The 115,220-nt window shown below is 40.1% G+C and overlaps 4 protein-coding genes across 9 annotated transcripts; 2 read left to right on the top strand and 2 right to left on the bottom strand.

Moving 5' to 3' along the window:
• The first annotated feature begins 977 nt into the window (after positions 1-977).
• Positions 978-25,181, top strand: mipepa (mitochondrial intermediate peptidase a). The gene is made up of 19 exons (XM_008425267.3): positions 978-1,617; positions 1,752-1,925; positions 3,027-3,115; positions 3,204-3,290; positions 3,377-3,440; positions 3,524-3,706; positions 5,258-5,414; positions 5,535-5,583; positions 6,051-6,111; positions 6,256-6,308; positions 8,237-8,390; positions 8,522-8,599; positions 9,099-9,306; positions 9,922-10,031; positions 10,116-10,190; positions 10,867-10,983; positions 15,276-15,397; positions 16,462-16,535; positions 24,908-25,181. The coding sequence occupies exons 1-19, from the start codon at positions 1,471-1,473 to the stop codon at positions 25,006-25,008; spliced, it is 2,103 nt and encodes a 700-aa protein (XP_008423489.1). The 5' UTR covers positions 978-1,470; the 3' UTR covers positions 25,009-25,181.
• A 1,569-nt stretch (positions 25,182-26,750) lies between these two features.
• Positions 26,751-49,231, bottom strand: LOC103474716 (tumor necrosis factor receptor superfamily member 19-like). 2 transcript variants are annotated; one of them, XM_081614195.1, is made up of 10 exons: positions 49,069-49,230; positions 47,749-47,839; positions 46,688-46,801; positions 40,157-40,335; positions 39,975-40,060; positions 32,497-32,661; positions 30,422-30,550; positions 30,135-30,237; positions 28,835-29,106; positions 26,751-27,417 (listed from the first exon to the last, which is right to left on the bottom strand). In XM_081614195.1, exons 2-10 carry the CDS (start codon positions 47,812-47,814, stop codon positions 27,413-27,415), a joined length of 1,119 nt encoding a protein of 372 aa, XP_081470321.1. In that variant the 5' UTR covers positions 47,815-47,839; positions 49,069-49,230; the 3' UTR covers positions 26,751-27,412. The 2 variants fall into 2 exon arrangements, with proteins under 2 accessions (XP_081470321.1, XP_008424093.3); XM_008425871.3 differs by lacking the exon at positions 47,749-47,839 and having other exon boundaries at positions 49,069-49,231.
• A 2,692-nt stretch (positions 49,232-51,923) lies between these two features.
• Positions 51,924-77,477, top strand: sacs (sacsin molecular chaperone). 3 transcript variants are annotated; one of them, XM_081614190.1, is made up of 12 exons: positions 51,924-52,115; positions 54,265-54,338; positions 54,553-54,661; positions 55,880-56,030; positions 57,912-58,002; positions 58,070-58,155; positions 59,199-59,310; positions 59,493-59,639; positions 59,912-61,397; positions 62,994-63,085; positions 64,146-64,172; positions 64,641-77,477. In XM_081614190.1, exons 3-12 carry the CDS (start codon positions 54,639-54,641, stop codon positions 76,190-76,192), a joined length of 13,767 nt encoding a protein of 4,588 aa, XP_081470316.1. In that variant the 5' UTR covers positions 51,924-52,115; positions 54,265-54,338; positions 54,553-54,638; the 3' UTR covers positions 76,193-77,477. The 3 variants fall into 3 exon arrangements, with proteins under 3 accessions (XP_081470316.1, XP_008424126.2, XP_081470317.1); XM_081614191.1 differs by lacking the exon at positions 51,924-52,115 and adding an exon at positions 52,158-52,312; XM_008425904.3 differs by lacking the exon at positions 64,146-64,172.
• A 2,015-nt stretch (positions 77,478-79,492) lies between these two features.
• On the bottom strand, positions 79,493-100,340 carry sgcg (sarcoglycan, gamma). 3 transcript variants are annotated; one of them, XM_081614197.1, is made up of 10 exons: positions 100,115-100,340; positions 98,668-98,827; positions 93,838-94,032; positions 93,299-93,403; positions 85,069-85,156; positions 84,157-84,276; positions 82,508-82,580; positions 82,200-82,323; positions 82,022-82,145; positions 79,493-80,998 (listed from the first exon to the last, which is right to left on the bottom strand). In XM_081614197.1, exons 3-10 carry the CDS (start codon positions 94,030-94,032, stop codon positions 80,913-80,915), a joined length of 915 nt encoding a protein of 304 aa, XP_081470323.1. In that variant the 5' UTR covers positions 98,668-98,827; positions 100,115-100,340; the 3' UTR covers positions 79,493-80,912. The 3 variants fall into 3 exon arrangements, with proteins under 3 accessions (XP_081470323.1, XP_081470322.1, XP_008424127.1); XM_081614196.1 differs by lacking the exon at positions 98,668-98,827 and having other exon boundaries at positions 100,115-100,338; XM_008425905.3 differs by lacking the exons at positions 82,022-82,145; positions 98,668-98,827 and having other exon boundaries at positions 100,115-100,331.
• Positions 100,341-115,220: the final 14,880 nt, after the last annotated feature.

The raw sequence follows: 115,220 nt of genomic DNA on the forward strand, positions 1-115,220 counted from the left end.
AGCAAATATCACAAATTTTACCATATAGTTGATTTAGATGTCAAGAAATATTTCCTGAAATCATTTAAACGCTGTTGTCTCACTAATTAAACATGCATTCAGCTGCCAACAATTAATCTTTTCTGTCGTAGTTTAATTTATGCTGAGAGATTTGTAAGACTAAAAAAATCAAAGTTATGATTTGCTGCAGAGCATGACTACATTTAAATAATGAAGAAATTATTGAAATGTGAATTAAAATGTTAAGACCTATTATTGGGTGATGTAGTTTTAGTAGTTCTTTGCCAGTTATACAAATGCAATTTTTTTGTATAACTTGCTGTAAAAATCCAAAGATGGTAGGATTAAATTCTTTGAAGTTTAGCATTTATTTATTGGCAAGAATTAAAAACGTTCTCTGTACGGTCAAAATAGACACAAAATTTTGATTATGCACAGTGCCTACCAAAAGTATTAATACCCCATGATCATTATTTCTAAAGACAGTTTGTTGCAAATCCACAAAAGTGGTGTGGAAATAATTTGTTTACATTTTATTTTAGATTTACAATACGAAGAAGTGTATAATTGAAGAAAATAAGTTTTTTTTCACTAATCTGAAAAGTGACGTGTGCATATGAATGTATTCATGTGATGGCTCTAAATAAAATCCATAGAAATAATTGTCTTTAGATGTCACCATAATAGAAATGAAAGTCAGCATGCCATTTATAATAAAAGTATAATGTAAATCCTATTGAGAATCTATGGAAAGACAAATATATTTTCAAGAATATTGCGTTGAATAATTTTGTAAGAACTATGAAATACAAGTAATATTAGATGGTTTTAAAGTAATATTCACATAAAATTACTATTAAAATGCGCAGGGGTTTGTGGGTTTAACATGACAAAATGTGACAATATTGAAGAGGTGTGAACGTTTAAGTGATACAATTTTATTTTATTGCCTGCTTTTAACAGGAAGAACTCACGTGACGACAGATTTTGATGGGTATTCGCACTTTCGACGCACTGCATTTGTGCAAACACCAGTTCCTGTAAGATATATTCACGCAGAATATGTTACATTAAAAATGTCTCCAATAAATAACGAGACATAGTCAGACCCGTTTACTTTATCCTTAAAGGACTTTTTTTTTTTTTTTTACGAAAGGGCGAGATGGTACAAAAGTTTGGATTCGCATTGAGTAGGCAATGAGCTAACATGCTATCGGCTTTTATGCTAGTTGCACAGGTCCTCTTTTATTCTATTAGAGATAAATATCATTCGTTTCCCACCAGGAGTAAAGGTTTCTAATGAATTCGGGATATTCAAGACACGCATTTTACTTTTGGACTTGCCAGACAGACTAACGTAAAGGCAAAAGTTTAGCATGTCCTCTGTCACTTTCTATCAGTATCAACAGTTAACCCTGCGGTAGAGCTTTCTGCTGTTCAGGACACGAGTTACAGCAGATTTAGTTCACAATGTCTGCTTCACAACGGCTGCTTCACCTGGTGAAGTATAGGAGTCTGTGGACCCATGTACGGAGAAAAGTCACCACATGGTCTCCTGTTGGAGCTGCATTCAATGCCAAACCTTTCAGGAGGCTGGACATGGTTGAGAAAAACGTGGTTTGTACATTTTTCACATTCTCACCTGCTGTATGTACTAATGTGACAGTTTTGTGCAGGGATCAACAAAAGCTGCAGTTTTTTGGTAATCATAATGACATATTTCCAGTCATTTTATGTGTTTGTGTGACCAGGGTTTGTTTGGAGTCCCAGAACTCAGCTGTCCTGAAGGCTTCCAGGCAGCCACACAGACAGCCCTGAAAAACACTGAGCTCCTGCTGCACAGAGCCTGCTCCTGCTCTCCAGGTGTGGAGACAGTGGAGTGTTTTGACCAACTGTCAGACGGGTTGTGCAAAGTGGCTGATCTGGTGAGTTTATCCCCCTTAAATGTGGTCAGATATTTATATGCAATAAGCATTAAGGTTTACTTTGATTTAGAGGAGAAGAAGAAACCTTTCAGTTAAGTGTTGTATCCAAGTGGGCAGGAGTATTCAGGGCTACGCCATAATGGGATATCTGTAGGACTTAAAGGATGAAGCACCTTTATATCCACCAGTAGGCATGGGCTGGGACACGATTCTTAATAAGGATGACTAAAACAAAAAGTGTTCATGTTAAAAACAGATACAATGCTGCATTGAGCAGTGGTGGGGCTGCTGGTTCTATATAAGTTACTGCTGCCCCTCTGGTCACCTCTAGGTGATGTCACTATTTTTACAGTATCATTACCTTTAGTAAGCATGCAGTATTTTCAGTTTATCACAGTATTTACACCAAAAGTTAGGACATAATGTGTTTCTTGTTTTAAGGATTGAATTCTTCTGTATAGGTTGTTTGTTTAAAAAAAAAAAAGAAATCCTTGAGATAAACTACCATGCTAGTAATAAAAGCTACTAGCTCTTTATTACTTACATTGCTTTTCTGTTTTATTAGAACAGAAAAGCAAAATGATTTTTGCTGCTTCTAATTGGTTGTTTACAAATGTTATCTAAAACATTATTTGTTGTAATTTAAATGTCATGAAATGAAATTAATTAATCTTTTTCAAGTCCAGCATTACTCAAGCCTGTGTTTCTAAATGAACTTAAGGTCCATGAACCCAAGGTGAGCTGTTTGGAGAGATTTAAAATATAATGTGCTTAATTAATAGTTAAATATAGGGACCAATGGTAGCCACTGTAAAGCAAGCCAGCGCTTTTACCAACACGCAAAAGTTCAGGGTATTTTAGCAGTACTATTTTAAACAATTCGAAGCTCTAAAACCAAAGATTACTAATTTAGTCGGTGGCTAATCTCAGAGTAAGCCAATAAAATGATAGTTTCTTGTCTTTATTTTTGTTCCCTATTGTTGTTGTTTTTGTATTTTAAATCATCTTGTTTGCTTCTACGCTTGCAAATGAGGAAATTGTCAATTCTGGAACCTAAAAATAAATGCTCAGTTCTAGTTTCATTGTCTAATTTATTTGCAGGCAGACTTTATAAAAGTGGCCCATCCAGACCCAGCGTACCGTGAAGCTGCAGAGAAGACCTGCATAGACATTGGCACAGTCGTGGAGAAGTAAGACGCATGGGTCTTTACAAAGTTACACAAAAGCTGGCAAATTGTGAAATATTCATGCATGCATGTCTATGAATTTATGTTGCAGGCTGAACACTAATGTTGAGTTATGCAAGGGCCTGAAGAATTTACTGGACAACGCAAAAGTTGTGGCAGAGCTGGACCCTGACACAAAGTACATTTATTAGGAATCTATTTTGTTTTTGACTTTGCTGTAAGTGACCTGGTCAAGATTTACATATTAAATTTTTTTATTCTTAGGCGAGTGGCAGAGTTATTCATGTTTGATTTTGAAATCAGTGGAATTCATCTGGATGACAAACTGGTGAGTTTTTAGTTTATATACTTCTCCTGACGGATTAATTCTGTTTCAGATGTCTCCACTTATCCCTCCTGTCCTTCCTGCAGAGGAAAGAGGCTGTCGCTCTTCACGTTAAGCTCCTGGATCTAAGCAATGAGTTTCTGATTGGCTCTCATGTGCCCAATAGAATTGCAAAGTCTGCGATTCCCAAACATCTGCAGGTCCACTTTGCAAGTGATGGAAGTTTCATTCAAATTGGAGGACTTCATGCAGATTCCCCTGATGACTTGGTATGTTTATAGTCTGAAGCACTAATATACTTCCCTCGTTGTTCAACAGGTGGCGCCATTGCCACAGTTTAAACCAGTGTTTCTCAACCCTGGTCCTCACCGACCCCACTGCCCTGCATGTTTTAGGTATTTCCCTTCTGCCACACACCTGAATTGTATCTCTGCGTGATTAACAGGCTTCTGCAGTACTTGATGGTCATGCAATCATTTGAATCAGCTGTTCTGGAACAGAGGCCAATCTAAAACATGCAGAGCAGGGGGGCAGTGAGGACCAGGGCTGAGAAACACTGGTTTAAACCATAGTTGGGCTCAATTCATGTAAAGTTTCTGATCTCAGTAGTTCTTTCTGTCTTATACATGGTTGATTTTTAAAAAAAGTGAATTATTATATTTTGTTGTATTAGGAATTGCTTTGGCTTTATAGTTTTTCTAAGTGATACAACTTTAGTCCTTGCTCATAGAGGCATATCTTTAAAAACTAAAGTATTTTTATCACACATTTCAGAAAGTTAAATTCATTTATCAATAACATTCATCACATAGAATGAAATACTTCCACTTTTTATTTATTGTAATTATGATGATTACTGCTGACAGATAACATAAACCCAGAATTCAGTCACTCAGAAATGTAGAATATTGTGAAAGGGTTGCACATTTGAAACTCGTGATGTCACACCCTAGTCAGCTAATTAACTCAAAACACCTGCAAAGGTTTCCTGAGCCTCTAAATCAGGGGTCACCAACTCCAGTCCTCGAGGGCTACCATCCTGCAACTTTTAGATGTGTCTCTGCTCAAACACACCTGGATCAAATAAACTACTTACTTCCAGCCTATTGCAGAGAGGAATGAATGCTGGTGAGGAAATTCAGACATTTTGGAGCAGAGATGAATCTAAAAGTTGCAGGATGGTAGCCCTTAAGGACTGGAGTTGGTGACCCCTGCTCTAAAAAGTCTCTCATTCGGCTACACAATCTTGTCAGATGTCCAGAAGATATTCGACAACACCCTGCCAACTGCTAAATAAGCTGGTTATTTACACCGTGCTGTATCCAAGTATATTCATAGAAGGTTGAGTGGAAGGAAAAAGTGCGACAGAAAAAATTGCAACAGCGATAACCACAGCTGTGATCAGATTGTTACACAAAATCCATTCAGGCTGAGGCTGAAGTCAGAACATCAACATGCAACATGCAAAGACAAATCCTAGACATGGGCTACAAGCATCTCATTAGTCATGTAAAGACACTCCTGAAGCAGAGACAATGTCACAATCATCTCACTTGGACTAAGTAGAAGAAAAACTATACTGTGGTCCAAAGCCATGTCCATGTTGTTACTGTTCAGCAAAATGGCCTGAAGAGAAGCGCCAGACTGCACGATGCAGATGTGTTATGAATCTATATGTTACGAGTTCCACTTTCTGAAATGAGTGGCAAAAAATATTGGAGTTTTTCACCATATTCAGTTTTTTTAGACGTTTCCACATATAAAGGTTTTTAAAAAAATGTCTAGCCATAACATTGATTGTGTGTATGTCCACTATCTAGCTACGAGAAATTGCATACAGGATCTACCTCTATCCCAATGCTGACCTTATGGAGTGTCTGGAGGAGCTGCTGAAGTGCAGGTACAAACTGGCCAAACTGGTTGGCTATGACTCCTATGGACATAGAGCACTAAAAGGAACCATGGCCAAAAATCCAGGTAACTCGGTGAAAAACCTGGTTAAAAAAACTTTAGTTTGCTAAAAAATATTTTAGTTTGTTGGAGCACCAGCGATGCCTATAGGAAATGTTTAAACTTTACCCTTCTCACCTTCTGTAGAAACAGTGATGAGTTTTCTCCAGTTGTTAACAGACAAGCTGTCACAGAGGTATGACCTTTTTTTTTGTGTGATTTTTTTTTTCTTTTTTTTTTACTACTTTTGTCTTTAAATAATCTATATCTGCCTTGATAAGCTACAATAACTGTGGGCTTTATTTAAAACCATTTATGCATTGAAAATGCAGTCAAATAGATGTTATTTTCCTCAAAAGCCTCTGGCCTTCTGCGTTCCTTATTTTATGCAATTGTATTCTGCATGCAGAGAGAATTACTCAAACAGTCCAAAAAGAAAAGCACGTCAGGTGGACCAGAGTGCTCTAAATTACCCACAGGAATTATTGTGAGCTTGTTAGCCTGGCAGCCTGTCCAGGGTGTTCCCCTGCCTTCAGCCAAATGCATGCTGTGATAGGCTCTGCCCCCCATTGACCCTGTGCTGAAAGAGGTGCGTACAGCCAGGAATTAACGCCTGCAGACAGTTAGCTCATAACTTGTTACTTTTATCTTTTTATCTCCCAGAACAGCAAAAGATTTTCAGATGATGAGAGACATGAAGAAGAAGCTCAACCCTCGTAATGCTGTGGGTGTTTTTTGTTTTGTTTTGTTTTTTTTCCATTACAAGCAAGACTATGTTCCTTTACTATACGGTGCTACCCTGATACTTTAAATATTGAACATTAGTTCAAGCTTCAGTAACAATCTGTAACCTCTTGTTTTCCCACAGGAGCTAATGCCCTGGGATCATCCATTCCTCAGTGGTGTCCTGCGTGCTGAAAGGTGGAAACCTTAACTTGTTTTCCAGTTCATTGTCATTTGATAAAAATCAGGTTAAGCCGTCTTTATGTGATGAGCTTTGACGGTCATATTTCCATTCTCTCAGTTTGTGGAACCAAACTGTGCCTCAGGTGTCACTTGCTACAAAGGATGATATGGGAGAAGCATGGGAGCTGCTTCAGTGGTGTCCCCATCTCCTGCTTGAGAAAGCTTTAAAAAAATCTCTATTTTATCTTTAATATAATGTTTTCCTCTCTCATAATACCAACATGGCTTTATGTAGACTTCCCACAACTAAATATGTGTAGAAAACATTAAAATAAATTAACATTTTATTGCAGTAGCATTATCTCACACTGGGAAAAGTCAAACATACTCAACACTTTATTTGAGTATGTTTATTTCGTCAAAGGGTGGTATTTATGTAAACTTTTACATTTTTATATTATGTTGTAATGTTTTCTTTCATCAAAAACATATCTAGAATGTTGCTTTGATTCATTCCTATATGTTTGAGAAATCCTTTAGTCTCACATGGCAGCAATTCAGGTGTGCCTAAACGCTTGCTCTCACAAAGTGCTGCCTCTTTCCACGCAGTTCCTCCTTGGAGCTGTAGCCTCCAGCCAGTCTGCAGCGGGTTTGTTAAGTCCGCAGCAGCAGCTTTTATATCTGTCTCCTCTGGCAGGCCACCAATTGGACGTCTCTGCTGTCTTCTGGAAGCCAATCAGGGACGGGCCCCTGCACACTCATGTTTGCATAATTAAGTTTACAACGCCAATCGTAACACTTATTACACAAACTTCTTTTCAGTTCAACTCTCTTAGAGCAGTTCTAAACGGCATAATGAGAGCATTGTTGTGATTACGCCTTGAAAGTGGACCGTCGGAAAGAGGAAGATATTTTTCAAGAGATAAAGGCTAAATTTTAAAGCGTCAAATCACAAAGCTAGATTTCTATTAAGCAATGTTTAATATATACAGCATTTTTATAACTTGAAAGTAGCATAGTAACCTGAATGTGCCTGGAAAATACATGATACTGCCCCTTTAAGAAAAAAAATTGTTTGAGTAAAATTACTGGTATTGCAATTATAGGCAGACCAAACTATTCTTTTCATATATATTACACTGAAGCATTGTTGTAATTTATTCTTCACTTTATTAATTAAAGTGTTGAAAATTTTCTCATTTGTCATTTTTGATTTCCTGTTGCCCTAAATCAAGGCTTTTCAATTCCAGTCCACAAGAGCTGTTATTCCTATACTTTTAGATGCATGTCTTCTCCAACGCACATGAATTTAGGCCCATATCTTCTATAGAACTTGCCATTCAAGTAAGTCAGATGTCCTGATTTTCAACACTGTGAGAAAATATTTCTTTAAACTTGGCCACACCTACAATCTGAGGAAAATTTAATACAAGAACTGGAACTGTGGAAAACCAAGCTGGCAAGGACCCAGATGTATGTTGTCACTATGCACAGTATGGATGAGGGTGAAGAAGTGCATTAAATGTGTGTGAATATCAGAGCTGATGCTTGAATTTCGTCTGTTTTTAATCACTAATGACTCATGGATTAAATTTTGGAGGTAAATGACCATTTGAGTTCAGTGACGTGTATCACAAGGCCTGCACATCTTTTAACTTTGCTCCATGTTATTTAGGGTTCAGATGTGGAGAATTAAATTTTTAATCAATGAATTAAGTTCTATTTTTTTTATTGATCTGACAGTTCCTCAAAATAATATGAGGAACTAGATTTGTTTTTATTACTTGGAAAGAAATGTAGAAAAATAAATGCGGCCAAAGGTCAGATCTTAATCCTGAATGTTACTTAATGGCAAAATATCACAGAATCTGTCTTCCATTTGGTTGAAAATAAATTTTTTTCCCTCTTTTTTAATAATTGAATTTTCCTTTTGCTCTTTCCAGATACAACATTGAACCGAGCCTCTACAGTCCCTACTTGTCTCTTGGTGCTTGTATGGAGGGTTTGAACAACCTTTTTTCCCAGCTGTATGGTGTCTCCCTCATGTCTGAACATCCCGGTGCTGGAGAAGTGTGGAGCGAGGACGTCCGCAAACTGGTGATGGAAATCTTCTGTGCAAAACCTCATTGGTTCTTTTTAAATCACACCTTTTCTCTGGAAGTCTGTTTTTTTTTTTACATACAGCTTGTGCTCTGATTATGATGAGGTTTACATGTGTGTGTCACTAGGCTGTGGTGCATGAAACTGAAGGCTTGCTGGGATATATCTACTGCGACTTTTTCCACCGACGAGATAAACCTCATCAGGTAAGTAAACAACAAAGTTCACATCAGGTCTAAATTAGATCTTAATGGGTTGCACCAAAAGGCACAGATCACAATTTGTAGCCAGCCACCAGTCGTTCAGTTTTTTTGTGAAGCTTTGTCAGAGATGATTTAAATTTTTCTTTAAAATTTCTAATATATTATTTAACAGCATTTAAAGGGGCAGTGTTATTTATTGTACAGGCACATAGCGCCATTTTATAGCAGAATATGGTAATTATAGTAGTTATAGATTGGCTGTTTATGTCAAACATGACTTGTGTTTGATATATAATTGATAAATGATATTTCAGTCTCCATTTTGAAGCTGCTGCCTCAGCTGTAAATCGGAGATTATTTTTCTTTAATTCAAAACATAAAGGGGTTTCATATTTGAGTGAGTAATTATTCAAATGATGTGTTTCACTTGAGTTACTGAAATTAATGAACTGTTCAATAATATTCTAATTCACTGGATGCAACGTTATTCTTGTCCATGCAGGACTGTCACTTCACCATCCGCGGCGGACGCTGGTGCCAGGAAACGGATCGGTACCAGCTGCCGGTCGTCGTGCTGATGCTGAGCCTCCCTCACCCCACCAAGAGCGTCCCCACGCTGCTCACCCCGGGCATGATGGAGAACCTGTTCCATGAGATGGGCCACGCCATGCACTCCATGCTTGGACGGACTCGTTACCAACACGTGACAGGTGCAGCGAGGACAGACGCACACCCCCTCTGAGCAGATCACAAATTGTAACCATGCAAAGCTCGAAGGGCTTGTTTGAATTAAAGTCTACTTTGGAAAGTGAGACAGGAGTTAGTGAAGTAATAACAGTCCAACAGCACAGAAGGTGTTTTCTGGTTGACATTTTATGAGCTTTATGAGCTCTCAGTCCGTAAATGATGACTGTGTGTAGTTCCAAATGTCACAATCTAGAATTACGTTGTTTGACACAGACCTGGAGGGTTTTTGTTTCATTGCAGTGAATTTGAAATGGAAAGTGAATACGATCAAGCGTAAGCCTTCCGGCAGGGTTTACACGACGCCCGACACCATTTGCAGTGTCAGATGACTCTTAAAAATGCCAAGTAATTTAAGAGATCATTAGCCATGTGACAATATTGACTAAACTTGTAGTTGCTACTTTAGTGGCTGTCTTGCTTAAATGTGTTCAAACATGTTTCTAAAATCTAAGGTGTTCATAAAATCGGCCTAATTTGTAACTTAATCCTAACCTCCAATGTTCCTCTCCTTCTTTTTACACTTTTCACCTTTACTCATGAGAAGTCAAAGTTCATAAGTTTTCATGTTGCTCTTCAAGGAACCAGGTGTGCGACTGATTTTGCCGAAGTCCCCTCCATCCTCATGGAGTATTTTGCCACAGACTATCGAGTCATCAGTCAGTTTGCCCGTCATTTTGAAACAGGGCAGGTATGACTGACACCGCAGAATGAAGAGAGTAGTGTTTTAAAAGACAAACTTGCTGACAGGTTTACTCTGCCTGTGTTTCATCAGCCTCTGCCTGAGAACATGGTGGCTCGCCTGTGTGAGTCCAAGAAGGTGTGCGGAGCGGCAGACACCCAGCTGCAGGTAAAATCCCCAACCTCTGGAAATCTAACTGGAGTTTTAAATTCAACACTTTGCAAGTTGTTACGAGGTTTGATCACAAGAGTTTGAATGCAGTTTTTTGTGTGACTATTACAACATTTCCATTAAACTAATAGTGAATTCAATTATGTTATTTAAGTAGGTGTGTCCCTTTTCAGATGTTATGATCCCGGATAATAATAACCTTTATTTAACCAGACAAAAACCTTCGGATTTGGCTTGCGGGCCTTGAGTTTAACATATGATTCAAAAGATGCTTCCATTAGTTAAGATTATATCCGGATGTTGCTGGACTGCACCGTAGCGGGCCAAACCCTTTATTTTTAGCATCTGTTATGAAATTAGCAGGAGAGTAAATAGGATTTTCATTATGATTTATTGAAAACTAAAATCTGATTTTATGATTCTTGAGATAGTTTGTCAAAAAATGCTGCAAATATGAACGTAAAAAAAAAAACAACAGGCAGCTCTGGTGGTAATTTACATTCCTGTGTGTGGGAGAGCCCTGAGCTTTCTAAGGTAAGGGTGCAGCTTTTATCATTTTGACTTTTTGTTTTTGAAACCACAGTTAAGCTTGTCCTTGAGTTATTATAAAGTTCCCTTTTCCTGTGTTTAACTTCTCATTCTGTTGTTGAGTTTTCTCTTTTTTTGTTGTCAGGTTTTCTATGCAGCCTTGGACCAGATCTACCATGGCAAACCACAGAACCGCTCCACAACAGAAATCCTCAAGGAGATGCAAGAGAAGTTTTATGGGTTGACTTACACACCCAACACGGTACATCCCAATCATCTTGAGCATTTTTTTTCACCTGTTGATTAACTTGCACTCTCTACATCAACATTAATGTCTTTAAAAACACGATCATTTATTTGACTGGAATCCCAAAGCCTTTTCCTTCTCTACTTTTTGCTTAATTTTATGTATAACCCCCTCAGTTATAGGATTAAAGCCTCGTTTAAAGCTCTCCTGAAATAACAGAGCACACTCAGTCCTTCTATGAGCTCTCCTATGGGAAATATTTGAAACTTTTCCTCCCAGCCCTTTAATGAAAAATAGAGCCAAGTTTCCCCCACTTCTCCAGCTGTGGGTGAAAGGATGGGGCCAAGAGGCAAAATGGAATAAAATGAAAGTCATATTTCAGCTCGCAATGGTCTTCACACAGAATTCCCTTGGAGCTATAATTATGTGGGGTGCCATCAGGAATAGAGATTGCAGAAAAGCTGAATATTGCCTCATAATGTCAGCGTCCAGGCTTGCGGTTCTCTTCACAGCACTCCTGCTTGTTTGTCTCTCCGTAAATCTTACGGTAGTTTTTGGACTGCTGAGTGCTCTTTAGCTTTCCAAACCATAATGAGACACTTCGTGCAGAGCTTGATCTTGAGACATGTTGTGGGATATATTCCTCAGTTTAAGAGAAAGTGGACTTATTTAAACTCTCCAATGATTGCTCTCAATCATTGGAGAGTTTGTTGTTGTTTTTTTTTGTTAAACTATCTCTGCTCCTTTTTGATCTAACCGTTAAGCTAGCTTTGACACGTGTCATTAATACTGCACAGTTCTTGGTTCCTGTTGTGTACTAAGAGAGAGGATCAGCTGCGGGTAACACAGACCACATGCTCCAATTTTAAGATCAAGATGTTTGAGGGGAACCAACAAGCAGAAAGTGAGACATTTGTTTGGTTCTTTGTGTGTTTTCTCCTCTTTTCAACAATGATCCAATCTTTTTAAGCATTAATTACACAACAGCTCATGTCTTGCACGTTCTCTTTGTAGAATTATGCAGTTGTGGTGGAGCGCGATGAAGAAAGCACAATTTGAGCGTGGAAGGAGCGTAACGTGTCTTTTATCTCCCGTATAAGAATGAAAAGCCTGCAGTTACTTTGTGTCTTTTGAAAGGATCAGACGGATATTGTGCTGACGCGTCACCCACATGCGATCTCTTAGAAATGTTGATGTTAATCATCCGATTTGAGGCAAAGGGATTAAAAACAAAAGAGAAGTTTAGGAGTCTAAAAATCATTTGCACGGATAGTGTGATGGGTTCTTAAAGGATCTTCAAAAATAATAAATTGCTCTTCAGTGACTGCTTTTTTCTGACTCAGATATGTTGCAAACAATTGCAAGGAAAAGTTGGTTATACTCTTTGTAAACACTGAAGTAAGTAGAGTAGTTTCTTTTTTTAATGAATGATTATTTCACATCTAGTTGTGATACAAACCCAAATTTCTATGTTGTTTATTGGAACTTTATTTGGGAGGCCAGCCCAATGTAGAGTGTGATTGTAAAGAAAAATGATGCACTGTTTACATTTTTATTTTCAATATAAAACTCCGATAAGCGTGGCATGTAATTCTCTTAAGTCTTCTTTACTCCAATACATCTCCATAAAAATAGAGTACTAACACTGAACATGAGCCTGGACGACTTTATGAAACGTAGTGGCAGCAGCATCATGCTTCCAGCAGGACAATGGCCCCAACATGAAGCCACAGCTGCAATTGAATGGTTTATATGAAATCATATTCATGTATTGACATGGTTCAATAAGTTTTTCCCACTTCACTATCAGTCGCTCTTGTTTTTTTTTCTGTGATGCAAAATACATGCCAGTTCGTTCCCAGAACTCCACAAAATGTTCAGGGGATTTGAATAATTCGCAAACTACTGTGCATTTTCCATTTTATCCGAATTAGACGTCAAACAGCTTCAACAGGCCTCCTAATCTCTGTGATCCAAGCTGCTGTATATCTGTTTTACACAGCAAACTTTTCCTCGCTACAAAGTTATGTGAGCCGTGACTCCTCTCAAGAGTGCATTTTCCTCTATTAAAGTCCCCTCAGCCCAGAAGAGTCATGTCAGCGTGACACTTTAGAGCCTGAGTACTTTTCCCACTGCTGCATCGCTCAGGGAAGATGAAGCTTCAAAGCTGTTTGACCACAGTTGGAGAGGATCAGCCAACACTTGGGTTTAAACTCTCAAACAGCTGCTTTTTAGCTGCAGACGTTTTATTGACGTATTCACAGATATGGCAAGTGCTGCAATATGTTAAAATTGCTTATTGCTGTTTTAGAAAATGGGAATTACTCACAAATAAATTATGTTTTACAAAGTAGCAACAGTTAGTCCTGCTGCAGCTGCTAAAATAGCAATATAGTATATTAATTATTACAGCTAAAATGTTGTCTGAAACCTTTATGTTATTACTTTCATAAATAAACTTCAGCAACTATACCAATATAAAAACCCATTAAACTTTGTGATTGTAACGTCAATGTCAATTGAAAACGGTGTCACTTTAATAAGATTGATGTATGGCGATCCAGGTTTTTCACATCTGGAAAATTGTCAGTCAAGTTGTCTTTCTACTTGTGCAGCATTCATTTAGTTAGTTTTGAAACACTAAACCATGTAGACCATAATACCACTACCTGGCCGAGACCTGACGGAAGCATTAAAAATGTTGCGATCAATGCCATTGTCATTGTTCCAATTTGTTTTTTATTGGATCGTCCATTTTGGCTCAAAACTTCTCAATTGGTGCCTCCAAGATTTTTTTTATTTCTGGATTTTATTATGCAGAAATGCATTCATTACATTAATTGGGGATTTCTGAGAAGACCACTAATCCCATTCAATATGTCTGTCTACTGCAACCAAATAATTTTTCTTCGCTTTGTTTCAAAGACTCCAAGATTAGATAACAAAACAGCCACTGTTTGTATTCCTCGAATCATTGAAATTACTGAACAAGCTAACAAAACGCCACTTCAATCAATTAAATCAGAAAACAATAGTATTTCTTTGTCATCTTTGTTATGTTTTCTATGCTCTCATTTTGAATCCCGTGCTTAGCTGGGCAAACACTCCTGCAATAATGGAAGAATATCAATTCTAGAGAAAGATCAACTTTTATTGCAAAAGTGTGCAGTCTGATATCATTGTTAACTGTAGCAGTAAACTTGTCTTGCTGAATCTTTGAATGTTTGCCAGCTGAATTCCCCGGAGTGATCAGTGCATAGATCATAAAAAAAACCTCTCCTTTATAGATATGGTGAAGGGCCCCTTCAGGCATCCACCGGGGAAACAAGAAAGGAGGGTAACTGGGCTTCCTGGCATTTAGGAATTTCCCTGTTTGTCCTTTTAATAGAAGGACCTTGTACGCTGCAATTAATTTTTTTTGTCTACCTTCCTTCTTATTATATGAATAACTCAAGTGGACTGGCTTTTAATTTTCTTGTAGCATTTCATAGTTTACATGGATCAACACAAACCTGCCTTACTCTAATAGTCTATTCTCTTGTTTTCTCACTTTGAAGGGATACTTAAAGAAATGTATCATGTCATATTTATACTTCAGGGAAACAAGTAATGTGCTACAAAATAAAAACACTAACAAACTTAACAAATACTACAATGTATCTTAAAAAAAAAAACTTTGCTTGGGGTATCAACAGGTGTTGCACCAGCAGAGACTTTTGAGCAGAAAAAAATAATTTTTGACTAAATTTACTGCTGCAATTTACTGCTGCTGCAATAAAACATTGATTTGTTTAATCATTTTTACATATTTGCATATACCACTTACTTTTTTAAAAAACGTATTTAAATTTGAGGATAATATAGTTGAATATTGCATTAAAAATAGAGGCTGCCAGCAGTTATGAGTCAGGCGCTGACTGAAATCTTTTCACACACAAATGTTCTCTGCCTTACGGGCATGGTGTGTGGTACGTTTATTGTTCTTAACAAGCTCACATTTATCATCTCCACCTGTAGGATTAAATCTCCCAGAGGGGAATTAGGATTTTTCTTATATGGTTCTTCTTGTTTCTCATCTATGTAATTCAATTTATTGTGTTAAAACTATATGAATATTGTGATTAAAAGAAATAACATAAATGAACTGTTCACGTTTGCTTTATCTTTGTTTTCCGGTGAGATCAACTATTGTTGTGAATGTGAACACACTAATGCTAATGCACCTATTTGTACTTGAGTTTATATTTCCTGAAAAACCCATCTTAACAGAAGTGATTTGCAGTTTTACCCTGGCTGCTCTGTTTTAGGCGTGGCAGCTGAGATTCAGCCACCTGATTGGCTACGGGGCCAAGTACTACTCTTACCTCATGTCGCGGGCCGTGGCCTCCATGGTGTGGAAGCAGTGCTTCGTTCAGGATCCATTAAACAGGTGAGCTTAACGCTTCATGATTGTCATTCAGGTTGAAGACCCTAAAAACTGAGGATCAAAATCACTTTGTTGGTTTGTTGGTTTGTATATTTTTTCAAGGAATTAGGGGCAACTGGAAGAAATGTAAAATTAGATGTATCCTACTGGGAGGGGACTGTATCACCTATTTATAAGTAGTTAGCAATGCTATATGAGCTTTTAAGACCCTTTTCATTAATTGATGCAGAATCAACATTTGACAAGAAACTAGTCACCTTTAATGGTTCAGTTACTCTTTAACTAATGAACCATAGATATTTAGTATTACTTTGTAAAGTTTTATAGGTTAATAATACAAGAATTATTTGTAAGAAGAGTCGTATCAGAAAGTATGCTCAGAACTCTCTCTTTGTTGGTGTTGTCTGGTGTTGGAAAGAGTAGGAGGTTCTTAAAGAGACAGAGGCCCAATTTCAAAGCGTCAAAATGCAAAGTCAAATTTCATTTAAATCATATTTGATAAATGCAGAATTTTATAACAAATGCAGGTGACATAGTTACTTGATTGTGCTATGAATTGGCACCATATGCTGGGAAAATGAATAATACCCTCCGTTAAACTTCTTGCTTTTTAGAAAGTGAAATGATGGACGTAGACATGGTGTTGAGCTGTTGGATGTCTGAAGTCCTGAGACTGATTCAGCCTGACAGGCTGCCTCCTCTGGAAACTGTTTGAGTCTGAACCTGATGCTAAATGTGACATACAAAACATGAAACTGGAACCAGCAAGTGTCTGCTGTGATTCACAAATCCACACCTGAATCTACACCACATCCTGTAACAACACAAAGAGACAAAGCTGGACAAAGCAGAGCTTTATTTGAAATTCGGAGGCTCTGGTGCCTGCTTCCAGGCGTTTTTCTCTACCTTTTCTTTTTAAGTTAGTTTTCGTTTCACTTACTGTGACAGCCCTGGTAAAGTAGTAGGACTTTAGCTTTGGGCATCCTACGGTTCTGACATAGCAGGATAATGGCATGTCTAATCATTTCTCCTCCTTGTCTTCCTCTGTCCCTCTGTGTCTTTGTCAGGGACATGGGTGAACGTTACCGACGGGAGATGCTGGCTCATGGAGGAGCTAAAGAGCCAATGTTGATGGTGGAAGGCAAGTTCAAGTTTTTTTCACAGAAATCCTGTAGGAGTGAGTTTCTTTTTAATACTAGAAATGTTCAAATCACAATAAACATGCAGAGAAGGGATTCCACTGGAAATGATCTTATCAGAAATTAATTTCCTCATTGTATTAGCTTCTTGTGAGTATAATAAGGTATGTCTAATTGCATCACCAGTATGCCGGCAATTAGTTTTAGCTGTCTGGACAAACTAATCATGAAGCTCTTTGGGTTTCTTGCTTTGTTTTGTCTCATTTTAAGCAGAAAGATGTCCTTGAAAGCACAGACTCGGCTCATCCAGCTGCTGCGGTTTAACAGTCTCTTCCTCTGTGGCATATATTTAAACATTAAACACACCTTCTGGTTCTTATCTGTGTTTACAAGAGCTTTGTTGTCCCAGAGACAAAGCCAGCACTCCTCTGTGATATTGAATTTAGAGCCTGCTTTGTCTGCCTTCCAGCCGCCTGCATTTGTCCACAGACCAAAGCAGAAAGGGAAGGCGAGGCGGAAACTGCTGATTATAAGTTTTAGTGTCTGTGTCCTCAGCGCTGCTGACTTTGCAAAGCTGGAAATCTGGTAAATGAACCGAATACATGACTTCTTCAGATAAGCTGGAGCATGTGACCAAGATGCTGCATAGCATTCTTTAAAAACGCATGTTTTTGGATGAGGGAACCGAGATTCAAACATATTATTCAGTAAAGGAGTGTCTTACATTAGTACTACCACAGTAAAAGATTATGAAGCACTTAACTGTGCATCCCAGTAAGGGAAAATCCAGATTTCATTTTTATTTTTAGCTTAAAATTCATGATTTTGGTTTTGTTCTTGTCTTAGAAAGTGTAAATCATTAATAGCTTTCTCTGGAGTTCTTTTATAACATTCAAAAGCTGGAAATGTCCAGTTTTCTATTTGTTTTTAAGACTAGCCCATGCATAAAAGAGGGATGTTGAAGGCAGTTCAAAGTGCTTCACACAATAAAACCACAATACACTAATTATGCAAAAAGCAACACTTGTTACATATTCTCAAAAAACTATAATCAAAATCATCAAGAATAATCATCGTAAAATATATTAATCAATGTTACATTAGCTTTTGATCAAATGCCCCTCTAAACAGGTGGGTTTTAGCTTTTATTTAAAGGAAGTTAGTATTTTGGCTGTTTTGTAGTTTTCTGGAGGTTTGTTGGACGTTGTTGAGCTGACGGTAGCGCTCTGTCTGCTCCTCTGCTGCAGGAGCCACATTTGGGGGAAGCACTGACCAAACCAGACCTAAAGATGGATCTGAGTGTAGGCTGCTTGTTGCCGAGTTTCCACAGAGCAGCTAAGAATAGAAATTTAAGTTTGGCCATTGCAGTAATCCTGTTAACGGGGAGTTTGTTAATCTCCCAAATAATGACACTGAATAAAAGTACAATACAAATGATCTGCGGTCTCCAGCCCTGTGGTCGCCTCTTTCTAGTCCCCAAAATCTCAGCCACCAAATAATTAGACCCTTCTTATTTCAACCAATGAACTGTTCTTGAACTCACATTTATTTTTATTGGTTTCTTCTGAAGTGAGAGCTGCTACTCACTGTGTGCAACATGGGTAAAACCCATTTTGAATCTTCTTGCAGGTTTTCCTTTCTTAAATCATCGTTGTCAAGAATGACCTTAAAAACGTCTGCAGTGTAAATAATTATTCTATGGTAAAAACATAACATTTTTTAGCAACAGACTCTAAAAGATATTAAAGAACATTAGATTTGCTAGATGATGAATCCAGATTCACATGTTTTATGTCCCTCAAACCAAAAAGTCATCAAATTATTCTATTATTCCCGTCTGGAGAAATTATTAAACTAAAGAAAGACTTTCCTGCATTTCTCATCCCACCATCGCACTATTTTCACTATTGGATTGATCGATTTAACATCATCATGAAAGCAGTTATATAAAACCATATTAGTGAATTCATTTCAATTTTTATGGCTCACAGGGTTTTACACAGTCTGGAAAGGTTTACGACTGAATCTTAAGTGTTCTCTAGATCCGAACAGGTATTTAAAAGACGACAAACTATAGTAAAACATGTAGATCTTCACACTTTATTCCTTAACTCATTCTCTAATACACTTAAAGTACAGTGGAAACATTGCTGAGGAATGAAAAAAAGTTTTTTGTTATGACTTGTTACTTTTTTAGCAGCAGTAGGGTTAGAAAAGAGAGAGACTGTAACTAATATACATAATCCTTCCAATGTAGTACATAAAGGTGACGTTTCCTAGTCTTCATCAGTGAGGTGATAGAAATAGGAACCGTAGCAGACGTAGCAGCGGGACCCAAAGGCCAGTGTTTATCTGGACGCCTCCCTGGGCCAGAACTGGCCGTTTCCCAGGGAGAAAAGTTCTGAATAGAAACCCATTTATTAAATCCGCAGCAGAGGCTTCAGGACAGGGCGAGTTGGAGGGGAAGAAAAGAAAAAGGGAAGGAGGGGGTGAAAGGTGATCGACTAACTGAACTGAACACTGGAAATGTATCAGGCTCGGTGGCCGAGTCCCAGGACTTTGTTGGTCTTTGTATGTTTTATTTTTTTGTTCGCTGCACACTATTTCAGATTCCACTTTGGATATTACATTGTTTTTAAGAAATCACGGATTCTGCTTTTAACAGATGACAGTCAGTCTGAATGAGCAAAGACGTTTCTTCCGCTGTGAACATCTTGTTTAGGAAGCAGCTTACGAGGAAACTTTGACTTTCACTGAGCACAACAGGAACAGCTAGTTTAGCACTGCAGTCATTTTATGAAGCAGTTGTTCTCAAAAAGCTTTCAGACTCCAACACAGCAAGTAGCACTTTGATTGCTTATTGTGCCAAAATGGCAGCACAGGTGAAGCAGGTACAGTAAGTACATTTCAATTTCAACGTCTCAAATCAATTTTTCTGAACTGCTGATGGTTTCTCCTTTAAGATTGTTGACTGGATGCAAAACTTTAATAACCTTCAACCTTTTTATCACTTTCTGCTTGTGTCATAGTTCTCCATCATGCTAGAAAATATAGATCTAAACACTTCCTAGATTATTTTTTTGATGGATACGTGACTCTGTTTTTCTAGAGGAGATTTTGGACTAATTTCGCTTTTAGAAGTCAACTCCACACCTGGATTGTGTCAGGATGCTCATCTTTCCCTCAATTTGCATAGATGCACTCACACCCACATGTGCTGGGTAAGCTCTGCACTGGCGGCAACAATTAAACATTTATACCAGCGGCTTTCTTGCAAATGACACCATGTGGGGAGGACTGCACACTCTTCTTAGGAGGTAGCTATTGTAACACACAATCATTTCAAGCACATCTGCTCCTGTTTTTATAGCAATTAGTCTTGTAATTAGAGCAATTATAGCTGAGCTATTTAACGGCTTCACTCGAGCTGAAGATCTGGCTAGATTAAAATGAAGTTGGCACAATGCTTTGAGCCAGTCAATACACATTTCCCTCTGCCAAAGTGTTTTGTCATGAATACAAAGTTTGCTTTTCTGAATTCAAATGGCTTATCTTCACTAACAGTGAGCTTTTTGTATTTTGAGAAAGGGCATGTCCGAAACAAAGAGCTTCACTGCACAGTGTTTGTCATCACCCTTGTCTTGCTTGTTTTCTGGACCCGTCTAAAGTGAGTGTTTGGAGGAAACACTTCCTGAACTTCAAAGCTGTAATTACAGAGTCAGTGGGCCTCTGATTTGCCTCCGGGCCTGACGGAGGTAACTGCTTTTCGCACCTTGACATGTTTTCGACTGGCTGTAGCTGCAGCAGCCACTGAAGCAGCCAGCGATGTGTTTTGAAGTGTGGGATCATATAATCCTGTCAGATCTTAGCAACCTAGAATATGTGGATAATACAATTACAGGGAAGATGACACCACAGAGGACTTTAGGCGATGTACCGAGTTACTGCTTGCTGTCGGTTTATTCACGTGTTAAAGCAGAAATGTAACATTATGACTGCTCCAAGTTGTGGGTGTAAGTGGCCTGCTAAAGAAACCAGTAAATCACGAAAAGCCGAGCCTTTGCAGCTCAGATGAATTAGTTTGACATTTAATTTTATCTATAAACTTATAAATGCTTTTTTTTTTTTCTTCTTCTCAGAAATTTAGCTTAAGGCTATTATACAACAACCAAGTTTGTTTGTTCTGCTTGTTTTAAACTGGAAAACTGTATTTTTATCTTTTTAAAGAATGTAGATCATAAAACACCTACTATCTTTTTCCATTATGGTGTAACATTTTCTAGGCGTAACTGAGAGGTTTGATGAGTTTAACCAGCAGTAGCTGCCAGCGGAACAGCAATTTTGAAGCATTTCTACAGAGTTTTTGTCCCCAGAGCTTCGATTACTGAGACTTGGAGCTGCTAGAGGCTACAGAGTCCTTCATTTTCCAGATAGCCATCATCCCACCACCCTGTTTGTAAATAAACATGCTTTTGGATTGTAGAGTAAGTTTAAGCAGAGCGTAGCTTTGAGGGCTACATTTGGACATGGTTGTACTTTTGTTTGGTGGTCATATGAAAAGACACTGTTAAATATTTTTGGCTTTCCATGCTGTCTTACTTCAGTTTTTAATATTCTAAATAGAGCAGTGCTTCTCAAACTTTTCATAGTGAATTTTCCCTCCATAAATACCAAGGTTACTGCCATCTTAGCAGATATTTATAATTTCTCCAAAGCTAACGGAAAGATTAGATAGGAACTGGTCTGGAAGCTCAGCACAGAGCAGCAGGAAAACACAGACATGTTGGCTCTACATTTGACTACCATCCCAGCTATTCTCCATAGACTCCACATACCCACATACCAGTGTAGGTACTTGATTTTCCATTTTTCTGCAATAAAAAAATAAAAATTCACACACAGGAAAATATATTTGTAGTTAAATGCAGAGGGAGTCAGGAATTTGAATGTCCTCACATCAGATTTTACACTTCATGCAGGAAAAGGGGCTATTATTGCTGTTCTCACTCAAAGGGCTTTTAAAAGCACTCTGAAGAAAAGAACTCCAGCGGCCGTTTCTCCTCACGTGTCCTTTAACACCTGCTGTTTTACCCAGCCTCCGTCGGCCAAGTTGGCGTACGACGCTGGCCCTCAGATGACTGTAACGGGTAGAAGCCCCTTCATCAATGGCTGCGTCAGAGCCATTATGAATGGAAATGGAAACTCTTAAATACGAGATGACTCACATGGCAGAGCCTCCGTCCTGAAGCTTTCACAACAATGGACACAAAGCACAGATTATGTTTAGTTTGGCTCTGGTTTTTTCTCAGTGCCTGGCCAAGAGTTAGTATAAACCTCTGCCAACTGAAACACTATCAAGCATGCTAAAAGACTGGGAGAGTATCTGGGCTTCAGCTGCTGGGGGGGAAGCAGAGCCGGCTGCATGGATGACCGACTGTGTGAATGTGCAGATTTCATCTGTTCTTCAGGTGTTGGAGCCAAAATAGACAAAAAGAAATTACTCAGTAATGTTTTCTGTTTAATTTGGAAGTCGATCTGAAACTATTTGGATTATCTTGTAATCAAAAAGGTCGCAACTGATCATAAAGAGTGAGATTGGTTGTTTCAGATGTGGAAACAATACTTTGCCTGCAGTAATAATTCAGTAAAGTAAGTATTCACATCCTTTGACATTTTGTCACAGAGTTGGCACAAATACCAGTGTATTTTACTGAGATTTTATGTGGTACACTAAGGGCTAACCAGATTCCCCAGAGCATGATGGTGCCACCACTGTGTTTTATCGGTGAATTGGTCATTTTAGGGCGGTTTCCAGAGCTACTTTATGACCACAAAGTGCATCGTTGACCTGGAAGTTGAATTGTGGTCTCATTGAAATATCTGCTGTATTTATACAGAGAAAGTGTTACACCCTGCTGAACTTTAAATACTAATTAGGTTATTCTGAAATGCTACTGGTCAAACTGGACTTAATTTGTGGTATCAGAGTAAAGGTGGCTGGACGCAGACTTTTTACATTGTTTTTTATTTTAGCGATGTTTGAAAACTGTGTGACCTTTTTAATCTTACTTTTTGTTGCATTTGCGTCACATTAAATACTAAAAAACTCATTAGTATTTAACATATGACATGGTTGACCAAAACATACATAGCATATGTATTGCATTTTTCCCCTTTAGTTTAACAAGACAGATCACCCTTTTATACACAGCAGAGTATTATTGTAAATTAGATTAAGATGCTTCTATTGCATTCGATTATTCAAGTATTCACACAGTAGAAACATCTGTTTAATTTTAAAACAAATACGGCTCTTTAATAATCACGGGCTAATCAGGGACAAACTATTCACCCAAAAAGAAATGACGCCCAGTTCTTAATTTAGTAGCAACAAAGAACGCATGGATAGGTCTGTCATCTAGGAGTCAAATACATTTTTAAATAATAAACTTAACTCGCAATGATCCCACCTAAAAGCAAACCATGTGCATTGCACAGAGGAAAAGAAAATGAACAATATGCTGTAGTTTTGATTTGAGGCTTACAGGCTAAAGGTTTCACCTCAGAAAAAAATGGCGGATTAACAGAAATATGTAAAACAGCCAGACATTTAATACGCAAAGTGGAGCTCAAAGGACAGCAAGTCGCCCAATTTCTTTGACACGAAGATGGAAAATGACTTTTCAATCACACTTTAAATTGTTCAGTTTGACCTCTGTGCTTTTCAAATGTTGGTCATCTTTTTAACCGGACGCTGACTCTTAAAGCTCCTCCTAAGTTTTATCCATCTGAGTCGAGCTGCAGGCCGTAAATAGGTTACAAGTATTTAAAGCATCTTATTTCCCCCCCAACTGTTGGACTTTATGTGTAACTTTAGTCTTTAAACTATCCAGTTGTTCTCAACACTCGGGTCTCCAGTTTAAAGCGGTCATAAACTCGTTGTCCTCAGCCGTGGTCACAGCTGTGATTTAGGGTTATCACTGCTGGGTGGATATCACCGCTTTCATGTGGCTGTCTCGTTCCCAGGCATCCAGGAACCCTGCGGTCGCTCTGTGTTATAGACCCCTGCACCGCTGGTATCATCTTGTAGCCAGGGGGCAGGGTGTGACGGGTGGGTAAGAGGAGAGGATAATCCCCCATCCCTTCCTCCCAATGTTCTCATGCAAGATGAGTAGTTTGTACCTGCTGTCTCCGTTTCAAGGTGGCAGCAGCAGCATAAACTCCCCACTGTGAGTGTGTGTGTGCGCGCGCGCGTGTGTGTGTGTGTGTGTGCGTGCGTGTGTTGGTGCGTCTGTGTTTTCAGTTCATTTCCAGTCATGCGTGTCCGGGCAGATATGCTGGTGTGTTAGTATATGTGTGTGCGCTCAGTGGAGGTGACCCATGCAGGAAAGAGGAGGGGGGGTGTTATTTACATTGGCAGCTGCACAAGGGGAAATGAACTGACTTCAAAGCAAGTGTGCAGCTGAATTGTAAAGCGAGCGAGTGAGTCCTCCACGCATGAGCTGGCAGACGGCCTCTGAAATCACACAGACGTTCTTAGAGCTCGCTCTCGCCTGCGCACTTATATATACTCCACCGCATTTGTTATACAGAGGAGTCGGAGGGAAGAAAAGTTCCTCTATCATTGTGGAAGTAACAGTCAATTAATTGTTTTTGTGGGGGGTTTTTAACAGGTGAAAATTTGAAAAGTGTGGTGGAGACTTCAGGGTTTCCCCCCAGAAAACCTGCTAAGCCCAGTGCAGCCGGCTGCCATGTTGTTGAGTTAAAAAAATGTTTACAATTGACAGGAAATTTGAAAATATCACTTGATAGTTATGAGTTATTGGAAGACTGGAAGATTAGTACCTAAAAACCAACTTTAAAGTCTTAAAAAAAAGGCAATAAAAACTAAAATAAAAAAACAATGCTAAGCCTGGTGAGGGCACAAGTAAAGCCTGGTGGTCCGCCGGGCTTATAATACACTTTGGGAAACCCTAAGACTTGTTTTCAAACCATAAATACCCCTAAATAAAATCCAGTGCAACCAATTCATAAAAAGGTTCAGTTTGAAGCCAAGAAGGAAACACAACAAACATGTAGGGTAGAGTGGTACAGACATAATCAATACACACAGGGGTGTGCTATTTATGAATTGGGTGATTTCTGAAAGCAATCGATCATGTTGGATTTTATTTAGGATTATCATAACAACGGGGGTGAACACTGCTTTAAATACATTGTTTATTATATGATGAAATGTCTGAAATTATTTTTGCTAGACTGTCTTAAGATTTTTATGTGGAAATGAAAATGTGGCACTGGCTCAAACCAGAGCCTTACCAAAGCTTCGGCTCACTGACCTAAAAACCGTTGTTGTGTTTTCTGTGTGAGACAGGCATGCTGCAGAGACGGCCCACTATGGAGGACTTTGTGGACGCGCTTGTGTCTGAGCTCAACCCGAACTTTGAGACCTTCCTCATGGACTCTGAAAGCTGATGGACACACACATCCAGCTGACAGACATGGTTCCGGGCCACATCTTCACTTTATCTGTAAATTCACTGTCGACACGTTTTCTATAGTAACGCATGGAGTCATATTGACTCATTTAATGTACCTGTTGACGTAACTTAATTTGAATTAAAGAGTTTTGAGAACTTTTAAGACAAGCGGTCACATTGTTTCTTTTCAGTGAGTTTGACCTGAAAGTCAAAAAGTTCTGGGTTTCTGAATACTTTTGTCTTTTCTCTTTGTTTCTATTCTCAGTAATTCAACTTTACAGCCACAGCCTCGTCAAATAGCGGCGCTCTGCTCACAGGATAGCCGCACATTGTTTTTTCCTGCTTAAATCAGCATGAGGAAGAATACTTAATCCACTCTTCCTGTCATGTGCTCATTGTTTAGGCTTTGAATTAATGCCGCTCCATCTGTTTTGTCTGTCAGGAGGTTCGGGGGGCGGAGAGACGAGCAGAGCGCAGAGCTTTGGCTCACGGGTTAGTCTAATAGGAACCACATAACTGGAAACATTTGAGACGTGCCCAATCACATGAACAGCTGCCTCAGTAGGGCATAATTGGTCATTCTACAAAGTAAGTTTAATTTATTTCACATTTAAAGACGAGGAGCGCAGACTGTAAAATAAAGGCTTTAGTGACTTTGACTCAATGTGTGGGTTGCGTCCGTCTCAGACAGGAATCACACTAAGCTGCAGCTGCTCCTTTTAACATTGTCTCTGCTTGCCTGCCTCACACCTGAGCCTGAGGAGAAGCTCCACATGGCTTCAGAAGATGTGAGCACACCATCAGAGAGAGTGAGCGAGCTGGGTGGCTCCCCCACACAGGGAACACTGTTTGACACTCAGGAAACAATAATATGTTTAAATCCAAGCGCGTAGCAGCAGAAAGCTGAATTCGCGCTGAAATTGAGTGGTTCCAGCTGTGCTTCTGCACAGTATTTGTGGACTTTAAATGATTTATTTGAACCAGTATTTGTTCTGTAAAGGGTGAGTTGGTTAATCAGATTGTTGTTCATTAACGTCTGAATAATTGACATTGACTTTATGTCTATACTTTCTCAACAGGGTTGGCACCAGGGCCAGTTAAGGGAGATCCTGGCTACAAAACGCACAAGCTTCTGTTTCTTTGAACACTGCAAAAGCACAAAATATGACGCTATTTTTTTCTGGTTTCTAGTGCAAATATAAGGAAAAACTAACTTAAAAAGTCCATTTCCAGCTAGATAGTTTCATTTAAGTCAATAATTTCTAAATGTTGATTAAAAAGTACTAGTTATAACATGGGAAAGAGGTCTTGTTATAAGTGAAGCAATCTCCGAGAGGAACTTGTGCTTTTTAAAATCTAAGTAGATAAAGGAATTGTCTACTTAAACACAAGCTCCTATATCTTACAGAAAAGTTACTCGTTAGTTTTTCTTTATTTGAAGTGTATTAAGATGTTTGCACAAGTAGTAGACCAAAAATAGTTGGTATGATTTTGTACTTTTGCTGTGAAGTTGTTCGTATAATACTGCCACCCAAAAAAGGAACAGTTCAAATGAATCATTCAGATTGATGAGTGTATTTATTTCTACCCGATTGTAAATTCATGTTACTCGTGGGATTTTTTAGATACCAACAAATGGGTATCACCTTCAGCAGGGAGATGAGGTCAAAGGTGAAGTTGCACTTAGTAATTTCACAGGTAAGTATTCCACTTCTTCAATGAAACCATGAAATGTCATTTTGTTTCAGAGGTTTATTTACAACGCTACGTGGACATGAAGCTTCACAACCAACAACGCTAGAACAGAGCTGAGAAAGGCAAGCATGCAGTCAAGTCTACAGTCCGTAACAAAAATATTGACCTATTAAGTATTTTACAGTATCTACAGGGCGTTTATCACTTAGACATTCCTCGTCCCAACCTGCTCCGTACGATCAAGATTGTCTTCGATGTGCAACTTTTTCACCTTTGAGACATTTCGTCAAACTTTTACACAAAAGCTTCATAACACCTGCTTCTAGACGAGCGGTACAAGTTTAGATTCTCCTACATGTGACGATGCGAGACATTCTCAGGATTCACTTTGCTTCACTGGTAAAAGTCACAACGTTTCAACTTCATATGATCGAACCCAGTGGGCCATCGAGTTCACATTCTCGGTGTGTTTTAGTGTGTTCATCCATCTGCGGCAGCGCTCCTGTGGGGGGTTTTTGTTTGGACCATCTGACGGAGGGCTCTGAGGCTCACCGACGAGGCATTTCGAGGAGACGGCACGGCCGCGGTTGTGTCTGTGTTGCTGTGCTTCTGTGCGCGTGGGGAGACTAGGTAATAATCCGAGACTGAATCTGGCCGTGGCTGTTGTTGAGTCCAGGCGGGGGTTCAAGCCAGAGACGTCCACGTCACCCTGGGCAGAGAGCAGGAAGAGGAGAGCGCACACACAGCGATTAGTAACGTATCTGTCCTGAGACGGCAGCGGGCCGACTTAAAGCTGGATCCTGTTGACTACATCAAAGGGCTGGAGTTGTCTCCAGTTTCTTTTACTGCATGCTCACCATGGACACACATACACACACACACACTAAGCGCTACATAACAGTTTATAAAAAGGCTGGGCTGAGACACACGTGTCCACATGATGTATGAGGAATTAATGTATTTATTCTCTCCAGTTTGTGTGCTTTCTGAACCTGAGTGGACCTTAGGATGATGGTGATTCATTATTACATTATAATAATAATGTAATAATTATTAATGCATTTAATAAAATAATTATTAAATGCTCCCTATAGTTAAAGATACAAAAAAATAAAAATCCTTAGGACTAATTCATTCTTTATCCAGTTCTTATTTGAAGTTTAATAATTTAGTGGGGAAAACTCCCTTCATTGAGAAATAATAGTTTTTATCTGATTACCTGCTCCACAATTAGTAACATCTATAGAAAAATCCTCCAACTACTTTAAGTTTTGAAGTCCAATTCATTCAGTTTAATATAGCAGCAATTCACAACATGTCGTCTCGAGGCACTTTCTAAAAAAAATTGTTTAAATTTAATCATGTATCCATTCCAACTGAATTCAAACAGTGTGCTAAACTCAATTTATTATTCAAGTTAATTTTAAAAATGTTCTATATAAGGAAACCCAGCATATTGCATCGAGGCGTTGAGTTGCAGCATTTATTCCTCCTGAATGAGCAAGTAGCAATAGCAGGCGACTGCCTCTAAATGTGAGGTTCAGAAGCTTTAAATTTGTCATCAATGGTTTCTTGGTTCCCCGGAATATTAATATACACAGATCTGTTTTTTTATAGCAATTCTTGAAAATGGGACTCGCACAAGAACGTGTTGTTCCAGTTCAGGCAGACGTGTAAAGTTCAAATAATAAAGCTATTGACCTAAACTTGTTCACATCGACAATTACAGCAGTTATAAAAAAAAAAATGTTTCAAATAACAATAACCCACGTTTATTATATCACAACTCCTGTTAACGTCTGTATATCCTACATGGCACAGCGTCAGACCTGAAAAACTTCTTTTCCCACCTTTGTATTGTACATTTAGCACTAATCTCAGAACATTCTTTATGACTTTTTATAAAAAGTTTAAATGTTTTAGTTTGGATGTTGAGTGGGTCATGGCACACACACAGGTAGGAGGATGGTATTTTTTTCTTATATTAAGTAAAGCCTTTAAGCCAAAGGTAGGAGTAAATATTAATTTATTTATACACAACCACATCATAACACCCCTAGCCCCCCCCTAAAAAAATACAATTTATTTTAAAAGTGACATAAATCCAGAGAAACATGGCCGCTCACCTTCCTGCGTTTGCCCTTGCTGTTTAGGAAGAAGTGCATCAGCCACAGTGTCACTGCAGTTCTCTCTCCTCCTTTCACATGAATACTCCCTCAATCCTTCCCCTTCCTCTCCTCGCTCCTCGCTTCCTCCCGCTGGGTCGACTCCACAGAGCGGAAGCTCCAAGTATTCAGGAGACTCGACGCTTCCTGTCATTTCGTCCGCTCCCACACACTCGGGCTCTGTGTGGCCTTCCAGCCACATTGGAGTATCTTCTTCATGTAGGTGCCTATTTCTGTGGAAAGAAAAAACGCAACCGTGTATGTAACAACCTGAACACATCCTGGTGGAGACACCCATTTGATTTTTCCTGTTGGCGGAGCTTCAAACAGACGAACCTCTTAATTCGCCTACAGCAGCTTGATAATAAAGGCAGTAAGATGAAAAGTGGAGTGTTCAGTGTTAAGCTGGTTGATGTTCTACCTGCAGGTCTTAACAAAAGCCGAGCTTACAGGGGACGACCATGAAGAGACTTATGCAAATTTGAATCAATGGATTCTAATCCGACGTTTTATCTACAGTGATAATATTAGCGTTACATTAAGCAATCAGCTGGTGACTGGTTTTAACCAGTTTTCAGTTTGACTTGTCCTGATCCTTAACTGGCAATTCAAAAATCCAATCTTATTCTGGTTAGCACAAAAAACAAAAAAAATAAATAAATCTTGAAGCTACTCAAATGATAATTACATTTTCCACAATAAAATATTTGTTGCATTTCAAACAGACTGAACATTTTCAAGCAAAGCTGGCATTATTTACGGCTAGTGATTTTAACCATTGTAATCGCTGATATAGGATGTTAAACAGCTTAAAATGCCAGTTTAGGCTTCATAAAGCTGGAGATGAGAAATTAGCCAAGAAACTCTGATTAGTGAATCTCTAGCGAATGTACAAATCCCCTTTTATTCAACGATTATTTGCATAGAGCCTTCAAAATACTCGTTTAATGTTTAGCTGGATTTACCAAGTGAAGTGGCAAATATTTGTTTGTTTATTAAAACCATTTTACATTCTGCAGGTAACCTTCTCCATTGTAGATCACCTCTACATTTATTATTAGGCTAATTGTAACCTCTTTGGCACATTTTTTCCCCTCCAACAACAGGATATCACGAGTGTTTATTATCTCCACTATCATACACCTGTTGGTAAGCTATTCACAGAAAAATGATTTCTATTGCAGCTAAATTTGATAATTCAGTCACAATGTATATAGATTAACACTCTACAAGATTGTACTTGAGCACGAATGTTACTTACTCATCACTGAGGCTCATCTGTGACTGGAAAGGACTGACATCCTGGCTGCAGCCCAAACTGCAACTGTCATCATAGCACAGAGAGGGGTTCAGGTGTACTGGACCTACACAGCACACACACACACACACACACACACACACACACACACACACACACACACACACACAATATATAAATTTCAAGACAGTCATCTGTACCGTTCATCTTTTGGTGACTTGCTCACCAACAAAGTTAACAAAACAATCACTGGATTTTTTACAGACTTCATCAACTGAACCTAAACGCACCACAGCGGTGTCCGGAGTCCAGGTGACACTGGCAGCAGGTTCTGTGGGGGAAGTCGTGGAGCCAGCGGGCGTCCAGACAGGAGAGCTCCGCCCCGCTGTAGGGACAGTCCTGAGACCTCAAAGAGGAAGCTGAAAGAAAAGAACAGCAACAACACGTTGATCTTCCATGACGCAAGAAACGAGCTGCAGACCTCTCAAATTGTTCAACGAAAAACCCATATTTACAAATGGACTTTAGGTATAAAAAATACAACTAACTAATCTGTAAGACCTCAATAAATATGAATTTATTGCCTAATCAATTTGTTCCAGCCTCTAAATCTGTAATCATTCTCTCCACAGGACAAAGTTGTAGCATAATCAGGTATAACTGACAAGCCTAACCAGCATCACGTTAATGAGGTTCATAATAACTCCTTAGTATAATTTGAAAGTACAACAGTTTGCATGTTGTGCCAGCTCTGGTGAAGGGCGTTGTGCATATTTTAATGGAGGGAAATCACCGACAAAATACTTAACTGAAGCAATCTTTTTGCAAGGAGTTAAAAAAAAAAAAGTGCCTTGATACCTTCTGCTACAACTCTTTGTTCCCGACATGCTCAAAGGGGACACATGATGTCATTAATTTGTCGCCCGGGGATATTTCACAGGCTTAATCACTTCTAGCCTCACGAATGCAGCTTATTAAACAAGTTCCCACAAATATGCAGCGTCGTTTAATAAAGCTTAGTTCAGCACCCGGTTTGGGACGTTAACAAAGGAGAAATGAAGTCAAGTTCAGACAGCAGTGAAGCCTCATTTCAAGGCCTTAGCAGCTCTTTTTTTTCAAACACATTAATCTGCCAACTTAATATCTCTGAAGTCAGGATAATAATTTAAAGGCAGGCTTTAGAATGCACATGGGCTTTTTTTTTAAAACATCTTCATAAAATTATCTTGCACTGAAATGTCACTGTTGTAACAGACCCACAAAAATTTCACAGAATATTCAAAAGTGATTCAAGATCGTTTTTTTAGAGGCATGAAATCATGAAAACTCCATGAAAAAGTGAGATTTAGGACCTTGTACAAACTCAGCTGGGTCATTATCAAAATAAATATCTCTACAACTTTGTTGAAAAAAATACTATCGTGCACCCTGGAACACAGTTTAAGAAACGTTTTTACTCACATAAACACACACAATGCCCCACCTCAGTGTTCTTTTAAACAAAAAACGCAAAAGGAGCAGCGCAAAGCTAAAACCGGTGTCAGTTAATCGGATTGCTTCAAACAAAACAAACACAACTTCCTACTAGGAATTAAGGAAAGCGCCTGAAGGTTAATTTGTGTTGATAGATATATAGGTTGAACTACTTTAAATCGTGTATTAGAATATAAAGTTAATAAAAATACATGACTAAGTCAATTGGGAATCATGTCAATCTCAGTTTCCCCATGTGGATACAGAGATTTCCCCAAACCCTCTTTCTTCAGAAGTTTGATAATCATTTTTAGTGACATTAAACTGAGCTTTTGTGTGGATTAAAGGACAAAATGCATAAAATGTGTTTGCTTTCTCTGCTATATATGGAGCATCACAAGTCTCAGTTTTATGTTCAAATCCTTTTGAAGTTTTAATTATTGATAATAACCTTCAGAAACTTAAAGATGACCTCCACAATCACACAGTGATAAACTCAAACTACACATCTTGATGATGTACTTGTATATTTTAACAAGAACCAAACAACATCGTTAAAATTTCTCTTTCCGTCTTGCAGAGACCTTAAGACTTGCTTTTATTGCTTGTGGATTAAATCCCTCTGCTTCTACAAAATTAGGTTGCACAAATGACGAAAAGGATCTAAAAAAAAAAAAAAAAAAAAAAAAAAAAAAAAAAACTCCAATTCTGGAATCTCTTGTGTTGTCGTCCTGCACATTTTAGTAGAAGATTACGTCTGGCGCATCTTTACCAGCCATTCAGTTTATCAAAGCCACACTCATAAAGAAGGGGATTAATAAGAAAACATCTAAAATGTTCCTTCGAGAAATAAAGAAAATGCAGCACACAGCACGAGGGCATCCTGACTGACCGCTGGGCTTCTTCTCCAGCAGCTGCCTCTTGCAGTAGATGACGCACAGAACCAGCAGCGCCAGCAGGACCGTCGCCAGAGCGCTGCAGATGACCGCGGCCAGCGCCACGTCACGAGGACTCGTCACCACGGAGGGCAGAGGCACCAGGTTCACACGCCCACTACCTGCGGAGGAGACCACACAGGGAAATGAGAGCAGAGGAATAACATAACACGCTGCTTTACTTAAAGTGGAAGAAACGTCCTGGACAAACACGGCAGACGGCCATAATAATGCGAGCCTCCCCAGGCGATGTGGAAGCGGGAGAGTAATTGTCTCTTTGTTCTTTGGGTCAGCTGCCTTTTTGCTAAAGCCTAATGAAACGAGCAGAGGAGTTCAAAGACAAAACGCCTGTGGTGGATTCCCTCTTTAACTGCCTCTGTCTTGTTCTGAGCAGAGGATGATTTACACACATTGGTCTCCACCTACCACCCCTCTCGCACTTCGACAGGCACACAAGCTAGGACAGCTTAAAAAAAAAAAAAAAAAAAACCTCAAGTTTCTCTATGTATGGGATGAAATTAGAAAACACAGTCTATCTAAGCGTCTGCGTCGTGCCGGTTTCATAATGAGGCTCCATTACGTCTCTCATCCCACCTGAGGGGAGAAACAATGTCTGCATTGGCTCCAGCCATCGGGACCCTTGACACACAGTCATTTAAAGCCTTGAAGAATGCAGCTCATTTTACGTGTTCGCACAGCTACGGAGCGTCGGGGCTTAATGCGGCTTAAGGCTAAACATCACAACAGAAAAACGTGAAGCGGTTTAAAAAAAAAAAAAAAAAAAAAATGGCTTCTGCTATACGTGTAATCATCCTTTAATCAAATGAAATTCTCCACGCGGTTGAAGCGGGCGACTCGTTTGTGGATTTTTCTAAATGTTTTCAGAGACTGTTAGTTTAAACAAAGATCACAGAGCGCCACACATCACGAGAACTTATTCAGAGTCAGGTTTCACCATTAATTCTTTTTTCATTTTTTTTTCGGTTTTTACATGAAAGTGCAGAGATTTAAGCAAACGCAAAATAAAGGCAGAGAGCAAAGAATCACCAAAACACTCTGCAGCTGTGTTTTGAAGAATCAGGTGATAATTATCGGTGGGAGGATCATTACGTGCAACTCTTTTCACGTTTCAGACAATTATATTATCTGTAGTGAAAGGAAAAGTTGAGTTTATCAACCTGTGCTGTGTGTCGTGTTTGCTTTTTTAGTTCTGACAAAGAAATGTGTCAGTTTCTTTGTAGAAACTGACACATTTTGTGTAGAAGAGGAAAGTTAAGGATGGGGAGATTTGCATGGCATGATATGGTTTAATTAAACTAAACCATTACCCATGGATAGTAATATTTACCACATAGTGTCACAATAAAACTTTCTTTCCTTGTCATCAACCATTATTAGAGAAAGCCTGAAGGCTAACGCCAACACAGAGAAAATTCGAAGCCTTTCAGTCTCGCTGGCACACCCTTCACATATCAGTTTATAACTATTCCAAATTTGCGCATAATTTCAAAGCCCTTCCACTCTGATTGTTGTTTTCAAAGAAAGACAGTAGCAGCCTAAACTCTCAAGGCCATGTACAAATAGCTCCACACAATTAACTCTGACCTGCTGGAGAAATCACACACACACACACACACCCACACACACACACACACACACATACACACACACACCCCCCCACACACACACACACACACACACACACACAGTCTCCCCCGGTCTGTGTGCGTATGACATTTAGGGCGTGGGTTAATACAGAGCAAACAGCGACAGGGAGCGTACAGTGACGTGAAGCAGATCGAGCGGTTACCAATGAGAATGGCAGCAGCCAGAATGAGTGAGCTCTTGTTTGAGGAGATCTTTCTTCTAGTCAGCTCCGCTATTTGTTTTTCAGTATATTAATCATAAAGGCGACCGGTATCAGCCTTTTCACGTTCAAGAGCTCTTTGTTTTGCAGTGTAAACATTGCTTTAGCGCTGGCCAGCTTTTTTGTTTTTTCTTTTTTCCTCCTCTTTTAGACAGATATGGGATAAGGGTATTTTAACATTCCTTCAGATGGGGAAATATGATGAAACACCAAAAGCAGCGTTTCAAATCTCCCGAGAAGGGATCGCACAGGACCGGTTGGATATAAACAAGAGAACGTACACGATGTCGGATTTATGGAACATTCCAGAGGCATCGTGGCACAACTTGAGCCATGCTGGTTTATATAAGTTCCTGTTTATACAGGCATGTTTGTATTGAAAGGCTTTAGCTGCAGTGAAGCTGATAACTCCTTGTTTGCTCTCAAACCTCCTGGTCAAACTGAAGAATACAAAATAAACTACTGAGGCAACATTCAATCACAGTAAACCAGCTCAAAAATTCCTTTAGCCTAAAGTATTAAAATCTGGAATCTAAACCGGCATCCTAAAGCTGAGTGTTGTTTCCAACTGTGTTAGTGTTTGGTTTTTTATAGACTCTCAACCAGCCCAGGGTGTCTGTGTGGTGTCTGACCATGGTGTTTAAACTTGGGTCTTCATTGTGAAGGTCAGATCCAGCTCATCCGAGGTGAGCATCAACACAAAGGCGGCCTGTTATCGGAGCGCCGGCAGCTGCAGCGCACACAGATAAACACTGCTCCATTGAACAGACCTCACCTGCTGATATTATCTCCACACAAACCAGACCAATAAACCGCAGCCTTTCACAGACGCACTCATTTTGTGGAATGGCACTTATAGTCCAAATAAAAGCAGCACGTCTTTGCACCTTAAAGGACTCTTTGACTTACGTCTGTATGAATGCGTCTGAGGTTTTTCTTTAATGGGGCCGTAGCGATGTTTACCCTGATCGCTGAATAGGAGAGAGGAATGCATTTTATCTGGTGCAGACATGAGTTGTCATTTACACATAAACGTTAGAGATGTTTGATTCTTGTCTTTCAGCGCAGTGAAGAAAATGTAATTTACTAAATTTGACATGGCGTGTTAAGCAACATCTGGAATCACAGCTTTAAAATAACAACAACAACTCAGTCAGACAGTGTGTTTTAAAGGAGTAACGCAGCAGGGCCCCTCTCCCACCTGTTGCTGAGCCCTGCTGTCAGGTTGGCTGACACAAAACTAATAAACTTTTCCCTGTTAGACAGGATGAGATTCTCAGTGTCATAATCTTGTGTACAAATACAATAAAAATGTTTGGTGTGATATTTGTTTCTTTAAAAGAACAGAAGCAATTAGTCATACTGCTGCTAAAATAATCCAACATGAAGGTTAATAAAGGTATGATAATGTTATGCTTATCAGTTCTTGTAGTTATTTTCATTTTGGAACAAAAATGTAACCAAAAAAATAGGATAAATATGTTTAAGTAAAGCATGTAGATAACAGCTGGTTAGTGTTTCAGAGGGTCTCCTCGGCTATAGCATCCTTATTAAATTATATTGTGCTGTATGTTTGAACTGCTTTGGTACAAAATGAATTTCCCCTATCGGGAGAAATAAGGAACTACACTGGATTATAACACGGTTACTGTATGAAGAGCTGAATGGTTAAAAGTTATTTAGTATTTGTTTAGTCTTTATTTTAAATTAAGTCTATGCATCAAAATAACAACAAAAAACTATACAGTGCTTATCATTTTAACCAATATATCATGTTAATAAAACCAAAACATCCTGAAACTGTAGCATTTTTAAAGATTATTACATTGTAAACAATTTTTTCTAACTAATTTTAATTTTTTATTTTCATTTGCCTCTTATGCCCCACCTCCCTACATGAGACCAAATATAATTTATAGCCACAAACAGTACGACAAGAATGCCTGACCCTGTTCATGAGTGAACTTAAGTTTGATAACTAAACTGTGTTGCATCTTAAACTTTATGTCACCGTTTTCCGTTGACCTTCAGGCTTTGTGGATTATTTGATTGTCGTAATTAAGGCTTTAATTTACCCATGAATGCATTTCCTGTATTGACTTGATCTGGTGACATAACAATTGACGGCAACAGAAGCACTTCCTCTTCAGCTGAGATTGAACTTTTTTGCCTCCGTGTCAGAGCCGACTCGATTTGTGTGCATGTAACGACCTCTTCTCTGGCAACACCAAGCATGATTATTGCTGTAAGGTGCCGCTTTGACAGTTCGCATATGGCTTGAGTAAGACAGGAGGCAGGACAAAGTGTTCTGCGATCAGCAGCTATCATGATCCCACACGTCTGCATCGGAGTTGCTTCGATGAGTGTGAGTTTAAATACTGGAACTGCTGCTTTAAGCTGCTGGTAGGCTGGAGGCTTTCCTTCTTTCTTTTTTTTTTTTTCTGGGAACTAGATTCATAAAATTAAATACTGGAGGATTTTTAACAAGTGTTTTAACTACATTTTGGGACCTAATGATATCTGAGAAGTCCAATTTTAATATGTGGACTATATTTGTAGGCAGGGTCTTGAAATGTCTGAAAAAGCATTAAAATAGTTTCCGGGTCTGAATATCTTCAGGAAAAATTTGCAATTTAAATAGTATTCATTTCCAGACTTTCTTTCTTATTTAATAATGTAGAATAAACAAGTACATCTATAGACACATTGTTTTTTCTTTTGTTTAGAGTGAAATTTATTTACCACATCGCAACTTAAATTTTTAAATGTATCAGAAGTTCCAAGCTGTGTTTTACAGAATCTGTATATTTCATAAGATGATTCAGTCCAAATTGGAAAATTTTAAACAGAATTGATCTGCATTAGTCCAGGAGGCTACAAAGTACAAATACTTTGAAAAAACAAACAAACTCTTTTACTCTTCCTAAACTAAGCTCTTATGAAAAGTGTTTAACAAAGGTGGATCAGGTCTGACCTGCCACTTTCAATTTTTATATTTTAAAGACATAAGAAGCTAAATGTACAGCTGATTCCCTGATAGAGTTGGTGGTTTTGAATCCAAAAGAAACTAAATGAATTACTGTATCATACCTCCATGACTCTCATATTCATCAAAATCAAGAACACGCTGTTAGCTGATGTGTTTATAGCCTGGAAATGGAGGGAAATCTTAGTTTTGGTAACAAACTACAGCCAGTCAAGGTAGAACCGGTTGATTCCTGTCTCTGTCTGAATAATTGGTGCAAATGTCAAAAAGTAATCTATATGAGTAAATATTGGTTGAAATGTTCATAACTGTATTAGAAAACTTGCAAAAAAAAAAAAAAAGTGAAAGTGTTGATGAGTAGGAATGTTTGAATGTGTAGCATTCAAGATGTATATCATAAAAGGCCAAATGAAGAGTTTATCTAATGGGGAACAAAAAGTAGACTTCCACAAGTCGTCTGATTAACTGGCAGTTTTACTTGAAAAACAAACAAGCAATTTATCTCATTCTAAGGAATGAAGATTCAGATAAGGTCAAACCTTTTTCAACAGATTTTTCAGCCTTTTGCTTAAAGGTTGCATTAATTATGCCTAATGGATGGATTTTATCACTTTCGTCTGTGAATAAACTGAAAACCATTTAAAATTCCTGACCGGCTGATTTATGAAGCCCATTGTAATAAAGTCTGTACAGGAAGAAGCTACCAGAGAACGCGTACAGGTTCAGCTCCACCGGGACGGTGAACTATTTCAGCAGATGAAACGCATTACAGAGGATGAAGAAATCCATAAAACACAACCTCATTTTAACTCTAAAAAGCCACTGGGGGAAGAGAGAGAAAGAAGGAAGGAGGGGGGGGGGAGATTTACAGTCCACCCCAAACTACTACTGCTTCCCCTTGCACAGCTGCACCGCTGCCCCGGGCCAGGGTGGCCTATTAGAATGATCTGCCCTTTAAGTTTTCACCATCCTCCTCGAGATAACAGCCGTGGATGGGGGTGAGGGGCGGCTGGGAGGAGGGGGGCGTGGCAAGACTTTCAAACGTTTGGAAATACTCCACCAAGAGTCCCTGTAGGAGCGAACCACCGGCTATGTTCCCACACACAATGGCCATTTTGTTTCACAGGCCTCCTCCAGTATCAAAACGGGAAGCGGCACAGATGGACAAATGAGCAGACAGAGGGAGGCCTGTTGTCTCAAGGTCAGCGTACACATCCAGGTTTTCTTTTTTTTCTTACCCACATCAATAAAGAGGCGAGATTAAAGGACAACACCAAGAGCAGCCGGTCCAATGACGCCTCCATTCTGCTGTGCAAAGACTGCAAATGTTGTTTAGGTGATAGTTCCCCTCTTCCAACACTTAAATAGTCAGTAAAAGCTCCCTGCAGGAAGTCACACTCAATTACCAAAGGTAAGAAGTTCATTTGCTTGTTGGTTTCATTTGCAATCTTGAAATCATACGATTGCTCTTGGCCAGGAGGAAGGAGTTAATAGGATGTACATCCTAATGGAATATGAGCTGTGTATTGTAACACATTCCCAGCATCTTTTGTTTAAAGCAGCAAACTCTGAATTGTTGCAATTGGTGTTGAATCAAACAAACATGCAGCATTTTTCCTCAACTGTGCCTTGAAAAGGATATTCACATTAAACCTTTGGACTGTTTAGTGATATTACAACCAAAAAGCATACCAACAAATTGTAGTGCATAGTTGTATGCATTTGCACCTTTCACTAGCAGTGTCTCCAAGCTTCTAAGGTTTGCACATAGCATGTGCAACACGTTTCTATCATTTTCTCCCTGAAATGTCTCCTGTGGTCCTAAATTTTCATGATGCTGTTCAAACTGAAATGTAATTACTTGTGTTCTTTATTTACTGCCTATGTCATTTCCAAAGGTGGTTGGTTGGATTGTATTTGGTGGTATCAGATAATGTGGGGTAAAAAAAAATGCACACTTTTCAGATTGTTATTTGCAAAAACCATTTGCCCCTTTCCTTCCACTGCGTGTTACTTTGAAGTTTGTGGCTCTAAAGTTAGAGAAAGTTTAAGGGAAGTGAATACTTTAGCAAAATGTTCTGATCAGGGAAGTTTTCTCTTTTAGCCCAAACTGAGCACTGAAAATGAGTGGCATGTTCTACAATCCAATATAATCCCCTGCTGGCAAATTTTAGGTAGTCATTGCAGGATCCATTTCAGCTCTTCAACTTCCCAGTTTTGAAATCCCAGCATTTATTTATCTTCGTAACATAGCTGGCTGCCTCGGTTCGACTTAGTGAGTCAAACACAGTTCGCTCCACCCTCAGAAAGTTGTGGTTCTGGTTACTCTTGAGGACTTTGTGCTGGCATGTCGGGTGTGTGTCTGTGTGTTGGCTTTGTTGTGGCACTGGGTTTTTGGTTCCACTCGCATTTGGCAAGAAGTTCAAATGATTGTGTGTTTGTGATGGTGGTGTTTGCCTTCTGACTTTTGTATCTCTGTTGTTTCATGTTCGAACATCTCCTGCTGCGGATTGGGGAGTCTGTTTTCTGGGAGCATTTCAGGCCAACCGTTAGGAGCGGTCAAATGATTCAAAAGTGCTTACAATTGGGCTCATATGGAGGCGGAGGGTCCCCACAAGGTATGCACTCCATGTCCTGGAATCCACTTAATTTTGTTTTCCTATAAAATCTGTGGCAGACACAAGGTTACATGTTTAGTAAATAAAACAGACATTTATTTTCTACTATAAAATTAGACAGATTGGTGTTTTGAGTGCTCGCTCACCCCGGTAGACAGTCGCCACACACGGCGTTGCTGGTGGTGGAGCAGTTGCCCTTCTGGAAGCGGTTGATGAGGCCACAGTCCAGACAGGGTTTGCACTTCTGCAGGCTCCGGTCCTCTTTGAAGCGGCTGCTCCGACAAGGCACGCACCGGGCATCCTCTCCATAACCAAAGCCACATTCCTGGGGGGATTAAAAGAGAAAAATACACTGAGTAAGAAGCGGTGGGGTTGTGCGGGGGAGTTGGTTGATTTGGGCTGATGTGCAGATGGTGAAAGGGGGAGTTTGAATGTGAACTGCTGGGGGTCTTGAAATTAAAGAATGATCTTAGCCCGCTGGGTTAGAGGGTAACAATGGCCTGCCTCTTTTGAGAGTCCATCTAACACAGCCAATAATCTCCCTGACTCTCGGTATGAATGAGTCGCCTTCCGCTGCAAGACCCAGAGGGGCCGTGCATTTGAATAATAAAGCAGTTGGGGGACACCCACTGTTGTATTATCGCAGGTTTATTGCTGTGTTTTTTAAACTACTCCCACTCCGAGCTGACTCAGTGAGGGCCCCGTTGATTGAGAGGCTGGCTAGCAAAGGAAACGCTTCAGGAAGAGCGCAGGGATTATAAAGAAGTAGATGGAGGGAAAAGCATATGAATACTTGTTTTGTGCTCCACCATTAAAGGTGCGTTTATAAAGGCCAGCTTCTCTTGCACGTGTGAACAATCTAATGCGAAACACTCCTCTGCATTGGTTTGTTTCAGCAAACATTTCATGCACCCTACTGCCTAGTGTACTTGTCATTTCAGTCTCATTCGAGTAAAGCTTCACAGTAAAGTCCTACAGCTTGAACTGTAGTCTGAAATATCCTAATGCCTTCTTAATAAAAGTGGTTTAAGGTCATGGTTATGTCTTTATTTTAAGTAATGGGAGCGTGATCTGCTTAATAATTTGGAAAAACAAACCATTAATATGATTAGCAAAATGCAAAACATTTTATGCCATGAAGTTTAGACAGTGACTCTGTTTAGAAAAGTACAATGAACCATCGTAGACTTAGTCACCTCATCCTCCAAAAAGTCTTATGTGGATACTTTAATGGACAAGAACTTACGAGAAATAGGTTTGGTTAATCAGAATTTTTAATGTGTTTTTGTTTGTCAGTCTTTGGCCTTCATGTTGCAAGTCACTCAATTTTATAAAGTTTATTGCGGCCGATTCCTTCCTGAGCTTTTATTGTGGTGTGACACATCAACATCTTCACTGGCACATATTTAGCCCCCCTTTAAAAACGTCCACATCCCCCTTTGCCCCAAACCTGAATCCTGAAGAAACCCTCTATGTTGTGAGCTAAAAACAAAAGTGGGTAATAATACCCAAGAGTCTAGAGAGATTATGCCAAAACAAAAGAGCAAAGATTTTGTGGTATAGATTTACCAGGGTCTCACTTTCTCAGACCTATATAGATAAAATTACAACCTGGCCACTGTGTATCTCTTTTCCCAGATATCCATATCTCTGAAGCTCCTGTTGAAAGCCTGGTGACCTTGACAACAGCTAGACATTTGGATGACAGCTGATATTACTGTACACTGCACAGAATGAAAATACCCTGCAGAAATGACATCATGCATTGTCCATTCATTATTGGCTCTGTGGCAGCTGAACTCCTGTGATCCAGGATCCCCACATTGCTGTCCAGATCCTGGAGGACAGGCATATATCATTAAAGTGAAGGTCAACTTCAAAAAAGAACTTCTCTCCTCGCCCGTGTCCCGTTTCACTGGCCTGGCATGCACTCCGGCTGGAATGTGGGCAGAAAACTTTGATACGGGGGGGGGGGGGGTTGGGTTTAGGGGAAATAAAAATGGAGGTCGGAGGCAAAAATGTGATCTTGCTCGGGCACAGAGAGGGAGGATTAGAAAGACGGCCCTTCCAGCCAAACACATGTGAGCCTGACATTGAAACCTTGAGCCGTGCTTGGCCAGGTGGCCCAGATTGGATCGGCCTATTGCAGCTGTTCCTCTGCGCTCTCCATAAAAGGCCGTACAATGCAGCAGGGCAGAGGAGGGCACCGAGGAAAGAAAAGAGGGATGGCTTATGCAGTAGGGAAAAAGACAAATGAATAAGACCCATCGTTGCATGTCATAATCTTTGGTTTTGTCAAGACAGTTGATTGAAAATGGACTTGCAGAGGAGCGATTGCGGGATAGGGCCTGGTGACCTATTTCCACATGAAGGAATGGGGCCTCAGGATGATTCAATCCAACCAGGCCCAGCATTGGCACAAGTACTGTTCATGGGGCACCACATGTCAGGATGGGCCGGTGCTGCGTGGACACAAGCAGGTCAGAGCACCGAAACAAAGAGGAATAAAGCCAAGTCCTGCTCCTTATGTACAGACCGCATAGGTTACTGAGGAGCAATGTCATCTTTCTTTTATAACAGGAAACAAGACACAACAGAGCTGACACAGGCACAGGAGAGGCTCACAATTTGTTTACTTCGGTAAAAACAGTTTCCTTATATCAATCTATTTTCATAGAGTGGAAAAATATGTAATGACTTCTGTTTTTGTTTTTAGACCATAATTTGCGTAAAAAGTGTAACTTCTCCTGTTTTTAGCCTTTGTTTAACATAACCTATAAAGCTAGACTATATTAGTTAGTCAGGCTATCTGCTCAGGTGGCTAGTCTGCAGCTTGTTGCTTTACAGACATGCTGCTCATAGGATGCCAGCTATAGTTTTAAACATTACCTTAATAAAAATTATGACTTTATGCTTCTTTTGGCTGGAAATGAATCAGAACTCTTAAATTCGTCTCTCTGGAGCTGTAAAGCGTAGGTGTCATTTTTCAGCCAGCTGACTGGTAGTGTGTGGCCAAAGGAGAGGTAGGGACAACATCACATTACTCAATGCTCTAAAAACCCTGAAACTGTAACTTCATGAAACCTTGGTGTGTCTTGATAGCAGTTACCGACCCATGAAAATATCAGATTGAAAGTCAGCACAACAAATACTAACAAGTACAGTTATATGTAAACATAAAATGTAAAAAGAATCTATAACTGTGGCAAACGTCAGCTACTTTAAGCAGCTTGAATTTCCAAAATGTTATCAGACTCACAGCTTATCAAAGGTTTGGAGGTAGAATGGTGAACCTTCATGGTCTCTGTCCCGTATCAGAAGGTGTAGATGGCGTCAGCATAAACAAAACAGCAGCATAACAGCTTGAAGGTCCTAAACTACAGTATTTTGAGAAAGTAACTCTGTTTTGGCCAAATCATCAGCTGAACCAGATAGGAGAGGACATATTTTCTGGCGAGTAAAGGCCAAAATTCAAAAAACAAAGAAACATGCCACATTGAGTTTGTTAACTGCAATAGTCTCTTTAACCCTCGTGCGTACGAAAACTGAGGCAAATGTTGAGGACTATGGCAAATGATACAAGTTTTAAATGTGTGGGGTCGGTTGGACCCCATTTCTACATACAAGGGTTAAAGTACGCAATCTGAAAAAAAAATGGCACTTTAAAAGAAATCTACAGACAACGTATCAAATTATGCATCCACCACTTCTACACACACAGATAGAAACTACTTAGAAATGACTTTACATGCCCTCAAAAACCATGAAAACTAAATAAAATAAGCAGATGCTCGACATCACGTTCCCCTGCATGTCCTATCTCCTGATCTTGTTTGGCTGAGACTGCCAAGCATAACAGCCGTGTGGAGGGGAGAGAGGGGCCGAGCTGGCTGGGTCCTGATGCGTGTTCAGACGCACAGATATTTCTGTGATTAAGAGGGAATCACGGTAGGAGAGGGGAGGGGGGGCGGCCGGTCATATGATCCTGTGATGAAACAAGTCTGAAAACACTGCCAAGTCCGTTGGAGCAAAGTTCTGTTTAGCTCATAACACAATGAAACCTGTTTTGTTTAGAAAGACTCTGAAAACTTCTTCAGATGTAAAAATTCTGCACCAAATGGACAACTTTTCTGCTGCTTGACAAAAATGAATATTTGCAGAGGCTTTTCAGCCAGCAGCACTCAGCGGTTCTTTGTCTTGGGATTGCTGTTGTAGGAAAAATTACCATCTTTCTATGCTACATATTGATGTCACATCAAAAACACACATTCCTGACATTTCTTTGTTGTTTTTTTTTGCCACTGGCATTTTTTCTAGAATGCACTGGAAGGCCAGAAAGCCTTTCTTCTACCAAAACCGACAGAGTAACAGGCTCTGAATGAAAGCTGGAATGAAATATGTGTCAGGGAGAGAAAGAGTAAGTAGTCATAATGGACTATGTGTGGGTGGCTCCTCGAGCAACAGTTAGCGCGGCGGTGCTAATTGATGTTTGTCAGAGCAGCTTCCAGAGGCAAACGTCCAGAGCAAACTGGGCCACATTCCTCTGAAATCTCTATAGCAGCTGCACAGAGGGACTCCAGAAGTCCGCTTCCTTCCCCACCGGGTCAAACCCCCATCGCTTTTAGGGCTACTCAGATCTCCGATCACAAGCTTTTCTAATGCTGGGAGTCTTTCCCCCGGTCCCAGGCTCTGGTCTTCTCTTTGAGCCAGCATCCCGCCTGCCTTCAGAGAAAGAGTGAAGCAGCCAATTATTAACCAGGACCCCAGGGTGGCGGGCAGCACTCACGCCTGCTGAGCAGGCAGAGAAACTGGAGGATCACTGAAGCATGTTACTGAGCACACAGTGCATGTTTGTGTGCTCGCAGATTAAAGGCGACAGGGCTGAAATGTGTTCAACAGATGTAAAGCTGAGGGTAGAGAGTGTTTTCATCTTTCATTTTCCTGCTGCTAATGTATTTTTGTCAGAAACATCTGCCTAGTATCCAACCATACACCAAGGCTGCAGATCATAAAGTGATACAAAGTTCTGATGCCCATTTTATCTCTGTGTGTTTGAGTTCATTTTAGAGTCCAATTAATTACCTGCAGTAGCGCATTGATGCTGGTATCAGAAACAACTTCTTTAGAATATCACAACAAGAGAAGGTCCTCAGCTAAGGTTTGGAAATATATTTTGCTAAAAAGTCTATTTCATCTTTATATATATATATATATATATATATATATATATATATATATATATATTTGGCACTAGTCAAAAGTGACTTGCACTATTTGCTTCATTACTATTCCCATAATTCAATCCATTTCATCTGAATTTTATGACACAAATAGCTTCTAAATGTAACGTGGAAGGAGAGTTTTTTTTTCCTTTTCTTTTTTGAAAATTTTACAACTAAAATCTGAAAAGTGTGTAGTGCATTTTTTGCAGTCCCTCAGAGTACAACGATCTTTCACTGGAATTATAGCTGTGAGTTTTTTGGAGCATGTCTCACCAGCTTTGAACATCTAGAAACTAAATAATCTATCAATATTTATTTTCGAAGCAGATCTCTGTCAGACTGCATAGAGAGTGTCTGTGAACTTGAACGTTCCAGTTTTGTCAAATCGGATGCTTGTTTCTGGTTGCTTTCCTGCATAAAGGTAAACCTCAGTCTCAAATCTTTTACAGACTGCTAGGTTTTCTTCCACTGCTTCTGTATTCAATTTTATCAACATTTCTGACCAGAGTCTTAAACTCTGCTGAAGAAAAGCATCCCCATAGCATGATTCTGCCACCACCAAGTTTCAAGATGGGCCTATAATAACTGTCATAAGACAATTGCCCAGATTAAATTACACACAGGTAGGTTCTATTTCCAAACAAATTGCCTTCAGAAATCAGATGAACTTGATTTTGTAAGGGGTATCAAAGTAAAGGGGGCATTATGCAGCAGAATGCCATACTTGTCAGGTATTTGTTTAATGAAAATTAAAAGCAGGGTCTCTTTTCTACCATTTACTAATTGTGCACTATATTTTGTCGGTCTAACCCATAAGATTCATTGCCACCTGTGGATATAATGTGACAAAAACGTTTGAGGGGTATCTAGATTATTCTATGTCCTGTTTATTTGGCTTCCCATCACTGCCTCCACTTGCCGGGGTGGATAGGTGCTTTAATCGGCGCTGCTAGAGAGGAAAAGGGCTTTTTGCTCACCAGCCCTAACTGACACTACAGAGGCCTGTTTGTACAAAGCTCACAGAAAGCTGCGGCTCAGGGGGTGGAAAAGACTCTGTTCCCTGTTGAGAGAGCTGCAAGCTTAGGCATGGCTTGCCTCAGAGGGTGAAGACAATGAGTTGGACCGGGCGCGATGGGGAAAGACAATGGAAGCCATTCAGCTGGAGGAGGTCAAAAGCATGGGTGTGACTGATTAAAGAAGGGCCGTCGTTGTTGGACAGAAGTTAATAACGGTTTGGCTGCTCTCTGGATGAAAGGGAGGAAGCAATAAATAAAGCTGCTAGTTTTTTCCCCCCCAACATGTGACGTGAAACACTTTTCTCAAAGTCCTTGTGATCGATTCCAAAGACATATCTTGCATTTGGACACAGAGCGCTGGATAAATCTGTCTAACAGAAGAGACGATTAAAAGGAAAAAAAAAAAGAAAAACGTATTTCAAAACAGTTGTGCTCCAACCTTAGAAAGCTCCTGTCCTGCATCGCACTGTTTGCAGGGTTTGCATTTCCCGAAGCGGTCCTTGTACTCCTGCTCTCTGCACTCTCTGCTCCCCTCCATGGCTCCCACGCCGATCTGAAGGGAAACAGACATTTGGTGAAAGTTAAAGATTCCTGCTTTTCATCACCACTTCTGTCCGTGGCAGATAAAGACAACCCCTTCCACAGCAGCGCATCGCTTTGTGTCATGATACTTTAAGAGGGTCTAAGTCATTGCTGTGGACTCCTTTTGATAGTAACGTCTGGAACAGATGGGATGTGAACAGATCAAACCTTAATGAGTCCTGTGGGAAACTTTGTAGCTGGCAACAATACAGAGATCACAGAAAAACAGAGAGTCTGGGCGGCAGATATAATCATAAAAGCTCAGTGGATAGGGAAAATATGACAGCATGCGCTCAGATGGGAACTCTCAGTCTCCTTTTCAACACTGCAAGACACACAGTCAGCAAATGCAGTTTATAAAAGCTAACATGTTTTAAAAAGTCTTGCACGTTGGTTTCTGTCAGAAGTGTTTGCAATGACATGTCTGAGAGGGTTTTAATCACAGTTATGTGTTGCCCCTCACCACCTGTTGCTGCGGCTACCTGGACGAAGGATAATTCCCTTTTTTCCTCATTGACAAGAAAAACAGTTTTTAGAGATGTTTCCGTGAATTAAAAACATCAGTCATGCCACAGAAGCTAAAGGAGTGGCACCCGAAAACCTGCCGCCCACCACAACCCTCCCACAAATGTTTCTGTGCACTGGTCAGCTGGCTGAAAGGAGGCTACTACACTTTTCCCTCAAAGTAAGACTAATTCTGATGGTGGAAAACTAACAGAGCGGCTCCCATCGCTCCAACAGCTACCCGAGAAAATAGCCAAACTAATTCATTTTTGTCAAGATCGATGTCTAATAAACAAAATACCCATACATACAGTAAGTTACAGATAATACAACAGTGATAATCCATGTATACTTTAAATAATGATAATAACAATACAATTAATCACAAATGTATACAAGTAAACGCGTTCCTACCAAAGCTGAGAAGACGATATGTGCAGCTAGCAGGAGCGACAAGCTGTGTGGAAGCCTCCAAAACATCTTGACGGCCACCTACTGCTTTGAGCTGAAAGCAAGGACACACCAGTCAAATCTTTATATTCTCCTGTTAAGAAGCAAAGGCATATTTGTTTGGGACAATATTTTGAGATCAACAAATAACGACTAATATGACAACTGAAATACTGATACGGTATTTCCCCACTACTTTAAAGTTAAAGTGAAATACCACTGTGAGTCCGGGTAGTTCTAAAGTAACTGTGTAGAGTTTGGTGATCAAAAACAAATATGTAATACAGAGTAAGTTGTTGATTTCTTTGAAAGCACACACACACACACACACACACACACACACACACACACACACACACACACACACACACACACACACACGCACACACACACACACGCACACACACACACACACAAAGATCTGATTTAAATTTAAGCATGTGCAGAGAGCATGAACATGACTGGAATCTGGAGGTAAGAACGCTTTCCAAAAAGAAACCCTGAAATAAAATGTAACATTTATTAAAGTCACATTTCAGAGTGGTATATCTTAAAGGAACACATTTTAAACAACACTGGCAGAATCTGTTTATCCTACTTAAACTATCACTTAATAATAAAATAAGAGTAGTTTTCTAAATTATGATGCCTTCTTATTTAGATTTTTCACACTCTGCATAGTGGTGAGGTCACATATTTAAACCAAAAAAAAAAAAAAAACTCAGCAATTTAGGCAAAATTAGTATAAAACTCTTGGTATTGGTGAAACATTTTTAGACAAACTGATGGAAGTTGTTTGCCAGGACTTGAGTACAAATAAAACAAAAAGAGCGGGTCAGGAGGATTTGTTAATTTTCAATGAAGGACATAAAAACAATAAATCCCTTAAGTTCAAGTCACTGGGAAGAAAACTGTCATATTATGGGTTTGTTCCTCACATTACAGGTTCAATAGTTTGGTAGAACCAGAAGCACAATCAATGTACATGTAAAGCCACCCCTTCTTTTTATTTAGTTCAAATATCTTATTTGAACTAAATAAACTATAATTCACATCTCACCCTGCTTGTTGCTAAATGCAACCAATCCAAAATTAATCAACAATTCCTAAATAGCAGCTCAAAAATGTAGCCACCAAGAAAACAAACAAGAAGACTGAATTCAGCGTGATAAACAGTGCAGGTTTGTTATGGTGACTTTTACTGTGATCTGCTAAAATCCAACTCTGTTTCCCGTCAGTGAACGACGCATGAATGTCCCAAGCTGAACTCAGCGCGTTTCTTACCTGATCAAAAGAAGAGCAGGCTGTTGGTTAAAGATCCCAAAAAAGTGGACAGCAGACCGGCGAAAGGCGTGTTTCCCGCACCGGTCCGCTCACCATGTCAGCGCCGCAGCTCCTGCACCGCACCGCACCGCACAGCTCTGCGCAGCTCAAGCTCAGATCAAAGGCGGGGAGAAGGGGCAGGCTTTATGGATCTGATCTGAAATCAGCCAGCCTACATCAAAGACACGCTTTCACACACAGAGAGAGAGAGAGAGAGAGAGAGAGAGAGAGAGAGAGAGAGAGAGAGAGAGATGCGCGCGCACACACACATGCACGCACGCACGCATACTGATCATTGAATATGTGTATTCAATGATCAGAGTCTTCAGCCCGGTGGTTCCTGTATCAGATCGATGACAGCAAATATTCAATTTAATAAATGTTGAGACATTGTGTAACCCACAATTTGTGTCGCTTTTCTCCAGGGGCGTCCCTAGACACAAAGACAGTCTGGAGCACATGTTCGGAAAATAAATACAATTTTAATATTTCTGGATTTTAATTTTTTTTTTGCAATAATATGAAGGATATGCAAATAATGAAAATAAAAATAAGAATAAAAATCTTTCACTTAATAGACCCCGATTGAAAGTTTATATGATTTACCTTGTATTGGTCCCTTTAACGTCACTGGCAGCTCATCACTTATTTATTTTTATTTTTTTGCTAAATCAAATCCAGTCAATTAAAACTTTGAAAGAGTCCAGACCTCTATCAAGCATTCTTTTCTGAGGATCCAGACCGTCTGTATGAAGCAAAGTGTAGAACAAGGCGCTGGTTTTTACCAGCCTTCTGACTGTGGCTTGGATTCAGCAAAACCCCATAATTTACCTTGTCTTAATTAGAGCTTGAATACTGCTTATTATTAGCATTTGCAATTCATTAGATATAATTCTGATATCTTTTGCCTGTTTCATAAAGTTTGGTTGCCGTCACACACATATCCTTTGATAGCTAATTCTTTTGCTTTTTCCATGGCTCTGAATCCACCAACACCCATGTAAGGATAAAACATGCAAGTCTGTCAGGAGTCCAAATAACACTTGCTTCTATGGTATGCAGAAAACCACCAATGAATGCATAACACGCCAAGCTTTAAAGCAGATGGGTCAAAACGGCAGAAGACAACGCTGCTGTCAGCTAAGAACAGGAAAGCAAGGTTACAGTTCACACAGATTCACCACGATTGGACAATAACAGATTAAAAAACAATATTGCCTGGTTGGATAAATCTTGATTTCAGCTGCAACATTTAAGTTCAGAATTTGGCATAAAGAAAAAAAGGGCATAAATCTGTCAAACCTAAATTGCACAAATCAGTGTGGTGTTATTGTTGGGATGGTGTTGGGGACATTTTTGCATATTTTGGCACCCATTGGACTCCAGCTGAGCATAATTTCAGACCCACAGTCTTCATAACTCTGACCACCATCCTTTAATAACCACAGTGTACCCATATTCTGTTGCAATGCTTCCACCAGGATAATGCACCATGTCACATCTCAAATCATCGAGCTCAACACTGGTTTCCTGAACATGACCATGAGTTCAACTGCACTTCACTGGACACCACAGACACCATGTCTCAATCTACTTGAACTCCTTTGGGATAACGTGGAGCAGGAGATTCATATCATGGATCTCAGGAGCATTTTCCCAACAGCTTGTTAAATCAATAAAAATTAAAGCAATTCCCAAGGCATAAAAGGGTCCAAACCAGAACTACGGTGTGTCACCTAACAAAGTGTTTGATTAGTGTATTGTTTAGCACTGATTGTTTTTAAGCCATTTTAAAGTATTCTCTGATTCTCTACCAAAGTCCAACAGTCCTTATTACTCTAAAGGTTCCCTGATATGAGAGTTTATTTATGGCTTCAGTGACACAAGAGCAGCCACTAATATCCAAACAGCATAGCAATAAAAAAAAACAAGAAAAAAAATGCAAAAGCTTAAACTCACTTCCAGGCAAAAACTTGTGCATACATGCGCGTGCATGCCCCTATGTATGTGTGAGTGTCAACCAAGGCAAAGACACAAAGGACAAAAGTTCAGCCCTGCAGTAAAGTGGCCAATTATACAGTACAAGTCTGGGCATGTCATGGAATACAACAATCCCGGGAAATCAGAGCATACTCACATGTAAATCTGCTTCAAAATCATAAGATGGTACATTTTATTTATTTTATGTGAAATACAGGTTGTTATGACTATAATTTGTTTCTGTCTTAAAGTTTTGTGTGAATTGTACACCATGAGTTAATGATTTAATTGAATTGAATCATTAATTCACTTACAAGTGATCACATAAAACAATTCCATTGTGTAGTTTATAAAGAACAATAATATTTTGTTCAATTTTTGTACTGAATATATTCGTGTGTTGGGGTTAAAGTTGTAGAGTGGTGTTTGATGCAGTGACATGAGCCATCTAGTGTTGATAGAGGAGAACTACAATCAAACATTTTCGACGTGAGTCAGAAGGTAACAGCTTTCCTTTTGTCGCCATCTACCTGTGTTGACGTGTAAAAGCAGCCAGGTACCACAGTTTTCTTTCAATATGTTCATATCATCGCAATAAATAAGTTATTTGTATTTTTTTTTTTATTGAATGTCCTGTAAAAAGCAGACTGCTAAAATGTTAATAGGTAATGATAAATAACAAATAAATACAATAAATACAACTAGCTAATGGCACATTGTGTTTCACCAAATTTCAATATTTGTCTTTAATCTTTTCAAGTAGCATTAATCAGCCATGAGCTGGCGTGGCGTGCCCCACCGGAGCTTGAAGCTGTCTCTTTAAGGGACCTGTGAGATAAAAACCTGCACTGTGAAACGATCGAGTCCACGACTCTTGGACATTACACTTTAAACCAGGTTCTCCGCCAGTTTCAGGTCAGACATCGAGCACTTGCTGCGGTCATCAGCAGGAACTCGTGACCTCTTCCGTGGCGCAGGAAGCAGGACAGAGATGCGGTGCTGATGCTGATGCTGCTGCCTTCCTAGCTGTGAGTATTCATCTCTCTTTCCAATGCGGCACCGAGATCAGCTGGGAGGTTAGGACACCAGACGATGACTTAGCTCTGGATATTGTCAGATCAAACGGCAACGCACAGATGTACGATCAATAATTAATGGGAAATACGTCTGAGTATTGGGGAGGGTCCTCCAGAAAATACCCTGGAGACTGAAATCGTGCACTCTGGTAAGTTTGGCGTAGGTTATTTTACTACATCCCATTTCCACCGCAGCGTTTTGAAAAGCATAGCTCATACAGTTGACTAGGTGTCTTCTGGACTTGATATCATTGTGAACCGACTGGCGTTTAAATTATCCTTGCCTTTCACGTGATGATGTCACTTTTCTACTGCAGATCTCATGATTTGATCAATTTTATCTCTGCTGTGTGTTCATCGTTCGTAATAACAAAAAACATCTATATGCGCTGTCAGTCTGTATCAATAACATGTCACCGATGGACCAAGCTACAGAACATATGTGGATTTTGTGTTTATGTGACGCACAGTTTAGGCAATAATAAAAAGAAAAATGGACTCAATTCGTATTTTAAAAGTGCGTAAGGAGGACAGGCACACCTTTCACTCACTGGGTCTTAGCTACAAAGTTGGTGTGCGCATCTTTTTGACTGCAGTGCTCTATAGCGACTGAACCCTGTTTATTGCCTACAACTCCCAGCATGCAGCAACCTGAGAAACTCCGGCTACTGCATGCGATGTCCAGCATTACTTTGCATAAATAAGAAACATTCTGATTTAAAAAGTACAGAATTTAGTAAAAGGGGGAAAAATCTTTTGAAAAGCTTAAGATGTTTAAAATAGAACAATTTTAGATTAGTTCCCTAATAGTTTCCCTATATCATAATCTACATCTGATATGACTGCAGCTTCCACAACAGGCAAAAATTTGGGTATGAAATGATTGACAAAGCAACAATAGCATATATTGGTATTCAAATTACAGATTACTAGGGAGGGGATCAGATCCTCATTCTGATATTAGCTTTCCTGACTTTTAAATCTTTACATTAACATTTTTACTTAGTTCACATATCTGTATTATCTGTAGATTAAGTTGGCGTTTATTACTTTGTCGATCCTCTGTTTTTGATTTTTAGCAGTTATGCCTACAAACCATTGTATATTCTGTCTGTGTTTGCATTTAAAACAAGCCTACCTCTGTTTGACTATCCTCTGAGCTGTGAAATGAGCGAGCTGACGTTACATCTCAGCTTGGCAGAGTGTCACTGAGTGTTTATGCTCTGTCCAGGATCTGCGACAGAGAAATTAGCTCTGGCTATTGTCAGAAACTCCTCACATTTGCTTCTGCTAATGTTATTAAAAATTAGGAAGTCCATGAACCATTTCAATTGCTGCCAGAAGGACATAACAGAAAAGAGCAGAACCATACCACACAGCTTTCTGCAGCACAAACTGTTAGGACACCTTACTTTTATTTTATATCTGTTTTGTGTTTTTATCTATTTGTTAATTACACAAACTGTTCCAAATCCAAGAAAACGCAGTCTTGTTTTATTGTTCCATATGTAAAACTAAATGACAACAGGTTTGAATTTCCATGCATCCATATATATTCTCTACAGCATTTAGATTTTTAGTTGGCAGATGGAAGAACAAAAACCCATAATAAAATTTAAAAAAAACTTGGAGCTCTCAAATCTTCATTGATTTCCCCAAAACATTTATTTTTGCAACTTTAAGCCACAAATTATCTTCATTGTTACTATGTTTAAGGTGAAACTGGGACTGAGAAGAATGGGTTAGTATTAAAATAATAATAATAATAATCCGATGTTGCCATTATCCAAGTATTTAAAAGAATAGGAAAATAAATGTTCATCATTAAACGTAAGTTATGTCGCAAGTAACTAGACAATACAGAAGAAGCCCAGAGAAATGAATCAAACTCAAGTTTAGCGGTAACATGGTAATGAACTCGGGAGGATTAAAGACGATGCGGAAGTGACCGGGGGGTGAATCCTCTTGCTTCATCTCCGGTGTTTCTGCTCTCAGCCGCGCTGTGTAATTCATTATTATTAGAACATGGCCTTTGAAGGAGTTACGGTGTTACAGAAGGGGAATTAACTATGCCGCCTGCTATTGTTGTTATTGTTTCTAGGAAGTCGTGGTGCTTTCAGATGTGTAAGCAGTTCGGGAGAAGAACCGCAAACGGCGCTCACAGGACAGAAACAAGTGAGTGGGGTTTGTTGGGATAAAGAGGGGCTAAACACAGCACCGGCATTATACCGCTGATAAACAACTCCATGTCTCCGACTGTTAAATGCTTTACAAGTGTTCTTTTAATTAACTAAACATCTCCGAAGAAAGCTGTCATGTGTGTTTTGTGGCGTTGTTTTGAATGGAGAGCGTTGTTGCCGTAAATAACGGTTTTCTCGCCTCACCGCAGCCGTTTTCCCGGTGCTGTATCCCTGCGCCCGGCGGAGAAGATAGTCCAATGAAAGTGTCTGAGCTGGGACATAAAACAGCAGCGACATGGCAAACTGTCCAGACCCGTGGTGAGTTCAAGAAAGAAAAATTCCTGCCATTATGAAGCACACTGCATGCAGTGGATGCTCTGAACATGACCAGCAGATTGACGGCGTGTCATTATTTGTTATATATATCTTTTTGGGGGGGGATTTTAAATTGTACCTGTGTGGTTTTATTTCCCTGCACTCTACGCATATGTGTAGAGGATTTAATAGCCCAGGAGGATGAGAACCGTCCTCTGCTGAAGCAGCTGCCACACCCACTCTCCTCCAGTGAATGCACCACTGTGCACTTGACTGCATAGGTCCTGTAGCCTGCTGCTGGACAAGCAAAAATATTTACTTTCATTGCTATTGGAAACTTCGGGTTTGTCTTATATAAATGAAACACCCATCCTTGTGTAATACAACAATCATTGCATGTGTGAAATGTTCTTCTGCAGCACAATGGATTATCATTAACAAAAAAAGTGGAAAAATAAATCATAGGTACAGTGTGTGCAGAAACAACTTTCTTACAGTGCCTTGTATTCCCATCCACTCCTTGAACTTTTTCACATTTTGTTAGGTTACATCCACAAAAGTTAATGTTATTTTCATTATTTTGTTATAGACCAGCTGAAAGTATTGCAGAATTACTCAGAAGGACTATGATGCTTTCCAAGCCCTTTTATTATGGAGCCTCTAAAGAAAAATCACAGCTATGTCTTAAAAATGTTTTACACTTATTTTTAACAAAGAGTCTGTGAACAGTTTGCAGTCGTGCAATTGACTTCATTCGATTTTTATCTGAAGTCTCTGGGAGGGGGGGGGAAGTATGCTGAAAATAAAGGCATGCACAGTTCATATTTTTATTTGTAAGAATAAAAATATGAAAGCTACATGTTTAATTTTAGTTTATGGTTATGCACTATTTTGTATTGGATCCTTTGCTCCCAATCACAATGTAGAGTGACAAAAGTGAATTCTTTTGTCCTGTGCACCATATATAAACACTAGAAGTGCCAGTAACAGATGGGTGCCATGCTCATGTTTCTTCCAACCTTTTAGGTTTAATCAATATTGATTGTAACTAAGACTCACATCCTCCCCTGGGCGGGATCACATCAGGCAACACATTTTGCCCTGTTTTTGACATCCAATTCATCGTCTACTTTGTGGGCAGCATTCAAGTCAAAATTGGTTCAGATAAGTCAAACCCTGTTAGTAACGTCAGGGGCTTTTATCTGTGTTTGTTGTTTCCAGGGTGCCACGGGTGACAGTTAGTCATGAGTGCATTGGCCCGAGGTCCTACCAGCTGTCCCCCTTCACATCCGTCCAAGATGTCAAAGAGTTGCTGTACGAGGAAACGAACCTGCCGGTCAAAGAGCAGCGTCTGCTTCACAATGGGAGGATAGTGAGTGAATTCGTTTCTGCTTGGGTTGCATTATTATAAAAAAGACTGTTGCAACATTCAGGACACAGAGCTTTCATTTTAACAGTCCTTTTATAAATATTAGTTTGTTGTCCAGTAATCCCACATATTCTCAAAGATGGATCATTAAATCATTAGACATGTGTTTTGTTTTCATGAACCTTTGCTGTAGCTGCAGCACAGAGATGCTCTGACATTTGCATACACTGCAAACAGCTGCATTGTTAGAAGTGTCTTCTTGAAATTTCCCCCACAGTATGATTTGTTGTTTCCACTTTTCACTAATTGAGTTCTCTTAGTGTTATTGACCTTATCTCTGACCTGAAAATGGCAAAGGTCACCATGGATCTTTATCTACTGATCGATTGCCAGCTATTGACTGATACATTTGCTGAATTTGGAGAATGAGGAGCAAAAATGTATAAGCTGCACACCCATTAAATTTATCGAGCTGATCGAAAGCACCAGGTGCATGGGAATTGATGTTTTACAGCGTCCGTTCTTCCCTCCAACTTAGCAAGTAAAAAGAAAAGCTTCAAACCCCACCTACCAGCTACAACCAGACTTTATTTTATGTATTATTTCTTACCAAAATTAGGAATGCTTTCATGGTAAGCATTCTTTATAAGGACATAAGAATGTTGTGCCAACTAAATATAGGTGTATAATTTATGTTGTTTTGCTGATTCTGCTAATGTTATTAAAAAATTGGGAAGTCTAATGGAGAAGATATGCCTGAAGCTCTACTTAAGCGAAGAGGAATTTTCTACTTAGAAGAAACTAAAAGGAGGCATTATTCTTCCCATCTGCCCCTCTGTGGATGCTTTCAAATTATATAAAACAGTCTTTTTTTTTTTTTTAATTTTTTACCAGCTACATTTTCAAAAGAACTAAGTTACAGACATGTAAATACTTAGGGGGAATGCAAAAGCATTTATGGAATTTTTTTTTTTTTGCAATTTGTCACTTCACAACCACATGTTTCACATTAAATCCAGATGAAATACATTGAAGTTTGTTGTCGCAATGTGACAAAATGTAGAAATATTTAAGGGCCATAAAGAAATCTTCATCCAAGGCAAGAATCTATTGTTAATATCAGTAAATCACAATTTTTCATTATATTTGCAAGGACCATCTGCTTACAGTTATTTGATAGTTTTTCATTTAATTGCTTCTTTACTAATTTTAAACTAGGTGGGCATTGCTGAGATGAAAACAACTTCTTCAAACATTGTAGCTATTTGCCTATGCTTACTATAGCCATTATGCATCAGCCCTTAAACAACACATTTGTTGATAGCACTTTACTTGGGACCTGTGCTAAATATCTGTCTTTGTCCTGAATTATGCAGTAATTATTGTTGCATGCAGACACCATGACAAGGTTGCTGGTGGAGGATTCTTTTGTGTGCAGCTGGATTTGCCTTACAGCACATTATAGCTAAAGAGTGCTGAGTGCAGCGACTAACAGTGTCACCTTGAACAGTCACGCTCAGCTGCAGCATCGGGCCCTCATACTGACTTTCTGCCATGCTGCTGCATTGATTCTGAAAGACGCATTGGGAAAAGATTATTAATCACCCAGTTTGCAGTCATCACTGGGAGTGGTTCATGTGTAACTGTGGCATGGTATCTCTTTGTCAAAGTATTAATCAGCCTTACTTCTTGTACTGTCTGTACTCATTCGTTCGTTGCATTTAAATATATGGGTTCGTTCTAAATGTATTATTGTTACATTAAGTTGCTATTGTTTTTCACAATATATTTTAGACGTTACATCTGTCTACAGACTCCAAAATTCTCTTCCAACATTATTGTTGAATTAGTTTTGTAAATTAAAGTTTTTTTTGTCTTTTATAGCTCAATGATAGAGTGCAAATTGGCAGCTTGGTCCCTGCAGGAAGCCCAGAAGTGTCTATAACCCTGGAGGGACGGGGCCTTAGAGGAGGAGGTAAAGTTTAACTATTTTTATCTCTACCATTACTTTTGTGCAGCCCATACAGTATGGTCTGTTACAGGGAGATTTGGCCAAACTACACCTCCACTGGTGGAGTTTTTGAAGGACATTCTCAGAAGATACCCTGAAGGGGGGCAGATTCTGAAGGTGAGTGGAGTTTATTTCTTAAACTCTTTGTGTTACTTTTGAATATTTATAGCAACTTTTACACTTGTTGACATTCCCGGAAAAAACTGTGCAAATAGGCCTAAATAAACACATGTTTATTGCAGTAGCATAATCTCAGACTAAAGGGCTCAACTTCTAATTTGAAACCATGTTCAGTGGGGATACAAGATCCTGCATTAAGAAAATAAAAACCTACATCCTGTTAATATCACTTTTGTGTAGCCTCTTTTTGCCAAGAGGACTCAGATTCCTCCTATATCCGGTTGAAGCATTCAGAGAGAGGGATCTCTGACCATTCCTCTTTGCACAATTGATCCCTATTATCAAATGTCCTGGGTTCTCTCTCACTTTCTCTTCTTTTCAGCTCCCCTGCGTTTTCTATCAGATTTAGGTTTGATATGGGCTTGGAAGGTTGATATTGCATGTACTTGACATTAGTTTGTGGGTTTGGCCTTATTTTGGATTACTATGATGTTGAAGGACTAAATTATATCACATTTTTTATTTTAAATAGGGTCATAGCATCATATACCAAAGGGCATGAGGTGTTTTACATATGCATTGTTTATTTCACACCAGATCCATTCAGAGTGTTTCTTTAATCATGAGTCATGAGTGACTTGTTATGTAGTTATATCTTAGTCTTTCAGCTAATGGTTGTTATGGGTCTACTGGCTGTTAATTACAGGCATAATAATGATGGGTTAACTTTCACTCAAAGTCTCCCGTAAAAATAGGTGTGTTACTTTCAAGGAATTTATAACGAGAAAAACAGTCAATCTTGAGGAAAAAGAAAGAACTGTTCTTGTTTGGGTTTAATTTTCTCCTTTGAGCTTTATTGTGAAATATAGTAACATTACCAAATATTAAGGCTTGATGTCCTAAATGGAGTCATCCACTCTAATTATTTATTTATTTTTAACTGCAAAGCTTTTTGCTTAAAAGCAGGGCTAAAAAAGCTCATTTCTCTCTAATGTTCCTTTGTTCGATATTTCTCACTGCTTCTCTGCTTCATCTTGAAGGAGCTGATTCAAAATGCAGAGGACGCTGGAGCCACCGAAGTGAAGTTCTTATACGATGAGACAGAGTACGGCGTGGAGTCACTGTGGTCACCTGACATGGCTGAGCATCAAGGTTAGCAGTTACCGGTGAAGTGAACTTGGCAGCAGAACCGTATTGTTTTTGCAGCTAAACCACTACTGATGAAGTGAATCCTGTTCTTACTTTTAAAATGATGCACTGCAATCTTTCATGCAAAAATGTATTTATTCACCAGTTTCTAGATCTCCTGAGTTTATCTATGCTGTAACCTGCAGGGACAGCGCTGTACGTCTACAATGATGCTGTGTTCACTGTCGAGGACTGGAATGGGATTCAGGAGATTGCAAGAAGCAGAAAGAGAGATGACCCACTGAAAGTTGGACGATTTGGAATCGGCTTCAATTCTGTGTATCATATTACAGGTGAGAGTTTGCTGGAAAATTAAGGAATATAACTTATATTTCCAAATGTTTGCTACTTTGTATAGCCAAAATTTGTTTAGAATAAAATAGAAATCTCCACAGTTTTCTTGGGTGAATTAATATATTATACTCTATTTCCTTATAGCAGTGGTCCCCAAACTTTTTCTCCTTCTTGCATATTTTTATTGTGTCAAAGTTTAAAATCTCATTGATAAAGTCACATATATGTACTTTCCATTTTTTTATGTTTGTTGTTTATTCTTATGTTCCAGATGTTCCCAGTATCTTCAGTGGGGACCAGATTGCCATGCTGGATCCCCATCAGACCCTTTTCGGCGTGCACGAGTCTGGGCAGTGTTGGAATCTGAAGACGGACATTAAGGAGATCACAGAGCTTGGTGATCAGTTTGCACCTTACACTCAGATATTTGGGATTTCGGAGAATACCATCCGGGATGGCAGCTTTCCAGGAACTCTGTTCCGCTTCCCACTTCGTGTGAAACCTTCCCAGCTCAGTGGGAATATTTACAACAAAGAAAAGGTGTTGGAGCTGTTTGAGTCTTTCAAAGCTGATGCAGACACAGTTCTCCTCTTCTTGAAGAGTGTCCAGAAGATCTCACTGCATGTCCGAGAGTGTGACGGTACAGAACGAGTGTTGTTTGAGGTCAGAGCAACAGAGAATCCTGATGATAAACTAGAAAGGCCAAATGCACTGAAGACACTGTGTCAAGCGGTGGACAGCTACAGTAATGGCGTTCCCAGCTCCATCATCACATGTGTCACTTACCAACTTCACATAGAGACTCAAGATGAAACATCTAAAGAGACTCAGAGGACCACATGGCTGGTTTGTAATGGAGTTGGAGGCAGAGGGATGTGTGCTGAGTTGGACTCTCTGGCGGACGATTTGAAGTTCATGCCCACAATCGGCATTGCCTTGCCTCTAACTGTCATAAACAAAGAGGACGGAGGTGCCACATCTGGTTTCTCAGGTCGAGCTTTCTGCTTCCTCCCTCTTCCACCTGGTGAAGAGAGTGAGACGGGTCTTCCGGTTCACGTCAGCGGCTTTTTCGGTCTCACCGACAACCGCAGGAGCATCAAGTGGCGAGAAGTGGACCAGTGGAGGGATCCATCTGCCTTGTGGAATGAGCTGCTTATAATAACTGTCATCCCTAAGGCTTATTTCACTCTCATTGTGGATGCTATAAAGAGGGTGCAGACAAAAAAGGACCAAGACTTTCCTTTGTCTCCAAGAGGGACATACAGGGCATGGCCAGACCCTAAACAGGTCAAGTCTCGCTGGACGCCCATTCTCCAGCCGCTCTTTCATGATCTACTGCAGCAGCGAGTGATCTATTCGCTCAGTGAGAGCTGGGTCGGAGTGGAGCAGGCTGCCTTCTCAGAGCTCGACACTGACAATGATATTTCAGAGACGGTCATCAACTACCTCCAAAGCTCAGGAATGCAGGTAGCAAAGGTGCCAGCTGCAGTGGACTTTGCTATGGCTTCCTATATGACTGAGTCTACTGAGGTGAAGAAAGTTACCCCTTCTTTACTGCGGCAAACTATCAGGAAGAGCAAACACAAAGGTCCCTCAGAGGAGAAGCTGCTGCTGCTGGAGTTTGCTCTCAGTGATGCCAACTACAGTGATCTCATAGGGCTTGAGCTTCTGCCACTCCAGAATGAAACATTTACATCATTTTCATCTTCTGTCAGTGAAAAAGATGCCATTTACATCGCGTCTGAGGCATTCCCCAGGTAAAACGTCTGGATAAACATCCAATACTCTAAAGTTAGGAGTTTTAACCTCTTTTAAAGGGTCACAGTAAAAAAAGGCAAGTGTAGCAGTTTATCTAAAAATAAATTTGTATGTTTTTAATTTAATGGTGCTTTTCTTTATCCTTAGCATGAATGTTTACAAAATTCGAAAACCATGACAGCTTTTACAAATACTCACCTGATGTATCTTACTCTTGATCCCTAATATACAGATGGAACTACTGTTTGCATACTGTACACTTTAAATAAAACAAGCTAATAACTGCCATTGCCTTTTTATAATGCATTTCACATTTTAGTTCAGTTTGCATTACTAAATGATTTCTATTTGATAAGTGCCAGAAAAATCACAGATTACATTTGTTTTATCTTTAAATCAAAAAATATATATGCATCTTTCCAGCAGTTACAATTTACTTTACATTTTGTGATTTGGATCAAACATTTTGGGTTTCCTTTCCTTTTCAGAGTAGTTTGCATGAGTTTTGGCCCATTTCTCCTAATACAATTGATGTAACTGAGTCAGCTTCGTAGGCCTCCTTGCTCATGCACACACATTTTTAGCTCTTCCCACTGATTTTCCATAACTCAGGGCTTTCCGATTACCACTCTAAGACATTGACCTATACCTGCCTATGTCTTAACTTCCTTCCATAACAATGTTTCCTCCTTTACCTCTTATCTATTCAGTAAAGTGCACTGGTCCAATCCAACACTTGTACTTTAGTCGGTGTTCCAAAAGTAAAAATGTTTATTGTAGTAAAAAACATGTTACTTTGAACTTACTTTACCAGACTTTAGGAAATGTCTACAAAAATTAAAGTCTTTGTGCTTGTGGGCATTTACAAACTGTAATCTGGCTTTTTTTTACGTGTCTTTTAAAGCGTTGGCTTTCACCTTGCTGAAAGGCCTTTCAGCCCATGTCAGTACAGAAAAATGTCAATGTTACCAGCTTCAGGCAGCATCTTAACAAGATCTTTTGCTTTTGTTCTGAGGTTGATTCACACATTTCACACCAAAACCTGTTCATCTCTGCAACACAGAACCTTTTCCCATTGTGTTTATTCTTGCATGTTGTTGTTTGTACAGTTGAATGTGTCACCTTGGGCCATCTGGAATTTGTACTCAAGGATGGCCCAAGTTTGCAGAGATCCACTTTTCTCCTCCTTTCTGATTTCATTTGATTTTTCAAAAATCACACAAGAAAGAAAATATGCTTGAGATCTTGATTAGAGATAAGGTTCCTCCATTTAACTCAAATGTTAACCCATCGTATTCATGTAAAATCATAATTTCATCTTCTCACATCAACTCACATTGTTTAATAATGTAGTAATCATAATGTATGTTTAGTTAATTGTTCTGGCATTAGACAAAAATGAAATAATTTTGATAATTCTAGCTTACCTAAAACAGCAAAAGATTAATCTGATTTAATAATAAGCAGTGACATTTATATTTGTTTCTGTTGTATGCACATGCAAACAGCAAAGATTTTTCCTGAAAGTTTCAAAGTGGTGTTTATTACTCCTCTTTTGTTTACTACATTTCTATTTTCCTTTGCTTTATTTCAAGATCTCTCTATCCAGGACTGGAGCATCGGTTTTTACTGGAAACTATGAAGCCTTCAGTGATGGACAGCTTAAAGAAGGCTGCCAAAACCAGAGGTAGTAACACACCAACATTTATTTTACAAGTCATCTATATAACATATTGTAAATATTTTATGCCTATATCCATGCATCCTTAATCCAACAGTGGATGGTTAATTTGATTCATGGGTTTGTACTCAGACTCTACTCAGACTGTGATGACTGCGTGAATTGCAACCATGATGTTTATTAGGCCATTTTTATCTTACTCTGCAGCTGTGCCAGCAGTGCATTAAATCTGGTACATTGCTGCCAGATAATTCAGGTGGAGATGACGGTAAGGAGAGCAGACAGTGAACATTAGGCATGTAGCAGTGACTGGAGCACTTGATCACCCCACCTGTTGCTGCACACTGCCTATCAGCTTGTTGAAAAAAGACTTCTGCATTTTGTTTGTTGCCACGAACATATAGTGAGACTAATTCACCAGCCAGTATTAGCTTTTTATATTTATGGTGATATTATTTAAGGGATAGGACAGCAAAAACCACTTTAAGGTGACAACAAAACAACAAAATGTAGTAGATTTTGAGCAGATGTCTATTCTGTATTTATTTATAACCAGTATGTTGCATTATTTTAGCAGAAGTAGGTATGCTTTTTGCTTTTCTGCTTTAAAGAAAAGACATGAGACCATTTTAAATATATTTGTTTTTAATTTTTGTGCAAGACTTTGAAACATGATGTAATCTCATACTGGTCCATGAATAAAGCATAGTGATTCATCAATGATTTTACTTCCTCACAGTGACCTGGACATGTGGTACATGAGCCAGGGAAAATAAAATGCTGAGTAAAAGGCCTGTTAAATAAAGTCAAATCAAAACATACGTACAATATCGGAACAGAAATACACCATTAGAGGCCAGACATAGCATTTTCTACCGATTTTGGTGCTTCATTGTAAATAATGGTATTATTGTTATTTACATTATTTAACTTCAGTATTATTTTTCTGATGTCCTGAGTTTATGGTCTAATCCTCACATTTACACATATAGCTTTTAATGACACTTTTTCGTCCAGTGAGATAGAGTCATGTACATCTTCCAATAATATGTCATTTAAATTACAGTGCAGCAGTTTCTTTGGGGGTGTTCAGGTAGGTATTACAAAGGGTGCTACATATAATCTTATGATTAACCAAAACTAATGTGTGGCTGCAGACAATTAACTCGCCTATATGATGAGAAAAATAAACTCACACATTATTCTCTTCCTTGTTTTTTTCTTCTGTCAAAACGTTTTCTATTATCAATTAGACCAATGTAGGATTCACGTATTACTTTATTTTAAAATTGGTTTTGTGATTTGCATGTTTCAAGTCCGTGTGAGCTATTTGCTGCTCAGACAGGATGCTGATATAAGGAGAATTGTGGAAGCTTGTTTGCATGGATCACATTACTATTGCATCTTAAATGTCGTTAATGCATAACTTTAATTAAAATTATTTTTTGATCGTGAATGTGGATTTCAAGTGTTGCTCACTTTTAGAAACGAACCAGTCAACAATGAATATTATCTAAGGTAATATTTGACACTGAATCCACTGTTGTTGTCATTTTAACAGGAAGACCCTGTACTCAGCTACAGGTGTTGAATCCAGAACGATCAGCTCGACTCATCAAGGAGATACTCTCTACAGCCTGGCCAACAAGAGACTTAAGTGTAGAGTGGGAACCTGGAAACAAAGAACTAAAGCATCCCACAATTTCATGGTTAAAAATGGTTTGGAAACATGTCTACATCAATTTTGCTAATGACTTACACACATTTGAAGACATGCCTTTGATCCCTCTTGTGCCCCTTGAGGACAGCATGAACACAGCTAAGCTTCTTCGTCTCAAAACCCCCTCACCCATAATTCATGTGGAGGACGATGAGGTTCCGGTTTCTGAAAGCCTTTTTGACATTCTGGAAAAGCTTGGAGGTGTTGTCATAAAAAACCTGGACTCGTGTTTGCAGCACCCTCAGCTTAAGTGCTACATCCACCCTTGCTCTCCTGGTATGTTTTTGCAAATTCTAAGTAGACTACCAACACAGCGGTTGTCTAGCCAAGTCTCGTCTTTCTCAGTGGAAGAGAAAATTGTGCTCAGAAAATTTCTCGCAGGACTGTCTGACATCACTGAGAAGGAAAAACATACATTACTGGATCTCTCTATCTTTGAAAAGGTGGGGACCTATTCTGAAGGTACCTCGTCATTTACATCAATGAGAGGTGCAAAAGCTTTACATCACAGAGCTAAGTACCCACCAGATGTGAAACTGTCAGAAAACCTCGTGGCCTGCCATGATGAGGAGTCAATCCGTCTCATCAAGATGCTCAACGTAGAACAAGTCAAAACAACAGAATGTCTGAAGATGATTATTCGGGACATCGACAAGGGCTTCTATTCAAAAGATGAAACTACCCAGATCATGCTTTGGGCTCTCAAGCATCTGGGATTTTTAAAGAACGAAAACTCAGCTGTAATTGGATGGCTCTCTGCTATTAAATTTATTGAGTTGCCATGTGGAAGATCTGTAAAAGCCTCAGAACTTTTTGACCCTGAACTAGAGATTTTACAGCATTTGTTCTACAAGGAGGAGAAAACACGGTTTCCCACAAGTACATTTACCAAATCTCCTGACATTCTCCATTCACTTCGACAACTGGGGCTTAGAAATGAGGTTCAGGTCAGTGAAAAAGATGTCCTCAAAGTGGCAAAAAAGATAGAGGAGTTGCAAAGCAGTGAGGAACCTGAATGGGACTCAATAATCAAAAAGGCAAAAACACTTTTGCAAATTCTTAATAAACAAACAAAGTTGATAAAATCAGCCGATATCCAGGCTTCACTGCTTCAACTAAATTGGGTACCTGTCTGTAAAGAAAGACCTCTAACTTATCCAAATTCTCTTGCTTGGATTGGAGATACGCTCAATATCTGCTCTCTGTCTGACATGTGTGAAATATGCCATGCAGTGCTTGTGGGATCTTCAGTACCACTGGTTGAACACACCTCTGCAGGTTTCAAGAAGGCTCTGAAACTTACAATAGAGCCACAAGTGGATCAGGTATTACAGCACTTGAAAGCTGTGAATGACTGGCATAAATCCCAAGCATTTACCACTGAGGATTGGTACCAGTTTCAGCAGATCCTATTTGAGATTTATGGATTTATGCAAGCTCATCTTGAGGATGCAAGAGAAGCAATGAAGTCCTTGCCTTTTGATTGGGTGTGGACTGGAAAGACATTCACATCACCAGGCCAAACCGTCTTAAAACCCCTCCCCGATCTAGACCTACAGCCTTACCTCTACTCACTGCCAAAAACAATGAGAAAATTTCATAAGCTTTTCAAGTTTTGTGGTTCAGTTGAAGAGGTTGTCCCAGCCCATGTGTTTGACGTCATTGCCACAATCCAAAAAAGATGTGAAGTAGAGATTAGCAAGGAGGAAAGTAAACACAATATTCTGCTCTTGATCAACATCCTCAGATGGCTCTACAATAATCAGATCCCAGTGGACACTAATATGCAAGTGCCTATCTTTTGTTACAAGAACCCAAGCAAATTGGCAATGAAACCCATTCACGAATGCACCTACTGTGACATCAAGGTCGACGATTTAAATGACTTACTTGAAGATGCCTCAGAACCTATTATATTGATCCATGATGACATCCCAATGAAAACTGCTGAATGGTTGAAGGTGCCATGTTTGAGCACAAGGTTGATAAACCCAGAAAATCTTGGCTTTGAACAATCAGGCCAGCAAGAACCTCTAACAGTAAGAATAAAAAATATCTTGGAGGAATATCCATCTGTAGCAGATATCTTTAAGGAGCTCCTCCAGAATGCTGATGATGCCAGTGCAACAGAGTGCAGTTTTCTTATTGACATGAGAAAAAACAATGACATTCGAGAAAATCTCCTTGATCCTGGCATGATCGTTTGCCATGGGCCGTCTCTGTGGTCTTTCAACAGTGCTGTATTTACAGACACAGACTTTTTGAACATCACACGGCTCGGTGGGTCAGTGAAGAGATGTGAAGCGGATAAAGTTGGCAAGTTCGGCTTGGGTTTTAACTCCGTTTATCACATCACTGATATCCCCATCATTATGAGCAGGGAATTCATGATCATGTTTGATCCCAATATCAATCACATCAGCAAACACATTCGAGACCGGTCCAATCCAGGGATCAAAATCAATTGGAGCAAACAACAAAAGAGGCTAAGAAAATTTCCCAATCAATTCAAACCATTCCTTAACGTTTTTAACTGCCAGCTGCCTTTAGCTCAAGACTCACCATATAAATACAATGGTACTCTGTTCAGACTTCCATTCAGAACAGAGCAAGAGGCCTCATCCAGTGAAATCAGCAGTCTGTACTACAACACCACAGATATCTATTCCCTCGTTGATGAGTTCAGCATATGTGGCCATAGGTTCATTCTCTTCACTCAGCATGTTGGATGTATGGTGTTGAAATACCTGAAATTTGAGGAACCAAACCCAGCAGCAGCACAAGATGTGGTGGCTATTAACAAAAGTGTGTGGTCAAGCAAAGCCTCATATGGACCCTTGAGCATCCTAAAATCTGCAGCAAAGGTTATGAAGAAAGTAGCAAGCACCAACAGGGTTCCTGCTGATGTTCCTAAATCTGGCTGCATCATTCGTGTTGTGGTGGAGGAGTTTCACAATGTCTTCAAACGCATTGTGGACCTGCACTCTCCATTGTTCCGAGGTCCAGAGGAAGATCCCAACCAGTACTTTGAGATGGCGGCTAAAGGTGCCCAAACTCGGAGACTGACGGATGAAATGCCCCAAAAAGCAATCGAGGTCACCAACTGGCTCATCTGCTCATGCATGGATGTGAGTGAAGCCCTCAAATTTTCCCTCAGTGACAGTGGAAAAAGACTTGGACTGGTGCCTTGTGGAGGAGTTGCTGTTCTTCTCTCAGAGGAAGAGAATCGCAAATGGACTGTGAAAACAAATTCAACACCAATTGGAGAGGTGTTTTGCTACTTGCCTCTCAGAATCAAAACAGGCCTGCCAGTTCACATCAATGGCTGCTTTGCTGTCACTTCTAATCGCAAAGAGATCTGGAAGACCGATACCAAAGGACAGTGGAACTCTGTGTTCATGAGGCACGTCATTGTCCAGGCCTACTTAGCAGCCCTCTCAATGCTGCGTTCACTGGCTGAAAGTGGAGAACTTCTCGAGTATAGCTACTATTCAGCATGGCCTGATCCAAGTCAGGTACATGATGACTTTGTGCTAATCAGCCAGGGCATTTACCAAGAAATAGCCAAAGGAGGTGACAGCGAGCAGGCCAAGGTTTTTTCAGATGGAAAAACGTGGGTGTCAATCAAATACATCAGATTCCTTGATGACACCTTACTTTGTAGGCCAGACATTGGCCCTGCTGCTTTCAAGATATTTCTAAAATACCTCAGGAAGAGTGGCTCACAAAACCTCTGTGCTGTTGAGCTCCCTGACTGGGTAAAGGAAGGATTTGATGATGCTGGATGTAGAGGGAAGTTAATGGAAAATACCCTGACAGAGAAGCAGTTCTTTTCAGAAGTATTTTTTCCTCACATTCAGGAGCTTGACAAAGAGCTCAGAGATCCCCTGATGCATTATGTCCTAAATGAGAAACTTGAAGATTTTGAATCGATTCTTAGAGTTACGCCTTGCATACCTTGCTCTGGCCCCAAACGTGAACTAGTTTTACCCTCCAAACTTATCCATCCAGAGGGAAGAGTTGCTAAACTCTACATTGCTGATGATGGAAGATTTCCGGAAGGAACGTCCAAAGACTATGTCAATCCAGTCTGTTTAGTTAAACTAGTGCAGCTGGGCATGGTGAAAGATGATCTATGCTGGGAGGACCTCACTGAGCGGGCTCATTCTGTCATTGAGCTTAATGAAAATGATCACACAGCCGCATGCTTTCGTAGCAGCATACTACTGAGTCTCATTGATGAGAAACTGAGAATGAGAGATCCAGTTGCAACAGAGTACCTGGAGAATCTACAAGATATCAAGTTCCTTCCATTTCTGACAAGACCTGCAGGCTTCTCTTTACCATGGCATGGGAACAGCTTTTCCCCAACCACAATGTTCTCTCCTAGAGAGCTTTACACAACTGAACATCAGGACACAGTTTGCCTAATGAAACCAATTCTGAATGAGAATTCACCATCCTTTAAAGGCTGTGGTGCAATGTCATTGGCTGTGAAAGATGGTCTTGGTCTAATAAGGAAGCCCCCTGTTGAGCTGGTCATCAGTCAACTAAAGGAACTTTCTCAGTCTTTTGATGGTGTCACATTGTATCAGGAAAATATAACAAATGCCTGCTACAAATACCTTCATGAGGAAATGCTGCAGGATGAAAATGCAAGAGGTAAAATATGTGGAGACCTAAAAGCATTCAACTCCATTTTGGTGGAGAACACATATGTCAGTCCTTCCAAAGTTGCATTCCACTTGAATTTTGATGCAGCTCCCCATCTTTATCAGCTTCCAAACAAATACAGAAACAGCTGTCGAGAGCTTTTTGAAAATGTTGGCGTGCAGCCCAGTTTTACTGTTGAAGATTTCTCTGCTGTTCTTGAAACAGTGAGGCAAGAGTGTGGACGAAAGACACTAACAGAGGAAAACTTCCAGTTATGCCGCAGAATCATTAGTGAAGGAATCTGGAGTCTAATTCGAGACAAAAACCAAGAGTTTTGCCAAGCAAATTATGGTGGGATTTTGTTACCAGACTGCAATCTAACACTGCAACCATCAAAGTCATTATGTTACAATGACTGCCCTTGGATCAAAGTCAGAGATTCCTCTGTAAAATACTGTCACGCTGACATTCCAAGAGAGGTTGCTGTGAAGCTTGGAGCAATCCCAAAACGTCACAAAGCACTCGAGAGATATGCCTCTAACGTCTGCTTCAATCCACTTGGCAGTGAGTTTGGACAGAAAGAAAAACTCACTAGCAGGATTAAAAGCATTCTCAATGCCTATCCATCAGAGAAGGAAATGTTGAAAGAGCTGCTTCAAAATGCAGATGATGCCAAAGCCACAGAAATTTATTTTGTATTTGATCCAAGGACACACCCCGCTGACAGAATATTTGATGATAAATGGATCCCAATGCAAGGCCCTGCCCTCTGTGTGTACAACAATCAACCATTCACAGAGGATGACGTCCGAGGTATTCAGAACCTTGGAAGAGGAACAAAAGAGGCCAATCCAGGCAAAACTGGTCAATATGGGATTGGATTCAACTCTGTTTATCACATAACTGACTGCCCATCCTTTATCTCAAACAATGACATTCTCTGCATCTTTGATCCACATGCACAGTATGCACCAGGAGCTACATCTGTAAGTCCTGGAAGGATGTTCCGAGACTTGGACTCTGACTTCAGATCCCAATTTTCAGATGTTCTAAATCTGTACTTGGGAGCTCATTTCAAGTTAGAACGGAGCACAATGTTCAGATTCCCCATCCGATCCATAGAGATGGCAAAAACATCAGAGATCAGTTCTGTCCCTGCATCTGATAGAATGGTGCAAAACCTCCTAGACAAGCTGAAAACAGATGGTGCAGAGCTTCTTATGTTTCTCAACCACATGGAGAAAATATCAGTTTGTCAAATAGATCATGCATCTGGTGAACTAAAAGTGCTCTATTCTGTCACAGCCAAAATAACAGATGGTGATCGACTAAAACGCAAACAATTTCATGCCTCTGTCATTGACAGTGTTACCAAAAAGAAGCAGCTTGCTGCTATTCCAGTCCAACAGATAACCTACTCGATGGATATAGAGGACACTGATGGAAACATGACCTCCTGGATGATCTGCAACAGATCTGGCTTTCCAGACATTGAAAATGTCTCCAAAAGTGTGGTTTCAGCTCACAAAAATGAAGACATAACTTTATTTCCACGTGGAGGTGTGGCAGCATGTATAAGCCACAACTACAAAAAACCCCACAGAGCCTTTTGCTTCTTGCCCCTTTCACTGGAAACTGGTTTGCCTTTTCATGTCAATGGACATTTTGCCCTAGACTCAGCTAGAAGAAACCTATGGAGAGATGACAATGGTGTAGGGGTAAGAAGTGATTGGAATAACAATTTGATGACGTCACTTATAGCTCCTGCATATGTTGAGCTGCTGATTCAGCTGAAGCGCCGATACTTTCCAGGTCCTGATCCCACCATGAGTATACTACAAGGAACACCTCTTCATGTTGTTAAAGACACGCTGCGGAAATACCTCTTTTTTTTCCCAGCCAACAGACTTGACATTCAGCCAGACTGGTATTGCTTGGTTAAAGCAGTATACAACTGCATCCATGCTGATTTGAAGCGTTTGCTTCCTGTTGTAAGAGCAGCCCAGATGGACAACTCCGAAATGCACTCTGTCATTTACATCTCATGGGTGAATACATCCACTGCGAACAAAAGCAGAGCCTTCTTTGATAATCTGCTTCAGGATGAGCTTCAACACTTGAAAAACACAGAGTATAACTTAACCTCAAGGAAGTCTGTGGCTGAAAATGTCTACAGGCTCAAAACCTTGCTTCTTGACATTGGTTTTAACCTGGTTCATAGTTGTGAGGAAACAGCAAACCTCTACCTCTGTCTGGAGGATGCCGGGATTCCAGTCACATATGTAACACCAAGTGATGTTCGCCAATTTCTGCACACTTTCTCATCACCAGACACATCTTGCCATGTTGGGAAACTCCCTTGCCGCCTCCCACTGTCTACCTTCAAACTGGTTCATAACTTGAAGCTCCTGGTTGACTACTGTTTCAAAGACATAGAAGTGGATGAGGTCAAAATTGATGGCTTGCCACTGTTGATAACAATGGAGAATATGCTTCAAGTGTTTGACTCGAAGAGACCAAAGTTTTTGACAGCTCACCATGAACTTATATCTTCTAGGAAAGATATGTTTATGAATACATTGTACATGAGGTACAGCAACATCCTGTCAAAAGCAGGAGTTGCAAAACCCTTTGACATCAGCAGTTTTAGTGACCTTCTGGGGTCTGTTCTACCTAGAGAGTATCGAACAAAAATCCCTGTAAAGTGGAAAGATACCTTTCCTAGTGAATCCTGGCTAAAGAACACATGGAGCTTCATCAGTGAGAATGTAGCTATTAAGGAAGATCAGACTGACATCAAACCCAGCTTTGAAACAGTACTTGACACTCTGAAAGATTGGGCTTTACTACCCGGAATCAAATTCATGGCCAGAGAGAAGCTTGTCATCCCAGATCATGATGCACTCCTACCTCTAAGTCTGATAAACATTGCCATATTTCCACAGGGCCAAAATGACAAAGTCTTTCACACTCTAATGAAAGCAGGATGTATCCAGCTTGCAGTGAACAAAATCTGTGTCAAAGAGAGTCAAATCATTCCTTTCCTGGCACAACACACAGCCAACATTGAAAATCCATCAAGCATTTTGAAAGCTCTGGAGTACATGATTCAGACTTCTGCATTCAAAACAGCAAACCTCACAGACAGGGACTTTGAAGCTCTTCTGTTGTATTTCAACTGCCATCTACCTAACCTTTCTCAACAAGATGCACAGAGTCTGAAACTCCTCCCATGTTTCAAGTCAGTCAGTGGAAGATACATCAGTATCGCAAACTATGGTGCAAATTATGTTCTTGAAAAAATCATGCCAAGTGCAGACATAGACAAATGGGCTCAAACATCTTCATTTGCCTTTCTTGCTGACAGTCCACAGCTTAAAGAACTGTATGCCTTCCTTGGCTGCATGCCAATCGATGACCTTGAAATTTACCTCCATCATCTTCTGCCAAAGTTTGACAGTCTCTCCTATGATGCCAAAGTTGAACACATTGTTTATTTGAAGGAGAGACTCATGTCAATGGAAGAAGGCTGCAAAATGAAGGATCAGCTTTATGATAAATTACAGGGGCTGTTGTTCATTTACGACTACTCAAACAGACTCAGACCAGCCAAATTTTTCTACGATCAGACCGTAAAGGTGTTTGAAGTTATGTTACCTGCAAAGTCTTTCATTCCAAATGACTTTTTTAGGAAAATAGAGCAAGTGACAAAACCTAAGAATGGCGCACTGTTGTTGACTTCATGGATAACATTTCTGAGAAATATTGGTCTGAAGCATGAGGTCTCCCAGCAACAAGTTCTCCAGTTTGCAAAAGAGATCAGCATCAAAGCCCAGACTGAAAATTGGACCAAAGAAAAAGTGCAAATCGTTGTCGATGTACTTTTGAACCATATCTTTAACGAAAGAATCGACCTCTTTCAGGGTACCTTTCTGAAGGAGCTGTCAATGATACCATTTCTGTGTCCAGAAAGAGCTCCCAAAGAACTCATCAAACTTCATACTCAGTATCAAGAGATGAGTGGCACATTGCCCCTGATTCGTTTCAGTGGATCTCAAGTAAACCCAAAGTTCAAGCAAACAGATATAATACACTTGCTGTGGACATCCTGCCCAATCCTACCTGAGAAAGCGACACCTTCAAGCATAAAGGAGCAGGATGACAGTGTTCTTGGTGTACAGGAACAGCTTGATCAAGTTCTAAACATGTTGGGTGTCAACTTGGACCCACCTCTGGAGAAAGTCATAAGCAACTGCAAGAACATTTGCAACATATCAAGTCCAGATGATGAAATGGTGAAAACGAGGAATAAAGTTTTGAGGTCCACATATGAATTCCTCAGTGCCGACAAACGAGAGTTCCATTACCTGCTACGTGGGGTGACATTTGTCATGGTTGAAGATGGTTGGAAATTACTGAAACCTGAGGAAGTGGTCATCAATTTAGATAATGAATCTGACTTCAAGCCCTACTTGTATAAATTACCCCTGGAACTCGGCACCTTCCATCAGTTGTTCAAGCTTCTTGGCACAGAGGATGTTGTGTCAACCAAACAATATGTTGAAGTGCTGTGGAGAATTTACAGGAGTTCTGAGGGAAAGCAGCTCGACCCAAATGAAATGAGAACTGTAAAAAGGGTGGTCTCTGGATTGTTCAAGTCTCTTCACAATGATCCACAGGAAATTCGCAAAGATCTTGAGAGCCTCAGAGATTTGATATTTTACTTGCCAAGCCATGATGGGAGACTTGCTAAATCCAATACCCTGGTGTTTGATGATGCCCCACACTTCAAAAGCCGAATTCAGGGTAACGTTGGGGTTCAAATGCTTGTGGACATGAGCCAGTGTTACCTGGGGAAAGACCATGCTTTCCACACAAAGCTTATTATGCTACTTCCACAAAAACTAAGACCTAGACTACTGAGTAGCATTCTTGAGGAGCAGCTTGATGAGGATTCTCCAAAAATGTGTCAGTTTGGAGCTCTTTGCTCCCTGCAAGGTCGCCTTCAGCTTTTGCTGTCCTCAGAGCAGTTTATCACTGGTTTGATCAGGATAATGAAGCATGAGAATGATAATGCGTACCTTGTGAATGAAGAAAAAGCAATACGTCTGTGCAAAGCACTTTGTGAGGGACTTAAAGTGTCCTGTTTTGAAAAACTGCAGACAACTTTAAGAGTGAAAGGATGCAGTCCCATCCCACACAGTCGCAGTGAAACACTAGCTTTCTTGAAGAGGTACGGAACATCTGTAATTCATCTCTACATCCAGCATTCAGACAGTAAAGACATAAATTTTCTTCTGGCACTAGCCATGACATTGAAGTCTGCAACAGACAATTTGATCTCTGACACATCATATCTGATTGCCATGCTAGGCTGCAATGATATTTACAGAATCACTGAAAAACTGGACAACCTTGGTGTCAAGTATGACTCAACAGAGCCCTCAAAACTTGAGCTACCCCTACCTGGAACTCCAATACCTGCTGAGATACACCACACTCTGCTCATGGATCCAATGAATGTTTTCTATCCAGGGGAATATGTGGGCTACCTTGTTGACTCTGAAGGAGGAGACATATACGGTGCCTATCAGCCCACCTATACCTATGCCATCATCGTTCAAGAGGTAGAAAGAGAGGAGGAAGAAAACACAAGTTTCCTTGGAAAATGCTTCCAGATTGATATTGGTTACAGTGAGTACAAAATAGTCAGTTCCCTCGACTTGTACAAGTTTTCAAGACAAGATGAAAGCACCCATATCCGAGATACTAATTCCCCGCAAACCCCTACAAGCCCAGAGAGTCGATCCTCTGGTCTACGAATGATGCCTCCTGTCTTTTCTGGAAAAGAAAACCTTAGACCTCCTCCTCAGAAACAGTCTCCCAAAAAGATTAAACTTCACGCATTACCTGAGATTCTGAAAGAGGTGACCTCGGTCGTCGAACAAGCCTGGAAGCTTCCAGAGACAGAAAGAAAAAAGATAATCCGTCGGTTGTACCTCAAGTGGCATCCAGACAAAAATGCAGAGAATCTGGACATCGCCACAGAAGTGTTTAAGCACCTGCAAAATGAAATCAATCGCATGGAGAAACAATCTGTGGCTGATCACCAAAATGCAGACAGAACTTCCAGGAGAACCTTCTCTACATCATCAACCCGCTTCCAGTCAGAGAAATTCTCGTATCAAAGGTTTTATTCGTCGTGGAACCAGGAAGCAACCAATCACAAGTCAGAAAGACAACAGTTCAGGGAACATTACACTAACTATGCAGGGTCTTCACACTCCCATCGTTTCTTTGTACCCCCAACCTTTAAAACAGTTGGAAACCCTGTGGAAGCCCGCAGGTGGCTGAGACAGGCCAGAGCAAACTACTCCGCTGCTCGCAATGATCTTCATAAAAATGCTAACGAGTGGGTTTGTTTCAAGTGCTACCTGGCCACAAAGCTTGCCCTAATAGCTGCTGACTATGCAGTCAGAGGAAAGTCTGACAAAGATGTTAAACCAACTGCTCTTGCTCAGAAAGTGGAGGAGTACAGCTCCCAGTTGAAAGGCCTTTCAAATGATGTTCAGATCTTGGAGGGATATGGCGTGGACAGTCTGAGAACCCGCTACCCTGATCTCCTGCCATTCCCACAGATTCCCAATGATAGATACACATCTGAGGTGGCAATGAGGGTGATGGAATGTACCGCAAGGATTATCATAAAGCTTGAAACATTTGTGCAGCATAAAATATGATAACATTGCTTAATAAAAGTCTGCAAATATTCTCAGTGAAATCAAGAACTCATATGGCTGTTTGCAAAAGAGATCACAGAGAATCCGCTGGCAGCTTCTGCAACATGCAGTTTCTATCTGTGAAAGTGGGACAGTGGCCCATGCACAGTGAATAAATACATGGCTCCCATACCCTGTTGGCCCATATATGTGCATAGGCTGTACATAGCTATGCCTCAGCAATATGTTTTGTTTACCAAATCCCCACACTGACTATATTTACTCTGTTAGATAAAAAAAATATGCAGCTTTTTTACTTTATCTTTTATAAAAACAAAATAATATATTTTCTTGCTATAGAAAACAAATTCAGTGTACTTAAAAGATGTGCTTACTAGAAAGTATCTATACCCTGTTATGTACAATGACTGCTCTCATACAGCGTGTCCTACTTTCAAAACATCTACTAGCCCAGAAAACACAATCATGTTTGTAATTGTTCTGTTTTTGTACTTTCCTGATTGTTTTCATATAATTTCTGTAAAAGTTGTACATTTCTTGTAACATAGCCAGTCATTTGTTTATGGAACAAGCACTTTTTGAAACTCACTTGCATTTTCACTCATGTAGCATCAGTGCTTATGGCAACTTAGGGAAATCCAACTGTGAAGAGAAACTATTTTATTTAATTTAAGCAGTAACCTTTTTTTCTTCTTCAAAACACTGAAATGTTTTCCATCATGTTGACTTCATGTACCTCTTTTCAAAGCTGGTGAGCAAATGTTTGAGCACATTAATGCTGTGTCAAAGAGCCATATGAATTTAGGTGTTATGAGGTGGGCCCAAATGTGACTTGTTATATTTCTAATTTACAACCATGTCTATATTTTTTTGTGATGAGAACTGTTCTGGTTTAAGGAACATTACAGCATCAATTGGCTGTTGTTGTGTGTATTTTTTTGATTTAACTTTGATTTTACAAATACGCTAAATACTGATCGCATACTTTGTTAGTCATTTGCAATGAAATACTATCTAAAATGTGCTGCGTGTCATCTGTTTGCTTATTTCATCTCTATTGTCAGGTAACTTTGACATCACCGCATTGAATGAACCTTGAGTATCAAATGTGTTGATGTGCTCTGTGCCACAATGAAGCCTATTAAATTCCCATTAAAAGAGAACCGTGTCATAACATGCCACAAAAAAACACTGATGTGTGTTACTTGCATCTCCCAAAGCTGCAGAAGATCAAGCCTTTGGTCAGTTTTTTTTTTTTCATAATAAAAAAGCCAAAAATCATCCACTCCTGGGTCTCCCCTCTCATTGCTGCAATATTTTCCACAATGCATTTTCTTTTTACTGTTTCTGTAAATACAGCACTAACATTTTAATATTGCATAAAAGTGCAATACTTCTTGCTAGTCATCTCAGAAAGGGAAATGCTGATTATTGATTTATGATTTGTTACACAGAATAAAATATTTCAAGTTTTTATTTTTTGCAGTTTTACTAATTTTGGCTTACAGGTAAAGAAAACAAATATAAAACGGAGCCCCGGAAAATTTGAATATCACATTAGACCAGTGTTTTTCAACCTTTTTTGAGCCAAGGTACGTTATTTTAATTGAAAAAATCTCGAGGCACACCACTAACCAAAAATGTAAACAAAGATACTCTGTAGACGCCTATATTACATATATAGTCATTCTTATCAAAGTCTCTTGAATAGGAATCAAATAAACACAAAAATGTATTATCACATTTTACATTTCTTACTTCAAATTGCACTTAACATGTCCACTTCAAAAATACCCGTGAACAGCCACAACACTGTGGTGTTAAATTTAAAGAAGTTGTAGAAAACTTCAAACTGTTTTACAAACTAATCCACAAGCATCTTTTAGTCCGAATACAGAAAATAATTCTTATTCTGAAAGAAGCAATAATATTTGGGAAACATTTCACTTCATATTCACTGTTACAATATGAAGAGTTGCATGTACAAAATGTCAATATCTGTATATTTTACCCACCTAGTGTGAAACCTGTGCATGTTTGGATGAAAACAGCTGATTTTCTGGCAGAAATTGAAGAAAGACAAAGCTCTTCCTCAACATCTCAGTCTCTCTCTGGTTTTAGTTTTTATAGTAGCCAGGCTAGAGAAGCTCACTTCACACAGATATGTTGTGGGAAATGGACCCATGTCCTTTCCAACCCAACTACTGCTGAGCTTCTCTGTCTTTTCCATCACTGTCTTGCTAGATACGATGCTCTCACCGCTACCTGTAACATTCGTGCATCACTAATTCTCTTGTTGTAATGTAAAATGTTCTGTACCTACTGCCATCTAGTGGTAAGAAAATTACATGATTACGCCGCTAGTCACTGCTACAGCAGACACTCGAAGATGGCATTATTTGCAGATAATTCATTTTCAAAAAATCTTTTAAAATCAATTACCGTATTTTTCGGACTATAGAGCGCACCATACTAGCACCTTCAATTTTTTTTGAAAAAAAAAAAAAAAATAACAAAAACAAAAAAAACTGGAAGCTGCTCTCGATTTTCCATAAGGACCCAGCAGAGGGCGGCGTCCTAATAAATCTGCTGCATATATTAAGGACGCAGCACTCCGTCTCCAAAGCCGAACCATGGTTTTGTTCACACCGAGCTTAAATGCAGCGGCTCTATTTCCCTCCTGTAGTGCCAGATCGACAGCCCTCAACTTAAAAGCTGCATGATACGAGTCTGAAAACATTTCTCCATCGTGCCTGCTGCTTAAAAATACCCCTGAACAGGTTGGAAAATTAGCACGTTCTTCTTTTGATTTACAATTTTGACTTCTAATGATTCACTTCCTGCTAGAGAGCCCCCTGGTGGTTGAAAAAAATACACAGCAAAGCCACAGCGGGATACAATCCGCGTGGTTCAAAGCTTAGAAAAAAAGTAGCAGCTTTTAGTCCGAAAAATACGGTACCTTAGGTGAAATTGAATAATTTCCACGGCACACCTGACGATCACTCACGGCACACTAGTGTGCCGCGGAACAGTGGTTGAAAAACACTGCATTAGACCAATGCAAAGTGAATCTTGTGAATCAAGCTGAAGTTCCTCAAGTAAAAATGCTTTGGTGTAAATGCAGATCTTCTCCAGCAGAGTGCGCCACTGAACGCTTCAAGAAAATGTGCGATCATATTTCGGCTGTATTTTTGTTCGCCACTGAATCAAATCTATAATTAAAAAAAAGGTCATTGGATCCAAAACAGGAAAACACAATTTATAAAAAAAAATAAGGTGGATTAATGATGACAGAAAAAATAAAAGCAAACCAACATTTATTTAACATATAAAATGAATAAATATTACATTTGTTAAAATATGACAGACCTGAGGTGAGAACTGCATATCACCTTTATTCTCCTTTTGTTTTCATATTACAATCTCAACACAACACAATCAATACAAAAGAACTGCGATTAAAAACAGGCATGTAAAATACACCAATCCTTCACTGACAAAAATCGTCATTACAAAAACATTTACCTTTAAAAAAAAATATTTCAGACGCTGCAAACAAACACTTCCATCCATACAGTGAAGGCAAATGTTGAGCTCCCGTTCTGCGTAATGTGTTAAAAGATCACACATCTGATGCAAAGCACTGACACAGTTATAAACCATCATTTCCTCCTTTATTCATTCAAATATCCTTAAGGTTTGTCACTCTTGTTCTGTTTCTACCTCCATGTCGCTGTGGTAAAACTTAATGTTTCCACTGTCTCTACCAGCTTTCCTTTGACTTTACAGTAGACAATTTAACAAACAGGCCTGTTTGTGACTTTCTTGTTGTTTCCATGGTTATATAAGGAGCTCTAAAATAAGATGGGCAAAACATACCATGAGAAAAATCCATTATATGTGTTAATGAACTTATCATGTTGACACAAGGTGGTTCTTCTCATTTAAAATTAGAAGCAACGATGGAGTCACTTCATATAACTGTACTTAAAATCGACTTAAAGGAAGGGAAAGAAAACCCTCTAGTCTCTAAACTGTCTACAGAAAACTCAAAATGTACCACCATATTCAATCCCTCCTGTAGTTAAATAAAGTAACACTAAATTTAAAAAAAAAACACCACATACCAAGGGCTTGGAGTTTTGGATGAAGGCATCATTAACTAAAATAAATACTTTTAGAATAAAACAAAAATCTAATACAATTTATGTCCCCTTTTTCCAAGGCCTTGATATGCATTAACTTAATTTATTGCACCACAAGATAATATTGCATAGGATGTAAGCTGTTACCAGCTCCTCATTGCCCAGCCATCGTACTGCATGTGTAAAAACATTCTCATAAATCTGTGATGCACATATTTTTAAGCTGGAACGCAAATTTGCATCACTTCAATAGTTCAATAGATCCACATTACTTCAACTGCAGGGGGGGGGGAGTTCGGGGCATATCAGGATAAATTTTTTTACACAGCTTAACGTGTAAGTGGAGAAAATTGCAGACCCACTTGGGTCTGAGCATTAAAAAAAAAAAAGGAAAGGAAGAAAACTTGAGCCCCATAAAAACAGTTGTGCTTGTTGCCTCCCAAAAGATGCTTCTTCAAAGAGAAAGAAAATCGATGACTGTTAGAGTCCGTGTCTAGCAGTCCTGATTTTCGCTGCAAGTGGAAGTTCGTCCAGCTTTGGACAGAAAGAGCTTTCCACTGTGACAGACACAGACCTCAAACAGATCCTGAGTATTTCCAGAAACGCCTCCTTTGCTCAGCGGCAGGCTCGGCATGCGCACCGTCTCTGCGTCCAGCACCAGCTGCATCGTGAGGAGAACAAGTTTCCATGGGTCGGCATTAATATCTCGGTCAATCAGATAAGACACATGCACAAGTATAAGTAAGATGGAATTAGGATATTTTCATGCCTAAGAGGTTTGATTAAAAAGAAGGTGGCAAAAAGTCAGAAATGCAATTCAAGTATTTTTGATTATTCAGTTTGGGTTATTATCACAACGATTTATTCTAGGAAGAATAAATACAATCACAATAAGGTAAATATTCCACCATAAAACCAGAGTGTCACAGAGGTGTATTGTTCTATTGGGAATTAATTCATAATGATCAAATAAATACTTCATGTGATTTAGCCAGTTAGTTAGACTGTAGAGATTAACTTGGCCTTCAGAACCGTTTACTAACAAACTACATGGAATCCAAACCACAACTGAGCCCAAATGCAGGTTTGATTGGCTCTAAACAGAATAAACCATCATTTATCATCATGTCATTTTTTACCCTCTGAAGCACAAAGATCAGAGGGAAATAAAATATACATTTAAAAATACAAAATGCTACTCACTGAAAGATACAAGCTTACAGTGCCTTCCGAAAGCATCATTACTTCAGGAAATTGTTCACATTTTATCCCTGTTAAAATCACTAACTATTTTAAAAACATTTTCAATACAGACCAGCACAAAGCAGCACATAGATGTGGAGGAAATGTTGTAAAGTCCAGTCCATTTAACTGTCCTGTACAATATTACACAGCAATAACTGAGATCAGCTGATTATAATGGCACACCACCGTTTTCAGATTTCTACTTCTTTTCCTTCTACTTCATAATTTTGCCCTGCTTGTGTTGGTCTTTCACTTCAAATCCTGAATAAATACGTTAAGGTTTTTTTTTTCATTTTCACACTGCAAAATATGGAAAAGTTCAAAGAGGCCCTGGACACTTCTGCAAAGCACTGTAAGTTACAGCATGAAGTGGAAGTGGTGAAACCAGCTCTCTGTGGGCAGTGTAGCTAAGGAGTTTCAGACGTAAATGCTCAGTGACCTGTAAGAGCCGCGCTCATGTCAAACTGTGCCGGAGCTCCCAGGTGCGGACAAGTGAGATCATGGACGTATAAAGCCGCGTGTTCCCTGCCAAAAGCGTGCTGTGTATACATTCCCCAGCTGACCTAAAGAAAAACGATGAAGAGAAGTCAGCAGGAAGTGTAAAGCTGGTTTCTTACCAGCCCTGAAGTCGACTGCAGGATGACGTCCATGTTGGAAGCAGCTTCTATGTTCCCAGCCAGAGCTTTGAGATGAACTCCCTTTGGTGCGTCCATTGTCACAGAGCGGGTCGGGCACTCCAGCCTACAGAAAGACAGCTGGGCTTTACAAAGAGACAGACCACTGTGATCTCATCAACAGCACTGATTCTGATAATGAAGAGAGCGGGTAAAGGAGATATTCCTTTGCGCTGAATATCTCCCAATAATTGCCAATAAAAGGCCACGATTTTAGGAAGGTGACGAGATGTTGTAGCTGCGGTCCTCACTTCAGGTCTTTCAAAAGCTCTGACTTCAGCACCGGCACCTCCACAGAATGCTGGAACAGAGCTCCTTCAGGACCTGAGGAAACAAACACACACACACACACACCATTCATCAAAGGCAGAGGAGGCTCTGGCAGACACATGCAGAACATTCCTAAGACTTTGTTTCATTGGTTTTCACTAGCATTTGGTGTAAAAACGAGCCAACAGTCGTCATCTTCAGGGAATGATGCCGGCTGATTTTAAAGCGCCGTCCTATCTGCTGCGTTTCTGTGAGCTTGACTTTAAAAAGGAGAAGCAGTCTGTCGGCTCACTTTGACTCTCGGCAAATTGGGCGAAGCAACACGGAGAGACAGATAACACTGAGGGCTCAAGCTGACCCCGGGCGAAACGAAGCCATCAGCCGCCTCTCTGTTTAATCAGTCACCACAGTTTGTGGTCAGTGGCACACACCAACATCAACACCGAAACATTCGGAGCGCAGGATGGAAATGTATGAAGATAGTTACCCTGCAGCTCTTTGCTATGTGAAAAGATTCTCTGTGTGGTTTTATGATACAGATTATTGACTCCAAGCCTTAACTGTGCACACGATGGATTGTATTCTCTGTGGCATTAATGCATTTACGCGTGCTAATTCAGTTGCATGGGAGATCATTAAAAGGCATTTAACTTTATGGCTTAAAAGGCTAAAAAAAAAAAGAAAAAAAAAGAAAAAAGGTCTGCCTGAGCAAAACAGTGTAATCTGAATAACAGGGAATTTAAAGATAAATCTTTTGAATTTTTCATACAAATTTGAGAAGGCAAATAGGAATTAGGAACACACGCCAGCAATGAAAATTGGAGTACTTATCAAGCCTTGTTTTGTGCTGTTCCAATTGTTTTAAACGTTTAGGTTGGTTTTTTTTTACTGAAGATATTGGCAATTAATGACAGATCTTCTTACTATATGGTTTAAAAATTATTCAGTTGAATCTGCTAAATAGGAAATTTTAGAAAATGTTTTTATAAAGAACAAATGCCTCATAAATTTAGATTTTTTTTTTCTCCAAAAGTAATTACTATAAAAAATGCCTAATTTAGAGGCTAAATTTTTCTAATTTGATCATCTCGATAGGTACCTTCACTGAAGGTGGCAGTAAATGTGGAAAGTTTGCAAAGTGTTTAGCAACCCTTGAACAAAATTCAGATGGTGACCGGTGCCTGAATATGAAATTGAAAGTATCAGAAAGAGGAAATTGTTTTCTATTAGCTTTGCATTGTTATTTACTGAAGAGCTGCAAGCAAAGAAAGAAAACTCCAAACCAAAATCAAGTTTTCCACACACAGTTGCTCCAGTAAGACACTGTTCTCTAATGCAGATCAGAAGTTACTGTAAGTAGATTAAAACTGAGGGAAAATTCACTTTAAACTTAAACTCCAATATGTGTCACAATGATGATCACTTTAATGAAAATCAGCTATTTACACCCAAAGACCGTGGAAACAATCACATTGTGTTTGTCCTTAGTTAGCTGGTTGCTGCTCAGCGTTTTGCCTTCGAACCCAACCTGTGGTTGACGTCACATTGGAGGTGTGTGTTATCGTTTTCCAAATGGTCCCAGCCAACAGGTGTGTGCTACATTCACACGTATAGATATCCGCCCACATACCTGTGACTCGGAGTTTGTCCGGACCAATCACAGTCTGCTCGCCATCTGCACTGAACAGCATGTTGTTGTTGGGGGAGTTTAAGAGCATGCTGTGAGTGTGTCCCTGAGCCTCTTTGGGACCTGCAACAGTAACAGAAAACACCTAAAAGGGGTTTGGCAGTGGTACATGAACAAAGCGGACCTCATCCTTTCACTCCGAGGCGTTTTAGATTTGCGCAGAAAATTTTCTAGCTCATTAGAATTGCTGAGGTGATCAGCAAAGTGGATCAATTCAACCCCAAGAGTAAGTAACCCCCATTAGGTTTTTACTGAAGAGTGCCTCATCACAGGTCAGCCTCTTTGCCCTTGACTGCAGCTGTGTTCACAGCCCTGTGAGAGCAGAATCTACTGCAGGTGGATCCCTCAGTGACACATTTAACTCAGCCGCCTGTGTCTACATTTGCGAACGACACACAATCTTCTCTAACAAGCATTTTAGTTTTATGCTCCCGGGGTTGGGAGCACGCAGGCTATGCGGTTTACGACTTAACGATCAAGGACACATAATGGCATCGCGGAACACAGTAATTAGTTGGGTCATTTGCTAGCCTTTTAATCATGACAAAGCATCCTAACGTGGCCGTCGGAGGACTATAAAAGATGTACAAATATGACCCTCCACGGGCCCCAAGCCCTCCGTGGAAGACAGAATGATCCGGAAGCAATGCCAGAGACAGGAACACTGCCTGTAATGGCTTTTAAATGGAAATCTAAGAGATTATAAATTGACAGATGGCCTCTTGTCACTGCTAATGTAGGATGAGGAATCCCTGCAGGACAAGCACATGAGTGACTTTACCGTCGCCCCCATACGTCATGCGAATGCGAGGTGTGAGTGCGGGACTGTCTCCGTGTGGACATGCGTCCTCTTACCCACAGATGTCCTCCCCGTAACGTTCCCGTTCTCGTTGCGGGCATTAAGGGAAACATTTTCTGATGAGTGCACAACTAGGGGAGTGTCCTGAAGGCAGAGGGGGAAAAAAAGACGCTTTATAGCCTCCAGAACAAACAAAATAAAGTAGAATAAACACATTTATGAGCAGGAAACACATACATGATGAAAAACTTTCACTTTGCCTCCAACAGGGTAACTATTGAAATACTAAAGTCTCTCTTTTATCACATAAGGCTAATATGTGAAGTGTCACTAAAGCTGTTCCTGATGTTTTCAGCCTCTAAACAACAAAAACACACATTTAATGAGTTCATCTATTTAGGCATTTTGAAAAAAAAAAATGTCTGGAGTGTTTTTATATGTTACGGGAGTTTGTTGCCTTTAGGCTACGTTGTACCATAATGATGCGCAGGAGAAATAGAAAACTTATCAGTTTGAACACCATTTATTTCATTAGCATGTTCAGCAGCTTTAACAGCAAAACAAAATGAGGAACTCAGTTTATTAGGGCATCTCGTCACTGTGGCTCAACCGGCTGAAATGAACATATTAAGGAGAAATTTTATTTAAAATTCAGTTTTAATCTCGATTGCGCAACAGATGCATTTGAGTACAGTAAAGTTAAAGTCACTGCTAATTTGCAGTTTATATTTCACTAGTAAAGCATATTTTTAGGTTGTATTTACTCTTACTCTCCATGCATTTACTTCTATTCATAGAATGAATCAGCCTCAAAGAGAAGGTAGGAATCACACCACCCACTTATCACTTGTACACTGTACCAGAGATGTCTGATATCTGTTCTTCACACTCACTACCTTCATAGCCATCTTGATTCCAGCTCTCATCCTCATCAGCTTTTGGTTCGCTGGGAAAGCTTTAACTTTAACTAGTAGCTAGATTTTTTTTTTTGCTCTTGTCTTCCTTGAAGCTGAATTGCATGAGGATGAATTCATTCAATAAATTATGGAGAGCCATTTCAGCCAAAATTAAATAAATAAATAAATGGGTGAAATAAATAAAAAATGAGTAAAATAAATCAAAAAATGAAGAAAAAGAGTGAAATAAATAAAAAATGTGGTTAAATAAATAATTTAGCTTTTTCATTAACCCAATTTTTCTTTTATTTATTTTTCATATTATCAATTTCTCAATTTCCTTTTTTTCATTAATCTATTTTTCATTTAACCATTTTTTAATTTAGCTTTTTCATTAACCCAATTTTTCATTTATTTATTTTTCATATTATCAATTTCTCAATTTCTCTTTTCATTAATCTCTTTTCATTTATCCCTTTATCCATTTACCCATTTTCATTAATCTATTTTCATTTAACCACTTTTCAATTTCCCTATTTCATTAACCCAATTTTTTCATTTATTTATTTTCATATTATCAATTTCTCAATTTCTCTTTTCATTTATCTCTTTTCATTTATCTATTTTCATTTGTCCATTTTTCATTTATCCCTTTATCTATTTACCCATTTTTCATTAATCTATTTTTTAATTTAACAATTTTCAATTTCCTTTTTCTATTAACCTGATTTTCTATTTCCCAGTTTCATTAATCAATTTCTCATATATCCCCTTTTTATTTTCTTTTACCTATTTTTCATTTAACATTTGTTTGAAAAATAGTTACTTTTCCCATTTTCCAATTTCCCTTATTCATTTAGTATTTCCTTATTTTCTTATTTATCACATTCTATTTCCCCGCAAAACTTGGAAAAAATAAATGCAAATGAGGAGAGGCACGTCATCAGGCTACAACTTCCCCAATTGGTTGGTTAGCGTCACACCCATACTTTGCTTCAAGAAAGATGGCGACCTACTAACGGGTTATCAATAAGCTGAAGCTCATTAACTTCATTAGAAAATAGTGTTATTACTCCTGACTTTAGTTCTCGTGTGGCCGCTCAGACAGAACGTGTTTCAGTTGGCGGCTCTCATGGACTCAGAGCTTCACCGTCGGGAGTTTTTATAGTTTGGACGAAGCGGCCGCTGAAGTTGGCTTATGATTGAAGGTTCGGGACACCTTCGTAGCTACCAGCTGTGATCCAACTATAAGGAGCAACTTTACTGTGCATCGTAAGTGAACTGCAATATCCAGAGGCAGATCTACGGAGCATCGAGCTGAAAGAATGAAAGTGACAAGCCTTGGAGATCTGCATCGGAGGCCATCTTTCAGACCTGCACCGCTGCTGTCCGTCCAGGATCCTCCGGTTGCCCAGACGTTACACGGTAAGCTACTAACGCTGATGTTTGTTTTCCAACTACAGTCATATTTAATCAATAGGGCTCAATTACGATCGTGGGAGGGTTTGAGTTGATCTCGGCAATAGGTGACAAACTGAACGCCTCCAGGATGTTGAGACCAGCACGTTCTCTGATCCAATACATCTTATTAAGGATAAAATCAACAAAACGTGTTCAAATTAATGGCCCAACAAAATTAATAATCTCTGTAATTATTGTTTAAACAAGGTGTGTGCATTTCGGTACCATTACAAAAATAAGAAAGGACTCAAAGACCCTGATGAGCAGAGCAAAGTTTAAATTGGCTAATCAGCCACCGCTGTGTTCATGAGAGGAGATGCTTGTTAACTGAGATATAAATATGAAGCCTGAAAACCCAATATCTTAACGGACTGAATCCTAATGTGTTTTTAGTTAATCTATGCTGGGTTTGTGGGGCGCAAGCGGTTGCCACGGCAACAGGTTGATTAAACGACAGTAAAAAGGTAGGAGAGGTTTAGTCGATCGCCCTGTTTTACCTTTGTAAACAGACAACCTGAATACAGTGACATTTAGTGAGGGTACAGAATGGAGAATTGATAAAAGCTGAACTCCTGCTACAATCTTTGCCTCTCTTGGTTACATCCCTGAGGTGTGCCAACTGTGGCCCACATGCATATAAAGTAAATATGACTGTTATTTTAAGTAGTTCTTTGTATGTATAACTTGCCCACCTTAGTTTGCCTGTTTTTGGTCAACATGTGCCTCAACATTTGGTTACTGTTCCTTAGAGGTGGACAGAGGACCCACAATTTATACTCCAGGAATAACAGTAGCACTTCAACATGTTTTTACTCAAAGTAAAAAGTAGCTGAATAAGAAATTACACAAGAGTAAAGAAGCATTTGGTAAAAAGTTTATCAGTACTGAGTAACTGATCAAGTTATCAATTATTTCATATCTTAAAAAAAATTACACAATTAGAAGGCCCAAAATATTATGTTAAGTGGTAATTTAGGTATTTTAAAGACAAAATTAAAAATTTGTTTAAATAATAGTGATGCTTCATAACAAAATGACTTGAGTAAAAGTAAAAAGTTCAGCATAGTAAGAGTATTCCTAAAAGTTTGAGTTTCAAAAAGTTACTCAACTATATTTGAGTAAATGTAATTAGTCACTCCTAAACTCTGCCCTTCTGAGGGAACAGGAGAAGGAACTGTTAAGGAAATAAATTAATCTTGATATTAAACATTGTTTCAATTAACAAATGAATCATAACACCCAGAACATATTCTGTTATGTTTATTCAAGGGCGAAGGAACAGAATGACTGGAGATTCTGGCTGAGAAGGACCAGGCCTGACACGGCGAACACTGAGGAGAACCGTCTGCACTGTGAGCAGCACCAGAACTCCTGATGGGTCTCCTTCAGGAAGAAGCAGAGAGACGGCCGACCTCCACAGAGAAGAGTTCACCCAAACATCAGAGGAAAAATGAATGCTGGTGCTCAAACAGAAGAGCTTATTTTCTTAAACCCAACACACACAGGGTGTTGTGGCCCTGATTAAAAACCTGCTAACTTCAATTTAACTGAAACACAGAACATCCAGAAATGTGATGAACTTCAGCTATAGAGTGAAAATGACAGTGAGATGAAAACATGTGTCTATATCACTCTGTTACACAGGACATTAACATTTTAAAGTGTTTGTTCCAGAGCCCCTGATACAAATGATAGCATTAGCTCATCCATCAGACATTTACTGAGGCCTGGTGTGACAGAAGGAAACACCTGAAACATGCAGGGCAGACAGACCTGAGGACTGACTGGTTAAACTATTTCACTGACGCTTCAGATTGCAGATTTCCAATTGAAGGCGTCCGTAAATGAACACAATCATTATTCAATAAACCAAGCTGTGTAAAATAACTGCTAGGGTTGCTATTAAGAACCCAATATGTCATGTTTGTTCATTTCTACGTTGTCGTACATACAAGGTACTCCACTCACTGTTTAGCTTCATGTTGAAGAATCTTCAGTGTAATGAAACCAAAAAATAAAACGGATCCAAAACGTTCAATCTGTATTCTATTTTTGTAGCTTTGTTCTATTAAGATTGTTTCGTTTACTTTAAGCCACAAACAAACGATCATTTTATTGTCTCTGGGATGTGAAAACATGAGATTTGATTAAATTAGAACTTCACAGATTAGAAGGAACACAGATTTCATAATAATCAAACATTTTGTTTATTCAAAACGGAAAAATACAGACGGTTTATGCATATCAATGATGTAAGAACAGCCACATTTTTCTTAAATGAATGTGTCACCAGTGCATTTGTCGGGTGTTCCTGCTCCAGAAAGGTGAAGGTCTCTGGTCATCCTGAAGCTGTGAGCCCACTGGGAGTCTGAAGGGAAACACTGAGACCAGAGGCCTGCAGGATGGTCTGCATCTGAAAACATACATGATGGAAACATTAATAAATGTGCTGCGCCAAAAAGCTGTACTTTTGACCTGGTGGCGATGGTACCAGTTATGGTAGATCTGAACTTTGGTTTGATGACCTAAATATGAGAAGCTTCAGACTGACAGGAGTTAGGTTAAAGCCACATCTTGTGAAGTTGGGATATTTTTCCTCTAACAGGATCCAGAGGAATCGCAACAAACCAGAAGTTGGACTAGAATTTATTTCAATGTCATTTGTGAATGTCAGCTTCTCATTTTCAATAGTGGAGTTTAAAAGTTGAAAGGTTATTTTGGAGAGAGTTTCATCGCATCAATATTTCCACTAAATAAATAGCATGTTTGATACATGAAAAGCCTCTCAGACTCAAAGCAAGATGCCAGAGAGCACAAAACTTAAATATTAATTTAATTTCACATAATTATCTCGGTAGAAGCCATTTGTTTGTTAATGAAATATAGTCGCAGACGAACGAGGTAGTTAGTCCAAGTTTGTCGTTTATTGAACGTTCATAAACTACAGCAGCTGTGATGCATCCCAGCAAAGGTAAACAAACGTAAAACAGGGCGATCGACTCTAAACGTCTCCTAACTTTTTAATGTCATTTAATCAACCTGTTGCCGTGGCAACCGCTTGCGCCCCACAAACCCAGCAGAGATTAGTTAAAAACACAAAAGATTCAGTCCGTTAAGATATTAGGTTTTCAGGCTTCATATTTACTTCTCTGCTCATCAGGGTCTTTGAGTCCCTTTTTATTTTTGTAATGGTACAGAAATGCACACACCTTGTTTAAAAAATATTTACAGAGATTATTAATTTTGTTGGGCCATTAATTTGAACACGTTTTGTTGATTTTATCCTTAATAAGATGTATTGGATCAGAGAACGTGCTGGTCTCAACATCCTGGAGACGTTCAGTTTGTCACCTACTGCCGAGATCAACTCAAAACCTCCCGCGATCGTAATTGAGCCCTATTGATTAAATATGACTGTAGTTGGAAAACAAATATCAGCGGTAACTCACCGTGCAACGTCTGGGCAACCGGAGGATCCTGGACGGACAGCAGCGGTGCATGTCTGAAAGATGGCCTCCGACGAAGATCTCCAAGGCTTGTCACTCTCATTCTTTCAGCTCGATGCTCCGTAGATCTGCCTCTGGATATTGCAGATCACTTACGATGTACAGTAAAGTTGCTCCTTATAGTTGGATCACAGCTGGTAGCTACGAAGGTGTCCCGAAACTTCACTCGTAAGCCAACTTCAGCGGCCGCTTCGTCCAAACTATAAAAACTCCCGACGGTGAAGCTCTGAGTCCATGAGAGCCGCCAACTGAAACACGTTCTGTCTGAGCGGCCACACGAAAACTAAAGTCAGGAGTAATAACACTATTTTCTAATGAAGTTAATGAGCTTCAGCTTATTGATAACCCGTTAGTAGGTCGCCATCTTTCTTGAAGCAAAGTATGGGTGTGACGCTAACCAACCAATTGGGGAAGTTGTAGCCTGATGACGTGCCTCTCCTCATTTGCATTTATTTTTTCCAAGTTTTGCGGGGAAATAGAATGTGATAAATAAGAAAATAAGGAAATACTAAATGAATAAGGGAAATTGGAAAATGGGAAAAGTAACTATTTTTCAAACAAATGTTAAATGAAAAATAGGTAAAAGAAAAATGGGTAAATAAAAAAGGGATATATGAGAAATTGATTAATGAAACTGGGAAATAGAAAATCAGGTTAATGGAAAAAGGAAATTGAAAAATTGTTAAATTAAAAAATAGATTAATGAAAAATGGGTAAATAGATAAAGGGATAAATGAAAAATGGACAAATGAAAAATAGATAAATGAAAAAGAGATAAATGAAAAAGAGAAATTGAGAAATTGATAATATGAAAAATAAATAAATGAAAAAATTGGGTTAATGAAATAGGGAAATTGAAAAGTGGTTAAATGAAAAATAGATTAATGAAAAATGGGTAAATGGATAAAGGGATAAATGAAAAAGAGATTAATGAAAAAGAGAAATTGAGAAATTGATAATATGAAAAATAAATAAATGAAAAATTGGGTTAATGAAAAAGCTAAATTAAAAAATGGCTAAATGAAAAATAGAGTAATTAAAAATGGGTAAATGAAAAATAGATTAATGAAAAAAAGGAAATTGAGAAATTGATAATATGAAAAATAAATAAAAGAAAAATTGGGTTAATGAAAAAGCTAAATTATTTATTTAACCGCATTTTTTATTTATTTCACTCTTTTTCTTCATTTTTTGACTTATTTTACTCATTTTTTATTTATTTCACCCATTTATTTATTTATTTAATTTTGGCTGAAATGGCTCTCCATAATAAATAGGGGAGCATGTGTGGAAATCGGCTGACATAATTTAGAATTAACTTCACCGCAGCTATCAATATATTTCTTATTGGTAAATTGTAAATGTCAAAGCAAGACATGAGTGAATAGTAAGCATTTGAACATTAGATGTACACCAGGAAACACACAATTGGGAAAACAATTGTTTTGGTGTTTTTCTACAATTATTTATAGTTTCTTTTTCTACAGTCGACTCCTCAACTCTGACTGATTTTTCAGGCTCCTCACAAAAAGAGTTCATTAACATGTCAAACATTTAATAAATTGGGTAACATTAGACAAACTGGGAAACCGTTTGTTTTTAAACAAACTGCTGCTGACCATTTTGCAGCAATGTTTGCACAAGGCGACAGAAGCAGCCTGTAATTTGTATCGGCAGACAGAAAACATGAGCCTTTTATGAACAGAAAGCCACCCGGCATTAAATCACTTCTGTTTCTGTGCTGCGAGGAAGACGCTTTTATAAAAATGATCCGAGTAACAAACTTTTCATGCAAAAGACGAAGGACGGCGACGTGAGTCACTGAGTCTCATTAGATAGCCGTATAATGCATTAGAGAATGTGCCCATCCATAAATGAGGGATGTATTGCCTCTTTAATGAGAGTAGTGAGAAGAAAGAAAGAAAAAAAAACCCCAAACACTTAAAAAAAATAAAAAATTGTTGTTATGAGCAAGAAAAGCCATAACATGCAAACAACTGCAGCAAAGTGTTCCCATCTGCTGCTAGGAGGCAGGCCATAAACTACTCCCCACCACAAATATCCCTGAGGTTAATGGGGAGCTGAGCGCTTCGCCATGTGCACTGCGTGGGACTGCCAAATCCAGTTTGTTCTGACACGTTCCCCCCACAAAAAAAACAAAACAGTGAGAAATATGCAGCACCCTGGCTAAGGCTGGGCAATATCTGCACGAGTGTCTGCAGATTCAGATGATAGCAGCACATTTCCAACTCTCACTCCAGTTTAAGGTTTAGTAAACAGGATGAAATAATCGGCAGGCTGTCGGGCTGCTAGGCTGAGCAAACAACAGTTTGACGATTAATTGGAAAGCAGAAGGTAGGAGGGGGGGACCAGACAACGAGGAGGAATGTGGGAGATAGAGTGAGTGTTTATGATGATCTTACTTCTCTGGAGTGAATCTCTTGAGCATAGACCGGGAAAAGAAACTCAGACTCGCCTTCATCCAGCTTCACTCCATCAGGGTGTACTTGTAGGAGTCCCATCCCTTCCTAAAATAAACGACTTAATTTCAAGAAATAAAATAACACAAAACAGGCTTCAGCTGAGTTTCAATATTCACATTCGCCGCTTTGATTGTTGTGATATTTCTCCTAAGACTTCGGGTCTGGGCTCATGGGCAGGCTCTTAAATAAATAGCATGTCTATAAATATATGAGTATGTGTGTGAGGCTGCTTGGTGCATCTCTGTTTCTTCATAAATCTGCAGCTGCCATCTGGACTTGAGACAGAAAGCTGAAAAGACTCCCTGAAATAGCAGTCGCACTGTCCTCTTTAAACAGCCAAGTACAAGCTAATGGTGAAAACGCCTTTGCTGCAACGTGCGTCCTGATGTTAGCGGACTAGGTGAAGAAAAATAACAGAGAATTTAAAGCGTATTCAAGAGGAGCGGTGAAATGGAACGGAAAATGTGAGCAGGGCGCACCGCGTTGAACCACATCACCCGGAGGATCCATATGGTGAGGGCAAAGTTGACCACCAGGATGACGATGAGCAGCAACACAAACAGGTAGAGGCAACGTTTCCTCCAGCCGTAGATGCCAATCTTGTAGATGTGGTCGGGCACGGGCCGGGGCGCGTCGACGCCTTGGGTGGTGCTGACGTACTGCTCCCGAACCATCTGTCGGATGAGGGCAACACATGTTGACAGGTACACAGGCAAGAGAAATGGATGCTTTAAGTCAGATTGAACATGGCATGGCGTGACATCAGTCAGGGATGAGAGAGTTGAAGACGCTTTGGTGGAGAGAAACCCCACCAAACCTCAACAAAACACAAAACTCTCTTTAAAAAAAATTATCGATGAATACGGTGGCTTGCAAAAACGTTCCTTCAGCCTTTTGCCATGTTACACATACAAACTTTAACTGATCTCTAAGGAAAATTATAAATTGTTTACAATTTTTTTTATGAATATTGGCATGAAGTTTTAAGCAAACATTAACTTATAAGTAAACAGAAGACAGCTGAGTATAATTGAATAAATCCAGCTGTAAAGTGAAGACCTCTGTTGTTTGAGAATATTAAAAGCCAACAGCAACATGGAGACTTACGAACTCACCAAACGGTCAGAAAGAAAGTTGTTTAGAGGAGGGGTAGGTTATAAAATAATAGAGTCATAGAGTTTAATCCAGGGAAAAGAGTGTAGCACCAGAAACATACAAAGACATGGCCGCCCAGATAAACTGACAAGCTTGGGCAAGAAGAACAAAAACCAGGGAAGCAGCTACAGGCCCATGGTAACAAAGTCAGGAAGACAAATAGTCATATAGTCCCTGAATGTGGTCTTTATAAGCATCAAGAAGACACTTAAAGAGTGTTTTTATAAGTGTCCATTGCAAAAAAAAAAGACAGCAGAAATGTGGTAGAAGTTCCTCCAGTTCGATGAGACCAAAATGTAGCGGTTTGACCTGCTAGCAAAGAGCTATCCGCTGCTCAAAGCTAGCATGCTACATCAGCCTGAACATTACCAGACAGGTGATGTTCTGGTGATTACAAAGCCATTACTAAAGTCACAGAACTGATACTCTCCACAGTATCAGTACTGTGGAGATGCTTTCTGTCAGTAGGGACAGGGGAGCTGGTCAGACTTAGTGGGAAGATGGATGAAACTTATTTTTCTTGCCCGGTTAAAAGATTGTGTTTATAATTCCCTTGGACTCTTAGAAATGTCCTTGATGAACCTCGTTATTAATTCATGAGCAGACATTCCTTTGTAAAGAATTGTGAATGCCTTCTTTGGTTTTTCTGCTCAGAAAGTTACAAGGTGCATGTCTGACCTTAGATAACAATGTTGCTTTCAGTCAGAAGAAAACTTTACCTCGTCAAACAGTTTTTTTTGTTTTTTTCTTTATAGCTACCTACACGACGTGGCTAATGCTGTACAAACATCTGCTCTCGTGGGTCTATTAGGGCCTGATTGCATAATGACTGCAGGGAGAGCCTGTGGCTGAGTTTGGACGCAGAGAGTGATGGACTCACAGAAAGAGAAACAGAAGTTTGGCCAATGGATTTCAAGCCTCATTATTGTATTTACAATTCACTTTTCTTCTGCTTTCTTCTTGTTTTTCCCGATTTCACTCTTTTCGAGTTTCAGCAGGCCTTATTCGTTTTGCCTTCACAAACTTGTGGTAGAGATGAAGCAAAGCACGCCCATCAAAATGACTTTTTGTACTGCTTAGGATGCGCCCGGAGCATGGGAACCGGACCAGGACAGGTGCCTGACCCACCTGGCCTGTTTGATGCCACATCTGGCCCATGTAGCGGAAACACACAAATCTCTGCAGAGACGAGACACAGCAGTCTTATTTCGGACCAAAGTGAGGCGTCTTCTACCGGTTTTATTTTGGTGGTATGCTGACTGACCCAAGGTGGTTCACTGCAAGTACACTTTTTTCTTTTTTCTCTCCAAACTTAAAGCTATGTCCGATGTTTAGGACAACATTTTGTGAAGAATCTTGTATTGAAACTTCAGGAAGAGAAGAGAAAGTTGGATTTTAACTTCCACTGAAATTTCTCTTTTTAGTTTGAAGTTATTTCATGTTTTTGTTTTTGTTTCTTTGCATAATTAATCATAGGTAGATTGTGTGATTATGTATAGGTTAATTAGTGACGAGCAATTATTTATACAACAAATACTCAATTTCAAGATGAAGCGTCAATATTGTAATTTTCATATAATAAAAAAAAAATCTCAAATTAAGAAAAAAAAAACACCCTTAATATCAATTGTCAACACATAAGAAGGTTTAACACAAAAGCATATTAAATAATAACTCTCTTTTGCTACAGTGTTAAAGCGAGAAGCAGCTTCTACAGCTTTTTGCAGCAATGCTCTTCTCGCAATCATTGCGATTAATAGCATTGATAAATAATCCCTGCGGAATGCTGCATCATCCTCTTTGTTATGACAGTTAATGCATCAGATATTTGGTTGAAATTGCTGATATGGAAGAGTGTTTGAAATAAATGTACTGCCCTCTTTATCGCTAAAACTGGAGCTCACACACAAAACAAAAACAAGCAGCATTAGGGAGATCGATGAACGTTGGAATCCGTTGGGAAACGTGCGTCATCTTTCCTGCGGTCGTGGTCTTGGGTTACTGAATACAGTAATTTTGGTGAATTTTCATCTTTGACACTGAGTTTCCATTACTGCAGGATTTAAGCACACAATGTTTATATGCAATATACTTTCCAAGCCTTTCAGCTTGGCTTTATAAATGCACCCCGCCTAATGACACATCCACATAATGCTTCACTCACACACTGTGCAGTCTGTGATTCATGAGCCCGGCGCTCGGGTACTGTGGCTTTAGAAGAGCGGTGCCAACACAGAACTTTACACAATTTCCCAGCACCTTTTGAAAAAGGGGGGAAAAGGAAAACGCAACCTAATACAGAACAGAAGCACTTTCTGCTTACAGTATCAGCTTCATAAGTGTCGACGCAGCAAGAACTTCCAAAAGGATTTTATTTAATAGAACAACGCAAAGTGGAGCAAGGCTACTTAGTGGAATGATAATTATACATGGTTTGAAAAAGGGCTAAGCGTCACGACCAAACAACACCAGGAAAGTTGAGGAGAGAGTTGTGGAGAAGTTTAAATCAGTTTTTAAACAATATTCAATTCAACTGAAAAAGTACTTTAATGTTGCAACTCAAATTATTCAAGATTCGTCAAAGAGTTGTTGTAGATGGGAATGGCTGTGGGCCTGCAGCAGTCTGTATTACAGCCAATTTAAAGAAGCCTCTGACTGAAAACACTGATTCTCAAGCTTTGAACGTCCCAATGCGCTGCTCAGTCCTTTATCCAGAAAGGGAAAGAATATGGCACAACACTAAACCTACACAAGACATGAAGGTGAGAATAAAAGAAGCAGCCAAGAGACTCTGGAAGAAGGTGCTCGGCCTATTGGAACTAAAATCTAACTTTTAGGTGTACATGCAAAACAAAAGAAAAGAAAACACCTCTTGCACAAAATGTCTTGCTACAGATAGGCGCCAGCATCCCTCCTGACCCCACTAGGGACATGGGTGTAAGAAAATGGATGGATGGATGAAACCATGTATCATCCTCAGTGAAAAAAAAACAAGGTTGAGGCTGTAAAGTGAGAAAAAGTCCGTGAGGATGAATGTGGCACAGGAAGATGTTGTGTCTTGAATCACAGCAAGGCTTAAGTTGCGACCCAGGACTCGTTTTCTGTGTTCGGGTCACGTGAGGTCAGATCAGGCTCGGACTGCTGACCCCTCTGAGTGAGATCCCGGTCGGCGCATTTGGACCACCTGACAAGGTGACAACAAGGAACCTTGGGGGAAGATTTCACTGAGACAAGGCAAGTGTGTGTCCAAGAAGCTGAAGGCCTGACAGGGCTGCGGTGAAAGAGGAGCTCTGTCAGTTTCTATTGATAGATCTGTAATAATAACCAAAAAAATAGCTGCAGAGAACACTGCTGTCATTGAGGAGAAAAGCTGGGGGGGAACACTGTCAGCTTTGGGTTATTACAAGTCAACAAAAACCCACCCAGAACAGGTAGGAAATAAAGACAAAGCCGCTTTAGATCTTCAGCCTTTCTTAGGGAAGCCGAACAAAGACGTCTTGTCTTATCGGCGTTTTCTCAACACGGCTTCACTGATTTACGCACAGCACAGATGTTGGATCCTACGTTCTCAGCTAGGTTCGCTCTCCATCACGGTAAAACCAACACTCCTCAAACCGAAAAGTAATTCTTCCCCGACAGGAACAGATGCTCAGCCGAGCACATCGTCTTTCTGCGGGCCCCAGGGGCCGTCGATGATACGGCCGGAAGCCGAATTAGCATGCAGCGGCAAACTGTACCGACAGGCTAAACTAAGTTTCTGCAAATAATGAAGGTAAACATCTTTTTCCAGCTGCACAGCGAGGGCTGACAGATAAAAGCGGAGGAGCTGGCTCCCGGCTCTCAGAGGGCCGGCTTGTTTCCCTCTGCCTGCAGTAAACACTTGGAGAGTGTGTGTTAAGGGCATAAAAGGCTGAAAGTGTTTCTATGACCAAATCTGCATCTCCACAGGACCTGTCACATGCCCTGCAAGCTTAGCAGTGATGAATAGCCCCTCTTTCATGAACAAATAAATGAATGTTGCCTCCAAATAGGAGGGAAAAAAATAACTGCGATATCTTCACGGGGGGAGAGAGAGAGAGACGAGCAGCGCTCTCGATAAGGAATAAGTTATGCGGAAATGCTTGTTTTTTTTTTTTTCCTGGCTTGTATCTCACCTTGTTTATATTTTTTTAATCCTATCTGTGCGAATGATTCAGGTGTAGAGGGTGAATCTGCAGGGAAAACAGCCCAGTTTTGCCAGTCATCTGCTGATTTGGAGAGCACGGATCGATTCACGTTTAAATGTTTGCCATTTCCAGGGATCTCCACTGAGGCCTGAAAGAGAAGCACACTTTCCCAATTAAACCCATTCCAATATCCCAGAGCTAGATCTATTAACACCAGCAGCTTTTGGTGAGCTCAAACCTTGATCAGATCAGGAACTTTAAGCAAACTAGCTCTTGGTTTGTTCATTATGGTGGCTAATGAATTTAGCTGGAATCCAGTGTAATTACTCTAAATGAACACATCAAGAGGCCTCTGTGCATTCAGCTGCTGGAAAATAAAGGAGGAGGAGGCATCTAAAAGGTTGGATCCGTCTGATGCGCCCTTCAGCTCCACTTTCAGGCCTTGCCACCAGGCTTTAAACCGCAGGCTGATCCCTCCATAGCAACCCAAATAAACACTCCCTGAAGAGCCTCGCTGCCAGACTGCCAGGAACGCTTAGTGTGTGCAGAGTTTAGCACAAAAATCTGACCGTTTCTAAGTTAATCTGCTAGTTTTAAAACTCAAATATGAAACACGCAGTGCAAACAGATGACAGCTTCTGATAGGGGGAAAAAAAAGTCTATGCCCTTTTTTATGTAAAATGTCCATCTGTACTCGTAAACCTCGTTTTTAACTTGATGTTAAAACAATTGAGATGCAGTGCTCCAATGCATTATCTGGATAAATGTGTCTCCCTGATGATGTCTGGCCTCTGGATGAGACCGAGGATCTGATCACTTCAAATCCTCAGGTCCGGGCTGTGATCCAGGTTTCTACATGAGCTAAAACTTGAACAAATCATGCGTTAGAGTTTTTGACTGGTTAGCAACTATTAAATGTGTAGAGGAAGGAAAATACTTAAAGGATCTCTGAGCTGAAGTTCACTCTGTGTGTATAGAGGATAGCCGGTGTCAAGTCTCAATGCTCTCCTGTGATGCCTTCATTTCTAAAAATAGGACGCAAGTGTTGTGAACTACATTTAAAACAAAAAAAAAGCCATATGGTCTGCAGACTCAGAGGTAATACCTGATATTGACCAAGCAGTGTAAAACTATAGTCTACAAGACTAATATAAGGACTTACAGTGAGTTATTTTTGTGTTTCACTTCTGTTGGCCATGTATGGTAAAACTGCTCACAGCCGGTTCACTAAAAACATACTTTCCTAATCCCAGGAAACCTCTGAACTGAATGGAAAGTTATCACAGCGCAACACATAAAACGCTAAGGTGGACGAAACCTTTAAGCCACGCTTACTAGGTTAAAGGTCAGCACTGTGAAACCCTTTGAAGTTCATTTCAAGAGGAGATACACACACGACAAATGCAGGGAAATAAAAACAATCCGAGCTACTCACGGTTGCGTGTCGAGGCACAGCAGTCCTCCTTCCAAAGCAGCAGATCCTGAGCTGCTCCCAGCAGCTTGAAAGGCAGCAGCGCTGGAGCTCCTCACTCGTCTGTCAGCCGCTCAACAGCTGCGTGCCATAAATCCAGAGCTGGGAGACGCATCCGGGTTGATCGCCGCGAGACGGCGCTCCCACCCCGACTCTGTCCTCCAGACATTTAAACATCACCGTCAGTGGGGCTCTGAGTGAGAGAGGGAGAGACAAAAATGGAAAGAGGAGGGCAGAGTTTCCATCACTCACACACACACACCCACACACACACACAGACAGACAGACAGAGACAGTCAGCCACAGTGAACAAAGGCAGCTGTTTTTCATGCTCTGTGTCACTTTCACTGCCCAGCCCAGAGCCTGATCAAGTACCTTCTAATCTGAGACTTCAGTCGTGGCTCTCGACATGAAGCTGAGCTTCCTGATTGCTTAGCCAGTGGGAAATGTGGGTTACTGAACTCATACGGGAAATTTGGTTACTGGAATCATAATTCTTAGAGCTACTGAACTTGTATGTGAAGATCCATGAGTAACTTCAAAAGCAGCCCTTTACTCATAAATCAACAAGAAGAAATAAAAATCTCCATTCATTCCAGTTCTATCATGACACAAGATAAAAACATATTGTTTTGTATTTCATAGAACATTTGCAGACGTTTTGTTTTTGAATAATTAAGCTTGACTGATGCTTTTTTTTTAGGTCTAAGCAAATCAGACGTGACATCAACTAAACCAGCTGAAAAGGAAAAGGTCCACCTGGACAAGAGTAACAGTCTGTGTACCTGTGGTCACAGAGAAAAAGAGCATTTTGATCTAATAAAAGATGTAAACAGTTTATGTTAAAGTGAGTCTTGTATTTAAGCTTCCTTGCTATTTTTGTCCTGCTGAGCCATTTGGGAGGCAAAATGCATTTTGCATCATACCTTTGGTACATTTTATTTTTTTCTTGATAACGTTTCTTCTAAATCTAAAACAATTAAATATTACGATTACCCGATTACCTTGTCCTAATTTCATTTTTAAATCCTACTGCTGAGCTTTTCACTTCTTGTTCACCAGGCTCATAATTGACAGCAGGTGTGAACCCAAGATTGAATGCTGAAACTGAACCATATTTGCAGCTGCTGTTTGATTCTCCCAATATTTTAACTTGAATTTAAAATGTGTAAAATGTCCTGAAGCTACTGCCAATGTTTAATTTTAGAATGTGAAGTTTGTGCTGGACAGCCAGAATGAAAAGACAAATGCAGCTCTGTGTTTGTTTTCTTTACAGGCTGAGTGTTGGAGGACCTGATGGATGTTGCATGCATGTCGAAGGCGTAAACCCCGCGGTTTGTTTGGCTGTCGGTGCTTGGGGGGAAACACCGCGCGGTGACAAAGGGAGGGTTAGCAACATCCATCAACAAAGTGCTGCACATCAATTGCCTTGAGCAAACATTTGAGTTTCTTTTCATGCCGTTATCAGCAAACCATAAACCTCCAAAGCCAGATGCTTTTATGGCACAACAGGGCATTTATGAGAGAGATATATAGACACCCTTCTGTCAAATTTTAATCCGAGTTTGATGGATTAAACGTTATCAAAGCCCGCCCCCTTTAATTACCCCCTCCCTCCTCCTGCTCCCCCCATAGGACATTTGTGACCTCGTGACCTTCCCCTATGGAAACTTTGTAACCTCCCCCCATAGGACGTTTGTGACCCTGTGACCTCCAATACCCTTCAGTCAAATTTTAATTGGAGTTTGAAGGATTAATTGATATGAAACCCCTCCCCCCTTCCTGTGACCGGAAATTCCCCCACGAACAAAGACTTTAATCATACGGGAACTTTGTAACCTCCTGACCTCCCTCTGTGACCATCTGCTCAGCGTTAACTCCTCCCGAACTCTTTGAATTAACCAATAGGAATCATTTACTTGTAAGTGAATAAATAAATATACTATATTCTAAACCATGTTGAATTAGATTAGGAATAATGTAACTATCTCCGGTTTTAAACAGATTGTCATGCTGCGTGTGCGTGCGTGTGTATCTGTCATTAAAGAATGGGGCAGGAGAGCCTTGCTGCATGTGTGTGCGTGCGTCTGTGTCCTCAAGCATGAGAAACCCACAGGATATGTCAGACATTCCTTCTGACAATAGCTTACAGTGCATTATTTGGTGTTAGACAACAGACTTATAGCTAGGTATGAGGGATACCTATGAAGGAAAACAACAGTTTAACTGTTTTACTGCAAATATTTAGCTTACGGTGCGTTATTTGGTGTTGTTGAACAACAGACTTATAGCATGGTAAGAGGGACTGACCTCTGTCCAGCACAGCAAAGTATTTGTGTGTGTGTGCGTGTGTGTGTGTGTGTGTGTGTGTGCGTGTGTGTGTGCGTGTGTGTGTGTGTGTGTCCCTGCATAAGAGTGGGTAGGAACCTCTGAATGAAAACAACAGTTTAACTGTTTTACTGTAAATATTTAAGGTAGCACGACTAGTCAGTACTGACTGAGTTTGTAATTTCCTTCATCTGTTCCAAAAACAGTCACTTAAATTTTAAACTCTATAGATACCTTTCTGTAACACCTGCTAGTGTGATACATTTCAGTAAAAGTTCTTCATCTGTAATTGTATTTCTTAAAGATATGTGGCAAGTAGTAAACAGGCCTACATGAGGCTACTCAAATTTAACTTAGTTTTCTGCAGTGAAAGTGAAAGACAAACTCTAACATCACTCCCTTTCCAGGATTTGTCCTCCCATCATTGTGAATTCTACTTTGCTTCAGTCTTTTTCCTGCTGTTGAATCAACACTGATCTTTTCAGTGCTTCATGCTTTCTCCAAAATAGTAAAGGTTGGTTGAAACTTATAGATTAGTTTTTTCTTCAACACTTGCTAGTGTGATACATTTCAGTAATAGTTCCTCATCTGTAAATGTATTTCTTAAGAATATGTGACAGGGACTAAACAGGCCCAGGTGAGGCTACTGCTCATATTTATCTTTCAGTTCTCCCCAAAGTTTAAAGTTTTTACACTGCACCACCACGCTCCAAGAGTTGCTCCAACAATTGTTTTGTTACCTTTAAAATTACGTACAGCTTTTGTCTCTGACTTATACGTTGTTTGTTTTTTGATACTAATGATTCTTTCCTTCCATCTGTTATCTTACATGCTTAAGTGTGTTCACTAACAAAATATAGTACACCTGTAGTTGTTAAGGTTTCATTACTAAAAACTTATAAATGATCAATGTCAACCATCAGTCTGTATTAAAATATTTAGTACAATTTCTATTTATTTAGATTTGATGTTTTGATGTGAGCACTTAGATTTCTATCGATTTATTGAATGATGCTCTATGTAAATATTTATCAAACTGAATGATCATTCAGGTTTTATATAGTTTTTACTTTCCTTTCAATGTTTGTTGCATCCATCCATCCATTTTCTTACACTCTTGTCCCTCAGTGGGGTCGGGAGGGTTGCTGGTGCCCATCTCCAGCTAACGTTCCGGGTGAGAGGCGGGGGTCACCCTGGACAGGTCACCAGTCTGTCGCAGGGCAACACAGACACACAGGACAAACAACCATGCACACACACACTCACACTCACACCTAGGGACAATTTGGAGAGGCCAATTAACCTGACAGTCATTTTTTTGGACTGTGGGAGGAAACCGGAGTACCCGGAGAAAACCCACGCATGCACAGGGAGAACATGCAAACTCCATGCAGAAAGACCGGGGCCAGGAATCGAACCCAGAACCTTCTTGCTGCAAGGCAGCAGCTCTACCAACTGCGCCACTGTGCAGCCCAATGTTTGTTGCACAAATTCAAATATATGCTGGCTATCGACCAACAATTCAATCAGTGAATCTTAGTTTTTTTTCTCAAGTAACCCCTCTCACAGAGACTTGCTTACATCTTCTGACACTTGGTCCTACTTATAATAACATTGACTTTACCTAATAATAAAACATGCTCACTACACAACCAGGCTCCGAGAGTTGGTCACAATGTGGTAAATTGTTTTGTTACCTTTAAAAGTATCTACAGCTTTTGATGCTGTCTGTTCACTAATGTTCACTAACAGACAGTAACTGATAAGTAACTGTAACTAATAAGCTTATAAATGATCAATGTGAAGCATCAGTATGTGTTCAAGAAGATCATATCAGTCAGACTTCGTAAAATATGATACTCAAAGGAATCAAAATTATAGTTCACAGAAAGGTAATGTATCCTTTTTAGGGAGCTTCGACTGTATGAAAGGAATGATTGAAATATACTATGAAAATATTCTATTTGCAGAATCCTGATAATAAAACTTCAATTGTGAACTGAATAATTAGATTGCAATTAGACACAAAAGAATCAACTGTTAATTAGTAATCATACTATGGAAATGACTAGCAAGATCTGAACAAACAAGAAACTTGACTACCTCAAGAGATTTCACTCGTAATGAACCGTCTGACTTTCTTTAGCCGACTAAATTTAATCTTACCAAATTTTTGCCGTAGAGCAAACAGGTACTGAGTTTGAAGCGGGTCAGATGCCTCCAGCCGTCTGCTAAAGCTAGACTCCGGCCTTCCTCACTGTAAAATAAAACATTCTGCTTAATAAAAGAGTTCAAGTGAACATCACTTAATTCTCATCAACTTGTTGTTTGTACTCATCTTAAACAAGCGGCAGGAACTTTTGGATTTAAAAAAAGAAAAAAAAAAGATGCTTTACAAGTTTATCTATTTAAGTTGAGTCTGCAACAACTAGAATAAAATAAAAAGTGAACTATTTGAAAGTGGTAAGAATTTTGGGTGGTAAATGTTTAACATTTTAACATACACAGACATTATTCAATTTCTACTCAAGCAAACCGAGAGGTTTTGAACAGTACAACTATGTCATGTAATGACATGTAGTAAACATATTGCTGCTGCTGTAAGCAGAAAGTAAAATAAATTTTGCAGTGAATAATATTTTGGATGAGTTTAAGAATATTGTTTGCCAAAATCACACAATGTAACTACACTTATCTTTTACATGTTGCAGTAATTGAATCTTTTGAGACAATTGGTTTGCATAAATTTAAGTAACTACAACCTATTTTCCTGCTCCACATACTTGGCTAGCAATGTTCCAGTTAGCTTCCGAGTCTAACTGGGAAGCTATCTCCTGTACTCTGATATTCTACAGAATTCTTTCTGTGAAAGCTTTGCTTGCTGGTCTTCTTCATGCTTTAAATGCAGTATCTGGTTTCTCTTACTTTAAACCGCCCGACTTGCACCTGATTGGCATGTTAGCCTTTCGATTCCCTCCCAGTGAGGCGGTGCTTCACAAAGCAAGCTGTTTGTCAAACTGTTGATCTCCCTCAGAAGACATGGTGCCTGAGTTTTAGACACTACAGCTCATCCAGCTTTTTACTAAACGGCAGTCCTAAAAGTATGTATCTTTAAACTATGAATAAATACATACAATTTTATAATTATTCGATCCAGCGGTTATAGAAGTTTGATAATGCAATTCAGGGATTGTTGTTTCTTAATGTCAGTGTTTCTGCTACTGGAGTGAGATAGTGAGAAAACAAGGAATACGGTTAAACAAGGATTTAGAAATAAAAATACAAAGATGATAGTTGTATTTACTGGGAGAAAGACTATGACTAGTTATCAGGACAGAATGAGACCCGTAAAACTGTGGGGTCCATACAGTCATCTGCAGTCACCTGCTCCAACAATTTATTACCCTTTAGGAAATGTTTGGACACAAGGAGCAGGAACATCACAACATCAGATGTATTTTTCATCCGTATATCAGTGATTTAAAACTATTTTAAATTTTTGATACCGTACGACAGAAAGCAAAGTTGTGCATGAATGTAAAGGTCAATTATTTTCTTCATCGATAGAAAAGTGTAACATGTTTATTATGAGTAGGATTTATTGAGCTGAAGGAAAACAAAGGAGAAATATTCATTGATACAGAACCGAATCAGGAAATATGAACTTATAAACTATTGAAACCTTCAAGAATCTTTGTCAGGAGGTGTGGTAGGTTGCGGTGAGGAGATGACGCTAGGCCCAGGTTATGACGGAAAAACGATGAATTTAATGACAAAGATGATACAACAAGGAACAACGGGGAAACAACACGAGGAAAACTGGCAGCACGGAGACAGGTGACATCAATGGGCATTCAATTGACATTCAACAGGGACCATAGACAAACTATTGACAAGGACCCGACGAAGAACACAGACAACAGGGGAGACTAAATACACACGGGGCAATCACGGGAACGAGACACACCTGGGAGACAATCAACGGGGAAAGACGCAGAGACAGGACTAACAGGGAACAGGATGACACAGGAACTTGAAAATAAACACAGAAATACGGATCATGACAATCTTATGTTGTGTACGATATTTAAGAAAATAATACTGAAACTGCACTCATGAATTTCTTTATTTGACTGTTATATCTAAAATATGTTACTTTTTTATGTTGAACACCAGACACATCTCACATCTTTCCCACAGTTTTTCACTTAGTTCCACGACTGCAGTGGATTTTATAGTCAGTGTTTAAAGCAGCACTGAGTCTGAAGCGATGGAGGAAATTTACGTCAACATGGAGCCTGTTAGACAAACTGCATCTAATCACACAGGTAAGAAAAACGTTACAGATAAATCTAGCATGTACTGCATTACATTTTGCTAAGGTTCAGGTTTTTCTTAAGGTTCAAGCAGCTCCAAAGAGAGGCTCTGCCTCGGTGTGGCTTTGGGAATCCTGAATGTTTTACTTTTGGCCAAACTCATCGCCATCAGTGTACGCAGTGAGTCTTGTTCTAGTCATCTTAAAGATGAGTAATTTTTATGTTTCTGTAATAAAAAATTTAATCGGCTCTTCTGAAATCAAACTGACCAAATAGCAACGGTTTGGAAAGCATAAAGCTTGGTGACTCAAAGTGTTGCAGAGGTGAATCATTACACTGTTACATGAGTTTGATTCATTTTCAACAATGGATGCATTTTCAGCCATTTATGTCTTTAACATCTCCTCTTTTTCACACTATCTACCCAACGATTTATTGTTTAGTGTTACCTCAGTTTAAATTCTACAACCATAACCAAAATCATGAAACTATTTTATAAGTCTTAAGTGAAACTACGATGCGACTTCTATTTTTGCAAACATGCTTGTTGATTTATTTTTTCCAGCTCATGACATGACAGCAGATTTTTCTGACATTAGTAACTTTCTGACTGAGCAGAACAGCGACAGCAAGTTTCCCCCCATGAACGCTAACTTTACTGAAACGACTCCACGAGCTGAAGACACTTTAAGGTTTGTCAAAACTTTGAAAAAATGTGGATCTCATTAACATGTCTAGAACCTTTTCCCCTCTGAATTGTAGAGTATAACTAATAACTTTCCTTTTGTGGCTAAATGAATATAATGAACAACTTTTATTTTAATTTATTAAGTACTGTATCATTTGTGTGCTCTAAAAACAATGTAAAAGAAACAAAACTTTGTTTTTTTTTCTTACAGAACGGACAAACGTCAGTTGTTCCTGTTAATTCAGGAGCTGCAGAAGAAGAGAGGAGCAGATCCAGTAGAGATTAATGATTAGGATTTGTGTTCAGTGTGATATTATTTACCAACTATTTTGTAGCTTATTAGCATGGTGTTACATAAAACCTAAAGATAAAATGTGCACTTGTGACTTATAAAGTAACAATTTCACCGGTTGTTCTCTGTGTTTTTCTTTCTTGTTAAAACTCTGACATGTTAAACAAACGTTGGAGGATGGTTGTGTTGAGGATTGGTTCAGCATGAGGCGTTCTGATTGCTTCTTAATGTGACTTTTACTACGAGACTTTATGGAACTCCAGTTGTGTCCATTAATAAAGATACAAAAAAAAGAAGGCAGCAAATGTACATGTTGGTTCTACAGGGTCCCCCTGAAAATATAGATCAAATCAGACATTATAGGGTAAAAGTAATTTGAACAGGGGGAAGCATATAAACAAGTCAAGTCAATAACAAGTCAATGACATAATACAATCTGCATTTTTAACTCAGATAACTTTTTTTTTTTTTTACTGACCTAATACATTTTAATTTCTGCACTGTTAAGTAGAATGGAAATTACTTTTTTGTAAATTGTCTCAAGATTACCTATTGTAAATTAGTGTTATATAAATCTACTGAATTGTTTTAAGAAAGGTTACAGTTTGCCCAATGGACTGGACCGTTGATATGGACATACCATAGCCTGGTGTCTGAGCAGGTATAGGTCACCCCTTGCGATAATAAGAAGCTGTTGTCAGAAACCGTGATGTTAAGTTTGACTTGCGAAGCAATTTTCTAAGACACTAGTCATAATATCCTGTTCAACATAATTCTCAGTAAACAGAGTATTAAAAGTCTAAAAACGAGCATAAGAATCACCATAAAGTCATGAGAAAAATGCTTGTGAAAACATTCTTGCTCCTGAATCTGGCTCAGGAAAATTACAATTTGAAAAAAAAAAAAAAAAAATTCAAATATCATGTAGTGCGATAGTGATACTGGCGAGATACAGCTGTGCAGCCTGATACAATATATCAGGCTGCACAGCTGGTGGCATGGCTGGTTCCTGAACGCCATCCTGTTTTTCTCCGTCCGCCGCAGTCTTCTCGCCTCCTGCCGCCGCAGTCTTCTCGCCTCCGTCCGCCGCCTCCATCCGCCGCAGTCTTCTCGCCTCCTGCCGCCGCAGTCTTCTCGCCTCCGTCCGCCGCCTCCATCCGCCGCAGTCTTCTCGCCTCCTGCCGCCGCAGTCTTCTCGCCTCCTGCCGCCGCAGTCTTCTCGCCTCCGTCCGCCGCCTCCATCCGCCGCAGTCTTCTCGCCTCCTGCCGCCGCAGTCTTCTCGCCTCCGTCCGCCGCCTCCATCCGCCGCAGTCTTCTCGCCTCCTGCCGCCGCAGTCTTCTCGCCTCCGTCCGCCGCCTCCATCCGCCGCAGTCTTCTCGCCTCCTGCCGCCGCAGTCTTCTCGCCTCCGTCCGCCGCCTCCATCCGCCGCAGTCTTCTCGCCTCCGTCCGCCGCCTCCATCCGCCGCAGTCTTCTCGCCTCCGTCCGCCGCCTCCATCCGCCGCAGTCTTCTCGCCTCCGTCCGCCGCCTCCGGTCGCTGTTCACCTGTGCTGCCTGGATTTTGTGTTTTTGTCATGGGTCCACTATGTCAACCTCATGACCTACAAACCGCAATTTATGACGATCTGTCCAAGTCATTCTCCATGGGCTCTGGGAACTTCCTCTACACCCGAGTTTCTCCCTTAGCGACCACCCGAGCTGCATGCTAGTTGGACTGCCAGTATCCATCTGCTGCTTCCAGGGTGTCAGTCCAAAAAGACCTGATAGTTCTCTATCTTTGGTTTGAGAGCATACCTCCCTTCTGGTGCCTACGAGCTGATTTTAGGGTTGTCCCCAAAACAGGCACAGAAAATCTTGTGGCCACATCTCCGATAAGCCGCATTGACAATGGGGCGATGTTCTATCCACTTTCTCCAAAATGTGTTCAAGTTCTTCCAGAGGTGAAATTTGAAGCTCTGTTTCACAGATGACTCTGCCAGGATCCTCACAACACTTTTGGGCCTCTCTGGTTTGACTGGAAGTTGACTGATGATGGGGGAGGATGCCAACCAGGGAGTGGTCAGTGGACAGCTCTGCCCGTCTTCACCCAAGAGTCCAAGACATACAGCCACAGATCAGATGGGAAACAACAAAGTCTACCATAGAACTGTGGCCATGGTGTCCTTGTGCTATGAGCACATATGGACACCCGTATGCTTGAACAAGGTGTACATTATGGACAGTCCATGATGAGCACAGAAGTCACATAACAGTACACTACTCAGGTTTAGATCAGGGTGGCCAATCCTCTCAACCACAAGCCTCCAGGTCTCACTGTGAGTGCCCATGTGAGTGTTGAAATCCCCCAGCAGAACAAGGAGTCTCTTGGAGGGACACTCTCCAGCACCCCTCCAACAACTCCAAAAAAGGTGCCCAATGTGAACTGCTACTTGTTGGCTTTTCTCCTTGGTAGGAGATTAGCCAACCTACTGCCTTGCTGGCGAAGCCACTTGGAAACTCGTGACCTTAAATTTCCGGCATTTCTGCTTTCAGAAGGGACTTCCTCAAAAGAAACATCCACTTCTTCAACATCATTGCTTTCATGATGTGGCTCAATTTGAACATGTTCTGAGCTTTCTTCAGAATCCGTTTCTTCTGATGTCGAACACTCAGAAATTCTGTCAAAAGGTGGCACGTAATTCTCCAAATTTAAATACCCCAGGATGGATGATTGCCTAGAGGAAAACACCCTCCTGTTATAATTTTCGGAGAATTCAATGTCATCTTCTGTGAGAATGCTCAGAAACTTCTTCAAAATGTGCCACAACATTATCAGCAGCTGTGTTAGAAGAAGGGATTTCCTTTGAGGCGACGTCCGTATCTGCAGCGTCCATGCCATCAAAATGGTCTGCGTAATTTTGAACTCTGTCTTCTGAGTTTCCATCAACAGAAGAAGCCTCTTCTACCAATGGATCCTCATGGACCGGTTCTAAATTTATCGCATCTTCCTGGCCGTCACAGCTCGTTTCAACGGCCAGGTCAAGGGGAACATCGACACTTGTACAGACATCAGTGTCTGCGTCCCCTGGACAAGTTTCCAAATGGAGTCCACAGATGTTTTCCAAAGCCACAGGAGCTTCATCAGTAAAAGTTGCCAAACTTGTCAAGACACCTGAAGTGCCACTGACAAGGTTGGCAGAAGCGTCCATGTCACTTTGGTCTTCATCTGCGTCCCCAGGGCATGTTTCCAAGTCCAGTTCACATCTGCTTTCAAAAGCCACGGTGTCCTCAGGGGTAAAATCGGTTAGAGGTGTCAATACCCCTGAAGCGGCACTGACAAGGTTGGTGGAAGCGTTCATGTCATCTTTTTCTTCATCTGTGTCCTCAGAGCAAGTTTCCCAATTCATTGCACAGATGGTCTCCAAAGCCACGGCATCTTCAGGGGTGAAACTTGTTAATCTTGTCACGACACCTGAAATGGCACTGGCGATGTTGGCGGAAACGTCTGTGTGGCTTTGGTCCTCTGGAATTAACTCCTCAAACCCAAAATATCTCCACCTGATATTTTCTTCGCGGTCTTCGACAACATCTTCCTTATGTTGTCCTAGAAGTTTTTCCACTCCTTTAGAGGCTAAGTAGCCCAGGCCCCAACCGATCGATAGCATCATTTTTAAGTTGAAAGGGTGTGAAATTCTCTGAAAGTGGATTCTAGGGCAGCTGGAGAGCAAACTGAAAATTCTTGTATTCCAAATGATAATAATAATCTTTTGAACCTTTATGACATCATAGATGAGAACATTGGTGGCATGATGATGTCAAACAACCTGTGTCAGGTTCTTGTTTGTTTCAGTTGCTATGGAAACACAAGGAGCTATGTGTAAGGTGGGACTACTGTCAATAAAAAATGCATGGTAGACATTTAAATCCATGAATGCAAGTCAATAAATGTGCATAAATTTAAGTTTTGTATTTGTCCTGTTTTTCAACTCATACATACGTGTAAAAATCAAAGATTTTACCTATGACAATACCCATAAACAAACAAATTAGTACAAGTGTTTTATAGAATATTTTTCTAGTTAAAGTTAAACACATCAGTCACATTTAGAAACTGTCTCTAAGCTTCTGCTGGATCTATTTTGAACCGTCAGTGAGGAGGATCCCCTTAAACAGATCACATCTTGCCTTAATTGCTTGTTTTGTTCATAAGGAAAATATTTAACATCTAACAATTATATATATTTTTTTACATTTGAATCAGTGACAAGGATGATGCACTAAGCAGATCAGCCAAATAATTTGATGTTTAATCTCACCTTCCTTATTTATTTTTGTACCTTTTCTCATTCTCTAACATCTCAGCCTCTTCACTGTGTGTTTATGAATCGCCCCTTTGTGAGATCTCCTGTTTACTCTTAGCACCGCAGCATAAAGTGACAGTCTACCCAAAACATTTTGCTTCTCTGATTGCATTGCAGAACCAGTTAATGTTGTTCTGTCAGTTTAGTTGAGTTTTGTTGCCCTCTCCTAGTCATTTTTGAGTAAATTAGTTTTTTTCCCGTTGCGTGTTGCGATAAAAAAAAAAACCACAATAAAAGTAGAAGGGAGAACCTGATACCACAGTTATGAATAGTTCCCCATTCATTTCCATGAAGCCATCTCATTTGGAACAAACAGCAAATACCTGCAGCGATACTACTGCTGGGTTGATGTAAATATCCATACAGGTCAGCGTGTGTCCAGTTTGAGTGAAAAGAGGCGCGTGGGATCTGTGCTGAGGTAAACTCAATCCAGCTACGGCAACACGCAGAGGCAACGCGCAGAGGCAACACACAGAGGCAACGCGCAGAGGCAACGCACAGAGGCAACGCACAGAGGCAACACGCAGAGGCAACGCGCAGAGGCAACACGCAGAGGCAACACACAGAGGCAACGCGCAGAGGCAACACGCAGAGGCAATGCACAGAGGCAACGCGCAGAGGCAACACACAGAGGCAACACGCAATGGCAACGCACAGAGGCAACACACAGAGGCAACACACAGAGGCAACGCGCAGAGGCAACACAGAGGCAACACACAGAGGCAACACACAGAGGCAACACACAGAGGCAACGCGCAGAGGCAACACAGAGGCAACGCACAGAGGCAACACAGAGGCAACGCACAGAGGCAACACACAGAGGCAACACACAGAGGCAACGCGCAGAGGCAACACAGAGGCAACACACAGAGGCAACACACAGAGGCAACACACAGAGGCAACGCACAGAGGCAACGCACAGAGACAACACACAGAGGCAACGCGCAGGGGCAACACGCAGAGGCAACACGCAGAGGCAACACGCAGAGGCAACGCACAGAGGCAACACAGAGGCAACGCGCAGAGGCAACACGCAGAGGCAACGCGCAGAGGCAACACGCAGAGGCAACACGCAGAGGCAACGCACAGAGGCAACGCACAGAGGCAACACGCAGAGGCAACGCGCAGAGGCAACGCACAGAGGCAACACAGAGGCAACGCACAGAGGCAACACACAGAGGCAACGCACAGAGACAACACACAGAGGCAACGTGCAGGGGCAACACGCAGAGGCAACACAGAGGCAACGCACAGAGACAACACAAAGAGGCAACGCACAGAGACAACACACAGAGGCAACGCGCAGAAGGCAACGCGCAGAGGCAACGCGCAGAGGCAACGAGCAGAGGCAACGAGCAGAGGCAACGCACAGAGGCAACACGCAGAGGCAACACACAGAGGCAACACACAGAGGCAACGCGCAGAGGCAACACGCAGAGGCAACACACAGAGGCAACGCGCAGAGGCAACACACAGAGGCAACACGCAAGGGCAACGCACAGAGGCAACACACAGAGGCAACGCACAGAGGCAACACACAGAGGCAACACACAGAGGCAACACACAGAGGCAACGCGCAGAGGCAACACAGAGGCAACGCACAGAGGCAACACACAGAGGCAACACACAGAGGCAACGCGCAGAGGCAACACACAGAGGCAACACAGAGGCAACACACAGAGGCAACGCACAGAGGCAACACACAGAGGCAACGCGCAGAGGCAACACACAGAGGCAACACACAGAGGCAACACACAGAGGCAACGCACAGAGGCAACGCACAGAGACAACACACAGAGGCAACGCGCAGGGGCAACACGCAGAGGCAACGCGCAGAGGCAACGCGCAGAGGAAACACAGAGGCAACGCGCAGAGGCAACACACAGAGGCAACGCGCAGGGGCAACACGCAGAGGCAACACGCAGAGGCAACGCACAGAGGCAACGCACAGAGGCAACACGCAGAGGCAACGCGCAGAGGCAACGCACAGAGGCAACACAGAGGCAACGCAGAGGCAACACACAGAGGCATCGCACAGAGACAACACACAGAGGCAACGCGCAGGGGCAACACGCAGAGGCAACACAGAGGCAACGCACAGAGACAACACACAGAGGCAACGCACAGAGACAACACACAGAGGCAACGCGCAGAGGCAACGCACAGAGGCAACACGCAGAGGCAACGCACAGAGGCAACGCACAGAGACAACGCACAGAGGCAACGCGCAGGGGCAACACGCAGAGGCAACACGCAGAGGCAACGCGCAGAGGCAACACAGAGGCAACGCGCAGAGGCAACACACAGAGGCAACGCGCAGGGGCAACACGCAGAGGCAACACGCAGAGGCAACGCGCAGAGGCAACGCACAGAGGCAACACACAGAGGCAACACGCAGAGGCAACACGCAGAGGCAACGCACAGAGGCAACACGCAGAGGCAACGCACAGAGGCAACGCACAGAGGCAACACGCAGAGGCAACGCACAGAGGCAACACACAGAGGCAACGCACAGAGGCAACACGACGCAGATTCAGTTTGATAAATATTTATATAGAGCATTATTCAATAAATCGATAGAAATCTAAGTGCTCACATCAAAACATCAAATCTAAATAAATAGAAATTGTACTAAATATTTTAATACAGACTGATGGTTGACATTGATCATTTATAAGTTTTTAGTAATGAAACCTTAACAACTACAGGTGTACTATATTTTGTTAGTGAACACACTTAAGCATGTAAGATAACAGATGGAAGGAAAGAATCATTAGTATCAAAAAACAAACAACGTATAAGTCAGAGACAAAAGCTGTACGTAATTTTAAAGGTAACAAAACAAACAATTGTTGGAGCAACTCTTGGAGCGTGGTGGTGCAGTGTAAAAACTTTAAACTTTGGGGAGAACTTAAAGATAAATATGAGCAGTAGCCTCACCTGGGCCTGTTTAGTCCCTGTCACATATTCTTAAGAAATAAATTTACAGATGAGGAACTATTACTGAAATGTATCACACTAGCAAGTGTTGAAGAAAAAACAAATCTATAAATTTCAACCAACCTTTACTATTTTGGAGAAAGCATGAAGCACTGAAAAGATCA

Source organism: Poecilia reticulata, chromosome 13, assembly GCF_904066995.2.
Source record: "Poecilia reticulata chromosome 13, P_reticulata-male-v2, whole genome shotgun sequence".
Classification (NCBI taxonomy): Eukaryota; Metazoa; Chordata; class Actinopteri; order Cyprinodontiformes; family Poeciliidae; genus Poecilia; species Poecilia reticulata.

Coding starts and splice junctions, on each gene's coding strand:
- mipepa (XM_008425267.3), top strand. CDS start 1,471: ATGTCTGCTTCACAACGGCTGCTTCACCTGGTGAAGTATAGGAGTCTG. Junction 5,584..6,050: donor ACAGACAAGCTGTCACAGAG/GTATGACCTTTT, acceptor TTTATCTCCCAG/AACAGCAAAAGATTTTCAGA. Junction 6,309..8,236: donor GGTGTCCTGCGTGCTGAAAG/GTGGAAACCTTA, acceptor TGCTCTTTCCAG/ATACAACATTGAACCGAGCC.
- LOC103474716 (XM_081614195.1), bottom strand. CDS start 47,814: ATGTTTTGGAGGCTTCCACACAGCTTGTCGCTCCTGCTAGCTGCACAT. Junction 32,662..39,974: donor GCCTCCATATGAGCCCAATT/GTAAGCACTTTT, acceptor TCTCCTCCGCAG/GTAGTGGGCGTGTGAACCTG. Junction 30,238..30,421: donor GGACTCCGGACACCGCTGTG/GTGCGTTTAGGT, acceptor TGTGCTGTGTAG/GTCCAGTACACCTGAACCCC.
- sacs (XM_081614190.1), top strand. CDS start 54,639: ATGGCAAACTGTCCAGACCCGTG. Junction 59,640..59,911: donor TTCTGTGTATCATATTACAG/GTGAGAGTTTGC, acceptor CTTATGTTCCAG/ATGTTCCCAGTATCTTCAGT. Junction 64,173..64,640: donor GTTTCTTTGGGGGTGTTCAG/GTAGGTATTACA, acceptor TCATTTTAACAG/GAAGACCCTGTACTCAGCTA.
- sgcg (XM_081614197.1), bottom strand. CDS start 94,032: ATGGTTCGGGAGCAGTACGTCAGCACCACCCAAGGCGTCGACGCGCCC. Junction 82,581..84,156: donor GGACAAACTCCGAGTCACAG/GTATGTGGGCGG, acceptor TTGTTTCCTCAG/GTCCTGAAGGAGCTCTGTTC. Junction 82,324..82,507: donor GAGCTTTTGAAAGACCTGAA/GTGAGGACCGCA, acceptor GTCTTTCTGTAG/GCTGGAGTGCCCGACCCGCT.